At 46.4% G+C, this 144,179-nt stretch overlaps 1 protein-coding gene across 3 annotated transcripts; it reads right to left on the bottom strand.

Moving 5' to 3' along the window:
• Nucleotides 1-5,133: 5,133 nt before the first annotated feature.
• Nucleotides 5,134-114,831, bottom strand: Nmnat3 (nicotinamide nucleotide adenylyltransferase 3). Of its 3 annotated transcripts, XM_026385063.2 has the most exons (6): nucleotides 114,578-114,831; nucleotides 64,166-64,319; nucleotides 49,355-49,408; nucleotides 16,421-16,604; nucleotides 11,811-11,890; nucleotides 5,134-6,267 (listed from the first exon to the last, which is right to left on the bottom strand). In XM_026385063.2, exons 2-6 carry the CDS (start codon nucleotides 64,272-64,274, stop codon nucleotides 5,885-5,887), a joined length of 810 nt encoding a protein of 269 aa, XP_026240848.2. In that variant the 5' UTR covers nucleotides 64,275-64,319; nucleotides 114,578-114,831; the 3' UTR covers nucleotides 5,134-5,884. The 3 variants fall into 3 exon arrangements, with proteins under 3 accessions (XP_026240848.2, XP_026240849.2, XP_026240850.1); XM_026385064.2 differs by lacking the exon at nucleotides 49,355-49,408; XM_026385065.2 differs by lacking the exons at nucleotides 16,421-16,604; nucleotides 49,355-49,408; nucleotides 114,578-114,831 and having other exon boundaries at nucleotides 64,166-64,241.
• Nucleotides 114,832-144,179: the final 29,348 nt, after the last annotated feature.

Genomic DNA, 144,179 nt, shown 5'->3' on the forward strand with positions numbered 1-144,179 from the left:
GCTTGTCCACTTAGTGTGTTTCTGAGTGTCAACCGTGTTGTGGGGTCCCTAGTCCTTTTTAAAATGACTGGACAGTATCTGTTGCAGTTTGGATCCTGCATTTCCCCCAAAGGCACGTGTGCTGAGGAGTTTGTCCCCAGCCTGTGGCCCTGGGGACAGGTGATGGAGCCTCAGGTAGGAGGGGCCTAGTGGAAGGAAGGTGTCACAGAGGTGTGAGGGGTGGAGGGGGGCCCAAGCCCTTCCCCCACCTGGCTCTGTCTTTGCTGTCTGGCTGCTGTGAAGTGAGCAGCTTCCTCCACCTGCACTCCCCACCATGAAGTTCTGCCTTGCCACAGCCCCAAATCGAGGGGGCCAGGGGTGAGACTGTGAACCGAAGTCAGGCTCTGACCTCCTAAGCTGGTTATCTCAGGTGTCTACTAAGTCAGTGGAGAGCTACCAGCGTTCCATCGAACGGATACAGCACACACGCCTCCACTCACCTAACGCACATCGGAGTTCTTGCTGTATTGGGCTGTGATGCTGCTACAGATTTGCACACAGTCTGAGTGGACAGATGTTTTCATCTCTTTGGGGGTAGATTCTGAGGAGTGAAATTGCTCAACCAGGTTTAACCTTCCTAATAGGTACGAAGTCGTGGCCCATTCTGGTTCTGGTTTATATTCAAACCCTCGTGGTTGGTATACTGAGCCACTCTTCCTGTGCTTGTTTGCCATTCATATATCGCCTTTGGTGACTTGCTGGGAGGACTCACAGACCCCAGAGGCAGTTATACGCATGCATGGTCATGGTTACCATGGAGAAAGGATGCACACCCAGCAGGTGGAGGCTCCAGGAGGAGTCCAGGGCAGGCTTCCACAGTCCTCACTCCTGGGGTGGAGTCCCACAGAGCAGGTCTGGCTCTGGCTGTGAAATGCGGCCATCGTGCACAGCCCTGCTCAGGGAAGCCTGCTCGAGACGCAGAGTCTCCTGTCCCTTCATGGGCTGGTGGTGTATATAGGCACCACCCTCAGCCACACGACCAGCCTTGGTTACTGGAATTCCAAACTCCTAGAAGGCATTCACCACGAACAGCATTGTCTGTCCAGTGGTCTAGACAGGTGGTCCAGCAGGCTTCAGTGCCCCGGGAAGATGAAGCCGCCTTGCCCGGTAGAGACTAGGCAGCTTCCCAAAAGCCAAGCTCTCAGATGCCAGATGAGCACCAGTCCGACCAGGAGACCCTTCCCAAAAAGCAACGTCAGGGTGCTGGGCTCACCTGCATGTGTCTAGCCAATGCTTCTGAGAACTTTTTAATTTGTTCTTTTTAGATATACATGGCAGTAGAGTGCATTTGTCATATCATACATACATGGAGAATGACTTCCCATTCTTGTGGGTGTACTCGTGATGTGGAGTTAAACTGGTCATGTATTCACATGAACACAGGAAAGTTATGTCCAATTTATTCCACTGTCTTTCCCATTCCTTAGCCCCTCCCTGTCTTTTGTCCTCCTTTGTCTAATCCAATAAACTTCTATTCTTCCCTTCCCACCCCCTTATAAAGTGTTAGCATCCACATATCAGAGAGATCATTCAGGCTTTTTTTTTTGGGGGGGGGGAAATGGCTTATTTTGCTTGGCATAATAGTCTCCAGTTCCATCCGTTTACCATCAAATGCCGTAATTTCAATCTTCTATATGGCTGAGTCATATTCCATTTATATACCACATTTTCTTTACCCATTCATTTGTTGAAGGGCCCCTAGATTTGTTCCAAGCTTAGTTATTATGAATTGAGCTGCTATAAATATTGATGTGGCCACGTCACTATAGTACACTGATTTTAAGTACTTTGGGATATGCCAAGGAGTGGGATAATTGTGTCAAATGGTGATTGCATTCCAAGTTTTCTGAGGAATCTCTATAATTGTTTTCCACAGTGGTTGCACAAATTTGCAGTCCCACCAGCAGTGTATGAATGTACCTTTCCCCACATCCTTGACAATACTTACTTGTATTCTTGATAACTGCCATTCTGACTGGAGTGAGATGGAATCTCAGTGCAGTTTTTATGTGCATTTATCTAATTGCTAGTGATGTTGAACATTTTTTCATATATTTGTTGACTGATCGTGTTTCTTCTCTGTGAAGTTTCGGTTCAGTTCCTTTGCCCATTTATTGATTGGGTTTTAAGTTTTTTGAGTTCTTTATGTATCCTGGAGATTAATGCTTCATCTGAGGTGTAAGTGACATGATTTTCTCCCATTCTATAGGCTCTCTCTTCATGTTCTTGTTTACTTCGCTGTGAAGAAGCTTTTTAGTTTGATACCATCCCATTTATTGATTCTTGATTTTACTTCTTGCACTTTAGGAGTCTTGTTGAGGAAGTAAGTTCCTAAGCTGATGTGATGGGGATTTGGACCTACTTTTTCTATTAGTAGGTGCAGACCTCTTTTTAAATTGGATCGTTCATCTTATTTTTGTTGTTCTTAGAGCTCTTTACATATTCAGGAGCCTTACATATTAAACATGCATTTTGCAAATGTTCCCTCCTAGTCTGTCTTTTCGTTGTCTGAATGGTGCCTTCCAGAAGGAGTTTGAGTAGTGAGGTGATGTGACCAGATTTGCACACAAATCTTATGTGGAGAATGGATTGCAGGGCCAGAAGTGGGTTGGGGACTTCCATTAGGAGGTCACTGCAGCAGCAGTAAGAGATGATGGCGGTTGGGCTGGGGGGCCCTGTAGTAAGGGGCTGTGGAAGGCAGTATTCACGGGCTGTTCAAGCACACCACGGACTTCCAACAGGCGCAAGGAAAGCCTCGCTCCTCAAACCTGTCCATGGAACGCATCATTAGTGTCGTTTTTAATAGTGAAACTCCCATTCATTTGTGGGACTTTATGATAATGGAAAAACAGGAGACCAGATGAAATTGAGGGTCCCTTCAAGTCTATAGTGCCATGGACAATCCTTTTACTTTAACAGTACTAAACTGTTCTGAGGCTCATGTCTAGGTGAATTATTGTAGATTATGTATTAGTCACTTGTGTATGTAGCTGTAATACCCAGTTTGGGTCTAAGAAAATAACTTCATGACTGAATTGAATTGCAGGGTGCCCTCTGCAAAAAAAAAGAAGAGCAGAAACATAGCTCCTATAGGAAGCAGGAAGATCAGGATAAGAAAATTCATATTCATGTATTAACCCAATTACCAAACGTACCTTGCAAATCCGGAGCACAATCAGTTTAAAATGGGATTTCACATCATCCTGTCCCAAGTGACACAGACAGGATTATAAATGAAAAAATTCTTTCTCCAGGCAAGGATACAGCGCTCCTCTCATTTGGGCAGCAAATGCTATCACAGGAGAACCTTTATTTAAGACTGGAAATTCTATTTACCCAAGAGCCAAAACCTCTGTTTTTCTGTTCTTGCAAAATAAACAAAACAGTCTGGCAAACGAAATGCAAACAGAACCCAAGGGAATGGGAAGGAATGTGAAATCAGGTGTGCAGGTCAGAGTCAACGCAGTGCGCCAGGGCCACAGCCACGATACATATTTTCCCTTCTATTAAAAAAAAATAGAGGATACATGAATCAATAAGACAAAGCAAGGTAAGAGAAATTAAGATGCATATATACATGTGTGCCTGTATACATAGATATTTTAATAAAGGTTTGTTGTGTTTTTTACTTTAGAAAGAGACAATGGAAAGGCTCAAAATTCATGCCTTACCTGGTGGAAGCCATATTATACAGATGTGGACCAGGGAGATCAGGACTTCTCTAGAAAGCCTGCTGCGTCTGGTACCTTGAGACTAGGGAGATGGTAGCAGGCAAGGTACCTGCTCTCAGGTGCACAATGGAATAACTGATGCTTTCTTGAGGAAGTGATGATGAATCCTGCTCATCGTGGTACTTATGTTGCCTTCTCCTGCCTTGGGGCCTTTGTATATGCTGTTCTTCCTGAAAGCCAGTCACCTCCATCACACCCAAGTCTTGGGAACACATCCTCCATGTCTCAAGTCCATTGTCACTTCCCTGCTGTCTACACTGTCATCGGGCAAATCCATTTCGTGAAGCCTGAACTGTGTATACTTTCAAAGGCCCTTTTCCAGAATAGTAGGTCTATAGTGGGACCCAAGAGTGTTTCTAACCAACACCTAGGGGGGTACAAACACTGGCCTAGACTGCACTTTGAGTAGCAAATTTCTAGGCACTTAGGATATTAGGATATATCAACAAACAAAACAAAGACCCCCCTCTGCCCGTGGGGAGTTGTCTATCTTGCTAGAAATGTGCGTAAAGATGCCTGGACAAGCTAATAAAGAAACAAAGTCAGAAGTACTCAGAGTCTTAGAAAATGAGAGGTAGGAGAGAATTTAGAGGATATCCAATCAAACTCCCATTTTAAAGGTAGAGAAAACGAGGCTTCCAGTGGAGAAGGGAGTTAGGCAGGTCACACTATTATGCTGTGGTAGCTTTTGGACAAGACTGTCTGATTCCTCTTCCCCTGAGTTCTGAGGTCCTCAGGGACCTTCTCAAGAGCAGAGTCCAGTAGGGGAGGGAAGTCTGGGGGGTCTTAAATGAGTGTCCTACCCTCATTTAGTTTAAATTTTAGTTTAAATTTTACTGATATTGATTTTCTAATATTGATTTCAGGATACAACACGGATATTGGGGTATCTTAGAGGAAGCATTAGCTTTTCCTGCCTGCCCTTTGTTTATCTGCACCATTAAATCTGAAACAAAGCTGAGCCAGAGGAGAGCTATGCAGAAGCAAATTCTGAGTGCAGTCAGTGGTCAGCAGGTGTGGAGTAAAACCCAAAACCAATCAGGCCCCCCAAAGCCCTTGCCAGACCTGGAGTGCAATGTCAGATCTGAACACACCAGGGGCCCCTGCTCCCTTTTGAGGCCACCTGAACAGAGGCACTGATCCAGTGCTTTGGATGAGAAAACTGTTTGCATGACCTTGAAAAGCGATTATTTCCTGTGCTCCCTGGACCCAGGACACAAACTTTCAAATTCATGTCATTCCAGTAGGAACAGTAGCAAATTTCTTGGAGTGACTAAAAAGAAGAGCAACAGCCGGCACACCAGGCATTAATAATATAACAAAGGGAGAAAAAAAAGAGAGAAACTTTTCATTAGCACTTTTTGATGTCAGTTTATTATTTATCCCTTTGCCAATATTCCAACAGGTAAGCAGTCATAAAACATTCAAAAACATCTAAAACAGGCATCTGTTTTACCTCCGTTCCTTTTTAGAAGCAGGGAAACCAGAAGCTCTGGCATTTGGAGAATAGCAGTGTTAAAAATACTCGCTGTATCAAAAATAATACTTGAGGATCGCGCCTTAGAAAGAGTTTAGTTGAAATTTGAGGAAAGGCCCGCAGGCAGGTAGACGATGGTTTGTAAGGCAAGAGGTCGTGGAAATCAGCAAATTTCCAAATTTCTGACTCCTCCGTTTAGTATTATTCTGTTTGAAACCAGGATGTTGACAAGGCCCACTGTTCAGTAATTAGCATCCTGTCAAATCCCGCCAATCAAGACCAGCATGCTGCACCTGGTCCTAGTTAAAAAATGCACGTGGACAATTCTGCTCGGACCCTGGGGCGCACAGAATGGTATTCAGTGTGTGGAGAGCTAATTACCATGCAGTGGCTGAGAGGGTCTGCCTGATCCTTAGGACCTGCCCCATCATTTTAACTTCCTTGATAAGCGTCTGTCCTTGCTGTGGGGGCAGGCTATCTTGTCCTGGAGCAGGAGAGTCAAGACTTAAGGGTAACATCACTGTAGAAATAAAACAAATGAAAAATGCTGACCCAAAGCAAAACCCAAAAGCAAACCAAAAACTGTACCACCCCCTCCCCAGAGGTGCTGGGTGGAGGAGGGGTGGCTGAGTCCCTCCTAGCTCGTCTTTCCTTGGCCCCTCTGGGTGCCTGTGACTTGCCAGGAACTGTCCTTGGTGTAGAGACCCTGGTCCCTGATGTAGGCGATGACAGGGTCAGGCAGCAGGTACTTGACGCTCTGCCCTTGGCTCAAGGCCCTCCTGACGTAGGTGGCGCTGATCTCGTTCTGCACGGGCTCCCTGGCCAGGTGAATGTTGTGCTGGTACCTCCGCAGGATGGGCGAGTCCAGGATGTACCCCTTGGGGTCGTGGCCCACCCGGCTCACGCACACCAAGCCAAACTTCTCCACTATTTCCTGGATGTGTGCGTCTTCCCAGAGGTTGGGGGTCTGGAAGGTCCTCAAGATGTCTGCCCCGCAGAGGAGTTTCAGCTGGGGCGCAGCTGTGAAAACAAGGGCGGGTCTCAGAGAGGCACCCAAGGCTGCCGCCTGGAAAGGAGACATTCTGCCGGGGACTGGCGGCCAGTGCTTTTCTTGGAAGGTATTGAGAACTCAATGTTTCTGTGTTCCGCTCAAGAAAAAGCAAGCAATGGCATCTGAAACTATTTCAGGGCCTGTGGTTATAAGTGATGATTTCATCAATACAGCTTTTGTTTAATTTTGGCAAAATGCCAAATAATACAAAAAGGATTCTCCCCCCCCCCCACCAGTGCTATAAAGGATTTGTCTGTGATTGCAGGATCAGAGGCGGTCATGCTGTCCCCAGAATCCCCCTTTATGAAGCAGGGTAAGGGTTTTAAAGCTCTTGGACAAGTCACTGCCATATCTGGGATCCATGCCTGCCTCCTGGTGTATTTATTAGGCACTAGGACCTGGTACTTCTACGGAAAACATCATCATGAAGGTGAGGTATAAAGGCCCTTTGAATAACCAAAGAATCTTTAAGACCTTAGTTGGGACCTTGTCATTTTCAGTATGTCAAGTCTCAGAACTCAGGGTGGGTAAGTTTTGGGGATTTGTTCTATCATGCTGATTATGATGAGAAAATCACGCTTAACATTAATTAGGTGGTCAGTACGACATTGTTACTCAACACTGTGTTATGATACCATGTGATCCTCAGAACAATTTTATGAGGCAGGCATTTTGTGCCCATTTTGCAGAAGAAGAGCCTGAGGCTCTGAGAGGCAAGTGAGGTCTTCAGCTAGTCCCAGAAGTCAGGAGTCAGGCAGCCTGCCTCCAGGTGGGGCATCTGTAACTGCTAGGCTCTGCCGCCGCCTGCTGGTGGGAATCTGTACGTGCATCATAACTGGAGCACAGGGGACCAGCAGGGTTTTCCCATCCCCATTCATATTGTTGAAAAGGAAAACCAAGGTCCATGCTAAAGCTTGTTGCAAGATCTCTGGTCCTTCCAGAAACCGATCTCAGCTTCAGTATATGGAGAAGTCTGGGCTCCTGGAGGGCTGGTATCTTTATCACCATGTTGCCTCAGGAAGGAAGGACTACACTAGGGGTACAGGGTGGGTTGGGCTCCTCTGTAGTGGAGCATTTGAAGGAATTTGGACATGGACCAGAGAGGAGGGTTTACAAAAAACTGGGCTGGCCATGGGTGGGATGTGAGGGACGAATGGTGTCATGCAGAGGTCTGAGTCTGGCCTCAGTTGGGCACAGGCTGGTATGGTACCAAGACCTTCTCTGAGCCTCGGTTTCCCCATCCCTGAGACAACAGGCATAGGACTTGTTCAAAGAGCCAGATGTAGTTATGGAAACACACTTTCCATCTCCCCCCCTCCCCAGCGGCATGCCATTGGTACAGTGAATGACATTCAAACCTTCCATCCTTCACGCGAGTGTGAATTCTTGGTGGCTTCACACCAACACTCTAGTGCAGACACCTACGACCCCGATTCCAGCCCTGCCATTCAGAGGCTCATGTGATCTCTTAAAATGAGGCTGTGAGTAGTACTTACTTAGAGGATTATTTGAGAATTGAATAGGTCTATAAGTACAATGCACTTAGAAGAGGGGTTGGCACGGAGTAAGTGCTATTATGTGCTAACTGCCCGTAATTAATTAATTAACTTATCCATGGACCTATTTATCTACCTGTCTACTCACCAAAATATCCATTCAGCACTTATGAATTATCTCCTAAATGCCAGGCCTTTTTAAACTAATAAAGTTGCATTTAAAATTCATTTAGTAACTCACACTTTTCACTACTCTGGGTTGGTCTCATTGCTCACATTGTACATATGGACTTACACTGTTCTACAGCTAATTTCTTATTATTCAACCACTGATCAGTGTTTGAGTTTTCAAGAATTGTGTGTTCTGTGGCCTTCCTGTGGGTGGGTGCTAAATGATGTCCATTAAATTCCAGGGTCTCCTGGGGCTTGGGGCACATGCCTTCTGTTTCCACAGGTCAGAGAACAGAGAAGACACCCCCTTCTTCTCCCAGTGGTTTATGTGGGGGAAGTTTCCTCCTATTCGCTCCGTATAGGTCCTGTTTGGTGTATTAACCATGACAGGAAGGGTACTATTCACTCTGACCCTTGTCTAGAGGGGACAAGTGCCCACACGACCCCAGATCCCCATTAAGGCAGGTCTGTGAGGCCAAAGGTACCCGTTATTCCGGGTGACATCATGCAGTGGATCAGTTCCTATGGTGACATAGGCCTCAGACCCCAATTCTGAGCTGTCTTGCCTTCAGGTCTCGCAATGGCATCCATGTATCCCTTTCACATCCCCTTACATCAGTGCTATAACATTTTCAGACTGGGTGACTATGTCCAAGTCCAAAGTACACAATTCCAATGAGCAGTGTAAAGGCTTTCAATGTGGTTTGTCCTAACGGTGACCCAGTGACATGAACTGGGCATCTGTGGGCATTTTGGGGGAAGTGTGTTCTGCCTTTGAGTAGCTATAGGCTTGGCAAAGCAGAGGAAACCAAGATTTATAGGGGCACCCTGGGTTTGGATGTTAGATTCGCTGGCACTCTGGAAAGCCACCTAGCCAGTCTCTCCAGCTGTGAAATGGAAACATGAGCACCATGACCATGGCTGTTATGGAAATGAGAGATGGAGGAATGCAGCGTGAACGTCCCACCTGGCACAGCCACTAATGATGATGTCCGTCACAGAACCCCACAGACACTGAGAAGCATGGGACCACTGGGTCCTAAACAGAGATGGCGCCAGGTCTAGGCATCTGAGGGGTGATACCCATGTTAACCATTCAGTGAAAAGTGTGTGCAGATGGAGCACCTGCTGATTAATGGAAAGGGACCCTCTGAGCATCACTGAGCTGGGCTCTGCCCCGGGAGCCAAGGGCAGGGACCACCTTCACAAAAGATAGAGAGCCAAACTCTAAAGGACGGGGGCCATCATCCACTCCCAAGGGTCTCACCCAAGGAGCTCCTGGACACAGCAACCCACAAGACTCTGGGTGAGTCCAAGGAGGACAGCAAATCACAGAAGTGATGGGCAAAGCCAGGCTGAACTCATCACAGAATTTGCAATCCCAGGGTGTAACAACACACAGCACACAGCAGAAGACAGCGCACAAGATGGTCCCTTAGAAATGTGTCACTCGTAACATACATACCATGTCAGGGAAAGCCAAACAGAGGCTGAGAAAACTGCACCTTCTGGTTTTCAATCACTAACTTTTTCTTCTGATTACAAACATGAAATATGTGTTCCTCAGGGAGCATATGGAAAATTTGTAAGTATGTAAAACAGAAAATAACAACAGCAACAATAAAAATCATTCTGCTTTCAACACAAACCACCAACATATTTGTGTATTTCCTTAAGTTTTTCTGTTGAGTTAGACGTGTAAGCAAATGTGAAAGCATAATCATTTTTTTATAGACTTGAGGTAATATCTATGGTATCGTATCCTGATTTTCCCTGCTTTCTTCATAACGGTTTCTCCATATCATTGAAACCTTTTATGCAGATTCTTCGTCCTATGTATACAGTATAATTTACTTACACATTCCTTTATATTTCAACAAGGAGGTTGCTTTAATTTTCTGCCATTGTAAAAACTGCTGTGCAAACATCTTTCTGTATACATCTTTGTCCCAATTTCTAATAGTCCCCTTAGCTGGATTCCTCAAAGGAGAAATTGTCAAGCAAAGGGCATAAAGAGTTTTTTTTTTTTTTTAAGGAACTAATATATTTTGGTAAATTGAAAAGTCCACTTTTCACTCCATGAAAAGTTTCTTTTTGCACAGAATAGAACAAGACAAGCAGAATATAGGGTCTTAAAATAGAGAAAGAGTTCAAATAGTACAGGGCCAGGTAGAGCCAGGTGGATCTGGGGAGAACGTGGGGTGCGCTTTGGCAGAGGGAGAGTGTTCACATGAATGACAGCAGCTAGGGTGGTTTCACAGGGAAGGTGGCCTCAGGACTGAGCCTGCCGGACAGGGAGGGTTTCCACCCGGGAGCCAAGAAGGGAAGGGGAAGAGGAACAGTCAGGGAAAGAGAGGAGACAGACTCTGGAAGTCTCTGCAGAGCAGGTTCGAGAGGGCTGGGTCTCCACGCCACCCTGGCTGCTCCCCGTGTCTCCCTGCAGGCTGTGGTGTTCCCCGGGCACAGAGTGCCCCACACGGATGCCGATTCCTGCCTTTTGCCCTAGCCTGCCCTTCTGTCCTGAAATACCTCTGACCTCCAGAGCCTACGTGGCCTGTGGGTGGGACTCAGTCGTCACCTTCCTGACTCAAGCCTGGACTTGCTCCTTTACACCTGTCTCCAGCTCAGGGCAGGGGCTGGCACTGGCTGTCCCTGTTCTCAGTCTGAGCCCAGAGTCTGGCCCAGGGAAGTGCCGGGGAGCATATGTAGGAGGCACCAGAACTCCTTCTTAGATTCTTACTCTGGTGCAAAGTCCTCCAAACTGGCTGTAAAATAAACCCCAAGTGCTTATTAAACATCCAGATCCCTGGGCCCCATTCCCACTCAGAAGGCCTGGGAATCAGTGTTTTTGAGCAGCCCTCAGGTGATTCTGCTGGGTGGGATCCACTGACCAGCATTCCTCTGTCAGGGCCTGGTGGCATTTCCAAGTCCTTTTAGAAGTGTGCTCCCTTCCTGCTCGGGAGCATTGGGTCTGAGAAACACAAAAAGGCATTGGAAAAGAGTTCCAGGGTTAAAAAGTAGGGATGGCTCAGGGCATTTTCCCTTTCTTGATGAGTCACAATGCACATGGACGTAGTTAAGGTTCTGGAAAGTTCTGCGTGGCTAAAACATTTTAGGTGCACCTCTCCTTGGCAGTGTGGAAGTGTGTCCTACCAACTCAAGTTGTGGACCCCATAATAGAAGACTGAGCAGATGGACAGGTGGAATCTCAGCCCAGTGGGGCCAGTGTTCCCTTGCACATCACATCCTGTCCCCACCCCTGACCCCCACCACCATGTGGGGACCCTGCTTGCTTTCATAAGAAGGTCATGCCTGTGTCCATGGATACCAGGGCTGTGTGTCCCCTGAAGTCACAGGCACAAGCCTCCATCAACCACCAGGAGGTGACAAGAGGTGAAACATGGGGTCAGGGTTAGGGGATCATCCAAATTGACTATAAATTCCCTTAAAAATAGGTTTGAGTAACTGTGAGAAAGTGTTACTCTCTCTGTCCACATTTTAAATGACACAGTTTGAATTCAAAAAGGCTAAATAAGGCTTTTAAAAGAATCCCAGCAACACTCACCAGTGTATCCCTGTAATCCATGTCACAAGCACAGGTCACGGGGTAGGTAAACTCCTTTGGGCAGTAAATACCAAGTTAGCACAATAATTTATGGAGGAGAGGGATGGCAGGTAGTTGAACCTGAGCTTTTGACCTTGACAGATTCACCCAACCAGGTGGGCAGCACATTCCTTGTCTGAGCTCAGAGGACTGGCCTCAAGTCCTCCGCAGCTGTGACACTATCAATGCTCACAGGGATCGCTGGCATCCCCCCTCCTGTGGAGAGAGAGTGGGCACCCACCTGTGGGTGCTGAGGGCTCCTGGCCGGGGTCCGAGCCTTCCATCGGGGGTGGAGATCTGAGCAGCTGGCTGTGATGGTGCCTGCAACATAAACACAGGGGCTCAGGTATGTGGCCCTCCCATCCCCAGAGCCACCCAGGGGTCTCAGAATTTAAGTCCTGACCTGTTCCTATCCATCTTTATCTGTTCATCCTATAATATTTGTTGAGGGCACCCTGTGTGCCTGGCACTGTGCCAGGTGCTGGGACAGGAAGCAGATGCCATCTGGGTTGTCCCAGAGAGTCCCCTCCAAGAACCTCACTACTTTCTGTGCCATGTGGGTTCTTTCAACATTTCCTTCAATATTTCCCACTTTAAAAATACAGAGGTCAGCACTGAGTGGAAGTGAAGGACCCAGCCATTAGGGACAGAGCTGAGCACCTGGCTTCATTTGGAAAGCCGAGTGGTAATGCCTGTGTGGTGGGCTTTTGTGAAAGTGAGGAGCTTACTCACACCAAGCCCCGGCACATCCTCCAATCTCTAGAGAGACCCTGCTCTTAGTATAAACCAGTGCTTTAAAATGCAGCAGGGTGATGACTGAGAGCCAGGGCTTGGAGTCAGATGGCCTGAGGGGAGTCCCAGCTCCCCCGAGGCTGTGTGACCCTGGGGGAAGGATTCCGGGTCTTTGTGAATGGTTCTGCAAAGAGGAGGTGATGACAGTGCCCAACTGGAGATGAAGAGTTAATGGATGCACTGAGCATTTTGGAGAGGATTAGACTTGCACCCACTGGGCATGCTCAGCGTTTTAAACCATCTGTCTTCCTTAAGCCAGGAGGTACCTGCACCTTCTTCTCTTATGGAACACAGGAAATCACCGTACATGCTTTCCTGCACGGACCCAATCTTCCCTCTTCTTATTTTTATGCCTTTGCTAGAGCCGCCTGTGGGAGGGGGCGGAGCCTGGTGGAAATGCACATGCTCTGCAGCCAGAGCGTGTGGGTTCAAGTTCAAGTACAAGCCAAGTGCTCAGAGAACCTGGATGAGTTACTGACACTTTCTGAGCCTCACTGACCTCATCTGTTAATTGATCATGAAAGTTCACTTGGCCTCATCTGCAGCACATATTATAAGACCACAGAGAAAGTGCTCTACCCTGCAAAAGGCTGGGGAAGCGGCCCCTGCTGATTGGGACCAGGAGGAGGCGTGGCGGAACAGGAAAGCTTAGCCCCTGCAGGACCTGCTCAATAGAGTTCACCTGTTGTTAGGGTAACACTCCTCAGTCTGTCGTCCCACCAGACTGTGAATAAGGACCTCATTTCATTCACCTTCATATTCTTATTTCCTTAGAAAGTGCCCACTTGCAGACTCCTGAACTCAGGAGCCAGGGAAGGAGTGGGTACATGGAGACATCTCACCCTGGCCCAAGGCCCTTCGACTGCTTCAGAGACTCGGCTGCGTCTCCCCAGGGCCTGGCTAGGCTGCTTCCATGGCTGTTTGGCCGCGTGGCTTGGAAAGCTTCCTCTCTGAAGGTATGCCCCGGCTTGGTCTGCGCCCACTCTTCAGACTGAAGTAGGTTTGAGTGCCCCCTCCGCTTTCTGACTGTAGGACTTTGAGAATGTTGCTGAGCCTTCCAGAGCCTCCATCCCCCCATCTGTAAAATGGGGCTGAACCCAACCTCTCAGAGTTGCAGAGCTCTTAGAGCCATGTGCATGAGGGAGCCTGGCATCAGGCGGGGCCTTAAGGTAGTGACTGGCATCTCGTTTTACTTGTCTCTAAGCTCCAAGTTCAAGTTTTCTCTACTTTGAATCTTGGCTCTCTGGATCTTGTTGTTCAAATGATGACCTTCAGTACCAAGGGTGCTTTCCTTGTGGACTTCCTCTCTGTCTCTTGGGCCAGGGGGCCACTGCTGCTGCTGCTTGTCCTTGTGTGGCCAGCACTGGGCCTGTGACTTGATGCTGGCAGCATGCTCCCTGTGTCCCCAGCAGCCCCCTGATCTCCAAGGAAGCCCCTTCAGAGGGTGAGAATGGCAAGAGCAAAGACAGCTACCCCATGCTCCCAGCCGGCAGGTCACTGTCCTTGGAGATGGCCACGGCATGGCTTCAGAGTGGGGCCGACTGGAGTGCCACCTCCTGCTGATTTGTGTGACTGTGACTAGCCTCTCAGTATTCTCATCTGTGGAACGAGGACGACTTAAGATCATGCTTGGAATGGACAAAGAGGACAGTGGGTGATGGGCCACAGGAGCTGGCACCGTGAGACCCTCCTGCCCACAGCTCCCAGAGAAGGAAAGCTGCCAATGCCCTGGGGACACGAAAGTGGCCAAGATTCTAAATAAATAAATAAATAAATAAATAAATAAATAAATAAACAATCTGGGAAAAAGAAAAATAATCTTCAATAAGCTCCATGGGGAATTGATACCACTGAGAGATTCATCCTGTTGTCATTTGCTACTGTGTCACTGTGGTATAGATCCACCGTGGACTCTACCAGAAGGAGACTCAATGGAGCAATGATGGGACCAGTTCCTGCCGTGCTGCCCACACCACCTGACTTGACCATTTTAACCAGATTTTCAACCTTTAAAAGATCTCCAATCATCTCTCCGTGAAAACTGTTATCTACATCATGATTCTCAACCACGCCAGCGCATAAATCATCCGGGACTCTGACCCACACTTAGAGTCCACCCTGGCAAACCCAAATCTCTGGGATGATGGTGAGCATTTAAAAAAAAAGTTTTCCAAGTGATCCCTGCAGCCAGGGTTTTTGACCACTGCCTTGAGTGGACCTCAGTTTAAATCAGAAGTGAGTTACATGCTCAGTGACCGAGTCTGGGGGACTCAACACTAGCCACACAATAGCATCACCAGGGAACTCTTCAAAAATTTCAGTACCCCGCCCCCAACCAGTGATATCACAGCCACCTATATTTTTCCATGCTCCCCAGGTGGTTCCAATGTATAGCCAGCGGTGGAATACAGAATATGGTAAAAAAAAAAAAAAAGAAAGAAATAAAAAAATATAAGGAGTATGTGCAGTAAAATTGTGGCTCACACTTGCATTTTGCAGCAGAAGCATGAGTGACATTAAATTACTCTTGGTCACTGCCTGTGTATCCATGAATGACAGACGGGCTCTGAGGAGAAGTCATGTCAGCCTCATGTTGAGGATGCAGAGAGGAGAGCTGGCATTATCCAGCACCTCCCATAAACCAGATTTTTGCTGCATCATCTCAGAATCCTGTGCGGTAGATGATGTCACCCATTTTATTAGGTGAGGAATGGAGGCTCAGGGAGGAGGCCATGCCACTTACACCGAGTCATTCCACTGGTCAGTTTGGCTTCAAAGCCTGTGCCCTCCGCAACCTGCCTCTCGCAACCTGCCTCTCCCGTGGCAGGGAAGGCAGATCCCTGCAGGCTAAGTGATTTGTTGCGTCATCTATTGTCTTGCTTCTGTTCCCCTCTGTTAGCCTAGACAAATGAGACCGTCACTCATTCTAAAAGGATGATTGAGGTGCAAATTTATTCCTTGTGCAGTTTTCAATATATGAGCCTTTGCTTATCCCAAGGGGTGGTTTAAAAAAAAGGGTGAACACATCTTGACAAGTATTTCCTATTTGCTCTCCTTTCGGTTCAGCAGCAGCTTCTGAAGTGGCGCTGTAACTGGTGACTTGCTCCTAGCTGTTCTTCCCCAGCAGAAGGTGAAGTCATTGGAACCAGGACATGCAGTCTCCATGTTTACCTTTACTCAAAACTCAAACAGTTTCCTTCCAAGTGCCTCCGAAAATAAGTAAACAACCGAGGCTGAACACATTATGGACAGGGCTGCCAATGACTTGTTCCGTGTTCCTCCCATTCCGTGAAAATCCTGGTGCTTCCAAATAGAAGACCCCGCCTGCAGCCTGCAGTCCCTGCCACGGAGCTGAAGGAGGTGACCGATGGTGATGCAGTCCCTCTCACCCTCTGCTGAGAGCCAGGGCAGATGAAACTCCCTGCTTCTCCCCCAAATACCCTGGTCCTGGGCTTGGAAGAGCTGTGTTACTTATGTTGAACAGTAACAGCAATTTCAAAAGACAGACAGGAAAAAAAATCTTGAGGAACTATTTCTAGATTCACAGTCTTTCCTTTTTTCTATTCTACATAAAAGTCTAGATTTAGAGTACCTGGGATTTGTGCAAGCAAAAAAGATTATTGTATAGATTCAATTTCCAAGCCAGTCAATGACAAAAATAATCATAATGAAGGTATCAGGCTGTTCAAGGTTATGAGAGTTATTTATATTAAAAAAAAATCCTCATTAGGTTTTATTGTCCTCAGTTCACAAGTAAGAAATAGGTCTCAGAGAGGTTAAGTCACTTGATCAGAGTCACATAGCAACTGAGTGATGGCCCAGGGCCTGATGCTACAGCTCTCTGACAGAAGATTAGGGGGGTCTCTCCACAAGTACAAGTGCCTCCTGATGGACAGTGGCTTGGGGACCTCTCTGAAAAGGTGACTGTCGGTCTCTCTCACTGGAGACACTTCTCAGACCTTGGCTGAAGAGGTCTGAATGAAGCCCCACTCTGCTCCCCTTCCCTTCCTTCCTCCACGGACCCTGCAGGTCATGACACAAGAGCATGACCACCTTTACCTCAGCACCTTCACCGTCTCCATCCACTGTGGCTGCTCGCTTTCCCAGGGGTCCACCCGGATCCAGTCGGATGTCTGCAGGGCCAGCCGGGCCATGGCCACTCGGTGATGAGAAGCCACCAAGTCCTTCTTCCCGTAGTCGTCATTGACAGGTGAGATGATGCCCTGGGTCACCTGGTACATTCCTAGGCAGGAGAGAACAATGACGCTGCATGTCCAGACAGATGCTTGCCACCCTGCGGTGTGAGTCCAGGCAGGTGCTAAGACCTCTGACTGTCCTGAGCGGGCATGACCCTGGCATGCTCTCCTTCATGGGCCAATGGCAAGGGCAAGGGCAAGAGATCACTCTGTGATCTCGCGCCTCCCTAACAGTCTTCTACACCCCCCTGCAGTACTTTTATCGGAGAGGAAGGCTGCAAGGGCAGAGCCTACAGAGCAACGGGCCCACAGAGACAGAATATGCTGGAAGACTGGTGCAGGGGCCACACCTGTAATCCCAGAGACTTGTGGGGCTGAGACTGGAGGATCGAAAGTTTAAGGCCAGCCTCGGCAACTTACTGAGGACCTGTCTCAAAATAAAATTCAAAAGTGTTAAAAAGTTGGGGAAGGGGGCTGGGGATGTAGTTCAGAGGTCAAGTGCCCCTGGGTTCAATCCCCAGTGCAAGAAATAAAAATGTTTGAGGAACATCATGATGTCCCCTGTGGGGGACAATGGGTAAGCGTAGTTTCTTAGTCCAAATCGGCACTGAGGCTGCAAGGTGTAAGATGGGGTGCAGCATGGAGCAGGGTTGGGGGATAGTTGGGTGGGCTGACTTTGGAGGATCTTGCTGTGAGTGGAAGGAGAGGCCTGTCTTGGAATAGCCATGGGCTGTGCTCATCTGCCACAGAAACTCCCCATAGATCCCGTGAACCTGCATGGGATCTGTGTGATGGGAGATAACTTTAATGTATTAAGCCCATGACACTTGGCCTTTCTTCTGAAGCTGAGTCTACTTGATCTGGACAGTGTTACTTTTAGAGACATTCTCTATCGAAAGCTCAAGAGTCTCTGACATGCAAGAAGACTGGATTTTATCATTTTATCCCCCTGATGGACAACTGTTGAAATGATGGTGCAATTTTTCTCCTTTGGGTCAGTTAATATAGTGGATTGCACTGATTAATTTTCTAGTCTTAAAACTAGCATTTGCATTTCTAGATAAACTGACACCAATGGCTTCACTTTGCTAGTTACTTTTGGGAAGGAAGACGGCTCTATAATTCTTTCTCTTACGGTCTGTTATGGTTTGGATGTGAGGTGTCCCCCCCTCCACCCCCCGCAACGCTCCTGGGTTAATGCAGAAGTGTTTGGAGGTAAAACGGATGGACTCTGAGAGCTATAACCTAATCAACCCATCCGAGTTTGGGCTAACTGTCTGTAAACGTAGGCAGGTGGGATGTGGCCGGAGGAAGGTGGGTCAGTGGGGTGTGCCCTGGAAGGGCGGTCCTCCCCTGGGACCCCTTCCCCTTTCTCTCTCTTGGCTTCCTGGCTGCCCTGTCCTGAGCAGCTTCCCTCTGGTAGGCCTCCTGCCATGGTGTGCTGCCTCATCTTGGTCTTAGAGCAATGGACTCAGACAATCATGTATTGAACCTCTGAAATAAAAACCAAAATAAACTTTACCTCCTCTAAATTCTTGTCAAGTATTTTGGTCACAGTGACACAAAGCTCACTAACAGAGAAACTGGTATTTCGGGTGGGGAAGTTGTTGGGAAGGAAGATGGGTCTATAATTCTTTTACAATCCCTGACCATGTAGTTCAGAGGCATTTGGAACTGATTTTGGGGAAGAGTTTGGGAAAGTTTGGGGATGCAGAATAGATAAATCTTACATTGCTGTGAGCAGAGCTTAATGGGAAATTCTGGTGGGAGCCCAGAAGACCAGAATTCCTATAGGAATGTGGACTATGCTCATGAGGGTTCAGAGGAAAATGAGGAATCTAGAGGGAACTGGACTAGAGGCTCTTCATGTGACACTCTGGCAAAGAACTTTTCTACATTTCCTATGTCCTGAGACTTTGCCTGATTCTGAATTTTAAAGCAGTGGGATAATTAATCTGGTGGAGGAAATTCCAAGGCAGCATAGCATTCAGTCAGTGGCATGAATTTTGCTTTTAGCCAAATTTACTGTGAGAATCAGGAGCGGAAAGCAGAGCTGAATAAAAACTTGCAGTTTGACCAAAATAGTGCATTTAAAATTGAGGGGGGGGGGAGAAAGGTGTGACTGTTGAAGAGATGTTAGCCATGAAAGAGATGCTAAGTACTTCACACAGAGGAAAAGAAAGCTTGAAGGCATCTCAGGAATTTGCAAGACCACACCCATCACAGGCTTAAGGATGTAGAAGGAAAAATTCCTTTGAGATCCTGGTGATGCCCTGCTTGCACAAGGGGTCCTAGGAAAATTTTGACACTGTGCTCAGCCACCCAGGTACTGAGAGGGTGCTGCAGATGGCTAAGATGACAGGGGTCAACATGAGCTGGTGGCAGACCTTGGCATCATCCACGTGCTGCTGGTTCTGAGGGAATGAAGGAAGCTGAAGTTAAGCCACCATGGAGGGTTCCACCAGAATTTTGAGGAAAGATCTGGGAGTGCCAGGCAAGGTGGAGCAGGGTCAGCATTTGTGCAGATTGCCCTGAGAGGGTGATAAGTGGCCCTGTGAAGGTGGGGACGAAGCTGGAAGGCAGACCCTAGAAATTAAAAGATGCCAGTAACATGGACTATCTGCTGAGAAAATCTGCTGGCTGCGGAGAGAACCAGATTAAGGGAGAGACCATGAGCACAGCAACTGGCAAGGCCAGAGCCTTCCCTAAGCTTCCAAAGCCCTTTGGAGAGAACATCTTCCCCCAGGTACCCAAGAGGCTATAGGTGGTGTTAAGGGACCTGTTTGCCTGCAGTCTTGTTTGGTCCTACCCCTTCTTTCTAAGCCCTTATTCTTCCCTTTTGGAATGATAATATTTACTCTGTGCCACTGTGTATTGGATATATGTAATTGCTCTTGATCTTTACAGAGGCTCACTGCCAAGAGTCTGCCTTGAGTCTCAGAAGACATTTTGAACTTGGATTTGGGGAGATTTTGCTAAGACTACGGGGTCTCCTGAAAAATCAACTGAATGCATTTTTCATTATGTGGTGGACATGAGCTTTTGGGGGCCAGGGGTGGAATGTTATGGTTTGAATATGAGGGGTCCTCCAAAATATCCTGTGTTAATAAAACAGGAATGTTCAGAGATGACATGGTTGGATTGTGAGAGCTGTAAACGAATCCATCCATCCTTGTCTGAAGGGCTAACCTTGCGGTAACTATAGGCTGGTGGGGCCAGGGTTGGAGGTGGTTGGTCAGTGTGGGGGCTTGCACTGTCAAGGTGCACATTCCCTGTAGTCCCTTCCCTTTCTCTCTTTGTGATTCCCAGTCCCCATGTCCTGAAGCAGCTTCTCTCTGCACACTTTTCCTCCACAATATGCCACCTCACCTTGGACCCAGGGCAATAAACTCGGCTGACCATAAACTAAACTCTGACTCTGTGAACCACCTTAAAACTTTTTCTCCTCTGAGTTGTTCTTGTCAGGTTATTTTGGTGACACCGAGTGACCCAAGGCTGGCTAACCCAATGTCCTGATGAGCTTTTGGTATCAAGGTGAAGCCAGACTCATACAAAGGGTTGAGGAATTTCCTCTTTATACCCCGACAGGGCTCTTGTGGAGGACTGAAGTAACATTTTTTTTTTTCTTTGCTGTTTGGTGGAGCTCACCAGTGAGGTCTGATGAGGCTTGAATTTAATTTGTGGGAACATCATTGACAATTGATTCGATTTCTTTAATGGTTAGAAGATGATTCAGATTTTCGTTTCTTCATTATAATTTTTGGCAACTTGGATTTTTCTAGGATTTCTGTCCACTACATCTAACATTTGAAATTTATTGGCGTAAGTTTCTTCATGCTGTTTTCTTATCTGTTCAATGTCTGGGCCATCTGTATGGATGGCTTTTTTTCATTCCGAAGGCTGCTTGCATCCCTTTCTTTTTCTTTGCACAGTATTACTGGAGGTTTGTTATTTTATTAGTCTTTTGAAAGAACCAACTGTTGGCATATTGATTTTTCCCTCCTGAATGCTTCTTTTCTGTGTTCCACCAAATTCTGTTCTTATTTTTATTAATTCTATCCTTCCACTCTCGTGTTGTTACTTTGCTGTTCTTTTTCTAACTTCTTGTGATATGTGCTCAGCTAATTAATGTGCAGTTTGTTCTATTTCCTAAAATACACAGTTCAGGCTTTAAGAATTTCCCTCTGAGCACATTTCTACTTGCATCTCAGAAGCTTTGATAGAGAGTGTTTTCATGACTGTTTGGTTCAAAATACTTTCTAGTTTTTACTATGATGTCTGATTTGATCTATGAGTTATTTGGAGATATCATTTTTTCATTACCAAACATATTGTGACATGTGGGTTATAGTTTTGGTATTGATTTCCAATTTAGTTTCACTCATAATCGGAGAACATACTCTAAATTGATTCAATCATTTGCAATGTGTTGACTCTTGCTTTATGTCCCAGTATTTGGTCAGTTTTGGCAAATGCTTCATGGGTGCTTGGAAAGATTTGTATTCTGTGATTATCTGGTGTAATGATTTGACCTTTCAATTAAGATTACTCATTGTTTTGTTTATATCTATATTCTTACTGATTTTTTTGTTCCACCTGACCTGCTGTATTAATCCCATTAGAAAATCTTTCACTTTAGATTTTTTTCTATTTTTCCCTTTAGTTCTTTCAACTGTTGTTTGATATATATTATATCTATAATTCATATGTCTTATATCTGTATCTTTATGTGAATTGAGCTTCTTTATCTCTGGTAAAATTATGGTTTTCTAAAATTCACTTATTTTTGTGATAATATAGCTTAACAGCTTTCTTTTGGTGAGTATATTTATGGTGTATTTTTTCCACCTTTCAATTTCAATGTCTATACTTCTGTTTAAGCAAGAATTTGTAAATAGCCCATGAAAACATTTTAATGTCAACTTTGACAATTTTTGACTTTTAACTGAAACACAGGTTTATTTATGTTTAATGTGAATGCTAATATTTGAGTTCAAAGGTACCATCTTATTTTATGTTTTCGTCACCATATTCTAGTTACTTTTCCTATGTTTGATTTTATTATTTCAATTTTTTTCTCTTTGAGATTGTTTAGAAATTACATAATCTTACCACCAAAGTAAATCAAAACCTTTGTGTTATTAAGGAAAAAAAGCGAAGATAGACTTTTCCTTAACAGCAAAAGACTAACTCCATTTACCACCCTCTTGTTACATGTATAATTTTTGCTGTGTCTTTATTCTTTTAGATCTTGCTACTTGCTATTCTCTTTTATGCAACCAATGCTTATTTAAGTTTTTTCATGTATTTACTATTTTCTCAACATTTTACTTCTTCCTGTATGTTAGACATTCCACCTGGGAATCTGGCAGAATTAATCTGTCTGGCAGAAATATACACTGTAGAATTTTCTTGAGCTAGTGTGGCTTTAGTCTTGACAGATATTTTCACTGGGTATAAAATAGTGAGTTTTGGGGCTGGGGATGTGGCTCAAGCGGTAGTGCGCTTGCCTGGCATGTGCAGGGTGCTGGGTTCGATCCTTAGCACCACATAAAAAATAAAATAAAGATGTTGTGACCACTGAAAACTAAAACATAAATATTAGAAAATCTTCTCTCTCTCTCTTTCTCTCTCTGACTTTCAAAAAAAATAGTGGGTTGCAATAATTTTTTTCTTCAGTGTTCTCAAGTTACTGTTCCATCATCTTTTATTGTTGATATTGAGAAGTCCTCTATAAGTCTACCATTTATGTGCAGGTAGTCTGTATTTTTTTCATCTTTAAAAATTGTCTACATATGAATTTTTTTTTATTTACCCTTATTTGGGATCCCTGGGTTTCTTAAATCTGTGGGTTACAGTTTTTTGTTAGATCTGAAAATTTTTTAGTTATTATCTATTTTAGCTTTTTTTGCCACCATGACCAAAAGCCCTCACAAGAACAATTTTAGAGGAGGAAGAGTTTATTTGATGCTCATGGTTTCAGAGGTCTCGGTCCACAGACAGCTGGCTCCATTACTCTGGGACCAAGGTAAGCACAGCATCGTGGTAGAAGAGTGTGGTGGAAGAAAGGAACTTAGGATAGGACAAGCAGGAATCAGAGAAACTAAGGTCTCCTCACCACGGGCAAAATATACACCCCAAAGTCATGCCCCCCTGAACTACCTCCTCCAGCCACACCCGACCTGCCTACAGTTACCACTCAGTTAATCCCTACCAGTGGACTACTGCACTGATTAAGTTAATGATTTCACAACCCAATCATTTCACTTTTGAATGTTGAGGTATTATCTAATATAATACCCACACTTTGGGGGGCACATCATGTCTAAACCATGGATCATCTCTTTCTCCCCTTTTCTTCCAGCCCTTTCACTGTATACATGGAGGCTTCATGTCTCTTGCCCTCTCTTCTGGAATCATAAAATTTCTTTCTCTCTGCTTCATTCTAAATAGTTTTCATTTCGTCTGTCTTCCAATTCATTCATTCTATGTTTTACTCTACTAATGTGATTCAAAGTCATTCATTGAACTTTTGAGTTTTCCAACCTATGAACATGTTATACCTCTCTCCATTTGTCTAGGTCTTCTTTGATTTCTTTCATTAGCATCTTTAATGTTTAGGACAGAAATTCTATGTATGCTTTGTTCAATTTATACCTAAGCGTTTTATTTTTTTAGATCAATTTTAAGTGGCATTGTTTTTAATTTTGGTTTTCACATGTTTTCTATTGGTATGTAAACATACATATATAAATATCAATATATGTGTATATATATGTATATATACACAGATACATATATTGATATTTGTGTATTGATCTTTATTTTGCAAGTGTAATCACTTTCCTACAATTTTCAGGGTTTTTTTGATAGATTCTTGAGATTTTCTACATAGACAATTCTGTCATAAGCAAATAAGAATTTTTTTCTTTTCCAATGTGCATACATTTTCATTTGGTTCCACTTATTAAGAAAAACTCCTTAGCCATATTTTCTTTGAACCATGGATTTTTTATAAGTATGTTAATTTCCATGTGTTTTAATATTTTCCTGTTGTCTTTCTTTTGTCAATTCCAGTAAGATTCCATGGTGGTCAGAAACCATATTTTATATGACTTCAATTCTTTTAAGCTTGTTGAGATCAGTTCATATTTATAATATGGCCTGTCTTGGTGAATGTGACATTGAGTGGTGAGTTCCATGAACGTCACTTTCAAGCCTGTGGTTAACTGTGTGGTCAGCCCCTCTGCATCCTGGCTGGTTTTCTATTTGTCCTCATTGCTGCGAGTGGGATGTCGAAGTCCCCACCTATGATTGTGAATTGACTGTATGGCCTTTGAGCTCTGTTTTGCTTCATGTATTTTGAGACCCTGTTTTTTGGTGTTTCTGTTTTAGAATGATTATGTCTTCTTAGGGGGCCTTCATTGAACTTTTAATTTTGTTTATTTTAGTCATTTCTAGAAGTTTGGTTCTTCAACAAATGTGGCAAAATACCTTTCAGCTTTTTTCTTTAAATATAGGCATAACTGCTTCAATATTTATATTGAGTAATATTAGTTTCAGAGTCTGTACAGTTATTTTTTCTTTTATTTCTGTTAGTTCTTATTCATATTGTTTTACTTTCTGTGCTTAGTTTTCTTTGAATGCTTGCTGGTCAATGCCTGCCACATCCTGGTGGTCACAGGTCTTCCTCTGGAAAGGCTTCATACTTGCTTTTGCAGGAACCTGGAATTTCTAGAAGCTCACAGATCTCGACTTGAACTTCTTGGGGTAATTCAGGCTGAAGGTTGCAAATCTGAGCAAGGGCTCATGTGTGGCCCTTCTTTAGAAGGATGTTTTCTCTTCTCTTTTTTCTTCTGATTATCTAAGCAATGGTACTAAGGAACTAAGGCTTCTCTCAAGTCCTCTAGGATTGGGGAAGGGGGTGAGTTAAGATCCTGTTCACCTTGGCCCAGAGTGTGTGGTTCCTTCAGGTTGAGCTTAATGTTGGGGAAGTCACCTACATGCTCCCTGCCTTTGGGTTCTGCCCCTCCTGACTTGCACAACCCTTGATTCAAAGCTTAGGTGTGTATTTCAGGGCATTAGTGGCTCTGGTGCTTTAATAGCCCACTCACCTCTCTGATTACGAGTGATCTCCATCTTTTCAGCTTTAACAATGAAGAATGAAAGACATTCTACCCACCACTTCTTGTTTCAGAAGGAAAGTTGAAATCCAAAGAGTGTAGCTTTCCCCCCCAGAGCTTGATAATCTCTGATACATTTTGCATTCCTGGCCATCCTGGCTGCCCGGGGCCCTCCTTCCTGCAAGTTGAAGTATCCACCACATCAAGGGGTGGCAGACCCCAGCGGAGAACAGGGAGGCAATGTTCACCTTTTGATTTCCAGAACTGGCTCCTAAAACTCATCTTAGAGGTAACACTGGCAAACGTTAGAGCTTTTATTTGTAGGAGTCAGGCTTGTTGAGAAAGAAAAGGTTCAAGTTCCTTTAAAAAAATCAGGAACCAGAGTCCAGGGACTTAGAGCACAAAGTTTCACCAAAATCCTGAGAGTATTAAGAAGAGGAGAATATGCTAACGGAAATGAAAGGCTCTTTCTGGGCTGAGGGTGGGGTGAGGTGAACTTGGCAGCAGGGTGGAGAAGAGTCTGGGAGGGTTTAGAGGGCTCACAATGGAGTCAGTACTGCTCCCTAGCTGCTGTCAGAGGTGGTGTTGGGCGGACATAGTTAAGAGGCCCAGTGAAGTATGCACACTGGGGAGCAGGTGGGCACATAGTTTGCTTCCTTCCTGGAGTTCTGAGAGGAGACCACCTTACGTTGCTCTGGGACAATCCAGAGCAGCACCCGCAGCATAGAAATGGAGCTGTGGCAGGACGGGCAGAGGATGCTGCAGAAAACAATCATCCTCCACCTTAGCAGGGCAACCAAGGATCCTGGAAAATTCCCAAGGCTCCTTCGGGGAGTAGTGAAGGGGGTTAAGAATTAACAGTAGACATGACTCCTAGGGAGAGGGTAGAGGGTACAGGGGGGGGTGCAGCCCAAAGCCAGGGACCACAGCATTGGCAGTACCAGGCAGAGCCCAGGTGCCAGCCTAGACAACAGGAGGATGGTGCTGTGACCAGGAGAAGCTGAGGAGGCTTCAACAGCTGAGGCAGAGAGGACAAAGGTTAATGCCTGAGATTGAGGGCAGAGCCCTCAGCTGGGGGCAGTAGGGCCAGATGGCCCTTTTGGATGCCAGGAGGCTAACCCTTTCCAGGATGCTAAACTGCCCTGGAGGGGTAGGCAGGGACGATGAACTTGATTAATGACTGACCTGAAAGAGGCTCAGCCCAAAATAGAAGCCTTTTTTTTTTTTTTTTTTTTTTGGTGGAAACAGTGTCTTAAGAGAATGTCGAGTGTTAAGAAAGCAGCTACATTCCTGCCTACCTGGGTCATCCAAGGGACATACAGGCTACTTCTTTCTCTTTTCCCCTTTAAAAGGAACAGGGGCTGGGAGGACGAACTCCTGTTGGGCTGTGACTTTCTGGGGCCCTTTATATACATTTGACCTTCACATTGATCTCTGTTTTCCAGGAGGAAACAGGGTGGGGGGCTGGGCCCAGCCAGGCCGCTCTGCTGGGCATCCTGGATACCCAGGTGTCACCTGTGATGGTTCAGCTCATTCTGACGGCACAGGTCATGCACCGAGAAATCAATGCTTTTTTACAGCACCCAGGAGAGGAGAGTCAATAAAAATAACAATTTGAGCTAAAACTCCTTCTTATCCTCCAAATGGTCATGAGCGCAGGCCTTTTCCCTTCAGATGCTCTTGGTCAGAATCGAAGTGTTGCCTTTCCTGTGACCCACCCTCGATCCTTCTTTACCTGCAGGTACTTGTCCAGGGACCCTCTGCTGCCCGAGCCCACCTCCTCCCAGCACTTGTATGATAGTGATCTGTCCCTCGTCTTTCCTAAAGACTGAGAGCTCCTTAAGGCCTCCGCCTTTTTCTTCCTGTCTGGGTAACATGCACCCGATTAGTAAGGAGCCAAGCCACCCTTACCACGAGGTTACCCAAGCAACCCCATGTTAAATGGCCAGATATCTGCTTTCTCAGCCAAAGCAAACTGTTAATACCTGAGAATAGGCACAGCTGAGGGGAGGGAGAAGTACCATCTTTAAGACAAGAGGGTCACATTTGTCCCCCTACAATACCAGATCCGAGCTGTCTGGGGAATAGCTCATTTAGGAGAAGACATGGACACGGGTACACCTGGGGGTCTCGGGCCTAAGGCATGATCACGTGGCCCCATGAGGACCACCAGCCTTCACAGACACACCCAGAGCTTCTGGTCTGCTATGGTGGCCTGATGGGCAGGATGGGGAGACGGCTGATGCGGCTGGGATGTGGATTCAGTGCTTCTCCTGAAGGTTTGTGCACTGGAAGCCTGGTTCCCAAGGTGCCGTGTTAGGAGGTGGGGCTGTGAGAGGTATTTAGGTCATCATCGGGGGCACCACTCCTGGAAGGCCCCAGTGCTGGCCTCAAGGACTGAGTTAGTTCCAGCTGGCCCCTCCCAGCTCTGGCTTCCTGTCTTGCTATCTGATCTCTTGCCAGCATGAGACCCTGGTCAGAGGCTGAACAAAGGGGGCTGTCTGGTCTTGGGCTCCCAGCCTCCCAAACTGTGAGATAACTACTGTCTTTTCTTTCTAACTACCTTGCTTCAGGCATTTTGGTATCACAACTTAAAATGGACTCAGACAACAGCCTGGGAAGAGACAGATTTCAGAAAGGTGCCCACCACAAAAGACAGAACTGAGCAACTACCAGGAGGAAAGGAACGCGCGGGGGACACAGGAAAATGCAGGGAGCAGAAGGGACGTTTAATAATATTCCAGTAATATTGTAGGAAATACTGCAGAGATGATGTCCTGCCTATGAAACAGGAATAGGGTGTTTTATAAAGGAACAATCAGAAAACAGGAAGAAGCTCTTAGAGATGAAAAGACATGCACTCCATAATATCACCAAGTGCCTGCAGCATGTCAGGTGCAGGGCTGGACCCCAGGGTAACAGGTGTAAGGGGATCACGTGCCAAAGAGAGCATGGCTCCATCCAGGAGGTAGACACATTTAATAGAAATTCCTGAAAGAGACCAGAGGAAATCATCAAAGAAAAAAAGAAAAATATTTTCCCAGAGTAGGACACACATTTTCAGAATTGACAGTCCCCTGAATGCTCAGCACTTTGAATAAAATAAGGTCCACACAGTGGTAAGCCATTATAAAACTTCAGACCACCAAGTTTAAAGAGAAGATTCTACAAGTTTCTAGAAAGAAAACCAGAGGTCAAACACACAGAATTGGAAAGCAGGGAAGCACTGAAATTCTCAACAGCAAGTCTAGGATCTAGAAGTCAGTGGAGTCAAATGTTAATTTCCATCCTTGTATTCTATATTTGGCCAAACTACCAATTGGTTAGAATAGGCATGGCAGACATTTCTTCTACTAAGAAGACAGTAAGTAGTTTAGGATTGGTGAGCCACATACAGTCTTTCTTGCATATTCTTTTTTTTAATATTTATTTATTTTTGTTGTTGTAGTTGAACACAATACCTTTATTTTATTAATTTATATATGGTGCTGAGGATCGAACCCAGGGCCTCGTACATGCTACTCGAGTGTTTTACGGCTGAGCCACAAACCTAACCCCCTTGCATATTCTTAAACAACAACAACAACAACAACAACAACAACAAATTTTAAATGTAAACAACCCTGTTAGCTCACAAAATGAATGACAATTGGCCATGGGCTATATTTGGCCTATAGGCTGTAGTTTACTGCTCTTGAGACCATGGGATAGAATTGTTTTTATATATTGAAAATCTTAGAAAGTTTACCTCTCATATAACTTTTGTCAGAAAGATGCTGGAGAATGCACTCCAGTAAAATGAGACGGTAAATCAAAAAAGTGGAAGGAAGGTCTGAAATCCAAGAAATAAGAGTTGTAAATCAGAAGACAGGTCAAGGGGACCCTAGGGAATCAATGAAAGGAGATCCCAGGTGACAGTGTTATAGTGGGCGTAGAAAGCTGGCTGATGAGAGATTGGAGGGATAGGGGCAGAAACAACATGGGATGGACATTTCATCTGAGTCACCTGTACAAAGAAGGGCTTTCGAGACCTTCTAGAAAATGTGCGTCTCAATTAAGTGACAGGTGTAAGGACACAAGGGAACAAGTAAGAAAGCAATTATTAGTTATAAAGTTACATAAGAGACAGGGAAACGCAGCAGTCTGTGCGATTTAGTTAACTCCATTTACGCTGACAAAAATGTAATCGATAAACATTAGCAGAACCCAACATTGTGAGATGATCAATTTGAGATGTGAAGTGTGAGCCTGACGGCAGAGATGTGACAGAGCTGGAGTCTCATTTTTCATAATTAGAAGCCAATGGATAATATCTAACTCTGAAAAGTCAGGAAGCAACAGTATGAGCTTGTTTTTTAGAAATAGGGAGCTGAAGACCAGAGAAATAGCCAAAAGAGTCAAAAGTGATTGCTCTGTGAACCAGGAATCAGGGGTGGGGGACACAGAACCAACAGTCCTGCACTCTAAGTCCTATACTAACTTAAATGTTATCAATGAATAAAATGAGTTCAGAAATCAATGTAAATGGTAAGGATCCAAATTTAATAAAACACATCTAGCAGGTTAATACTATTTATATTTTGGTTAATTTTCTTTGTCTTATGTATATTATTCTCCACATAATGTAAATCTACCTATATATCTTCCTTTTAAAATTTGTTCTTTTTAATTACATATGACAGTAAAGTGTATTTTGGCATATCATACATATGTGGAGTATAACTTCCTATTCTTGTGGTTGTACATGTTGTGGAGTTACACTGGTTGTGTATTCATATATGAACATAGGAGAGTTATGTCCGATTCATTATACTGTCTTTCCTATTCCCATTCCCCCCCACATCCTCCCACCACACCCCTCATCCAATCTAGTGAACTTCCACTCCTCTCACCACTCCTCCCACCACTCCCACCTGTTGTGAGTCAGCATCTGCATATCAGAGACAACATTGGGCCTTTGGTTTTTCGAGATTGGCTTATTTCACTTAGCATGATAGCCTCTAGTTCCATCTATTTGCCAGAAAATGCCATAATTTCATTATTCTTTATGACTGAGTAATATTCCGTTGTGTATATTAGCCACATTCTCTTTATCCATTCATCTGTTGAAGGGCGCCTAGGTTGGTTCCATAGCTTAGCCTATTGTGAATTGAACTGCTATAAACATTGATGTGGCCACATCACTGTAGTATGCTGATTTTAAATCCTTTGGGTATAAACCGAGGAGTGGGATAACTGGGTCAAATGGTGGTTCCATTCCAAGTTTTCTGAGAGATCTCCATACTGCCTTCTTGAGTGTTGCACCAATTTGCAGTCCTACTAGTAATGTATGGGTCTAACTTTTCCCCCACATCCTTGCTAACACTTATTGTTACTTGTATGCTTGATAATTGCCATTTTGACTGGAGTGAGATGAAATCTCAGTGTAGTTTTACTTTGCATTTCTCTAGTTGTTGAACATTTTTCATATATTTGTTGACCATTCATATTTCTTCTTCTGTAAAGTGTCTGTTCAGTTCCTTTGACCATTTATTGATTGGATTATTTATTTTTTTGTTGTTAAGAGTTTTGAGTTCTTTATATATCTGGGAGATTAATGCTATATCTGAGGTACAGGTGGCAATGATTTTCTCCCATTCTGTAAAGAACGTAAAGAAGCTTTTCAGTTTGATATATCCCTTTTACTGATCCTTGATTCTACTTTTTGCCTTAGGAGTCTTGTTGAGGAAGTTTGTTCCTAAGCCAATATGATGGAGATTTGGACCTACTTTTTCTTCTAGTAGGTGCAAGTTTTCTGGTCTAATGCTCAGGTCCTTGACCCACTTAAGGTTGAGTTTTGTGCAGGGTGAGAGACAGGGGTCTAATTTAATTTTATTACACATGGATTTTCAGTTTTCCCAGCACCATGTTGAAGAGACTATTTTTTCTCCAATGTATATTTTTGTTGCCTTTGTCTAGTAAAAGATAACTGTATTTATGTGAGTTTGTCTATTCTGTACCACTGGTCTTTATGTCTTTTTGGTGCCAATACCAAGCCATTTGTTACTATAGCTCTATTGTGATGCCTCCTGCTTCACTTTTCTTGCTGAGGATTGCTTTGGCTATTCTGGATCTCCTATTTTTCCAAATGAATTTTATGACTGCTTTCTTTATTTCTATGAAGAACATCCTTGGAACCTTAATAGGAATTGCATTAAATCTGTATAGCAGTTTTATTAATAATATATTTATATTAGTTCTGCCTATCCAAGAACATGGGAGATCTTTCCATCCTCTAAAGTCTTTTAAAATTTCTTTCTTTGGTGTTCTGTAGTTTTTATTATAGAGGTCTTTCACCTCTTTTGTTAGATTGATTCCCAAATATTTTATTTTCTTGGAGGCTATTGTGAATGGGATAGTTTTCCTAACTTCTATTTCAGTTGATTCATCACTGATGTATAAGAATGCAATTGATTTATGGGTATTGATTTTATATCCTGCTACTTTGCTGAATTCATTTATGAGTTCTAGAAGTTTTTTGGTAGAATTTTTTTTGGATCATCTAAATACAGAATCATGTCAGCAAATATGGATAGTTTGAATTCTTCTTTTCCTATTTGTATCTCTTTAATTTCTTTCATATGTCTAATTGTTCTGGCTAGTGTTTCCAGGACTATGTTGAAAGAAGTGGTGAAAGAGGGCATCCTTGTCTTGTTCCCGTTTTTAGAGGGAATAATTTCAATTTTTCTCCTTTTAGAATGATGCTGGCCTTGGGTTTAGCATAGATAGCTTTTACAATGTTGATGTATGTTCCTACTATCCCTAGTTTTTCGTTTTGAACATGAATGGATCTGTATTTTGTCAAATGCTCTTTCTGTATCTATTGAGATAATCATGATTCTTGTCTTTAAGTCTATTGATGTTTTGAATTATGTTTATTGATTTCTGTATGTTGAACTAACCCTGCATCTCTGGGAGGAACCCCACTTGATTGTGGTGCACTATCTTTTTAATGTTATAAATCATCTTTAAGAGATTATATCATCAGCATTTTTCTTGGCCACTGGCCCTTTTGAAAATATCATTTTAAATGATTACATAATAATGGAATGAAAATATATATATTACTAGGATCAATATATACTGACCATCCTTAGATCTTGGTTGAAAGTTTTGGATTGTTTTCAAAGACAAATTAATAGAAATGTTCAAATGGCTTGAAGATCTGGGAGAAGACTTGGCTACATTTTGTTAAAATGCTTTTCAGAAATTCTGAACAAGGGTAGAGACACAGCTATCCGAAGGTGTGAGAGACCCGACCTCACTGCACACTGACCAGTCCTGGGATCTACTCATTTCAAAAATCTTTGCTAATCTCTGAGAATATATTTTTGTGTGTGTTTTAAAATTCGCTTTTAAATTTGCTTAGGTGATTTTTTTAGTACTCATACTCACATTTCTTCTTTGGTAAAGTGTCTCCTCGCTTGCATTCCTTATCTATCTACCAACACGTAGGAACTCTCCTTGACAAGAAGGTTCACAGCCTGACTGTTGGTCCCTCTGGCAACTGAGTCACAGGCCTTCTCCGGCTCCAGTCTGGCATTGATTCTCTGTGTCTCCTCTTAACATTTGCGTCTCCTTATCTTGTTTCTGAGTTTCATAGAATTTCTTGGAATAGCGTTCTCATTCTGTTTCATTGCTAGAAGTCGCCTCCCTATCTGTCTCCTCCGACCACTCATCTGGCATGTCACGGTCCCCAGGCTGCTCCTCCTGCACCTCTGCCTGTGCCATCCACTTTCCCTCAGTCTCACGGAGAACCAGAAACACAAACATTCTCTTTTCCTCCTTAAGTGGAAAGCCACCTGCTCTGAATCTGCAGAACGGCACCTCCTTTGGAACGGATGTCCCTTTTCATATGACCTGTGACTCTGGTTGGCCTCTTCTGCAAAGTTCTGTCTGCCCACCACTGGCAGCTGGGTAGGTCCCTGTTTCATAATGGTAACCTTTGGGTCGATTATCTTTAGTATTTTGCTGAGTGAAATACATGAGGCAGGAAATCAATTGCCTTTTACTTCCAACTACTTAAATGTCTGTCTCACTTTCTTTTATTATATACATTTTCTCCCCATCTCCCCTGATTCTGTTTTTCTCTAATCATATGTTCATTTAATGTGGACTTCATGCTCCATGGTTCAAACTGGAGTTAGCATCACACAGATGATGCTGTGTGATGACACAGCAGGAAGTTTCTGAACACCTACTTAGTCTTCCAGAACTATTTTCTCCAGTTAAATAAATAAGGGAAGATGTCCACCCATTGGTGTTTTCACTGGAAACCTGATCAATAAGTGGCTATTCCCACTTGGTCACACTTGGTCGAGTGTCTCAGGAGAAGGCGGAGCTGCTGCCCCCTGGCACCCTTCAGGTATCTGGCCAAGGTGAGACTCAGGGACATGTTCCTGGCCATTACTCTTGAGAATGGAATTTTTTTTCTCACTATATTTCATCATACATATTTGTTTCGGTACATAATACTACCACTCTTACATAGAAAACTGAGTACTTTGCTTGGTTTATCCTGCATCTAAGCTCCCTTACTCAACTTATTAATTCTAATAGTTTTCCCTTGGAGGGAGAGAGGAACATCACCTGCAAACAATGGAAACCAAGTCTCCTTTCTATAATTTGATGGATACCATTGGAAATCAGGGCAGTGAGCAGGCATTCTTTTCTATTTCTTTGCGACTGTGAGAATGCCTCTGGAGTGTTATGCCATTGTGCATCAGTCTAGGGAAGGATCCTTGCAGTTCTAATTTACTAGGAGTGCAAAAAAAAATCCCTGAATAGGTATTGGATTTTATTGAATGACTTTTAAGTACGTATTGAGATGATGATTTAGGTTTCATAAAAATATATTGTCTTAGTAATGTGATATATTAATAGATATCTTTGTGGCAAATTGTCCTTGAATACCTGGGATAAATGCTACCTGGTCTTGTAGAATTATTCTTTTATTAGCAATTTGATAACCTACTACTTTATATGGGTATTTTGCATCCAAGATTATACTGTTAAACACTAGCTGTAATGCCACAATATCCTTATCCAATTTTCTTTGTGCTAGAAAATGGCTACGGTAGGTTGAATTATGGGTCCCAATTCCTCATTCTGCCATTATAGCATTACACAAAGCAGAGCGTACTTCCCCAGCCCTTGACTTTGGGCGTGGTGAGAAGACCTGCCGGACCAGTGGGATATGAGCAGATGGGATATGAAGAGATGCAAAGCTTGCTTGGTGGGGCTTACAATCCTGAGCCTGTGTCGTCCCCATGAGAAGAACACACAAGTGGTCACTGCCCTTCCTATTTCCCTGGACCCAGAGTGGATGGGTAAGCCCCCTGTCCCAGCCACCCACAGATCTGTGATCAAGAAATAAACTGTTTCTTCTAGCATATCCCTGATATGTTGAGGTTTGGTGCAGTTGAAGCTGACTGATAAAATGCTTTATCTGGAAATAACAAAAGTGCGTGTGGATGCTATTGTTAAGACCCACACAATTACAATCAGGTAATGCGAACAGCTCATGGCACGTAGCTGGTGACTCAGTCATTGTACTCCCTCCATTCCCTGACCTGGCAGGCTCAGCAGAAGAGAGGACTATGGTAGACTTGTTCTGCAAACATGGCCCCAGCATTATCTCACAGCCAAGGACTCTTGGAAAACCTGGCCACTCTTCCATGGGACTACTATACTCAGTGTCAGAAGTGGTAGGTGTGGATTCTGAGGCACTTCCAACTTAGGGTCTTGGGGTACTGTGTCTCAGAAGTCAAGTGCATGCTGGGAAATCCCAAAGTAGCCTATGCAGAGAGACCCCAGAGTACAGATTAGAGTCTCCATACCCAGTGTGGCTTGCCAGAATTAAGTAAAGAAGTCTACAGATGATCACTGCCTCCAGCCACCTGGTCACTCCCAGCCTTAGAGTTGTCTCAGCTGAGTCTTCAGACATCATGGAGCAGAGGTAATCTGCCCCTATTGTGCTCTGTCCAGATTCCTGATCTGCTGAATCTATGAGCCTATCAAAATGTCAAGTTATACCACCATATGCTGTTTGTTATGCAGTCACAATAATTGAAACAGTAACAAAGATTCCAATGTGTTGTGTGATTTTCCGATGGTTATGCTGTTACAGGGCAAGGATCCATCATAGAGCTGAGGCAGCAGCAGCCCACCTTTCAGTTCTTGCAATTACCCCAGAAAGATTTCAGACATGGTGCTCAGAGTAGTGGGCATGAATTATAGGGACAGGAAAAGGGGACACTCTCAAGGGACAGAATTGGTCTTTTAGAGAGGAGAAGGATGGCTCACTCCTCCTGTCCTCCAGTTTTATTGTGTTTCCAGAGCTTCACCCAGGGGTACCTCTTGACTTTTAACTAAAAACAGGATGGCATTGGACTTTCAAGTCCCCACTGTGTGTGGTAAAGGTCCAGGGCAACTCTAGGTCCTGTTGGTCCGTGCTGACTGGTTTAACTGGAACTTGTTCTTACAGACCTTACAGGTAGGAAGAATTATCCTTATCTCTCTGAGTTCTGGAAGCTGGTTTGTGAAACGGTCACAAAATTCTGCCCCTTCAGGGTAACTTGTGTCTTCTTATCATCATTTCAGGCCTGCGTTTCTCCCTCAGAGAGCAGGTTGTCTGTTTGCTGGAGAATGTAACAGATTCTGTTGACTTAAGCCAGGCAGGGTTGCAGGTAAATTCCTTTTTTGTTTTAAAAAGAAAGCATGTGGGGGTCAGCAGAGTGAGCCTGGTTTATAGGATCATCTCTTTAACCTCATTTTCCTACCACTCATGTCTACCTGTGACTTACCAAAACTACCAGAAAATGGTGGGATGAGGATTGGAATGCAAGGCTGTCTGTGCTTTTGCTACTATCCTGATGGACCCAGACCAGGCCACTCTGAGGCATGATAGAGGAACTTCCCCCTCTGGAACTGGCCTGAGAAATGAGACCACCTCCCCCAGCAAGACTGGCTTCAATAAATCGTTATTGCTGTTTAAAAATGCTAGCAGCCTCACAAACCATGAAGCCAAGACTTAATGGCATTCCAAACTGTAAAAACTTCATTATTTCCATGGAGAATGCCTTGGCGCGTTTATCAGTATTTTATTAAGAATTACCACGCATATTTAAAACAAAACTACACGTGTCAAAACCATTGAGAAAGGCATTAGGTAATGCTCAGACATGGCTTCCCGGAAGCGCAGACAAGCCCTCATTCTCCCCGTCCCTGTGCAGACGTAGATCTGGGGCTTCTGCTAGGAGAAGCTCAGTGTCCCTGTGGGTACAATCACAGTCGGCCCCTACCCACTTAGTGTATACCCTTTTGTCCAATTTCTTCCTCTTTTTTTTTTTTTTTTTGGTTGTGCTGGTTGAAAAGCACCCTGGGAAACAAGGCCTTGAAAGGCAAACTCTAAGACAGCTCAGGAGCAACTGTTGCAAGAGCTGCTGGGAATCAAGTAAACAAGGAAAGGCAAGCCGGGGTAATGGAGCAGGTGAAGAAAAAAAAAAATTAAAAAAACAAAAGCCCAGGATCTCAAATCTCAACCAAACAGATACAGCATGCTTTTAAAAAGAGATTATTGTGATTTAAATCGACTTCCAAGCTAAGCCTGGAAAAACATGGGGGTCTGGCCAGAAGCAATTGAGCTTTGATGCCTTTTCTTTATTTTTACATCACATTCCAAGTGTATTTAACAGTTTTGCCTTTTTTTTTTTCCTCTTTAACCACAGAGCTCCTGGCCTGCACAGTCCAAGTGAACTCGAGACAACCCATTTACGGTTCAGCTCTCTGCCCTGTTGGCCAGCAGTGCCCATCAATTTCGAAGGCCACTGCGTGTCTCCATCACAGAAGCCTGTGGTAGAGAGAAAAGCAGATCCAGGTGTCCTGCTGTCTTGAAGTAGAGGCCCCAGGCCCTCTGGAAGCACAGCTGGCTGCTGGAAGCCAGACGGCCTGTCTTCCCTGCCCAGTGCCCACGGTGCACTGCCCGCCATTTCCCTTCCTTCTGTCTGTGCAGTGAAAGATTCTTTCAATCAGCAAACTCTTCCTGCACTTTACGAAGCCCCCCCCCCCGCCTCCAGAATTTACAGTGCCCAAGCTTGTCAGTGTGAGGTTTTTTTTCTTCCTTTCATTTCCAAATGTCCCTCTTTCTATGTGCGCAACTTCATAAAAACTTAGCCAAGTAAACAACAAAGCATCAATATTGCAAAGAGTTTAAATTTCCCTCTGGGACTGGACAGAAAGGACTTTTGTTCTCTCTCTCTCCTGCTCTGTTCTCCATAATCATCTCTGGTCCCAGGCATTTGGCACTTGGGCTGCCAGTGCCTGTGTCTGGGTAGTGACAAAGCCCCTGGTCAGGTGGCTGCCTGCTTGGGGTCCTTCTGCTTTTCAGACATTAGAACCATTTTTTTTTTCTTTTTTATGCCTCCAACTCCCAGCATTTAACTCCTGGCTGTGCACTGAACAAATGTATCCTTTCAGAGTGGGTGAGTTTTAAAAGGAACTCACCAGAACTCTATTTTTTCTTTATAAATTTATTCATTTATTCTAATTAGGTACATATGATAACAGAATGCTTTTTGGTTCGTTGTAGCCAATTGCAGCATGACTTTTCATTCCTCTGTACAAGATGTAGTGACATATCATATGTGCAGTACCAAGGTAATAATGTCCATCACATTCCACCATCTTTCCTGCCCCCATGACTCCTTCCCACCCCTCCCTTCCCTTTGCCCAATCAAAGTTTCTCCATTTTCCCCATGCCCCCCACCCATTATGGATCAGCATCCACTTATCAGAGAGCACATTTGGCCTTTAGATTTTTGGGATTGGCTTACTTCGCTTAGCATGATATTCTCCAACTCCATCCCTTTACCTGCAAATGCCATAATTTTATTCTCTTTTAATGCTGAGTAATATTCCATTATGCAAATACACCTCAGTTTCTTTATCCATTCACTTATTGAGGGGCATCTAGGTTGGTTCCACAGTTTAGCTATTGTGAATTGAGCTACTATAAACATTGATGTGGCTGCACCACTATAGTATGCTGATTTTAAGTCCTTTGGGTATAGACCAAGGTGTGGGATAGCTGGGTCAAATGGTGGTTCCATTCCAAGTTTTCTAAGGAATCTCCATACTGCTTTCCAGAGTGGTTGCACCAATTTGCAGTCCCACTAGCAGTGTATGAATGTGCCTTTCCCCCCACATCCTCATCAACACTTGTGGTTGTTTGTATTCTTGATAGCTGCCATTCTGACTGGCTTGAGATGAAATCTTAAGAGTAGTTTTGATTTGCATTTCTCTAATTACTAGAGACTTTGAACATTTTTTCACATATTTGTTGATTGACTGTATCTCTCTTCTGAGAAGTGTCTGTTTAGCTCCTTAGCCCATTTATTGATTGGGCTGTTTGTTCTTTTGGTGTTTTGATAAAGAACCCACCAGAACTCTAGATGCCGGTGTTGCTGGGATCCTCAGAAACATATGACCTTTTATTTGGGGACCTTAGACCTGGCGGGAACTTTCCACAGGATGAAAGGCAGGAGGGATGGAGTGGTGGGCATAACTGTAAACAGGCACTTCTGACTGGGGACAAGCCATGGGAGGTCTCATGGGGGAGCAGCTCAGGATGACGCCTTGGGCAACCTGTGTGGGGGGGATCTGTGAAAAGTGGCCCTGTTCCCTGGGCAATCTGTCACTTCAATTTCTCAAGAAGGAGGCTTGGGAGACTGGTAGGAACTTGAGAAATTTCAGTTCCTTTGCCTGTACAAGGAGAATAAGTAATGGTACATATTTCAGAGGGCTGGTATGAGAATCAATGACTTAGGGTAGGGGACAGAGAGAAGTTCAGGTGTGGCCACGGTTGGAAAGCACACTGGAAATACCCCTGAGTCTGGGTCTACCTCCTCCACATGTACTCTAAACACAGTTTCTCTTCCTTCTTTGTAAGGCAAGAGGAGATGTTCACTGATTCCATAGACAGCATTCCAAGCCAGGTAGCCCTTCAGCACTGTAGGTTCAGAAATAAACATGGAGGGAGTCCTGCTCTCCTGGGGATGGGGGTCTCTGGGCCTAGGGAGAGGAATTGCCACCCATGTTGGGCAGGGGCACAAAAGGGAAGCTTTGGGAGTCCAGAAAAGCTCTGAGCAGGTTTTTGGGAGGATGGTACATCTGAACAGCCACCCTCACTGCAGAGGGCAAATGGTAACATAACACAGGTGAGGCCTTGTTCACCAAATCAATTCTTCCCACTGTAGTGTATTGAAAGGAGATTAAAAAAAGAATCTGCAGAACACCGAAGCTCAATGACTCCTTGATTCTGCACTAATATCCTTGCCCATTCTTGATACATTTTCAATTTACTTTTGTGGCAATTTACACTGAAGGAAACTGTCCAGGATCAGTACCAAAGGACTCAATGAAATAGGTCATGGAGTTAAATGCTGTGGCAAAACACAGGGCTTAATTTTATAGATAAAATTTAAACTGCTTAGCTCCTTTTTTTTTTTTTTTCATTTTTCGTGTGAAGACTGATATTACACAGTGGCAGAGGGATGCTTCTAGAAACCAGGAAGTCATCTTCCTGATTCCATAAGTAACTGTGGGGATGGGGGTGGGCATGCACTCTGGCCTTGCAGCTAATAGATATGGCCTTAGGGCGGAGACCTGAGTGGTCCACCTTCCACCTCCCCTCACCTGGCTGCTCCTGGACAGGAATCTTGCCTCTGCTGGTAGACAGAGCAGAGGACAACACTCCAACACGGGTTCTGTTGGAACTTCTCGAAGCCAGGTCAGCACTGAAGTCATTGCTAATAACACACATTCCTGGCAGCACCAAGCTGCTCCCTAACATCGAGGCGTGGGAACTTGATCCCAGGTGATCTCTACACATTAGTGGAGAACCGCAGACTGGTGGGAGCTGAAAAGACCACTTCCTTCCAGTCATCCGAGGTTAGTTCATTAACCCAGCTCCAGGCTCCAAAGTAAACAAGGACCACTTTTCTATAATAACCAAATTACCAATTTTATGAGTATGGAATAAAAGGATATGGGTTTCTTAGGTTGTAAATGTTTTATAGAGTTAATGCAATTTCATTTTTGAGGCTTGTTTCTAATAATACCCCTAATTTACATGTCTAATGTATTCCTTGGTCAATTCTGCTTATGGAAATTTAAGATGATCTTTTCCATGTGTAATGTAAGACATAATTTAAGCTAACCTAAAGCCGGCCGTTCTTACCAAGCACGTAAAAATTAGTCCCAACAGGGAATGCTTTTTTCAAAGTGTTATTTATTTATTTCTTCATTTCACCTGCTGTTTAGTGTTCCTCTAACTGTTCTGCATTATGGTCAACGGGGGCCCTTTACCTCCTCCAGAGAGAGAGGACCAAAGATGCTTGGGAAACACTGGAGTGGACACAGTGAGACCGATTTTTGCTGCAAACTATAGAGGCTCTGAGAGTCCAGAGCACATGGATGTATACAGCAGCTTTCCAAGAAGAGGAAAGAAATCCCAGGGTTTCACTAGCTCATTTGGCTTTCATGGATCATTCTTTGGAATAAGTGTTCAGAAGAAAGCCATGCTTTGGGAAATATTTGGTGAACTCCATCTGCAGATTACATCATGGAATGAGAGTGCAGAAATCTCCACCCCTGTCATCCAGGTTTATATATAAATAGCAACCAGCATCTACCTGGTCATCTCCAACACTGCTACCATCAACTCCTGGTCATCATGCCTGGCCACCAGCCAGATCCTCATAACCACCATCCTGCCATAATGAACAAGACCACTGTCGACACCATCACTGTGACCTTTGCCTCATTACCACCACCAATGTTCCCATTGCCATTCCAATAACACCAACACCATCACCACCACACTGACCGACCAAGCCCGCTGCATCGTTACCACCATCACCGACAGTAACTACCACCACTGCAGCCACCAGGACTGCTGTCAAAGCAGCCATCGCCACTGCTCCTACTGGTGCCGTCATCCTTCCCATGGCCAGATGAGGAGAGGAGGGGACATAGAAAATACAGTGTCATTATTCTAGGTTGTATGCAAAGTCTGGATGGTAAATACAATTGCAATTATTTCCCCGAGTTACTATGGCATCTCAATAACCATTGAGTGGAACTAGGTGTGGTACTAGCAGAATCCTGAGGTCTGGAGTCTAGAGTCTAACAAGACCTTCAGTTCAAAGCAGGGATCTCCATCTCACGGGTTCAACCTGCCACACAGAGTTGCATACCAGCTAATCTCATAGGAGGACTCAGCCCCACTCTGCCTTCAGATATGTGGATGGTGTCCTTGTCCTAGCCACGGGGCAATCATAAACTTTAAAAGCAGCACAAAGTGAAGCTTGTGTCCCCTTTGAGCAGGTACCTTAGGGAGAGTCACAACAGACCAGCTCTGAACTTTCTCAACTATGTGCTCTTGTTGAGTGTGTGAGTCAGCTTTTTGTTACTGTGACAAAGTACCTGAGAAAATCAACTTAAAGGAGGGTGTGGGGTGTGGCTGGAGGAGATAGGAATTGGGGGGGGGTGGCTTTGGGGTATATTTTGTATTGCAGAATGAATACATCTCTCTGCTTCCTGATCATCATGTGAGCTGCTGCCCTCTGCCACACTCTTCTGCCATGATATTCTGCCTCACGTTGAGTCCCAAGGAATGGAGCCAGCCTTCTATGGACTGAGACCTCTGAAACTGTGAGCCCTCAAATAAACTTTTCCTCCTCTACAGTTGTGCTGGTCAGGTCCTTTAGTCATAGCAGTGAGAAAGCTGATTAAAACCCCCAGTGATCTGCATCCATCCACTAGGTCTCACTTGCAGTCTCTACTTGTAGTCCCACTCATCCATTCAGTTATGAGCCCATCAATGGTGGATTCACTGAGGAGATAAGAGCCTCATAATCTAATCACTCCCCAAACCCCTGCCTCTCTACAATGCTACAATAGACACACGAGCCTTTGGGGGTGCATTAGTCAACTTTTAATCACTGTGACCAAAACAGTCCATAAAACACTAAAAGGAAGAAGAGTCTACTTTGGCTCTGAGTTTCACAGGTCTCATCCATGGTTGGCCGATATCACTGCTATGGGCTAGAGGTGGGGCAGAACATCCTGGCAGAGGGCAGGTCTGAGGAAGCCAATCACCTCGCGGCAGCCAGGAAGCAGAGAGAGAGGAGGAGCCTGGGTGGGGTGGGGTGGGGTGGGGCCCCGGGGATAGAAAAACCCCAGGATTGAACCCAGGAACCACTTAGCCATATCCCCAGTCCCCCTTTTTTAAAAATATTTTATCTTGAGAGAGAGTGTTGCTAAGATGCTTAAGGCCTTGCTAAATGGCTGGGGCTGGCTTTGAACTTGGAATCCTCCTTCCTCAGCCTCCTGAACTGCTGGGATACAGGTGTGTGCCACCAGGTTACATATACCATCTTCTTACTTCTTACAACTCTTGTGTGGAAGAACTGTACGGTCACCCCCACTTTTCTGATGAACAAATAGAGACATTAAATAAATAGCCCAGGGATCTAAAGCTGATTAGTTGTACAACTAGGATCTAAACCCAGGTAATCTGTTTCTAGGACTGTGATTTTATTCCAAATGCCATTGTGAGCTCACCGTCTGTGTCCTGTCTATGCAGTGAGTAAATGTCAGCGGCACACACACCATCCTGCATGGGCTGATTTTGGAGGTGTTCAGGCTATAGTTGATTATGTGTGACTTGTTTCATGGGCTGATTTTTGAGTGTAGCACCAGAGGTCATGCCAGTCCACTGAATTCTATGGGGAAAAAAAGATGAAAGGCCAGGAGCGCAGAGTGGTACCTGGTGTCCTGGTGGAGTGACAGCAGTCTGTGAGCCAAGTTCTCCGTCATCCATGTCAGTAGCATGCAGTGGGTGGGCTGCGGTGTCAGGGGTGCTTCTTGTTATTCTATAGCATATCACATGCATCGAAGTCCTAGGACTTGAGTAAAATTCCTTGGGCTCTAATAGCTGGAAAGTTTTCCAAGCACCTGCACAGACAGCAAGAGTCAGTCACTCCAGACAGACCAGCGGTGACTCTGATGAGAGGGTAGAGGTGCCACCCTGTGATCCTCAATCCCTCATCCTCCTCTTGATATTCATTCCTGAGTCATCTTGATACTAGACGTGATCGCTTTGCAAATCCGAGTATTGTTAACTTTTTTTTTGGTAGTGCTGGGAATTGAACCCAGGGCCTTATGCATGTGAGGCAAGCACTTTACCAACTGAGCTATATCCCCAGCCTCTTGTTAACTCTTAAAAATAGAAAAAATAGATGAAAACATGTGTATATTCTTCACAAATACAGAAACTGGAAGAGAGAGAGAGAGAGAGAGAGAGAGAGAAACTCCCTTAAATGGCGCTAAGTCACTGCCCCAGCCTAAGGGTCCACAGTGGGTCCATGGTCAGGGATGCTCAGACTTGCTGTCAGGGAGGTTGCTGGGCTGACCTTGAAGACGCCCTTCAGCTCTAAGTTCCCTCATCTTCTCACTCTTCTTTATCAGTGCCCGGGATGTGGAGGCTCTGTGCTGTGTGGATAGGGTTGACATCCTTACAGTCTCAGAAGGCAGCTGCCAGGATTCCCCTAAAGTCTCTCCATTGGCCCCGCGTCTGCGGTCACTTCCAGACAGGAGACACTGGACAGTAGCTCTGTGTCTCTGGCTTTGAGGTTGTTGCTTGTTTATGAATCTGGTGCTCATTTTAACTAGACCAAGTACCTCTTAGATTAAGATTTTTCATCTCTGAAATGGGGAAATAATACCAGCCTCATGGGTGTATTCTGGAGAGTAAATAACGTGATAAAAATACTTTGTGAAATCTAAGAAACTATTCACATGTCGCATTGTTACCATCATTTTGTTTTCACATGATTAAAATTTTTGACTGTAACATATTAACTGAACTATGTAGATGATGATTTCAACATAATTGGCTTCCTCTGTACTTCCCCCTATTTATTTAAACTTTTGATTTTATAATAGTTTTAGACTTAGAAAAGTTTGAGGTAACACCAAGAACTCCCATATTATTTTTGCTCAGCCTTTGTCAATGTTAGCATTGTACACAATCATCTATACCAGGAAATCAGCATTAACACCATCTGCTGATCTAGGGGCTTCCTCCATATTGTCCCCACTGCCCCATGGTGCCATTTTTCTGGTATCCTCCATCTCTGCCAGTCGGGGAAGCACCTAGGTCTTTCAGGATCTGGACACTGGGGAAGTCCTGGGTGGTGATTTGGAGACCACCCCTCAGCCTGGTTCCTTGAGGGTGTCTCATGACTGATGAAGCTTGCTCATCTTAGGTGAGATACTTCACAAGGACCGCTGGTCCCTTCCCAGTGCGCCATGGCAGAGGGCACAGGATGCTGATCTGTCTTGATTCTGGGAACGTTAACTTGGATGCTTGGGCGAGAGGGTGTCTGCCAGACTTCTCCACAGTGGTTACTGTGCGCCCCTGTGTGTCTGTAATTAATAAGTACCTCATCGGAAAACACCACGAGGAGATGTAAATAGCCCACTTCCCTTCCTACTTCTGCATCTAATTTTAGCATCCACCAATGACTCTGGTTTGCAAGGATCCTTACTGTGATATTTGTGAAACGGTGGTTTTCTATTTCCAACATTTCTTCTATAGTTTTAATTAGAATTCGAATACAAGGAAGAACTGCCTTTTCTCCTGCCTTTACTTATTCATTTATTTTTATCAATATGGACTGAGGTGTATTTTATTCTGTTCCACAGAGTTAATCCAATATTCTTATTTATTTGTTAAATGATCCCAGATTTGTCCAGTGGAAGCGCCTTTAAGTTGCCTTCTCTCTGTCCCCTGTTATCTATTCAGCATCCCCTTGCTTTCTGGAACCATGGGATGTTCAGGGTTATCCTGTAATGTCCCTGTCCAGCCGCTGGGTCAACCATTTCTTCCAGGGAGTCTGGTTTCTGCTATTGAAGACTGGCATTTAGAAGCCAAGGGGGTTGGTTGTACCCATTGCCTCTGATGTCGTGGTTTCTAGACCTTCTTAGAAGAGAGAGCTTGGAAATTATATACTGAAGTGGCACCCCCTTTCTCCACGGAAAAGCCTGCTTCACCATGGCTGATTTTAGGACTGTCAGCAAAAGAGTCTCTGCAAAAGAGTCCAATGTAGATAAACGTCCTATTTTCATGTCACCCTGTTTACTTGGCCACTGGCCGAGAAGATACCAGTACTCCGGGTGCTGGACACCCCCTTACTAGTTTTTCACAAACGTATCCAGTATAGTACTTTGAAGAAATGTGCAAACAAGGCCTCTGGCCTTGAGCTGGGGCTTCACAGAGATGTCTACATTTTTAAGATAAGTTACAAATGGGCTCCATGGTAACAGCTGGCAGGGGGAGGAAAGAAAGGGGAGAAGCTCTCCCCTTCTCAGGTGTTGTCCTTGAAGAGTTAACTTGCCCAGAACAGTGAAAGAAAAAGCTTCTTTATGTGAACTTCTGCAGACTGTGAACTTCTGAGCCCCTCCCCTTACATGCTGGGTATAAAACTCTGAAACTCCCTGAACTCGGGGTTCAGGGGATTGATTGATTATAGCAAAGGCTGTACACTCTGAACCTGGCTGCAGCCAAATAAAACGGTTTCCTGCTGTCTTCGGTGCATTGCCTCGTCTGTCCCTACAACAATACCTATGTGTATAATTTTATATCCACGACACCTGCATCCATGCCTACCTACTTATCCATCCTAGCAATATGTCCACACACCTGTTTTTTTCTAGAATTATCCATCTGCACATACATTAAAAACTATGTGTTGGTGCTAAAACCTCCAACTCCAATTCAACACCAAAGATTTCATTCTAGTTTTCTGTCCTTTGAAATGTGTAATCACTTTCTTCGACAGTAAGAAACTGGGCTCTATCATCCACAATAATTATTTGCTTGATCCTAGTATATACCTAAGGTAGTTCCAAAAATTTCACCCACACCCCTGTGGAAAACCAATGCTAGCTGGAGAACTGCACTGACGACGTGTCCATTTCTCAGGTTCTGAGCCCTGCAGGACCTATCTTCATGTGCTCTTGTTCCTGGGGTCAGCTCCTCCCTTTCTACTGCCTTCAGTGTGCTGATGCATTCTTTCACAATACAGCCAGCTTCTCTTACAACTGCTTGAGTTATATTTGGGTTCCTATTGAATCCCAGCAGGCTTTAATTATACGTGTAGTTTTTCCTGGCTTGGGGGTTCTCTGTTCTAAGAGTCAGTACTGTAGAAAGAGGCACACCCGGGAAGGGTCCCTCGGCTCACCCCATCTTCTGCTCCTTTCCCATCCCCCATTCTTTACACTTCCCATATACCACTGCGAGCTGCCAATCTCACTAGTTCATAGAATCTATCCTTAAATGATTTTGTCCTTTTAAATTTATTTTCCCTATAATTATCAGTAACTCATAAATTTCCCCAAGGTCTGACTCTGTCTTGACAACCTCATCTTTAGGAATATTTATACAGACACATCTATTCAATTCGTTTTAATTAACCCCCTTTGTGCTGCTGGGAATTCGACTTCACAGAATGTCTGATCCGACTGGATCTTTTTGAATGCTCTTTGCGAGAGGTTTCTTTATGGTCTGCTTAGCGGAGGAGCCAAGCGCTGGTCCCTGACTCTGATCGTCGCTTCCCATTTGCAAGACAGAGATGGTTACCAGCCCTGGCATCTCAACCCTGGAGCTGTCTCCTTGGGGACCTGAGAGTTTGGCCCTGACTGGCTGGTGCAGCGGCAGCAGCAGCTGAAGGCGACAGAGAGCATAGTCTGTCCAGGAGATGAGCAGCCTGTGGCAGATGACAGCCCTGGCTTTGAGCTCTCTGGGACCCGGGATTTGCCAAACACTTGCAGAACATGTCACCTGTCCAGACCTCAGGTGTCCTTATTCCTGTAAAACGGGAACATTAACACTTATCTCACAGGGCTGTTTGGAGGACACAGCATGGAAGAGACCCCGTGGAGGGGGGTGTCCCTCCTCACTTCATCCTTACTCTAATACAGTCATGTGCCAATTTGTTAATGTTTTGGGTAACTGTGGCTTGATGGGCAGTTGTGAAAAGTAATACAGAACATCCCATGATCGCTTTACCTAGTTACTCTCACTGGGAACTTCTTGCAACATTGTACTTCTGTACATTGAGATTGATAAAATCCACTGATTCACTGATCTTATTAGATGTCATATAGTTTGTTTGTTTTGGTACCAAGGATTGAACTCAGGGGCACTCAACCACAGAGCCACATCCCCAGCCCTATTTTGTATTTTATTTAGAGACAGGGTCTCACTGAGTTGCTTAGTGCCTCACTGTTGCTGAGGCTGGCTTTGAACTTGAGATCCTCCTGCCTCAGCCTCCCAAGCTGCTGGGATTACAGGGGTGCACCACCACACCTGGCTAGATGTCACAGTTTTATATGCAGTAACCTGAGTGTGTGTAATAGTTTTATGAAATTTATCACATCTGTGGTCTTCATGCACCCACTGGTCAAGACATGTACACTCCACCCCACAGGAAATTGAGCTGCTCTTTTTTGTCTATTTCTCTTCCCTCCCATCTCCCAAGGCCCATCCCTAACCCCAGCGACCACAAGTCTGTTCTTGAATTATATAATTTTATTGTTTCAAGAATGTATGCTAAGTGGAATCATATCACATATCACCTTTTAGGATGAGCATTTTTGATTCATCATCGTTCCCTAGAGATTCATCCACGTTGCTGCATGAATAGCTCATTTCCTTTTATTGCAGAGGAATAGTCTAGAGTATGGATATATTCATCCCTTGAAGGACATTTGGGTGGTTTCTGGGTTTTTGCTATTATGAAAGAAACTGTAACAAACATTAAAAACAAACTGTAAAAAAAACATACTGGTTTTTGTGTGAATCTAAGTTTTCATTTCTCTAGGATGAGTAACTGGGATGCGATTGCTGGATCATGGTGGTTTCAGGTCTAGTCTTATAAGAAGCTACCCAACTTCTTCCCAGAGTAGTTGAGCCTTTTTACATTCTTTCTGTCACTTACCAGTGATCCAGTTTCTGAGCATCTTTTCCAGCATTTGGTATTGTTGCAATGTTTTTATTTTAGCTACTTTGGTAGGTGTGTAGTAATGTGTTACTGTGGCTTTTAAGCTTTTAATAGTGTTAAATATCTTTCATGTGCTTATTTATTATCTATATATCCTCTTCCATGAAATGTCATGTCTTATGCCCATTTCCTTGTTGGACTGATTGTGTTTTTATTATTGAGTTTTGGGAAAGTTCTTTATGTATTCTAGATTCTAATCTCTTCTTGGATGTGTGGTCAGCAACAATCCTTTTTTAAAATTTTATTAAATTTTTATTTGTTTTAATTAGTTAAACATGACAATAGGATGCATTTATGCACTTTGATATATCATACATAGACGGGACATAATTTCTCATTTTTCTGAGTGTACATGTTGCAGAATCACATTGGTCATGTAGTCCCATATATGCATACAGTAATAATGTCTGTTTCATTTCTATCCCCACATCCCCTCCCCTCTCCCCCCATCACTTCCCTCTACCTAGTCTAATGTAACATTATTCTTCCCTAGTGCCCCTCCCCGCCTTACTGTGAATTAGCATCTGCATATTAGAGAAAGCATCCGACCTTTGGTTTTGTGGGATTGGCTTATTTCGCTTACATGATATTATCCAATTCCAACCATTTACTGGCAAATGCCATAATTTCATTCTTCTTTAAAGCTGAGTTGTATTCCATTGAGTATATATACCACATTTTCTTTATCCATTCGTCTATTGAGGGACACCTAGGTTGGTTCCATAGTCTAGCTATTGTGAATTGAGCTGCTCTAAACATTGATGTGGCTGTGTCCCTGTAGTATGCTGATTTTAAGTCGTTTGGGTATAAACCAAGAAGTGGGATAGCTGGGTCAAATGGTGGTTCCATTCCCAATTTTCTGAGGAATCTCCATACTGCTTTCCATATTGGTTGCCCCAATTTGCAGTCCCACCAGCAATGTATGAGTGTACTTTTTTCACACATCCTCACCAACTGTTTTTAAGGAATAATGTCAGTGAAGCCCAAAGGGAGGGGCCTTTTGAGGTATCTGAGGACCTCTCTGTGAAGCACACACACCTGTCCAGTGCTGTTCCAACCCCACCCTGGTGCAGCCGGGTCTGGAGCTAGAACACCATAGCAACTGCCGCCCCACAGACCCTTTCAAAGTCAGCCTCAGTTAAGCCACATCTCAAGGTAGAAATGCAAAGACAGAGAAAATACCGGTTTGTTATAAGGTCCAAAAAGCACCTCTGTTTGAAAGAATTTGGAATGTAACACTGTAACCTCAAATCCTTGAAGCTTCCCATGATAGGCAAAAACTTATCTTGGTTCAAAACAATTGCTGGAGTAATTCAGCATTCTTAAGCCTATCTTCTCCAGAAAAATCTTTTAAATTAGAAATGGGAAAATGAATAGTTTTTTTTTTTCAGGTCAAGCTGGAGCACTGTCCATGAATATATATTAAAATCACTCTATTTGATTAATAAGCGTCTGTGTGAGCCCAAGATTAAAGCAACATGCTGAGCTTATATAATATTTACTCACGCTCTCCTGGTATCTCCTGAAGCCCAGCAGACCCAGAACTGGGGCTGTCGCTGCCTAAAATGGAATTATTATAGCTTAATTTCCCCCCTTATCTCAGATTGTACTGCACCACCTTATCATGATGCATTTAATTCTCTCCATATGCACTGTGTAATAGAGAATTAAAATTAAAATCACAAGGGGAGCGGAAGTGCTGTGAATCATGCCGGACACCCATCAGACATTTTTATTTAACACAGAAAATTGCTGGTGTGAATGTTATTACAATAAATATGCTTTAATTTAAAATGCAAGTCACTGAGAGGAAAAAAAAACTGGGAGCCATAAAATATGTTTCCCCTCCTCAAGGTTGTCCAAAGGGGAGGGAAAAAAAAGGGCAAGTCTCTGGACTGGGTTGTTATCTTTACGATGCAATTTAATCTGGATGCCACAAGCATGTGGGGCAGGATTGTTAGGAAATAACATCATAAAGTATCAAGGAAGGGATAAAAGAAAACAGGAGAAACTGTTTTGTGGTTTTTCTCCCTTCTATGCATAGATATGAGAATATTCTGTTATTAACCCGCCTGGTCATGGCTTTAAATCAGCCCTGGGTTTGGGCTTACTCAGGACACAAGAGAAGAGACCTAGCACACACTGGATCTGTCACATGGGCTGGACACTTTATGTACATCATCTCTTTTAAGCCTTAAAATAAACAACCCTGTAAGGTTAGAAGAGGTTATTCCTGTGCTGGAGGGGCAGAGTCAACCGCTCAAGGTCATGCAGCTGGTAAGTTGGTTTGGCATCAAGGTCGACTGCAATGCCCATGGGTTCTTTCTGTCACCCTGTGGTCATAGGGAGGGGAGCAGTGTCCCCTCTGAAGTTCACCACCATTCTGCATTATTTTCTTTTGATATGCAAGGGAGAACAGAAATAGGACCCAGGAGCAACCAAGTCAGAGCTGAGCGCGGCTGGGCAGCCAGCCAGGTCTGGGTGAGGTCTGGGTGAGGCAGGCTGTGTGTCATAGCCATGGCCTCCTAGGTCAGGACAGAGATCTGACTGACTGCAGATGTGTGCCCAGGTCTGCTCCATAAGACTGAGAATTGGGGCTTTTCCTTCTGGAGGGATCTGTTGCACCAATCATTGAAAAGTTTGGAGAATAAATTCTGGAGACCTTAGTTTGGAACTCTGAATTTGACCCAGAGCAAAATCCAGGAAAAGAATCTGAAACTGACTGTCTCTAAGCACTTAGGAAAAGTGATGACTGCTCAGAGCAAGAATGGGTCACTTCCTTCCTTGGTAGTTTCCAGATGAGCAGGGCAGTAACAGCCGTGGTTGCAAAGCCTCATCCAGGTATTTGCCAAGGTCTCCCAAGATGACCTTGGCAAAGGGGTGGGAATGCATACAAGGTCACGTTGCAGGCAGGTGGAGTTGTCCACTGCTGCATGACTGTCCCCCCAAAGGTGACTCTCCCCTCTGGTGGAGAGTGCTGGAACACTCAGGATCAGCAGGTGCAAGCACTGGGTCAGGGTCAAGGCTATCTAGATCCAGGTTGCTGTGAGATCCCAGCAGCTGCTTTTCCAGAGGCTGAGGATCCCGTGCCAAGGCTCCTCCCATGGTCTAGGCTCTACCTAGTGGGCACCTGATGGCTCACTTGGTTAAAGACTTTCAGTGTGTCCCCTTCACCTGAAGTCCCCTCTCCTTGTCTGGCATTGCAGACTCCAAGGTCAAGTTCTGGCCCCTTTTCTACTTCCTGTTGGTCCCCCTGAACTCTTAGCTGACCCAGCTCTGTGGTGGGACTTGCACCTTCAGGAGGACCATGAAGCCTGCTGTGCAGCAGGGAGCAGTGGCCTTGGACCAGACCTGAGTTCAGGTCCCAGAGCCCCCAGGTTAGCTGCTAAGTGACAATTCCCTATGCCTCCACGGCCCTGCGTGTCAGGGTGGGAACGGTACTCCTGACAGCTGAGCTGCGCTTGCACACAGCCTCCTTCACTCACTCCAGCCCACGTCACGTTCTCCTGTGCATGGCCGTTGTCCCTGGGCCTCAGGTGTTCCTGCCCCGTCCAACGTGCCACCTGGTTCCATTTGAATCCGACCCTCTTGAGGAATAGAGGTGCCTCCTCTTTGTAAGAGGCATCTGTACTCAGGCCTGCACACAGGGCAGGGTCCTCATCTCTGCTCCTTGGTTTTCAGAAGGCTCTGCCCTCCTCCTCCCTGCATCTTCTCCTTCTTTACGAGGGCATCATCTACCAACCTTACAAATATGGCCACACTCTGGCTTTGAAATCTGGCACGTGATGTTCCTCTTCACCCCTCACCTGGCCACTGCCTGGGGTGATTTCCAAGCCTATATGGACCACCCACTGAAGGCCTCAGTTCCTGCCTTCTGGCCTCTCACAGTTCCTCCGCTGAATCTTGAAGTTCCTTCCTGCATTGGACCTTGCAAGTCCTAGGACTGCCCCAGAGTCTCGAATCTGTCCCCAGGCCCTGAACACACTCTGGCTCCTCCCAGTCACATATTCTGCCACTTTGGATAAAACCATGTATCCACCCCCCTGAGGGCTCCCACCCATGCATGACCCTCCCAGCCCATCTGCTCCCTCCTGCGCTTTATTTCTGGTCCACCTGAGATCCCGAGGTGAGTCCTTTCAAGGATCCTCAAAGCGGTCCCTAAAGCCAGGTCCCTCCTCACCTCCACCACTCTCAGGTAGCACACTGCCCCCCCCCCCCCGAGGTTGGACGCAGATTTACGGTTTCTCTGAGGCTTCCCTGGAGAAGCCAAGAGCTGCTGGGAAAAGCCACCCCGGGGCTCGCAGCTCTGACCTCAGATGGACCAGCCACATCAACTGGTAGTGCCTGTACATAGGGCCACCCACAATATAACCAATATCTTCCCCCCTCAAGTCCCTGAGCTTCCCAGCAGCCCTCACAGTCAGCTGAGAATGGTGACGCTCACCTTGGAGGACCAGAGAAGCCTCTCCCTGCTGCCAAATACCCCTTCCTAACACCCACCACTGTCCTGCCCACCTCCCCTCCAGGAGCAAGGGGCAGGAGCCCAGGCTGGTCCACCCACCCGAGCTGGGGGTCCCTTCCTCTCACCACGGAGGCTGCAGACCTAGCAAGTGCAACCTGAATCTGCTGGGGAAGGTGCATGTTCTGTGGTCCACACACTGTAATTTTTTTGAAAATCTTTTAACGAGCCCATATTTAATATTTTAGGATTTTTTCTTTTGACCTTTTTATTTTGATAAAACTTCAGGAGAAGTTGCAAGAATAGTAAAAATAATTTTCATATGATTATTTCACTGGGATTCCCTGAATGGAAATATTTCACCATGAAGGCTTTATCCTTCTCCCTCTCTCTGCTCCCCTAATTCCACACACTTTTCTGACCCAGCTGAGTACATTGCAGGTGCGATTCCTAAATACTTAAAATGTTTCTTTGACATAACTTTAATAAAATAATCAAAATCAGGAGATTAACACCGACACAACACTATTATCTGACCTAACAGATCTAATTTATATTTTTGTCAATTCTCCCAATATTCCCCATTATAGCAATCAATCATCAATCAATCAACCAATCAATGCATGGGCTGCACTTAGCTGTCACACCGCGTAGCTCTTCTTTCCTGTGGAATAGCTATTTTGTGTATCGTGGCAGTGACATTTGTATAGGCCAATCATTCTGTAGAATGTCCCTGTCTTTAGAGTCAGAGTATGCCCCTCTGGGGATGGCACAGATGGGACAGTGAGCCCTTCCCAGTGGGTCACATCAGGGCGTGTGTGTTGTCCCTCTGTCCTGGACTGTTAGCTTTGACCATTTGGTTAGGATGGTGTGGGCCACGTTTCTCCAGTGTGAGGTCAGTAAATCATGACTCCCCTTGGAATCAGTACGTCTAATTCTAGGAGTTATTTCGCAGCCATGTACATATCTTGTCATCCCATGTCACCTAGCTTTAGGACCCACTAGTGATTCTGGTGTAAGTCAGATGGTTTCCAAGTGGTGATTTTCCAGCCCTCGTCCCTTTAGCACTGGAGTTCTACCTGAGGAGTGCTCTCCTTTTCTCCCCATTTGTTTGTTCACTTGATTGTTAAAATCGGCTAGACTCTTACTGAATCTTAGTTCAGTGAGTCCTGCGTATTTACTTCATTATTTATTTTCATGCTCAAACTGTCCTGGCTGTGGCTGGGTGAGACCTGCAGCTGGCCTCTGTGTCCTCTGACAGGTGACCATGCTTCAAGGGCTTCCCCAGTTTCTAGGACCACGAGATACTCCAAGTCTGTCTTCTAGCTCTCTCCCCATATCCAGCATCAACTAGTTTTCTAAGGAGCCCTTTTATGTGATAGTATTTTGAAATCCAAATTAGGATGCCAATTTATATAACTGCTACTGGGGTATAATTATCTCTCAGGAGACCAGGCTAAGATATAAATGTATGTATGTCTGTATACACACCCAGCCCATTATCTATCTATCTATCCATCTATCTATCTATCCATCTATCTAGTCTGTCACTACCATCCACCCATCCACCCAGCCAGCTGCCTTTTCTATCCCACCTCTCCATGACTTCACACTGATACTACAGTTCCAGTCCCACACAGCAGGGCATGTCTCTGTCCACATTTGTATTTCCCTTCTCCAACAACGAGAAACCCGATTTCCAAGATCCACAAGATATTTATTCACTGCTCAATTCTAGGATACACAGAAAATGATTTCAGAATTGCTAACCTCTCTGTCTGGGAAAAGAAACCTACTTCTTACATTGAAATTATGTAATAAGTTTAATAATGTTTACCATAGAATATTTTGCTTTCCACGTTTGGCCATTGCAAGCGATGCGGCCATCAACAACTTTCCAAACATGGAAATCCGTGTTTCCGGTTTCTCTTGGGAGGTCAGGGGTGCCTTTTCCTGGCCTTGAAGGGGGCATGCCTGCTCCCCCTGTTCTCTTTGCTGTTGATGATGAACCATCTCTCTTTGTTCTTGCACACTGGACCTCACTTTATCCAGGTCCTGGTCACTCCCTGAAGGACTGTCTCCCAGTTCCTAAGTGGACAGTAAGCCTGGTGTCACTACCATTGCTACAAGGAGCCCCCTCCCAGACTCCACCAGCAACCCAGGCTGCTGAACCCCAGAGTCCTGCTTTTCCATCTGCCCCTAATTTGAATTCTATCCTCTAGCAACTGATGCTGGGGTTCTCTGACTTTTCTGTCTTCTATGACAGAAACTGCTCTCTGAGGTTCTCCTCTGGCTTCTCTGCAAGTTCTTCCTCCTTCGCAGGTAGCTTGCAAACATCTCTCTCGGTCCTGTCTTCCAAATCTGGCTCTTCTCCTGGACTCGGGGGGTGGGGGGGGGCAACTCTCTCCCTCAGATTCACTCCATCACCAGATCAATCTTACCTTCTAATTACCTTCCCCCGGCAACGTCTCTCTTCATTCCTGTAATCCCTGCCATGTTAAAAATATTGTTCAACTGCCTCCTAACTGGCTTCCCTTCATCTCCTGCCCAGTGTTGTGCTTGCCTGTGCAACAGAGAGAGCAAGATGTGAATGATCTCTGTATGGATAAAAACAGAGTCCTTACAAGTGCCTACAGGGCTCTCACAATGTGCTTCTTTTCCTCTTCCGCTGCATCTATTGCAGCATTCCTCTTTGCTCCATATTTTCTAATCATCACGACCCATGCATTCCTTGGTGGCCCTGCTCTCCTCTGCCACAGGGCCTTTGCACATGCAATTTTCTGTGCCAAGACTGTTCCCTCCCTGCATCCCCTGACCCTGGCCAACTGCATCCCCTGACCCTGGCCAACTGCATCCCCTGACCCTGGCCAACTGCATCCCCTGACCCCGGCCAACCTCATGTTTAACTTAAGAAGTGCCCTGAGCTAGAGCTCAGTCCTTAATGTTCTCAGAAATGCCTTTCCTAGACTCAGCCTACATCAAATACTGATTTACTCTGTTCACATGGATAGCATAGGAATGTCCCCTTCATGATGCATGTCACCTTAATAATTTTTACCCCTGTGGGATTTGATTAGTGCCTGTTTTCCAGGAACACTGGGCTACTTTCTGCTCCCATGTGTCCTTGCATCCAGCATAGCACCCAGCACATCTCCATGCTTAAGAAGAGATCTGATGAATGAACCGAGGCAGGGTAGCCTGATGGTTATGGCATAGACAATGGGGGACACTGGTCCTATCACTTCCTGGCTGTGTGATCCCAGCCAAGTTACTTGATCTCTCTGAGCCTTGGCCTCCACTTCCTCATCTGTAAAACTGAGTAACAGTATCTGCCTCATATGCTTGTTGTAAAGTTTAAAACCAGTTCATGAAACACACTTAGAATATCCACTGGTGAATGGAAAGGGTGGTGTAAATGTATGTTGAATACGTGAAATGAATAGGTGCTAACCAATTGTTGAAGGAGTATTAATTAAACTGACAAAATTTGATTTTAGAAAAGGAATACAAGTGGACTGTTGTTGAAATATAGGCCAATGGCCAGGTTATATTGATCGGGTATAACAAACCATCTAAAAAACATAAAACAGGGTTTAAATTAAATTCTGCTTCCATTAGAAAGTTCGTGAATGCATGTTGGAAAACAACCACTTACATCTGGGAATACATCCAACGCCCTGAGAGAGGTGTGGGCTGGAATTCTCAGTGTATTCCGTGAACACTCTGGGTATGTCTGAAGCTCTGGGCGGGTCGTACATTGGGCTGAATCGTTTCTGACAAGGATCAGTCAAACAAGAATAAAAAACCCCAAATGAACTTTTAAAAGCCACTGATGCCCATGACCCGGATTCCTCTGAGTCTCTAAGAATCTCCTGTGAGGACCCAGGGAGCCGCCGTCCAGGGCAAGGACGCATCTAAGATGAGAGGGCCATACTTCAAAGTTCAGAAAACACAGGGGCCACTCCTTTGTACCAGCTTGTGTCTTTTTCTGGAACATTCTTCCAAGTGAAGGAGCATAACAAACAGCTGGTGCCACATTTTCCTCCTCGAGCTCGTTACGACTTTGGTCATGGACAATCATCAATGAGAGTCAACAGACGCGAGTGTCTTTTTGTCCGAGGTGTGCCTTCCCGCGACGAGGGGGTGCGCGGTCACAGGGCTGGAGACAGCAGAATGTTCTGAGGTGGGAGGGGGAGGGCTTCTAGCCCTTTTCAAGGGTTGGTTTCAAGAGAGAAGGAGACAGGAAGGAAGGGCGTCTGCAGCTCCAAGGGCTGCTGGCAGCAAAGGGTTCAGAGCACAAAGGGACTGAGATGTCAGTCGAGGAGGAAGAGGTCATTGAGTTCTCCTTACAGGCACAAAGCAGATGGCCTGAGCTTGGTTTAATTTGATGCATATGCATGTGACGTAGAATTAAAACTGGGAGTTGTTGCAGTGAGTACTCCAACAGAAGGGAAGATTGTTTTCTTCATGAAAACAGGTTTTCCTTCTGTCTTCCTGATGAGCTGGGTCCATGTGGGGTAAAGGCTCTGGGCCAGAATTGGCCCTGCAGAGGCCACTGGTCAGTCAGGGCTCCTCTGCTGGCTATGGGAGGCCGTGGCTGCCACGGGGGCCCTGAGCAGCCGGGGTCAACCCTGACCGTGCAGAGAAGGGGAGTTCATAGCCACCCCTTACATGCCCAGAAAGTCCCTTGTCCCCAGCCCCATCTCTACCTGCTGGACACCCTCCTGCCCATCTCCAGATTCTCCCCATTCTGCTTCCTCTCCCCAGAGTGACCTCGAAACTTTCCCTTAACTAAGTCTTCTACCTTCTTCAAGCACTGTGTCACCTCCTCCAAAGAGCCTTCCCCAGCTGCCACGTGGGAGATAGACGTCCTTCCTTTGTGCCCAGTGCCACAGTCATTGCTACCACCGTCTCTGTGCCCTGTGCTGTGCGCTCCGGGGTGAGGGCTGTGGTTGATCCACTCTATTTCCAGCCTCGGTGCCTGGCCTGGGGAGGATGCAGTAGGTAGGTACCTGTGGGTCGTGGGCAAGGTAGCACCCAATGGGCAGCATTCAAAGGGACTCCATTCTGGACTTGAGAAATGACCAAGTGTTTCTGATAGAAAGGGGCACTCAAAATACAGGCAAGGGGTCGGCGGGGGTCGTACCTGACCAAGGTATGTCCATTAATAGCCTAAGGGATAGACATCAGGTATCAAGGATCCATATGATGAATTCTCTATGCATTCTGTGGTCCCATGACCTTTCGTGATCAGGAGGACTCTCCGAAACCTCCCTGGGTCACAATGAGGCTGTTCATGTCGCTAAAAGGGAGAACCAGCAGGCTCAACCTGGGGGATCTAAAGTCTCCAGGACAGAGCAGATGGAGCCATCTGTGGAGCAAGGGGTACCAGCCCTGCCCCTGAGGAACCTCACAAGGACAGCACCATGGAGCATGGAGCCAGGGGACCCTGGGATAAGCCAAGCCAGGCAGGAAAAGCCACCGAGTGGCCAGGAGTCGAGATGTTCATAAACGGTGAACACAGATATGTGGAGTCTTATACACCATCAGACAGGGGTTTACAACAGGCTCCTACATTCTATAGACCCAGTAGAAGCCACGTATGTCCCCAGTTGAAGGTAACTTCAACAGCATCCTGTGCACCACTGTAAGATACAGGGATGCTGCACCATGGGGCATACTGTGCTCCCGAGAAATAAAGTCACATTTTATTTTAACACAACAGCAATACCATTATTGACCTCAAAAAGTAAACAATGATTCTTTTTTAAAACAATAGTTCTTGAATACCATATAAGATCCAAATGAGCTTAAATTTACCTATATTTCCTAGGATATTATTTTAAAGTTGATTTGTTTGGATGGGATTCAAATAAGGTCCATGTGAAATGTTATGGGTTGGGTATGAGCTGTCCTCACAGAGCTCCTGCATTAATGCACAAATGTTCCGAGGGGAGGTGACTGGATTGTCACAGCTAGGACCTAATCAGTCCCTGACTGGGTGGTAACTGAGGCAGAGGGATGGACCTGGAGCCCTGAATAAACCAAGAGCCCCAAATAAACTTTCCCTCCTTTAAGTTGTTCTTGTCAGGTATTTTGGTCACAGTGATAAAAAGCTCACTAATACATGCAATGTTTCATTTATGTGTCTCTTAGGTCTCTGTTTACAGTTTCCAGTTCCTCCTTTTTTTCTTGCTGTTTGTTAAAAGAATGGAATCATTTGTTCTAAAGAGTTACATTTTATATATAACTAGAGCAACCTTGTAGAGTCATTGCATCTCTTTTTTTTGAAGTTTGCTATTTTCATTGATGCATAATTGATATATACAACAAACTGCACAAATGGTAAATTTTGATGTATGTGTACACCCCGAAACCAACACGGAGATCCAGATAGCCAACTTATCCAACACCCCCGAGGTTCCCACTCACCCTCCCTATGCTGGCTTCCCTTCACCCCAACTCCAAATCTGTTTGCTATCCCTGTACATTAGTTTGCGTTTTCTTGAATTTCATATTCAAGAAACCTATCATGTATACTGTCTTTGGTCTGACTTCTCTCACGTGGCATGATTATCTTGAGATTCAGCTCTAAGATGGGTTCATTCCTTTTCATGACTGAGTACTCTTCTGTTGTACAGATAAACCACAGTCTGCTTCTCTATTCACACGCTAGTGTTTCTAGTTGGGAGCTATCATAATTAAAGCTGTAATAACATTCACACACAAGGTTTTGCATGAACATGTTCTCTCATTTCTCTTGGTTAAATATCTTGGGGTGGAATGGCTGAATCACTAAGTAGATGTACATTTAACTTGTAAGATGCTGCAAAAGCTGTTTTCCACAGCCCAGCGCCAATTACAGTGCCAAGGGTAGTGTGAGGGTGGCAGCTCTCACATCCTTACCATGCCCAGGCTTTAGGGAGCAGGGGCATGGCATCGTGGTCTTAATCTTTCATTCCCTCATGCTGTTGAAAACCTGTCCTGTGCTGACTGCCCTCCATATCTATTCTTTGGTAAAGAGTCTATAAGAACATTCGCTATTTTGTTTGTTTTGTTATATTTCATTTTTAAATTGAGAGGTCCTTTTATATTCTGGATACCAGTCCCTTATCAAATCTCAGCTTTTCATCCTGTTAACAGTCTTAAATTTGATGAAGTCCAATTTACCATTTTTTTTCCTTTATGGATCACAAAGACTTTCTCCTAGAAATTTTATAATTTTAGGTTTTACATTAAGGTTTATGATCCATTTAGAGTTATGTGTAGTGTAAACTCTGAATTGATTTTTTTTTTCACATGTGGAAATTCAGTTGTTCTATACCATTGAAAAGATGGTCCTTTTTCTACTGTGTTGCCCTTACATCTGAGTGAAAAATCAGCTGTCTACATAAGTGGGAGTCCCACTGGTACTTTATATTCTGGTCCCTTTATCTATTTTAACTATCTTTATGCCCATGTGGCTTTAAAATTAGTCTTGAAATCAAATAATATGAATTCTTCAACACTGTCCTTTTCAAAGTCATTTAAAATATCCTGGGTTCTTTCCATTTCTATGTCAATATTAGAATCAGTTTATCTACTTCTACTAAAAAGCCTATTCACATTGGCCGAATTATATTATTATATTGTGTGTGTATACAAACATGTAACAACAAATCCCATCATTTATGTACAACTATAATGCACTGATAAAAAACGTGGAAAAAATGTCTATTGAGATTTAGTTGAATCTATAGGTAATTCTGGAGAGAAATGAAATCTTATCATTGTCGAGTTTTCCAATCCACGGACAAAGTATCTCTCTCCATTTGAATTGGAACATCTTTAATTTGTTTCACACTGTCATGTCATTTTTATTGTACAATCTTGCATACCTCTGTCAGGCTCATCTAAATATTTCTTTTTTATATTATTGCAAGTGGCATTATTTTTATTTCAAACTATAATCCTTTGTTATTAGCATACAGAAGAACCAATGATTTTTATATATTAAGTGTGTGTCCTTCTCATACTTACTAAGTTCTAGTGGCCTTTTGGTAGATTTCTTAAGATTTTCTCTATAGATAATTATGTCAACTGTAAGTAGTTTCATTTTTCCATTCCAGTATGGATGTCTTTTATTTCTTTTTCTTCCCTTATTGTTTTGGCTAGGTCCACCAATCCGTGTTGAACAGAATAGTAAGAATGCACATTTTTATCTTGTTCCTGATATTAGGACATCAAGTATTAGTCTTTTGCTTGTAGTAGTAAGATGTTAGTTGTAGATTTTGGGGGTAGTGAAGGAAGGTTGTTTTCTATTGCTATTTTGCTGTGAGTTTTTTTTTTTTTTAAGTTATGGATTGATGTTGCCACTTGACAACTGTCCTTCCGGTATATTATATAGATATATAATCTGGTAGATAATCATATGGCTTTTCTTTTTTAGCTTGTAAATATATTGAATTACATTGACTAACTTTTGAGCATTAAACTAACCTTGCACCTTTGAGATAATCCTAGTTGGTGATGATATATTATCCTTTATATGCATTGCATTGTTGGATTAGTTTAAAGTATTTTATTTAGGATTTTTTAATTTAAGTTCATAAGTTTACAGTTATAAAATGAACTTCTTATTTCTGGTAATATTTTTTTCCTGAAATTTACTTTCCCTGGTATTACTATAGCCACTCCGGCTTTCTTTTAATCAGAGTTAGCACAGGGGAGGTTCCTATTCTTTTCCTTTTAACCTATCTCTGCTTTTATATTTAAAGTGCTTTCCTTCTCCCCATCCCCTCCTTCCTTCTTTTTTGTGGAACTGGGGATTGAACCCATAAAGTGTGATTCTTATACACACTCCCTCCTTACCTGCAGTCTCAGTTTCCACAGTTTCAGCTGCTCAAGGTCAACTGTGGGTCTGACAATATTAAATGGAAAATTCCAGAAATAAATAATTCATAATTCTTAAATAACATTTATTATAGTAGAGTTGTGGTTTTCCCACTTTGTTATTCATCTCTTACTATGCCTAATTTATAAATTAAACTCCATCACAGCCATGTGTATATGGAGGAAAGCAGAGTACATAGAGCTGGCTGCTATCTGCAGTTCCAGGTGTCCACCGGCCGTCTGGGAGCATATCCCCGTGGGTAAGGGTGGACTGCTGTTTATAGCTGAGCCTTGCTTATTTCATCCAATCTGACAATCTGCCACTTAATAAAAGTCATTAGACTATTTATATTTAACGTAACTATTGATACAGTCAGATTTAAGTCTCTTATTTGCTTTCTATTTGCTCCATCTGTGTCTTTTGACCCTTCTTCTTTTAAGTGAACTGATTCAAATATTTCCTTTGCATGTTTATTAACTCTGCTTGCTTTGATGTTTTAGGGTTTAACATGTACATCTTGAACTTATCAGCCTACCTTTAAGTGATATTATTTCACTTTATGTATATAGTACATTTCCATTTTATGCCCCCCAGCCTGTTCACTCTGATTGATATATATTCTACATCTATATATGTTATAAACCCCCCAGCATATTATAATTTTTGCTTAAACTGTCAATTATGCTTTAAGGAAATTTAAATAAGAAAAAAATCTTACATGATATCATATGATAACCCCTGTGTTGTGTCCTGCATTCCCATTATAGGTCAATATTTCCATTTGGTATTATTTTCCTTCTGGCTGAAGATTTTTTTTTTCTTTTGTAGTGCAAGTATTCTGGTGGTGAGTTCTTCCATCTTTTGTAAATGTAAAAATATCTTTTTCTGTTTTTGAAAGACATTTTTGCTAGATATAGAATGGATATAGAATTTTAGATGGTTAGTTTTTCTTTCAGTTCTGTAATGATGTAATTTCCCTAAATTCTTTTTTGGTAAATTCAGTAGCAAGAAATCTGCTGTCATCCTTATGTTTGTCCTCTTGTGAATACTTTTAAGATTCTGTCCTATTCCTGGTTTTGAGGAATTTGATGATCACATGCTTTGCTGTTCTCTTCTTTATGTTTCCTGTCCTTGGGGTTTGATGAGCTACTTGGATCTGTGGCAAGTTTTTGTCAAATCTGGAAAAATTTTCCATCATTATTTCTTCAAATATCTTTTCCCACTCTCTCTTTTTTCCTTTTGGGTTTCCTGACAAGTGTATAAAGCTGCTTGAAGTTACCTCATGTATCACTGATATACTTTCTTTCTGTATTAAAATTCTTTTTCTCTCTGTATTTCCCTTTGGGTAGCTCCTTTTGTTATACCTTCAGGTTTACGTATCTGTTCTTCTACAGTATCTAATCTGTCATTGCTCCTATCTAGTGTATTTTTCTTCTCACAAATTATATTCTTCACCTATAGAAGTTTGATTTGGGTCCTTTTTATGCAGTCCGTGTCTCAACTTGTGAACATATGGCACATAAGTGTTTTGATCTCTTTGCTGATTCTAACATCTGAGACCTCCCTTGTCAATGCTGGTTTGGTTTCCATTGATTGATTTTTCTCCTCATTATGTGTGGATACAAATTTAAACTTTTGTCACAGAATACCAAAGTGTCTTCAAAAATGTCTCCTTATTTATTCTATCACTAGCAGTGCCTGAGTGTGGCTGTTTTCCCCCGGTCCTGCTAGCACCAAATCCTGTCAGTCTTTGATATGATCCAGTCCCATAGGCTAAAACTATTGACAGACACAACCAATGTCCACAGGCACCAACTATCAGCCCAGTGACGGACAGTGGCAATTCTATGGTGGCCAGGCAGCCAGGGTAGCTGCCTTCATGGTGCCTTGTGGTATTGACCATAGTTTTATTTGCGTTTTCATTGATTACTAGTGACTTAGCGCATCTGTTCTCAAGCTTATTGGTATAAACATTCTTCTTCGGGACACTGCCTACTACTGTCCACTGACCAGTTTCCACTGTATTGTTGGATTTTTAAAAACTCCCTTATTTGAGCTATTTATTTACTAAGAGTAGAGATCCACTTTCACTTTTTCAATAATAAAAAATGTTTTTTGGTAAATAAAGCTATTTTCTTTACAATAAATACTTGTACATGATTTCTTTGAAGAAATGAGTTACATGTTACTAAAAAAAGTACTTTTTCATATATTAAAGGTAAATAGGAATTGATTCTGGTATAAAAACAATGCCCTTAAAGGCAAAAGTTTTTGAACAAAGCAATCATACAAAACATTTATATACATAAATCCATAATATGTAAATATTTTCATATCTATCTGATATCAATGTAAAAATGACCTCATCTTTAGAAATAATCAAGCAGACTCTAAATGCCATTTTACTCCCTTAATAATGAAATGGAAAGTCAAGGAGAGGAAACGTTCCCAGATTATATATTTCCAGCTGATTAAATATTTCTTTCAATGTCATGCCATCTGTATTGAAAATACCCTACAGACAAGATTGTTAATTTGCAATAGTCTAAGATCTATTCTTCAAAAGGAGAAAATGTCACAGTCTTCATTAGGGAAGCTTCTGCCTTCCCACTGAAGAGTGGTAGGAGCTTTCAGAGGCGCACGCTGCCTATTCACCGAGCTGTGGAGGTGCTTGTTGGGAGCGCTGGGAAGAAGCCCCCGATAGAGGCACGGGTCCCATAAAAGGCCTGGTGTCTTTTTATCATCAAGGACAATGTGAGGCAGGCGGGCAGGAGATCGACCCCATCCAGGGACAAGACGTGCAACACGTGTCACAGGCTAAGGGATGCCAGCCCTCTGCGTGTGATGGAGGGCATGCACGCCACAGTTATGTGGTGAGTGAATCCGCTGAGCACTTCCACTGAGGGGGTGACGACAGCAACCCGCAAAGCCCCCCAAGGCTTAGCCCACCCACCTGTTCTGTGGGACTCAGGGCCCCCTCACCGACCTGTTTGGTGCAGATGGTCTCTGGCCACCTCGAATAAACGCAGGTGCATGTAGGTGATGGGGTTGAAGGAGCCGCAGGCCAGGAGCACCACGGGGATTCGGCTCTTCATCTTGTCGGGCGTGTCCGAACCCACCGCAGTGGCCACCCTGCTTTCCTGGAGACAAAAACTCACATCAGGGAGTTGGCACCAAGACAAAAGTCCAGGCCAGTGTTTCTAACCCGGCCTGCGCAGCCATCAGATCAGTAGCATTTAGGGACAGCTCACATGGGCCAGGAATTTAGGCCAAGTGTTATGTCAAGGTGCATATCTTCTGCCAAGTCCTTTCTATAACTCTGAGTGGTGACTTACAAGACCTTAGAAGCTGCTGGGCCAGAACTGGAACCCAGGCAGCCTGACTTGAGAGCCCACACTCTGCCCTTCACCCCATATGCCCTTCCTGGGCGCTGTGGGTCACCTTGAGGACAAGAGGAAGTCTACAAGGCTCCCAAATGTCAACGCTGATAGTCCAAAAGGAACTCAGCAGGCCCCGTGGTAGACAGACACTTTAGAGAAACTTTATTTTGAAATAATTTCAAACATAATGAAATTTGTCCAAGTTCCCCAGTGTTAACATTTTACCACACTTGCTTGATCATTCATTCTTACGTACACACACACACTCACACTTACACACACACACACACACCCCTAATCTGTAAATATCTATAGTAACTTTTTCCTGAAATTTTTGAGGGTCATTTGTAAAAATAATACCCCTTTACCTTCAAGTTCTTCAGCATATGTTTTCTAAGGAGGAAGACATTTTCTTACATAACTGCAGAACAATGATTGAAATCAGGAAATGCTCAGGGCAGCAGGACTACTGTCTAATCGACAGACCTTCTGATTTCACCTACTGTCTTTCATCTGGACGTGAGCACTACAGAGCCAGCTTTCCCTCTGGTCCCCTACTCTTAGCACCAGGGTGAGGTTAGAGGAAGGAAGGAAGCCGCCTGGCCCAGGGCCCTGCCTCTCGGGCACCCTGTGAGCTGCAGGGGGAGTGAAGAGCTCCCTGGGAAGTAGGCCTTGGCCTGACTCCAGCTCCGCTACTCAGTGTCTGGGAGACCTGGGCAGAGCACAGCCCTCTCTGAAACTCAGTTTCTTCATCTGTAAGATGGAGTCACGGTTTGGATGTGAGGTGTCGCCCAAAAACTCACGTGTGAGGTCATGCCAGAAGGTCAGGGGAGGAAATGATTGGGTTGTAAGAGTCTTAACCCTGTCAGTGAATTAATCCCCTGATACAGATTAACTGGATGGTCACTGAAGTGGTGGGGTGTGGCTGAGGGAGGTGGAACTGGGATGTGGCTTTGGGTCTATATTTGTATCTGGAAGGTGGAGTCTCTCTCTGCTTCCTGATCACTGTGATGTGAGCCGCTTCCCTCTGCCACCTCTCTTACCACGGCGGTGTTCAGTTTCACCTGAAGCCCTGAGGAATGGAGCCGGCCGTCTATGGACTGAGACCACTGAAACTGTGAGCCCTCAAATAAACTCTTCCTCCTCTACAGTTGTGCTGGTCAGGTCCGTTAGTCACAGCTGTGAAAAAGCTGACACAGCTGGGGATAATGTCACTCTGCCCCTGACAAGGGAGGGGGAAGGCAAGGGAGAAGCCAGTGCACCTGTGGTGGGCAGCTCAGGGTGGTTCCTGATGTTCCCCACCTCCTGGTGTTCACTTGTAGCCCCTCCCCTCCATCCTGGGTGGGTCTGGTGACTTCCTTCTAATGAACAGAGAGTGGCAATGCATAGGGACATCCTGCCTGAGGGAGGGTCACAAAGTCCTGGCTTCCCGAGAGCTTACCTCTCTAGCTCACTCTGAGGGGCCCGGCTGCCAGGTGCCAGATGCCCCATGAAGAGGTCCACGGGGCTAGAAACCCAGGGAGACCTCTGGTGGCCAGAGCCAGGAGGAATCAGAATGACCAGCGGCTCTGTGTGGAGGTGGATCTTTGATGGTCAAGTTTTCAGGTGAGACTGCTGCCCTGTGGACACCTGGTTCCAGGTCGGTAAGACCCTGAGCCAGAAGACTGGAGACCCACAGGGACTTGAGCGAAGCAGCAGCCAAAAATAAATAAATAAGCGAGTGGCAGGAAGACCAGCAGAGTAGCCGGGGAGGGGGGAGAACAGGGGAGGGAGGCGGTGAGGGGGAGGGGGGGCGCCGTGGACTGAAATGGAGTAAATCAAATTCTGTGCATGCATGAATATGTCAAAATGAACCCAGCGATTATGTATAATTATACTAGTCCAATAAAAAAGCTGAGATAATAAATCAAAATAAACAAATAAGTGTGCTGTTCCAAGCTGCCTATTTTGGGGTGATCGGTCATGCAGTCACAGAGGACGTGGCGGCCAGCAGATGGGAAGCATCCTCGCCTCTTTTATCCCTCCAGTCACAGGGACTTCGGCTATAAGCGTGCAGTTCTGGGGGAACCTGGAGAATTCTCGGTGGCTGGGAACTGGGATCCTCTTGACCTAAGGAATTGTTTTTTATTTTGAATTTACTAGTGAATTATGGTCAACAGTGGAGCTCATTTTGACATATTCATAAGTGACCCAAACATAATTGATTCCATTTTAATCTCTAGCACTTCCTCTCTCCATGCCCTGGTCCCCTTCCTCTACTCCACTGGTCATCCTTCTATTTATCTATTATTTTTTGGTGCAATTATGGTTAATATAAAATTGAAATGCACTGTGATACATTCACACATGCACCCAGCAGAACTTGGTCAGCTTCACTCCCCGTTCTTTCCCTGCCCGTGCCCCTGGGTCCCCTGCTTCTACTCTATTCCATCTCTCTTCTGTTTTTGCAAGATCCTCTTTTATAATTAAAGGGAGAGGTTTTAATCTGGGTGCGTGGTGGACTTTCCCAGGCTCGTATCCACTGCTGCTTGCTTGCTGTTAACAGACCAGCAACAAAGGACTACCTGTCATGGTTTCTTTGTGAGCTCCTCATGGCCACCTGCTTTAAGCTGCCTTGAATGCTCTTTTATTTTTCTTCCAACCAGAACACCTCCAGCACACCCCCATCTCTTGACTCAATGCAGAGGATCACATTATTTAGGTCTTCAATCACTAGTACTGACTGCCTGCTAGGTGCTAGTATCAGAGATGCATTTGGCTTGAAGAACCCAAAGCCTAACCTCAGTGGCTTGAGCAAAGAGAGGTCCATTTGTTTCTCATGTAATAATAAGTCTAGAAGTAGACAGCTGATGGTATTGGATCATGGGCTCAATAATGACCTGCAGTTAGTTCTCTTGCTTCTTCCTCCTGGTCACAAGATCACCCCTGCTGCTACAGCCACCGTGACTTCAATCAAGGCAAGCCACAGATCGAGGTGTTTCAGCCAGCTTTTCTGCTGATGTGACCAAAATACTTGACAAGAACAACTTTAGAGGAGCAAAAGTTTATTTGGGGGCTCAGAGTTTCAGAGGTCCATAGATGGCTGACTCCATAGCTTGGGGCCTAAAGTGAAGCAGAACATCATGGCGGAAAAGCAGCTCAGGACATGGTACCAGGAAGCAGAGAGAGTGTTCCTCTCACCATGGACAAAACAGAAACCCAAAGGACATGTCCCCAATGACCCAACTCCTCTAGCCACACCCTCCCTGCTTACAGCTACCACCTAGTTCATCTCTATCAGGAGATTAATGCACTGATTAAGACTCTTGTGACCTAATCATTTCACCTCTAAACTTTCTTGCATTGGCTCACACATGAGCTTTTGGGGGGACACCTGATATCAAGACCATAACAAGGGAGTTGTACTAGACCGCTGTCCCTCTTAATCTGAACATAAGTGTTTTGGAGAACCACCTGTAGATTTTTCTTATTGGCTAGAACTAGATCACATGGCCTCTCTAGCCACAAGCGGGGGCTGGACAGGCATGTGTTTAGCCTCACAGCCTCTCCAGCAGGAAGCAGCAAGAAAGGGAAGCTGGGAATTGGGCTAGCTGGTCTACAGTGGCCACCACAGAGCTCAGGATGTGACTGTGCTCAGAGGCTGCTGAGACGGCTTGAGTCAGCTTGTCTCTGACTTCCCTTTAGTGAATCACATGCCACAATCTAGAAGGCACCTGCCCACGTGCTTCCTATCTACCTGAGAGCAAGTCCCGTGGGGGCAGGAGGCTCTTTGTCTCTGGATCTCGGCTCTGAGCACAGAGCATGGCCAGAGTAGGGCTCAGTGGAGTCAGAAACAGCACTAGCTGCCTGCACAGGGGACCCAGGTCCTGGAACCTTCAATCACTAGGTAATGACCCTGAATACTTCCCCGTGTACAGAAAGGTTGTCGTGGATGTATTTGGAGCTACAGTGTGAAGATGAACAGCTCTGAGCCGGGGTAATGCTGCCTCCCCACGCTCCCTCTGAGGTTGAGGAACACCCGCTCCTGCGTGCAAAGACAGGGGTCTACAAGCTGCCACTGGCTTCTTCCTGTGAGGTGGAGTGGTTTAATGATATATTATTTGCAAGGTGCACTGAGTTATTCACAAGGACAGCCTCGTGGAGACGGGTACTTAAGGAGATGGCTGTTTCTCCCAACTACTTTGAAGCCTCTCAAACTTCTATTTCATTTTGACAAAATATAAAATTTGGAGCCATTAAAACATGGAACTGCAGCATCTCAGGTAGCCTGGGGTTTTCATTCATTTTCCAAAGTTTCCAGAAATTGCAACTTAGAACATTTATTTAAATGGCAGCATCAATGGCAATGGGTGTGTTATTGAGAAGAACGGATGAGCCTCTCTCTTTGCTTGTTTTCCCTGCCGGGCCACACTGGGCCACACTGCTTTTAACAGTGACTGTGCCCCGTCCAAGCCACGTCTTGGGCTGGAGGACGAGGCTCAGGGACAAGGCCAGGGCACCTGAAGCATGTGCATCCTCCAACTTAGCACCCTCCCTGCAAGCCCCAGAGAAAGGCCCCGATGGGGTGGGATGGACTCCCTCAGGGTCCACCGGGGATAAACCAGGCTCTGATGTGAGAGCAGATCCACCAGGCACAGGTGACAAAAGAGCCTCACCTGCCTTGCCGTCTCCTACTGTCTCGGGAGAAGAGTAAGTGGGGCAGACGTTTTGCTCTTGGGAAAGGCTGCTCATCAACAGTATTTAATGGAGGCCCACAGAGTGGGTAATAAATGTTTCTGAGGACTTAACAAGTGGAGGAAGTGGCATGCAGCCTTCTCAGACTTTGTCATTAAACTGGAGCCAAGGCAGATTCCACCTCTGGCCTCCCACCTTTCAGGCGGCTCCACAGCATTTCATCCGGCTCCTCAAAGACAACCTGCTGCTTCGGCAAATGACACCACTTCAAAGGGTGTCATTTGCTTCTGAAAATGTGGCTGTGACCTCCTGAAATGCCCTCCCCACCCCTGGAAAACCCACATCCAAGGTTTTCTCCTTGGAATATTTACCCCATGCCCTCCAAGGTTTTCTCCTTGGAATATTTACCCCATGCCCTCTCCCCGACGATGATGTAGTCAGAACACATTTGGCCATTTTCTTTTCTCATCAACCACAGAACCTTTATTCATTTTTTTCTCTGTGGCTCTTCCCCAAGGACAAGGCAGATCCTAGAGGGTGGTTCCTTATGCCCTTGGTCCCCTCAAGCCCTAGCAGTAGCACACCTGGGTGCTCAGGAGGTGTGTGGGAATCGAGTCTCCCCGCCAGATGTCTGTCCTCTCTTTAGTTCTGCTCCAGTCATGGCCTGTGTCTTCCAGAGACAGAGATGGCCTTTCTGACTCCTGAGGGACACTTAAGACCCCTCCAGTGACAGGACTGCACCCGCTCAGATGGAGTTAAGGAGACCCTGCTCTGCTGTGCCTCTCAAGGACGCTCTCTGCAGGGACCGGTGCCCCCTGCACACTGGGCCCGGCTCACTGCCCGTCCTGGGGAACTGAAGGCTGCCACTTTACCAGCAGAGCCCAGACGGTGCCCTCCCAGAACCCCCTTCCCACACTCGGCCCAGCCCCTCTGAAGAGGTGTCACTCAGAGTTTCCAGACACCATCCAGGGTCTGCACCACGGCCAGGCCTCTGGACAGGCCCATGGGACAACCACTCATTAAGTGTTCTGGGCATGGGGTACAACGGGAGGGGGAGCAGATGTGGCCCCTGTCCTCAAGGAGCTTCCAGTCATCTGCAGGAGTGACAACTCATCACACACCAATCATGGTGGGCGGTGGGCGGGGGTTCAGAGCTTAACACCTCACTGCAAGAGGCAGAATACTGACCCCAGAGGTCCACATCTTTGTCCTTGGAACCTGTGAATGTTATGCTACCTGGTATGAAGGATTTTGCAGGTGTGACTAAAGGAAGGGTCTCGGATAGGGACGGTACCTGAATTCTCTGGTTTTATCACCAGGGTCTTTATAGGCGGGCGGCAGGAGAGTGAGACGGATGGAGGAACATGTGTGGATGGAGCTGGGTCACAGGAAGGAAGGCACTGGGAAGGGCCACCCGGAAAGCAGTGCAGTGGCCTCTAGGTGTGGCACAGCAAGGAAATGGCATGTCCCCAGGGCCTCCAGAAGGGGTGCAGGCCCACCCACCTTCGCAGCACATTTCTGGCCTCCATGTGCTGTTCTCAGCCACCAAGCGCATGAGGACCTGCGGCTGCAGTGTAGGAGATCCCCAAGATGCCCCCTAGGGTGGGGTTTCAGGTGACCTCGGAGTGGGGCAGGGAGGGGATAGAGCCAAGCTGGTGATGAGAGCAGTGCTGCATGAGGCTGGCCGGGGAAGGTGGGCAACCAAGGCCACGTGGCATCCTCAGGACGGCTGCAGCTGTCCAGGTCCCCTCGGCCCTGAGAAGATCAGGTGGGACCCAGCTTCCCCAGGGTGGCCTCTCTGCTGCTCCCATCTCCCCTGGCTTGCCAGGTAACGTGGCTGGCCAGGGCTCCACACGCACTGAATTCCAGCTCACCTGCACTCCCTGGCCCTTTTGTCACATGCCGTCACAGACACAGAGAAGGAGGCAGGCCGGGAGAGTGAGCTGCAGACCGTAATGTGCTAATGCTCCTGGCTCGGGAGGCAGTCAATTTACCTTTCCCTGCGGTGAGCGCCTGGCGCCTGACCCAGGAAGGTGGCTGCAAACGCCCCTGTTTATTATGGACATAAAGCAGATGGCTTGGGGCAGAATGGAAGTGGATTCTGCCAGCATCTTTCATTACCCAGACCTTTTAGACCAGACTCCTCACCTTAAAGAAAACAAGAGACACGATGTGTATTTGTGGGGTTGATGGCCACATTTTTCGGGACCCAGGGTGATCGTTTCCACCACCCGGGTGAGCATACCAGCTCCTCTGGGGCCATCAACCTTCAGGAGAACCCCCGCACTGTTTCTTTTCAACTGGGTTAGATTGGCCCCTGGTTGCTATGGGCACACCCGCGCTGCTGCTGAGAACAAAAGCCAAGCGAGCTATCTTTGTCAGTGTGCAGGTCCTCGCCCGCCAGCCCTAGGAGGAAACAAACATGCCAATTATGCACTTGTCCTAATTACGAGGCTCCCAGGGAAGCAGGCGGCTGGCTCTTCAGTTCTGAGGACTTTCAAAAGACTTGAAGGAGCACAAGGAAGGGAAGGAGGTCCCGGGCCATCCCGCACTCGTGAGTCTGGGAAGAATTTTGGTCGTGGCAATAAGTGGAGCTGAGCAACTGCCACTAGGCTTGCAGAGTGAGGAGCTTGGAACTCTCTAGAAAGTTGACACGCATCGAGCATTGAAACTTCTTCTAACAAGCCTGGGAAGGATGGGGGTTTGGGTTGCAAGAGCCTAATCAACTCCCCCCCGGGGCCCTGTGAGCCACATGGAAGATGGAGATAATGACCTTGACCCCTTTCACACAGGACTTGGTCCACAGGGGCTTTTCCAGAAATTTCCCCTCCTTTCTCTTTCCTTTCATTGTGTTTAGAACAGAATTCACCATTCCTAACTTGCTTCTAGATGCCTGTGGTCTTGTTTGAAAAAGACCCCAATCGTTATTTTTCTAGCCACCTATCATCAAAACCTGGCAGCCCCTGGGCACATACTCCTGCTGATGGGCAGATCGCTCACACCACATTGCCCTGGAAGATGGCACCTGTCCTACTCGGTGGCAGCCCAGTCCAGCTCCAGCCACATCAACCATCAGCTCCAAACGTCAATTGTCCTGGCACAAATCAATATCGAGAAACCGAGGGACGGGGCAGGCTAAAGCCAGTCTGATAGAAATCACGTCTTCTGTGATAAGGAATCAATAGGCCCCCAATCACAGCTGACCGGCCACTGGGAACAAGGCAGGCAGAGGAAAGGGTGGGAGGTGAGGGCGCCTGGGGACAGTAGTAGGAAGGAAGGTGGCAGATAATTAAGAACACAACCCGCCTGCTGCCATGCCGGTGCCTCGGAGGTAGAGGGACAAATAAAACCGGCTCCTGCTCACAGGAAGGTTATGATCTCACAGGAAGGACAACCCCTGGACCCCTAGACATGGCAGCCGGCTGGTACCTCCCAATATCCATTCTTCTTCCACTTTAGTCACAGCATCCGTCTTACCTGGGCCTATTGCTACATCTCCCTGCCACCTTGGCAGAGGGGTGAGACCATGAGACTAGGGTCTGGCCAGTGATGTTTAAGCAGAAATCTTAGGTGTTCCTTCCCAGAACTCTCTTTGCAATAAAAACCATGCCTTTCTCCTCATCTCTTCTCTACTCCTGCTGCCTGGAATGTGATGGCTAGACTCTGACAGCTATATTGTTTGCCAAGAACAAGAACAAACTCAAGTGTGATAGAGAATAAAGTAAGAAATGCAGGAGCCTAAAAACCCTGAAGCTGCCTTACCGGCACCGGACCTCAACTCCAGGTAGCTTTCACCTGGGGGAGAAATAATCCTCTAAGCCATTATTGTTTTCTATTTTCTCCAATACATGTAGCTCAACCTAATTCTAATAGTTACGTTTACTGAATGTTTGCTGAAACAGTTTCTAAAGAAACAAAAAAGTCTGTAAACTTTTGGAAGCTTCTATTGCCTCAGTTAGATCTACTTCATACGCAGCAACTTAAATGCAGATTGTTTGAACGGGGAAAATACACTTAAGGGGAAAAAAAATCTACCATAACTTAATTTTTATATGAATTTTTCATGGGAAAAAAATCCTTACTCAGGAACCTGGAAAGCTGGAATGTGTAGCAGTGAATCTGCTTTTCTGTAGATCACAAAACTCAAACGCTGTCCCATCTACATTCCCCCAAACACATCCATTATGGTGTGCCGAAGCACCCTGCTTCCAGTGGGCATTTGCCATATGGCTTGGCCGTTAAATGGTTTTCTGATACTTGACAAAAATGAAGCACAATCATTTTGCAAGGAACTTGTGTTCCTAGATGGGTCTTTTCCAAATAACAGCTGTGCTTCAAAATTGAGTTACTCAATTTGCAATTTGTGGACACAATACTCAGACATTTACAAGTGAGCAAAACCTCAAGTCACTTGGGCCATTTCCAAGCTTCAGAGTTTATGAAGTTTTTAGCAACATTATGAATATGCAGCTGTCGACAAACTCAAGCCAGCATCTCTGAACAACCAGACCCTGTGGGGACGTCCTACTTATCAGCAGGCCATGTGGTGTTGATGGCAAACCCATAGGAAAAAGAGAGAGAGAGAGAGAGAGAGAGAGTCTCAACCCAAAGCCCACACATGAAATCCCTATGGCTTTCTCTCCACTCCCCACCTCACCTAAGTAGATGACACACACATCTACAGCTCTGGTCTCCATCTTTCTTATGGGCACCTACAGTTCCAGAGACATCTACTTGACAACATTTGATAACAATATAGTTGGAATGGAATCAAAACCAACAAATATTTTCTAATTGAGTGGCCTTGATTGACTGTATCAGTCAGGAGTTGCTGGGTGAGCTGCAATAACAAACAACCCCCAAATCTACAATAAAAGTTTATTTCATGTTAGTATTATACACTGTCTCATGGTGACTAGAAGCTCTGCATTATGTCATCTCTGTCTTTCAACCTAGCACTCAAGATAATAGATCATTCACTACCTGGAAACAGCCACCATAGCAAGAAGAAGAGGGTTCTGGGAGGCCCTTCACCAGCAGTTTTACACTTGGTTCCAAATTGGACATGGCGTTTCCATAGACTCCATCCCACTACAGCAAGCTAGAATGTACATTTCTACTCTGCTGAAGGTACAGAACCAGCAACATTTGGTGAATACCATGTGCTTACCATAGTCAGTGCATCCACCATCCTGCATCCCAGCAACCCTTGAGGGAAATGGAGATAATCATACTCACCTCCAAGGATTGCCGTGAGGGTTACTGGGATCAACTCAAGAAGGTGCTCTAGAAATACCAGTTCCCTCCTCCCCCCCCCCCGCACCCGCCCCATGTTCAAGACATAACTTGTTATTTTCCAAATCTACTCTGGCTGTTGATATCCCCTTGTCTGAAAAACACTCCACCATTTTTCTAGTTGTTCAAGGTCAACACCTGCCAGTTGCCCATGACGTCTCCTCATCCTTCATCAACCCCTGCCCCTAGTATAGTGAGCCTTCAAGAACGGCCAACATTCCCTAGACCCACAGGGCTGTAGGCGTTCAGTATCTTATTGGATTAATTACATTTTTTTTTAAATTTCATATAAGACAAACAAATTCTGGTTATTTTGGTCCTTCTCCCAGCAAAGGCAAAACAGTGAAGGAGCACAGACAGTTCTGAGAAGGCCATCTCTCAGAGTAAAGGAAGGGTAAAGTAGAGAGATCTCAGAGTGGACAAGGCAGGACAGTGTCCCAATCCAGCCTGGACAGGGTCACTGGAGCCCATGCCAGTGTACAATGCTGAGAGAGAGAGAGAGAATTTTTTAATATTTATATTTTTCAGTTTTCGGTGGACACAACATCTTTATTTTATTTTATGTGGTGCTGAGGATCGAACCCAGCGCCCTGCGCATGCCAGGCCAGCGTGTTACCCCTTGAGCCACATCCCCAGCCCCCAATCTGTTCTTAACATGCTAAGCATATTAACCAGTCCTGACGCCAGGCTCCATCACTCAGACTAATGTGGCGCATCGACTGCTTCCCAGGCACCAAGCACAGTCCTGGCCCTTCTCCAGCCCCGTGATAAAGTCTGGGCTAACTTGTTCCCCACTAGGATTTATTTGCCAGGTGACAGCCTTCATCTGGCCTCCTCTGCTCCTCCTCATTTCCCTCCACTGCCCACCTGGGTGCCACCTCCTCACCGAGTGGCGGTCACCTGGTGTTCTCTGCGTGGCTTTTAATTGTGCCTGCTTCCTGGGCCTCTGCTTGGGCCATTTCTGGAAGCCCCTCTTGCGGAACTTGCCCTGGTGGTCCTCCCGGAAGTCAGGGCTTCCCCCTCTGACCTCTGAGAGGGGACCCGCTGTCTATAGGGATTGCTGAGACCCCACCCTTGCCTTGCCTTAACGCTAACCCCCCAAGGGCAGGATGGCAGAGGGTCTAAGGCAGAAGGGAGGGAACAGTTGGCTCCTTTCTTCTTTGGGGGACAAGGTTAAGGTGAAAATTAGATCAAAATGGGAGCCGGGGATCCTCGGCCACAGCATGGCAGGGTCTAGGCCAGCACAGGCGGACGCCACCGAGGGAGAAAGAGCCCTAACCAAAGCAGCAGAGCCCAGGCGTACTGGCCTCGACACGGGTTTGTCCTGATCCCCCAATTTGCTTTACCTGGAGTGTTTCTGTCCCCCAGTTGGGGTGTCAGCTCCTCTCTGAATTTAAATTTTGTTCTCTCCCCACATATCGGTCTCTACTTTGGGTGGGCTCCCCCCAGGACATCTTGACCCCCAATTCCCACCTTAGAAGCATCCTGGGATTTTCAGGTCTCCCCTGGCCTCCGCCCACGCCTAACTCAGGGTCTGTGCCAGGGGCCCTGCTCCGGTCCAGCACTGGGTGAAAGGCCACATCTCATATGCGGAAAGCAGTCCTACGTCCACTATGACCTCAGGGTTTCCCTGGGTGGCAGCACAATACAGAAGCAACTATTGGTGACAGCAGGGGATGGCACTGTGGCACAAGACAGGCAGCCATCTGGGGTCCCCCGCCCACCCTTCCACAGCCTGTTAGTTCTCTCTCTTCAAAATCTCTGCGTTCCTCTCCCACCCTCCACAGTCCTTGGTCTGGGGCCCATTATTTCTCCACTGGGCCTGAATCTACTCTTGTCTCCTGTTTCTGCTCTCACCTCCCCTGATCCATCCCCTGCCCAGCTGCCCAAGGGGCCGCTCAATGTGTGCATCTGATTCTCTACTCAGTCCCCCTCCCAACCTTCTGCGTTCTGTACTGTGTGGGATCTCCTTAGCGTGACATCCGCAGTCACAATCTGCTTGTGACCTATTTTTCCAACCTCATGGTTCACCTTCCGACTCCTTCCTCATGTCTGTTCCATTAGATTGCTTTCCACCCGTCCTGAGTGCTGGGCTCACTCCCACACTGTGATGTCAGCTAATGCACGTCTTGAAGTGCCCACCTCCTCTGGTAGCCACACCTCCTTGGACCTTTCTCTCAAATCTCATTACAGGGCACCTTGTCCACTGTCTGTCTCTTCTACTGAACAGTGAGCTCCTTGAGGGCAAAGGATGCGTTTTATACTCTGCATTCCCTGCTAATAGCCCTGGGTCTTGCTCAGAGTAGCTGTAAGACCGTGTGGAACAATCAAATGGTATGGATGAGTTTGAGACCAGGACAACGTAGAGGGGCAGTTCTCGATGGATCACTCCGTGTCTAAGCAGCAAGGCATTGACTGTCTTTTCAAGAATATTTGTATAGTGAACAGCAGCCTCGGAAAGTAGATAATGTCATCTTCTGGTGCAAAGGCAGGCATAGCTACTCTCTGGTATAATGAGGTTAAGGTCTCTTTGGAGCAAATTATAGGGATGTTGTTGCCCTTTCTAAAATATTTGGGTTCCCTAAGCGTGGGGTTTATTTCCTGTAACAAAAGGCACTGCATGTGAAGGTATGATTTCACTTCTTCACTTGACCCTTTGTTCTACAGCCTAGGAATGCGGCACGAGAAAACCTCAAATCTAACTACGGCTATTACTATGAGTAATGCAGTCCCTGGTCTCTGACTCAGGATCCTCGTGTTTCCTTCCAGCATCCGTGAATGTGGCATGGAAACTTGCTACCTTGCAAGCAGGATAAAGTCTCAGACCCTTAAAGTTCTTGCCAGGCAGGAAAGTAAATTCTGAACCGCTTCTGGTGGCGCAGGAAATACCACGGGGTGGGGGGCGGGGGTAGATCATTGAGAAGGATGTTGGAAAGATATTAGAGGCCGCGAGACCCTGACTACACTTTTCCATGTATGTATATTCTTTTATTTTTGTCATAAAGACACTCAGGCACAAATGACCGTCCACACAACTGCAGCCGGATGTCCTTACATGGAAGCGTGGTCGTGGAACCCCCTTTCCTAGTGCATCTAGCATGTGGGGGCTGGAGGTGGAGGGCAGGGCAGGCTGCCTGGAGCTCTCTAGTGGAAAGGGCCAGTGAGCTTCAGTGCAGGTGGTGGGCTCCAGTCAACAGAGTGGAGTCAGACAGGAGGGCAGTGGCCCAGGGTCTGCCCAGGGGCCTGCCGGTACCTGGGTGGGTGGAAGCAGGCTGATGATCTTGAAGCATTGTGAACTCAGAAGATGAACCAGGCTGTTTTCTGGTTTTAAGGAAGAAAGATTCTGACAAAGGAGAAAGAAAAGTTTCCCAGGAAGGCCGTGTGACAGCTGTCCTTCCTATACTAGGATCAGTTTTGTCCCTATGTTCTCAAATCCCCTTAACACTGAATTTTCGGACCAGCCCTAAATCAGAATCTCAAAGTTCTAACTAAGTAGATGCCTTTGTTTTCTCTTGCTTGTTCATCCACTCACACAAGAAAACCAGCTGCTGTTGCTACCAAGTTCCCCAAGGCCACAGGAGGGGGACCCCCAGGGGATCTTCAAACACTGGAGAGAAGCAAACTTAGCCAGGCTCCCCTGGAAGGCAGGACAGACCAGAGAGGCTCAGAGAATCACAGCAGGGGGATGCAGACAAAGGCCAGATGCTCAAAGGCAGGCTGAGAATTTCCCTGGGCACGAAGGCCAAGTTCAGAGCCATTCTTTCCAGTCATGTGTAATATAATTTCCTCTACAAATTATAAGCCGGGCAGCCCATCTTCCCTTCTTCACTGGGCTAGGAGCAGACGGCCGTGGTGATGAGCAGATCTCTGCACATGTGGGCAGTGATCTGTGAAGTCAGAGCAGAGCTGATCCAGGTTTGGGGCTGTGAGTAATTCACATTTTAACAGAATCCCTCCAACATATAGCTAATGGTGTGCACGATCTCTATCGCGTTGGCTGGAAGTGAGGCCAGAATGGTGGGTAGTTCACAGGAATGACTGTCGCCTCTCTCTGGGTCTTGAACAGACAAACTTAATTTTGTTTCTTCCCTCAGTTATTGCTTGAAATTGGACTGGCGGGGCTGGCAGGGCATGCCATGTCCATGTCCCCACCAAAGCTAATGCAGAGGCTGCCATTTCTCATGAACAGGAGACATGTGCACATAAACAGTGACAGACGTGGGACATGGCTTCCGTCCTTGGACTGAGGCTGCCTGTGCCTGAGCTTGGGGGGGACCTCTGAGATGGAAAGAGTCGCAGGCTCTGTGGCTCCGAGCAAGTCCTCCAGGCCTCCACAGAGTGAGGATAACCCACAGCTGGGTGTCGCGGGGGTGAATTAAAGACACCGAGGACTCCACCCTTGCACCTCTCTGGAAGGAGCAGGACCCATATGGGCTAACCCTGTGTCAAGACCCCTGTCCCTGCAAGAGCAAGACCAATGAAACCACCACCGTCTGAGGGTGTCCAGCTGATTTCTGCCTTAGATGGGATGGGTTAAGAAGGCTGACGCGTGTCCCGGCAGCTACACTCAAACGCCCCAGCGGATCCCGCACCAGGCTCCCTCCCACAGAGCTCCTGACTTTGCTTATGGTGTGTGGATTTGGAGACCAGCCAAGAGAGGTCACTGTGTATCGTGGCGCTAAGTCTTGACGGACGGCTCTTCTGCGACACAGGGCGATCCCTGAGTGTGCAGGCCACAGCACAGGTTCTGTAGTTGGGGCAGAGAGGCTATGCAGAGGTTCAGGCAAGAGGTGGCTGGCCCTGGGGTAACAGGCCAGCCCTGGGGCTTCAAGGTCAAGGATGGAGCCAGAATCCATCCCCCAGTCAGGCCAAAGGGATGGAAGGGCACCCCTTGGCCACAGAATGAGGTAAGTCCAGAGGAGACGTGTGGTGACATCTCACCTGGGTATGCTGGTCTCACGAAATCCGCGCAATAATCGTCTTAGTACAAAATAAAATGCAGGCTAAGGTTAAGTGATCTAAGGTGACTGATCTCCAAGAGCAGATTCACAGAGGGATGTGTGATGGCCAAGGAGAGCTCACAGGTCCTTCCTGTGGCACAGGGACCCCCCTGGCTTCTGGCTAGCAGACCCCCATGCTGACCTCTCAGGGACAGGGGCACAGATCCAGCAGGAAGTGCAGCACCACGCCCCCCATGGTGGCCCATCCCTTTGTGGTAACTGGTCATGGGTGACCTCATTCTGCTCAGTGAGTGACAAGAGGAGGGACCTGGAGGCCACTGGGGTAGATTCCCCAGCTGATGAGGAGCAGTGAGAGAATGGCCCTTTTCTGTGCTTCTCTGACCCTTCCTGCCCAGGACACTGTGGTGTAGGGATCTGACACTTGGAGCTGCCGCAGCCTTCCTGTGCCATGAGGGAAGGCCCACAGAACCACGGTAGCCTTGTACTATCTGTCCCTAACTCTCTTTACTGCTGAGACTACTACAGGTCAGGTGCTCAGTGACTTGGGGCCCGAGGCATCCAGAGAGACACGTCTAGGGTGGCCCTGCCTCCTGCCTTCTATCAGAGGGCTCTGCTGTGGGTAGAAAGTGGTCCAGCATATGGACACGGGCACTCTCTGTCGGAAAACACACCTGATTAAAGAATAGGCAAAAGACTCGGTAGCCACTGCTCTAAAGAAGACCAACACGCCATGGAGCCTGTGAAAAGATGCTCAGGTCAGGACTAAGGGAGGCAGATCAGATCCACAGCGAGAGACCTCCATCCCCCAGGAGGATGACCCCAGGAGAGAGGAGAGAGCAGGTGTGGCAGAGATGTGGAGAACGGGAACCCTGGGCCTTGTTGGGAGGGACAAAAAAAACGATGTGCTGCTGTAGAAAATGGCACTGAGCTTCCTCGAAAGATTAAAAGTAACATTTCCACGTGATCCACCAATCCCAACTCTTAGGGCACACTCCACACAGTGGAATGCAGCCACAGAAACAGCTTTCTCTAGAGCCAAGTTCACAGCAGCGTTATAATAAGAAACCAAAATGTGGACGAAGGGTGGATGAATAAACAAAATGACTGGAACAATAAAAGGACATTGTGTGCATATAATGGAATATTATGCAGCCTGAACAAGGAGGGAATTCTGACATATGCTACAAACGGATGGACCTTGAGGCCATGAGGCTAAGTGAGATAAGGCAGTCACAAAGGGACATGTCACTGACTTCCGTTACATGGGGGACCTTGAAGAGTCAGATTCATAGAGACAGAAAGCTGAAGGCAGGCACTGGGCCCTGGGAGGAGGGAGGTGGCAGTTACTGTTTAATGCTTATGGATTTAAGTTTGCACAACAAAGTCAGTGTGCTACTGAACTGCGTGTTTAAAGATGGTTAAGACGGTGACCTCTGTGTTATGTGTACTTTATGATTAAACATTTAAACCCAGTGCTCTCCTGTGGGAAGCCTTCTGACCCCAGGCTCTTTTTCTCTTTTTCTCTGTGGTATCATGCACAGGCAATCACGCCTCAAAAGGATCCTGAGAGGGCAGAAATCCTTGGCTCAAGTCTTTGTTTTCTGTCCCATTAGGATTAGAGGCTGCTCCCGACGTCACTCCTACTCAGGGCATTTCCACTAAGTGAACCAAGAAATCCCCCTTTCATCACTCAGCCAATTTGAGCTGGTGTAACATTTCAACCCAGATCGACCCAACTGATGGTATGCTTGGTCTGAAATACAAGCACACTGAAAATAAGGGAGGGACCCTAGAGACTTCGAGAGAACAAAGCAAAGAAATTCACAGATAAAAAAAGGATGATAATAAGACTGGCATCTGACCTCTTATTTGCAAAATTAGGTGTAAAAGACAATGAGAAAATGACTGCATACTTCTGAAAGAAAATAAGCATTAAATTCTCTCTGGCTAGAGCACCAATTAGGTATAGGAACAGAAAAAATCCACTTTGCAGATCTGAAAGTTTGCCTCTCGGGCTCTCCTGGGTGTGTGGGGCTGGGGGCTGCACCCAGGATCCCATGCGTGCTAGGCAATGCTATACCGTGGAGCGTGGAGCCCCACCCCAGCCCCTCAGACACTCTTTCTGGAGAAGTTCTTTGAGGATGTGTTCCAGCAGAACAAAGAAGGAAAACCAAAAGGTACAATATAAGGCCTCCATCCAAACCAAGAGATGGGCAGCTAGCATGAAAGTCGGAGGGGCGGGAAGGCAACCACCCAGGCAGAACACAACAATGTGGGCTCTAAGAAAACAGAACACTGGGGACATGCGAACAGAACGCACCTCCCTTCTCAACAATAAGGACAATAACAACAATGGCGGCTAATCCAAGCAAAATAATAATAATAATAATAATAATAATAAAACCCCCCTGAGAGTGGCAGGGGCCAAAATGCATTTGAATTAAAATGAGACATAATTTTAAACCTGTGATGGAATGTAAGAAAGTTCATGTGACCCTGATACTGGGGTATTCCTTTATGTGACCCATGGCTATGTGGCCCAGGAGGGAGCATGCACAAGCCATAAGCCACACTTCCCATTCATGGTGCTTGATATTTGGAGCCAATCTTGCAAAAAGACATTCATTGTGAATAAGGAAGACAAAGGCACAGGCAATATAAGGACAGCTACTGAGCAGAAGTGGGTGGAAGGAGAATGTTGGGAAGACGGGAAAAAACACTAATATGTTCCTCTTAACTCCAGGAGGGTCTAGATACTGATTAAAGTTGATGAACAAGAAACAGAATTGATTGTGAATAACAAATATGGGGAAATAATGCCTTAAAAGAGGACTTCATTTCTCTAATTGCTAGAGATGTCAGACACATTTTCATGTTTGTTGATTGACTATATTTTTTCTTCTGTGAAGTGTCTGTTCAATTCCTTAGCCCATTTATTGATAGGGTTATTTGGGCTTTTTTTTTTGGCGGGGGGGGGGTATTAAGTTTCTTGAGTTTTTTATACATCCTAGAGATTAATGCTTTATTGGAGGTGTGTGGGGTAAAGAATTTCTCCCAATCTGTAGGCTCTCTCCTCACGTATTAATTGTTGCCTTTGCTGAGAAACTTTTTAATTTGAATCTATCCCATTTATTAATTTTTGATTTTACTTCTTTTGCTTTAGGAGTCTTGTTAAGGAAGTCAGATCCTAGGCCAACATGATGAAGGTTTGGATGGAGTTGGAGAATACCGTGCTAAGCAAAATAAGCCAATCCCACAAAACCAAAGGCCAAATGTTTTCTCCAATATGCGGATGCTAATTCACAATAAGGTGGGGGGGCACTAGGGAAGATTAGTGCCACTTTAGATTAGGTAGGGGGAAGTGAGGGGAGAGACAGGGAAGGGATATGGGGATAGAAAAGTTAGTAGAATGAAACAGACATCATTACTGTATGTCTATATGTGACTGCATGACCCATGTGATTCTGCAACATGTACACTCAGAAAAATGAGAAATTATATTCCATCTGTGTATGATACTTTCAAAGTGCATAAATACTTCTACTGTCATGTATATAACTAATTAAAACAAATTAAAAAAAGAGAGAGGACTTCAAATCTGTTTTTTCATAAAATGAAATGAGAAGGCAGGCAGTTCAGGGCTGTAGCAGCAGCTACGATCTTATCAGTAGCCTGGGATCCCTCTAGATTTTTTTTTTTTCCCTAGCATTCTTAGAACGTGCCTCCCATTTACCTTCAAGATTGCCTCACTGTCACAAGATAACCGTCGAGGCTAGAGCCATCATATCTGTGTTCCAGGAGGGAAGAGGAAGAGTGGAGGAGGGCAGAAGAAGCCAACTGCCGAGTCAGCTCTCTCTGTAGTCTTGGTGCAGCCCCACCCAACAACCTCTGCTCACACCTCACCACCAGCCAGAATGCTGTGGCAAGGAAAACCATCACAAGTAAAACTGAGAAGTGTAGTTCTTAGAGGATACATTGATTTTTTAAAAAAATAAATTGGGTTTGGCCAGATGTGGCGGCACATGCCTGTAATCCCAATTATGAAGGGAGGAAGGAGCTCAGTGGCATCCCTGGGTTCAGTTCTCAGCACCAAAAAAAAAAAAAAAAAAAAAAAAAAATTGGAAGGAGGAGGAAAGGAAGGGTGCAGAGAGTACAAGAAGTGAGTCAAATCTTCACTTTTCACAATGAGACTCAGTGGCATAAAATTCAGAGCTGTGCATTTAACCCTTCAAATAATTAAAACGTCCAAGTCCTGCCTTTGGGATGGAGGCAGGGGAAGGGGGGGGGTGCAGAGCTGTCATTTTTCATGAAAAGCCCTTCTGTGTTAATTGGTTTTAAAAAAAACATGTGTACATATTGCCTTGATTAAAAAGTCAGCAATAGTCTATTGTGTTGGGAAGCCAAGTGTCACTGCATTCCTGTACCCTTGGCAACCTGCTTCTGGGGAGACATTTGGGTGTGTATTTTCAGTTCTGGTCACTGGCTTAGAAAGTGACATAATTGGCCATATTTGGGCTTGCTTTATTCACTTCCTGCAGTTGATTTGTTTTGCTTTAAATTCGAGCCCTTCTCAATCCAGGTGCCTTAGGGGAAGGCAGACTGGGGACCACACATGGCCCTGCCCAGGTGCAGCAGGCGCAGCTGGGTGCTGCTCTGTCTGTGGTGAGGCCGGGGACACCTCCCTCCCTGGGCTCCCTGGGCCCTGGTGGCTGGTGACCCTCTGTTCAGGGAAGTGTGCTATCCCCTGCTTCTCTGCACTCTGGATCCCTGTCCTCATGTCTCTATAATATATTAACAGGCAGAGACCAAAGGGAGTTCTGCTGAAATCGGCAGGAGTTTGGGCCATTTTGGACTAAATCCTAGAAGCCCATGATAATGCTGAGCACTGCAGTTTAATTTATGAGCGTGCAGGTCTGCTGTAAAATTGGGGGATGGAAGTAGAAGACATTAGCATTTGCAAGAAAAGGGCAAGGCCAAGTCCAAGGCCCTTCTGGGGGAGGACTGGAGAGTAGGAGGGAGCAGCTGTCCTCTTCTCATTGAACCTGCGCACACTGACCCATCCTTGTATTCCAACATGGCTAACTGCCTGAGAGGCACACGCTTCCTGGGCCTTTTGCCCTTAATGTCGCCCACCACCCATCACTGTTTTTTAACAAGAGCCAAACTCCTGTGTGCCCATCTGGGCAGACTTCAGAAGGAATGTCATGGTTTGGGCGTTGTTTTGATCTACACAGGGGAAGGTGGGATGAACCACTTCTCAACCTCCTTCGAGGTAGGACATGCAGACTATCCTACTGCCACACATTTCTAAATTAAAAAGAGGAGATGGGCACATTTCACCTGAACTTGCTGTAGCTATGTGTGCAAGTTCATGCCATGCAGTTTCTGGGTTAAAGAGCTTGCCAACCGGAGACTTTCTGTCTGACCTTGGCTCTGCCAATTCACCAAATTGAAGCCAATTTGCAATGCACAGAGCAAAATAATTTGGATTTCCTTGTAAATGAAAATACATTCTTCCAAAGAGTTCAAGGGAAATATCACAGGTGCCCCCAAAGCAAGTTAAAATGCTGGGGAAAATAGGTTAAAAAATCCTATCATAGTAGATTTAATAATGTCCCCCAAAGATACCAGGTTCCAACCCCCAGAAAATGTAATTATTATTTTATTTGGAAAAAAGGTCTTACAGATGAGAACAAGGTAGAGGTCTTGAGATGAGGGTGCTGCCTGTAATCACATGCATCCTTAAAAGCGGGAGATACAGCAAGACAGGATACACACACAGAAAGCCACGTGCAGAGGGAGGACGGAGAAAATTGGATATGCTGGCCTTGAGGACTGTGGTGGATGTGGCCACAAGCCAAGGAGTGCCAGCAGCCACCAGAGGCTGGGCCAGGCCAGGAACAGATTTCCCCTAGAACTTGGTTTCCAGATACCGAGTTCAAACTGTGAAAAAAATGGATTTTTGTTGTTTTAAACTGCCAAGTGTGTGACAGTTTTTTAAAGCGGCCATAGGAAACTGATGTACCCATAGGGGTAAATGAGGAAGGGTTTCAGTTTATACAAAAGCTGTCCCTAACACTCCACGGTTCCTGGATGGTACTGGGTAGAATTCAATGTCCTGCCTCCAGTAGGCATGAAAGAGGGTGGTTGTCACACAGGTGGGAGCCGGACCACTGCCCACTCCCAGCCCTGGGCAAGGTGCCTGCCCAGGGCAGAGGCTGAGGGCCTGGAAAACAAAGCCAGTGTAATTCCTAAAGCCAACATCTGAACAGGTAAAGCATGAAAGGGGGCAGAGGAGGCGAGAGATTTGAGAAATTTTCTGTAAATTAACCATAGCGCTGCTATGTCTGTGTAGGGGTGTGTGTGTGTGTGTGTGTGTGTGTGCGCGTGCGCGTAGCACATCTTCAAATAAATGCAGTGTAATTATTAATAAACACAGCCAGATGTCTGCAAGCATATGTTAGCAGGTGATTCTCTGCAGGTTTATCTGGAATAATGAAAAATTAGGAACCTGAAAGTCTACTAAAATAATAATGGTTAAATTCCATGTAGTACTAGGCAACTGTTTAAAAGAGTGACATTATTTCTACATGTACTGATGCGGGAAGCTATTACTGAGTAAATATAGGGTGAAGAAATACAAATTGCATAGAGTATTATATTACTTAAGCCAAGCAATCTATATTACTGTTACACATGGTGTATATTTTCCTATATACTTATGAATTTGTTGGAGGTGTGCACATTTGACAGTAAGCTTTCAACTTCTAGGGGAAGGAGGAGGGTTGTGGGGATGGCAGCAGGAGTGGCCAGACTTGGGCTTTATTAGTACTATTTTATGCTGACCTGATTTTTCCCCTAAGCTCATATAGGAGTTCCTCCTTATCCACAGTTCTGCTTTTTTGTTTCAATTTCCCACAGTCAATCTTATCTGAAAATATTAAATGGAAAATTCCAGAAATAAACAATTCATAAGTTTTAAATCTCAAGCTATTCTGAGTAGTGTGATGGAATCTTGTGCTATTCCACTCTATCTCAACCAGGACATGACTCATCCCTTTGTCCAGCACAGTATCCGTGCTGTATATGCTACCTGCCCATTCATCACTGAGCAGCCATCTATCTCAGTTATCTGGTTGACTGCAGTAGTATTACAATGCTTGTGCTCAGGTAACCCTTATTTAACTTAATAATGACTCCAGAGTGCAAAAGTAACGATGCTGGCATTTTGGGTATGCAAAAGAGAATCTCTAAAGTGCCACCTTCAAATGAAAAGGGGAAAGTTCTCAACTCAATACGAAAATAAAATCCAATACTGAGGTCACCAAGATCTATAGTAAGAATGAATCTTCTCCATGAAGTCATGAAGAAGGGAAAATGAAATTTGTGCTAGTTTTGCTGTTGCCCCTCAAACTGCAGAAGCTAGGGCCACAGAGTGTGACCGAGTGCTTGGTTAGGTGGAAAAGGCATTCAGTGACAGGGTTTGGCACTCTCTGAGGTTTCAAGCATCCATCCACTGGGGAGTCTCAGAACGCATCACCATCAGATAAGGGGTAGGGGGGAACCTCTGGTGCTGTTTCTAGGCTTGAGAAAAAAAAGGCAGAAAGGCAATAAAATGTGTTCTGAGAGCCTTGCCCAGCAGTGTCAGGAGAACAGTGGCACTCCTCGGGGACTGTGCCCTGTGAAGGGCTGTGCGGCCAACAGTCTTGACCCTGCTGTGGCATCTTGAGGTCTCCTGCAGCCCCGCTAGTGCCCAGCGGCAGGAGGCAGAAAGCCTGGCATTTACACAGAGTTCCCTGGCACTGCTGCTACCATGTTCTCATTTAAAGGTATTAAAAAAGACACAGTCAGTGGCCAAAGTCTCCAGCAGGTCTATCTCTGGTCTCTTCCAAGGCAGGGGGACAAAGTCACAGTTCACTCCCAGCAGTGTCACACCGAAGCCAAGGAGCTTTGCACTGTTCCTCCTGAGAAGTCCCACAATTCTACATGGCACTGTTTCTAGAGGTGGTGTCACCCCCCCTCCCCATCCCAAGGGTGACAGTTTTCTCACTAGCGAGCACACCGTTCCTGCAGGGCTCAGCATTGTGAGTTGCTGGCCTGGAAAGGAGGCATTGCTTCTTTGAAAAGGACTCTCCTACCCCCTCCTAAGGGCACAGCGGAAGTCTCTGGTGCTCCCCCACAGGCACGGGAAGCCTGCCTGCCTGCCTGCCTGCCCAGGGGAAGGCCTGTGTGGATCACTACCCAAGCAGGCTGCCCGACAGCTCGCCCAGAGGGAGTGGATACAGCCAGGGAAATACACAGGCACCACAGCAGCAGCTCAGGGGCTCTGACAAGACGCTTGGGTGTGTCTCAAGACCCCTACGCAGAGATCCAATTTCTAGACAAGAAACTATCAGCCCAACTCCCTTTTGGATACATACAGGCAGGGGCAGGGGTCACTTCTATCTCAAACACATGCTATAGGAGCAAAGTGCTTTGAGAGAGTCAAGTCCTTCTAAAAACTGCTTCCATGATGCTTCTTGGACAAATTTCTGCTTTCTGCTGAAAGGAACCAATCCCCTTTCTTCCCCATAACACAAAGTGTTTACTCTTCAAGGTGTGTTCCTTCAAGATTTGCTTCGAATCTGAAAAAGTCATGACACTGTATGATGGCTTTCTGCTAATTTCAGGAAGGCCTCTCCTCTTCTGTATTCAGAAGAAATTGCCACAAGAACACACATTCTTGGGAGGAAGACTCTTTTTTTAAGTAGCAGGAATGCTCTTTCTAGAAGGCTTGTGCTTAATTGAAATATTTAACCCGTTTATTTGGTGCTTTCGCATAATATAACATCAGATCCAAAAATACCACTTTACAGTTAAGAAAACTGAGGACCAGAGAGATGACATTGTTTAACCGAGGTAACGAAGTAAGTTAACGAAGCTAGAATTGGAGCCCCGGGCTCCAACCCCTTGCCAGGGCTGGGATTTCTACCACACTGTGACGTTTAGGCTTAATCTAAAGTTCACATGGCATGCACCATTGCATGTAGCCCTGTACCAGGGCCAGTTGACACTAAGGGACAGCATAGCAGATGCATATGATCCTTTCTATGAAGAGAATAAATTCAGGGAATTCTAAGGCTAAAAAGGACCTGGAGGGATTCTGTACTCCATCTCCCCTCCTTGAGGCAGAAGCCAGACATCTCTCTGAGGGAGAAGGATCTATCTTATTTCTGAAACCTTTCAGGGACAATTTCACAGCTTCACTTACAAAAGGGACTATCTGATTTCCCTTCAACAGGAGGATCCAAGAAACAACCAGAGAAAACTGACATGTAGTTTTTCAAATAAAAATAAGTAAATATAAGCCTCCTCACTGTGATACCTCCAAAGTGATCATGTGAAGTAAGTTTCTGGTTTCATCCAAGATGAACCTTTCAAACTGTAAAAGAAAAACATTCTTGGAAACGGAAAAGAGCTTGGAGTCCGCCCGGAACCTCAGCTGTGGGTTTGCAGAAGGGGTAAGAACGTGAGCCACTCGAGCCTGGTCATATGAAAACCTGGACAGCAAGTCTGGCAGACAGACACCTGTCGAGCCAAAAGCACCTGGGCACAAAAACAAAGGGGCAGGAGACTGGGCAAGGGCACCTGCCCGATGGTTTTCACTCTAAGTTTTGTAGGAAGCCCCCATTTTTTTACAGAGTGGTTCTGCATTAGGCCTCAGTTCCAGAAAGTGCATTTCCAAGTAATCTGAAGGGAAAAAATAAGATAAAAACAAAATAGATTAAAAACCCCTCCAGTGATTCCACATATATTCATGCTCAATAATTCCAAAGCCAGAGGTTATCCTGAGAGGAGGAAGTTGGCCTAACATGCGTGATATTAAGGGAGCGGAAGCTAATAATGTGTGGCCGTTTATCTGCAGACGATGCGGCTGACCCACCGCCAGTGGCTTTGAACAGCTTTTCCATCAGAAGTGCTGAGATTCCAGGCTCCTGAGAACCCGGGATGTAGCTCCAAGGCAGCTGTGGGATTAAGGTGGCCCTCATTTGGGGTGCAGCCTAGGCTGCCTGTGATGGAGAGCAGAGTAAACCCCCAGGGTAGCCAAGCTCTGGGCAAGGACTTCAAATAGCTCTTTCTGCTGGTGCAAAGCAAGGCTTCTCTGGATGCCCCCGGCTCTCTCCCTCAGGTAGAGGGAGACTACACGCCTCTGTCCTCACCAAACAGAACACCTAGACCCTCTCCTTGCTGTGGGCAACCCTCACTTGCTATCCAGTTCAAGTCTGAAAGGGTCTCACCAAGAGCCCTGAAAGATCAGGCTGGGGTTGATTCTGGGAGCAAGGCTCCTGCCCTGGGGTCCACCCCATGCCAGCCAGTGCCCAAGCCCAGAATGGGGTCCCAGGAGACTTAGCATATCCTAGAGGAGCCATGCCAGTCAAAAGCCAAAATCCATGAGGTGTGAGCCTCGGGGCACCCATACCCTGTAGGGAATTGTGAACCTAAAAAGCTTTGGTGGACCATCTGAGAAAAGCTGGAGAGTGAGTCTCTGAGCTGGATCATGTCATTATTACCCATTTAAGGGGACCATTGCTATTTGTTTTATACCCATTATTTCAATTCGATGCTGTGACTCTACCCCTGTAGAAACAAAAACTTGGTCACAGAGAAGTGAACCCATGTGTTCAAGGTTGCACATCAAGGACTCACCGGACCCCGTGAGGAGGGTCCTTGGCTGCTGCTGCCTCCCAGGATCTGGGTGTGAACTGGAAGCCTGTAAGTGGCAACAGCACTTCTCAGTTATGTCTGGACCCCAGAGGCCCTAGTGGGGGACTTGACTGTTCCAACTCCCAGGTTCCCAACTGCACAACGTTTAGGTAGAATAGCAAAACTCTCCAATGCAAATTAAATCCACTTTAATTTTCAAAGCAAAAATGAAGAGAGCCTTGCAGTCTGTCTCCCTAGGAGACAGCACCGAGAGCCAATAAGCCACCATCCCTTCCCTCCCCGGAGAGCGACTAGGAGTCACCACAGAACCGAAAGCAGGTGGCTTTTTATGGTAACTCTAGAAGTTCAAAGTCAAATCCACTAAAGAAACATGGGAGCTTGATACACTTAACCAGAGACTTGCATTTACTTAAAAGAGGATTTAAAAAAGACTTAAAAGCACAAAATGAGTTTCATGAAAAGTCTCTTACTCCCACCTTATTGAAACAATGGGGTGCAAATGTTACAGGACAGAAATGGGGGGGGTCAAGGAATCACTGCTTTGTAAATGATCTTACTGGTATTATTTTGACATTTTCTGTTCCTTCTATGTTTTATAAAAATCTTGTTTGGATTAAATGACTCCTAAGGGGTCATACTGCAAATAAAATAGGACTAGGATGTGTGTTTTTTGTTTTTAAATTTCAAGTGTAAAAAAAAAACTCACGTGACTCAATGTATCACGAAATAATAAAAACGGTGGTTTGTTAAAGACCTCATAATTTTAAAAAAAACGGTTAAATTAAAAATAATACAAGTCAAAAGTTGTTAAATGCTTAAGTTAGGGGAAGCCATTATTTTCCAACAGATCCTGTGTCTTGTGGGTCTTTCGTGACCATTTTCCTGAGTCAGAGTCTTGACAGCGAGCAGACAACCTGTGTTCTGGGACCCTCCCATGTCCACAGCCTCCCTTTGGCGTAGCCTCTCCTCAGCTCACTTCTGAAGGCGAATCTCTGGCCTCTCTGCCTGGGCCCTAGCACACAGGGCACCCCTCAGTTGCTACCTCCTGAAACCCAAGCTGCCACCATGCACCGTCTCTGTGACATAGCCCCACACCCACGTTATCAACCTTGCTGAGGGAACCTTGTGGGGAACACCCCTGAAGTCGATTCTTCCTCCTGCGTCTGAGACCGACCCACCCCTTCTTAATGTTCCTGGTCTTCAGCCTGGCACACAGAAGGTGCTTGATAAATACTTGCTCAGTAAAGGGGACAAGTACCTTGGACCCCTTTTCCTTGGACATATGTGGCCTGGACCGCTGGCCTCCTTCCTTGCTGGAGCTCTCCTCTCCCCCTGGATGCCCCGCCCCCTCAGTGCCTCTGCACTGTCTCCTCCAGGTCCCTGGGAGTGACCAGTACCATCACCCAGCAAGTTGCTCGGGAGGTTGCTTTTCCTCCCAGCCCCTCCTGCTGCTCCATTTACCCATCACCAAGTCCTCTGCATTCCCCTCCTAGACCTCTCTCCACCTCCCTCTGTCCACTCCCTCTAACATTGGGCCAGGCCCTGCCCTGCACCTCACACTGGGGCTGCTGTGTGGCCGCTCCACTTTCTCTGTGCAGCTCTTCAGCTGGCTCAAGGTGAGCCTCTGCTGGCCTCTAAGCCTCAGGGGTTGGCCCCTCCACACCCCCCACTCTGCAGTGACTGTCCCCAAGGGCAGCACAGGCTCACCCTCACCAGGGCTGGAATGTGGACTGCAGGGTCACAGAGAAGCAAACGGTGAAGTGGAGAGTCGTGAAGGCCCTGTACGTGAACTTTGGTTCCAACTTAATATCTCAGGGAGGGGGAGCAGGACGTGGAGCTCTCACGAAGCCCATCCCTGAGGGAGGGCCCCCCACTTCAGCTTCGTCTAGAGAGGAAGTCCCTGAAGAAACCCGAGAAGCAGCGCAAGGGCAGAATCACCTCGCTTTCTGTCCCCTGCCCCCCCTCTCCACAAATCTGTGACAGTCTAGTTCTCCACCCATGCCTGGCAGGAGGACCAGGGAGGGGACAGCTCCCACCTCAAATCCTTCCAGAACATTCCATTCAGTTCTCAAAAACTGCTCTTTCACCCTCACAGTTCACCCATTTCTGCAATATTTAATCAAGTTATGCTACTCTGTTAACAAACAGAGCTGGCATTGACGCACAAGAAGCCCAACGATGGCTGCCACGTGTGGTCCACGTGGGACAGGGGCAGGCAGGTGGGGCAGGGCACTCAGCTCCTTGCCTCCAGCCTCTGTGCCTAGCAAGGGCTGGGCTTAGGCCAAGCTCGTGGAATGGACTCGTGCCTCCCGCAGCCCAGCCCTGGCCCCACCTGAAGTCCCGGAGCCGAGCTGCCCCATGCCCTCCACCTGCTACCTGTGCTCCTGACACACACCGTCAGCCACACGTCTCAGCCCAGACCAACTGACAGCACCTTGGCGCAACTGCTGGTCCCTCCTTGTCACTCCACAGATCCACACGCTAGAGACCATCTCCGTGGCCTGGGCAGGGGCATGTGGTTCTGGTGCTGCCCTGACTCCTCTCATATCCCTGGGTCTCCAGGAGCTGATAGGTCACACAGCAGAGTCTTGGGTTGGGACAGCTCTGAGACCAGGATTTCTCTGGAATAGTGCCACTCGCTGCCGAGGTGGGTGACAACCTTCACACAGGAGTCACTCTTGAGTCCCTCTTGCTTCCCCAGGACTAGGAGCATGACAGGGACCCCAATGAAGAGCTAAGCATTTGGCAACTAACCTGCAGGTGAAAACCAAGTCAATTCCAACCAGGGACTGACTGAAACCTGCCCTGATCCATGACCCAGGAACTGGCTCTGCCAATATAACAAAGGTGGTGAAGGAGAGCCCACCATCGCTCTGGGTGCCCCCTCACAGGCAGAGCCTGAGCTCCATGGGCCGCCCGGGGGATCCGGCTCCATGCAGGGCCACAGAGCAGGGGTGTAGGTGGGATAGGCCTGCTTCCTGGGCTCACAAGCTCCCTCTCCTGCCCTTCAGTGCTTCTAATAATACCACAAGAATAAGATACAATGCAGCAAAAACACTGTTGTCCTGATGATACTATAGTTGCAAAGAAAATATAAGACAGGCAAAACCACTAGGTTTCTTAGGCCAACCCTGCTTTTGACTTGAAGACTGCAGGCCTACCTCGCCATCCGCCCTTATAGTTTAGATATAGACAATCCTATATCTCAGCAGGCAGTGTAGAGCCTTATAGGATTTATTTTATCAATGACGATGTCATAACTGTGCTTTTTCAAAGCCAAACTTTAAAGTCCCTTCAAGTCCTTGGCTTCCATTAATAATCCCTTCACTCCACAGACATTAAATAGCATCTCCCGGGAGCTAGGCAGTGGGTCAGGAACCAGAGAGACCAGAAGGTAAGCCACATACATTCCTGCCATGCTGGTGGGGACAGGAGGGCACCCTGATGGTCACAGCCCAGGGTGGTCAGCTGGTATGAACAGAAACAGGAGGAGAATGGGTGCACTGAGGAGGTTGAAGGAGGGGCTCTCAGGAGGAAGTAACAAGGGTTCTGAGTTTTGAAAAGTGAATAGGAATCAAACAGGAGATAGGCTGGAAAAAGAACACCATTTGCTGGGAATGTGAGAAGCCGTCGGGGCATACTAGAGTTGCAGGAAGGGTGAGGGACGTGGGCCAGGTTGGCTAGAGCCCTGTGCTCTAGGTGGACAAGGTCGAACTGGACCCTGATGGAGGGGGCTGGTGAGCCCCTGCATGGCTGACGCAGGGGAACAATCAATCCACAAGTGATTACCTGAGGGTCCCTGAACAGCTGAGCTGCTCTTGGGATGGCTGCCTTTATTCACTGCTCCTGAGGCAACTGCAACTTAAAAGCCTCATTAGCAGGCAGCTCTCCCACCAACAGCTCAGCCGCCTTCCCTTCCGTAATGCCCTCTCTTTGAGGCCACAGCTACTTTCAATTGCAATCTAATTTCAAGAAGTGATAAACATATGCTCATGTTTCCATTTACAAGTTTTTGATTATCAGCCCGGCATTGTAGCTGCAAATTACCCATTTTCTATTATAATTATTTTTACTTCTCTAAATGAAGGTGGAGAAGAAGCACTTTTAAATTACTAAAGTGCCTGAGCCACAGAAGGAGGGAAGAAGCCAGCATCACTGCATCTTTAGCCTCCGGCAATAAAATAGCAAGAGTTTGCAAACGGCGATGCGAGTTTGGGCTGTGCTCACCATGATCCATTTACCTAAAACCTGGCCCAGGTGACAGCAAGACAGGGAAGAACTCAGATGTGGACACAATTGCTGCTTCTAAGGGCTCTCTAAAAGAAGTTCCTTGAAAACTGCTTTAGGTGACAGGCAGGTACCCAGCACTTCTAGGCACCAGCTCTTGCCTTTTCTATTTCTAGGGGGAACTCTGAAAGGTGTGATTGACATCCCTCAGATGCGCTGCAGTGCCAGGTCACACTGGGATTGGAGTTCAGCCACGCTCACTGCCATTGAGGCCTCTCCGGAGGAAGACAGGGCAGGACCAGGGATGGTGGGCGCTGCCTGGGGATCGTGGAGGGGAAGACAGACCTCCTTAATAGATGGGAGACAATGAATTCAGGTCACTGATTGAAGGGAAACGGATTCTACCAAGCAGAGTGGCAGACATATTGGCAGCTTAATGTCCCATTTAATTGGCATATAACGTGAAGTGACAGAGTAGCATGCAAATGAGGACGTGACTGTGGCTTTGAAGGTGCTACTGGCAGCTTTTGTTTTGAAAGTGCCGTTTGGACAAACTGAACAGTGTTATTTCTGGGATGATTGGTTAGTCAAGAAATTGGGCCATTGTGCTGACCTCCAGGTCCCTGACATCTTCCATGTATGACTGTGAGTGGTCCTGGGGACGTGGAAGACATAGTCCCTGCTCTTAAGGAACTCATTTTAGTGGGGGGGGGGAGAGTAAGATATGGAAAAAGCAAGTTGCTACTTAAATGTTCAAAACACCATCTGTGGAAAAACAAAAAAATTGTAAAACTGTAGTTGCAGGAATTCCAAATATTATCTTTTTCACATTCTGAATCCTCATGAGTGACAATGATACACCAAAATCATAATAAATTGATAATAAAAGTAACAATTACAATAGATAAATGTAAGTGTACTGGGTACTTTTTAGGCCTACTAACTCCTATTTTGGCAGTATCTGTGCCTATACCTACGCAGTCTTGGTGTTATCTTTAATTTGTGCACACGCTGTGCAGAGTTAGGACCATCTTATTTCTGAGAAGACTGAAGGTGGAGGCCAGGTCCAAGGGCGCAGAGCTAGGAAACACAGGGCAGGTAGGGGCTCCTGTGGGTCATGAGGAATGTGCCGTCTCACTTTCCACCTGAAGAGTCAGAGACAACAGGAGCCCAGGGGATCCAGACTGTTCCCAACTGAGCCCCAAGCTCTTTGGTATTCAAGATGGACTCCTTCGGGTTTTGGAGGAGACAACAGACATCATCAGCATATTAACCACCCTTTAGACAGCAGCCATAGGCTCTGTCCTTGATAGTACATGGTTCTTCTCGAGATCCTCACAGTAAGGAAGGGGACAGCAAGTTAGCTCTGACAGCACAGAGATCCCAGGGCATTCCACCTCCAATGGCAGGTCAAGGGGCCTCCCAGGAGCCAGCAGAGGTGTGACCCAGGTGGGGGAGTGTGCAGTGGCCATGTTGGGTGTCATAAGGTGTCCCACAGGATTATGTGCTGTAAGGGGTGTTGCTGGAGTCTGCCAGCGAGGGGTGTGAAGGGTGGTGTGGGTGTTGCATGAGGAGGCAGGTGTGCTGCGAGGGCAGACGATGCAGAGGCCACACTGCACCATGTGTAAATCATGCCATGCAGTGTATACTAGGGTGTGCTCTATAAGTGTCATGAGGTGAGTGGACAGGTTGTGGGGCTGTGCTGAAGGCAGGGAAGACCCTGAGGTCCAGAGTGGTGCCTCTGGTCAATGGTATGGGGTCCCCTGGAGAACCCCCAACCAGACCTGAGAAGGCTCTTCTTGCTCACTGAATCTGCCCAACCCTGGGGACAGTAAGCTCACATCCCAGTGATCCCAGCCTCAGCATCCCCTGGGTTTAGGATGGCCAGTGAGGCATCAGGGTGGCACGTTTTGGGGTCTTGTGGTTGGAAGGACTTGGGAGGTGCCCCTCTCTGTGGCAAAGCCCTGGGGGCGCTGGCAGCTCACATCTAACACAGTCTCCCCAGGGCCCACTGCCCAAGTGAGCTGCCAGGAGCCAGCACAGGGGAGGGAAGGGAATGCCCTCGGCACCCCACCCCCCCCCACGGGCCTAGCGCTGGGGCACCCAGACTCCCCGTCTTCTCTCCGGGCACAGCGCCCCTTAATAAGCACCCTGCCCTCCACTCTTGGCTCATCCCTCCCATCCCACGTTGGTGAGGAGCCATCACAGCAAGACCCACTGGGCAGCTCCTTCTAGAGCTCAGGCAGCAGGAGAAGTTCTCATTTTGAACATCGGTATCAACACCCCCACCTGTATTATTGAAGATCTCCAGCATACAGCAAAAGGGAAAGAACTTTAACGTGAACACCTGGATGTCCATCCCCTAAATCTACAATTAATACTTTACGAGGTTTATTTGATCGGACATCTACCCTTCTATTCAATCACCAATCTAGATTTTCTTGACGCCTTTCAAAGACCAAGACAGCAGAGCACTCAGCCCCGCCCACCTCAGCAGGTGCATGCTGACCAGAGGTCAGCTTCGCTTTCTGTAAGGATTTGCTTAGCTTTCTTCCTGTCCCCCCACCCCACCTCTGAACCCACAATGCACTGTGCCACTCTCAAGCCCACCATTCAATGAAATTTCTTTTTGTAACTTTTTATTTTATTTATTTATTTTTATGTGGTGCTGAGGATCGAACCCAGGGCCTTGCATGTGTGAGGCGAGTGCTCTACCGCTGAGCCATAACCCCAGCCCCATTCGATGAATTTTGACAAATGCAGGTGTCCATGTCACTCCAACCCCAGCAACATCTGGAACATCGCCTTCACTGCTGAGCCCATCCCCCTTCCTGAAGCAACCACTATTTTAAGTCTTTCCATTGCAGGCTGGTCCTGCCTGTTTTAGGTATAAATGGAATCACACATCACCATCGCCTGCATCAGGCTTCAGTCAGCATGGTCCATATTGTTTCAGCATTCATCCATATTGTTGTGTGAATCAACAGTGGTTTCTTTTCTGGGGGGTTTTCCATTATTTGGCGACACCACAGTTTATTCTCCTACTGACCAGTGACTTTATTTTGAAAGTACAGGTTGTCCTAATCAGGGCTATTGTGTAACACAAATTGCTCTTGCTTGCATTTAGACCAGTTTTTCTTATTAGCAGATTAGGTGTGCTCGGAGCTAGCACTACTCTCCTTAGTCCAGGAGAGTGTATAAAAAACCAAAATAAGTGTATTTCATCACCTTTGCAATAGAAAAAGGATCAAGAAACACAATTTCAAGTGAGGCCTGGTGGCACACACCAGCTACTCAGGAGGCCAAAGCAGGAGGACTGCAAATTCAAAGCCAGTCTGAGCAGCTTAGCATGACCCTAACTCAAAATAAAAATTTTAGAAAGAGCTGGGAATGCAGCTCAGTGGTATGGTGCTTGCCTAGAATGTGCGAGGCCCTGGGTTCCATCCCCAGGATTTCAACAAAATCAAGACAATAAAAGCACAGTCCCAGAGTGGAGACTCCCCGAGTGTGATGGTTCCAGGTGAGAACTTAAAAAGTGTCAACAGGTAATACATTTGTGTTTATACTTATGTCCCATTCCTGGCCTGTTAAAATAGTTTTCCTACATGAATATGTGATTTGCTTTTCCAATAAATCTATTTACATGATAAACCCTTGATTTAAAGAAAAATATTAAACAAATAAACAGAGGGGTACAGCCAAGGGAGAATCATGAGGCGGCCTTGGGCAGATTCCTGGAGGTGGGAACATTACCTGGAGCAGTGGTGTCAGTCCTGGCTGGGCATTAGCATGACCTGGGGAGCTCTGGCTCTCCTCTGCTGGGTCCCACACCCAGAGCCTTTCATGGATTTGGTCAAGGCACGTCCAGACATTAGTAGCTTTGAAAAGCTCCCTAGGTGATTCTAATGTGCAGTCTGGGGTGAAAAACCTGTTTTAGAAAGTAGCAGTTTTCAAAGACAAGCAGTATCAGCAACCCCAAGGCACTTGGTAGAAATGGAAATTCCTAGGTCCCGCTCCAGACCTCCTGGATGGGAAATCAGGATGGGGGGCCAGCAATAAGGCATAATAAGCCTTGGGGTGGTTCTGATGCTCTGCACATGGACTCGGTGTTCTAGGGGGTTAGTGGAACAAGCCCCCACCCCTACTTCTCCCTAGCTCCCAGGAAGTCTCGACCATCACCCAAGGTCACTGCCACCCAGGGAAACCCCTCTCCTCCCTGGGGCACAGAGGGTCGGTGGGAGTGTCAGCTGGTGAGAAGCTGCTGGCCAATTACCAAAGGGATGACATCCTGGGGCCCACTGTGTCTTAACCTCAATTAATCCGCATGCCAGTTAATCAGCCCTCAGAAAATCGAGTGTTGACTATAATCTTATTTTCGCCATGATTTTTGATTATCAGTGACCTCCTTCCACTCCATTACCCTTGTTAATTGAGAATTGACTATGCAGTTAAAATGAATGTTTCCTGCACTAACAGAGCTGTACCAGCTTCATCTTAAAGTCCCTTTCAGCTCAAAAAGTCTGATGCATCTGCAGATATATTGATCTGATTCAATTCATTTCCCCGAGAATTTATGAAATTACCACTAAGAGGTCATTGGTCATTACTTCCAAAGGCTCACAGGAAAGGAATGGTTTTGTTTGGAGGATAACACTGTATTTAGAGAGTATCTTAATCCTGTATTTGGCAAAACCTGGCTTCTTGATGAGCAGTGATGTCTCTATTAAAAGATGCTCAGCACAGGCCGTGGGATTTGGCGACATCCTTGGCAATACTGTTGTTACCCTAGAGTTAGAGGAGACAGGGGAGAACAATAGTCCCAGGCTCTTCTTCACCTGCTGGCTATTTTGATAAGGGAGAGTACAAAGGAAGAGGGGGCTAACAGGAGATCGGGAACCTGATTATCTGCTCCGATGCTATGTTTGAAAAATGAACTTTCATGTAAAACCGTAGCGATTACAGAATTGGCCAAAAATAAAATATATAAATAAATAAGCCATGCTGGGGGATCTGCAGTGACAAATGTAATACCCATTAAGTAGTACACACCACGAGGAGATGTGTATCAAAATAACACGGTCCTTTTCCTGAATCGCAATAAAGCAAAGGAATTTTGCCCTTGGGGAGGGAAACTCACCCCCCATTTGTGGAAGGACAGTCACATGCGAAGAAAGCTTTCCATGACCAGGCAACAGGGGACATGGGCCAGCTGCTCCTTATTTACTGGATTCAGGGCTGGCCCTAGGTGGCTGGCAGATCCCCTGTGCACCCGGAATCAGGTCTGCATCAGGTCTGGCCTTCTGATGTCCCTCCAGACCTACCCACTGTTCCCAGCCTCCATCCTCCTGGACCTCTCCACTCTGCTCAAGTGACTTCTTAGGGGTTTTCTCCTGGAACCTAAGGCTGCGTCACAGGCATTCTGAGGCTCAGTGAATGCCTTAAAAAATAACAACTTCTTACTACGAAAACTTATAATCATAGGGAAACAGACAACAGAAGGAACGTCCACCCAGAGGTCCCCAAAGGGTCATTCATATGTTGCCATGTTCACTTCACCTCTTTTTCCCGAAGTAAATACTTCAAAACTAAAGGACGGTTCCTAAAACAAGGACGCTCTCTTACTTAGCCGCCATGTCATGATCACACCTGAAAAAATAAACAATTAACAAAAATTTCCCAGTATCCCTAACACCAGTCCAAATGTCAGCTTGAAAAGTAAAATGCAGAAGTGGTTACGGTGACTGAGAGCAAATGACAGGTGTGAATGTCCCTTCAAAGTCCCTGAGAAGCAAGGGTGCCCCACCTGTTTCACCAAGGCTCCATCATCCCAGAGGCACAGGAGGACTGGAGGGTGTTCCTTGGTGGGGCCCTCCACCTAGGGACTTGGGGGGACCCACTACCACAGGCCACAGCACCCCCGAGTCCCCTGAGCCAGCAGTGAAGGAGGCCATCTCTCTCTTCCTCTCCTGGTGACCATCTTTGTCCAGGAGCTAGATCTGGAGCCAGATAAACCTATTTGTGGTCCTGCTCTGCCCTTGATGAGCTCTACGACCTTGAGCAACACATCTGACCTTGTGAAGCCTGTCTGCTCCTTTCAACACAGTGGGAAAAGACCTGCCATCAAGGGCAGTCCTGAAGATGGTCACAGAGCCCGAGCAGGGACTGGCCCAGGGTAAGCTCACTACAGTCCTACTCACACTGGGGGTGAGGGGTGAGTCATCCTTAAGGCCCGAGGGAGAGGGTCAGGCAGAAGCCGGTCAAGAGTCCACATCCTACAGGTCCCTAAGGCTACAATGAAGCACCACAGGTCAGCCCTGAGCTAGCTCTGGCCTCCTGTCCTACAAGATGGTGCTGTGGAGTGGGGAGTGCTGGGGACGTGGAGGAGGAAGGCCTCATAGACTCTGGGAGTGGGGCATTCCCACAAGGGCCACCTGACACCCTGCTGGGCATCTGGCATCTCCTGCTGACCTCCTACTATCCGAACTTTATCAGAGGCACCAACTTTGGTTCTTCAAAGACACTGCCATCGACTACCCTTCCTCTACTCTATATTAATGACCCCACCTCCACTGTACACCCCTGACATTACTGTTATGGAGCATCTTGGCTTTGCTGGTATCAGACATCATCTCCCTGACTCTAAATGCCGGTCTCCTGAGGCAGGTATGACCACTGCCCCTTAGAGGCATGGGGTTTTCCTATGGCTGTTTTAACAGACCACCCCAAGCCTAGTGGTTTAAAACAACACACATCTCTTATTTTACTGTTCTGCCAAGTCACAAGTTCCAAAGGGACTGAAGGAGGACGTGGGCAGGGCTGCCCTCCTGTCTGCAGGTCTGGGGCAGAAGGCCTTTCTGGCCTTTTCCAGCTTCTCTGCCACTTGGCTTGTGGCCCCTGCCGTCCTCAGCCAGCCGAGGCCAGGGCCTTCATGCTGCTCCTCCTACTGGCCCTCCTGCCTCCCTCTTGCACTTAGAAGGACCCTTGTGATGAGAAGGGCCCGTCCAGGGGACCCAGCATCCTCTCCCTGTCCTCAGCTCAGCTCATGAGCAACCTCGACTTCATCTGCCACCATAAGTCTCCCACGCCAGGATCCCGGAATTAGGATGTGGACATTTTTGAAGGGCTACGATTCCACCTACCACGGCAGGTGAGGAAGCAGAAGCTCAGAAAGGCAATCGAGCTCATGGAGGCCACACAACCATTAGGTAGTACCAGCTCTGCTCCTGCTACCCTCTGTGTGGCCTCGGGCCAGTCACGTAACTCCTCTGGCCTCAGACTCCTCACCTATGAAATGCAAAGGTGGTCTAAGAGCTAAGATCTCCTCCAGCAGCCAGTTCCCAACTAGGCTTCTGGGCCTCCCCCTAACTCTATGGATCAGAAGGCCCTGGCCCTCCTAAGCCCTCAGCTGGTCTATCTCCCCCACAGGCCCAAATACCAATCAAAAAGGGACTCATGGGCACAGCTCAGACATCCTTCTCTCCCAGCTGGAATTTTCGGAGGCTTTTGTGCTGAGCACCATGGAGACATGGATTTTAGGGCCCTTTGAAGACATCCCCCAGACCCCTGCAAGCACACCACACCCATCTAAAGTCAAATGTCTTCCCCCAATCCCCAGCTTAGAGGGAAGGAAGGATCAAGGTTTCTTTGTACAACAAGAAAAAAAAAAAAAAAAAAAGCAAGAAAATCAGACAGCAACCAGGGACATGAAGGCTGGTTTGTTGAGAGTTTTCAAAAAAAAAGCCCCCTTCTCTTTCCTTGATGCACCTTTTATTTATTTATTTTTTTTTTTAAGAAAGCACTTTTGTTACACCAATTTTCGAACATATACAAAAGCAGAGAGATGGGCGCAGTGAGCCTGTTCCTAACTCCCAGGCCTACCCTCTGGTTCAGGTACGCATCACAGTGTGAAATTCAGATCTGGAGACCCGTGCCTGGCTACTGTGCTGGCCAGCCTCCCTTTGTTCTGCAAACTGCTCAGCCACTACTCCTCAGGATTCTGGCATAATCAAGATGCGCAGAGCACTTCAACTTCCTGGAAAAACTGATTGGTCCAGGGGTGGACACATTATCTCTATAGGACTAACAAGTCCCTGTTCAATCTGCACACTGGGCAAAAGAATGGAGCTGTGAACACCATAGAAGCCTGGAACTACCATCGCAGCTGCCTTAGAGAATAAAGCCATCACAGTGGTAAGAAGAACTGGAAGACAGTAAAGGCCAGATTCCTCGGAGCACCTGGATCCAGCTGGGCCTGATACCCAAACACTTTTCTATAACAATAGGCACATTCGTAGAGTTTTCTTAACCCAATTTGGGTGAAGTTTTTATTTCTTACTACAGAAAGAATCCTGAACATATGCCATCCAAGGATGCCTTCTTTAAAGTGACAAGAACAGTCTTGCTTGTGGAGCTTAGAGTTTGGTCACTTGACTTTAACTGAATCAACCTATATTCCTTAAGGAATACAGTTCCTAATAGAAATGACCAAAGATGCTTCCTCGGGAAGGGAACATTCCATGATGTTGGCTTTTTATCAGGACAGCAATTCACTAGTGATTTTAAGGCCCTCTGGTCAACCCCACCCACATCGTCCACCACAACAAAGCCTGCTGGTGGCAGTGTGGGGCAGGACAGGCTGCCAGGCAGCAGACCTGGGCTGGCCAGCGAGGCTGCAAACACGGGGCTCGGGGGTGGGCCTCCACCCAGTGCATGAAGGCCAGCGAGTCTCAGCAAGACCCTGAGGGAGGAACCACACAGGTCTGGAGCGGTAACTGCCATCAAGGGACACCGTGACGGATGACACTGGAGGAGGTAGAGTACAGGCCTCTCAGTCACCTGTAGCCAGGCACCTCCCTGCTCCTCCTCCTCCACTGTCTCCACCTCTGCTGTACAGGGTGGACACAGAGCTCTGTGCCGCACAGTGTGGAAATGCGCTGCAGTGGCCATGTCACTGGCCTCTGGGAGCCCATGTGGACAGAGGAGACTGGGAAGAGCCATGCTGGGATGAGACGCAGGGTGCTGGGAAGAGCGTGCCCGTGACTGGCGTGGCCTCCCCTGGTTACTCACTGACAGGAAAGAGGACACGCACGTGGTACTCGCTGCAGCACTGTCCATAGCGCCCACCCAGAAAACAGATTAGAAAGCCACGGTGACCACAGGATAGAACACGGCGTGTCAGAGAGGGACAGAGAGCCCTCTGCGAAGGCAGTCCTTGCAGACGGATGACACGTGAAAACTGGAAGGTGCAGAAGGGTGGGTGTAGAAGACGGTGTTTTATATAACAAGAGTGAAATATAAAGAGAGGCGCAAACCACGAAGGAAGGACAACAAGACTCCAGGGAGCCTCTGCGGGGCGGGGTGGGGGCAGGGATGGAAGTTCTGGGAGGGACACTTTTGTTGTATATTTTTACTTTTTCTTAACTTTTATATCTTATAAATATATTTGCTGGTAGAAAGACTAGACGTTAAGCATAAACCCCTGTGGACTTAAGGCAGCTCTCTGAGGCACGTTTGGGGGCTGTGGCAAGATGCCTTTCCAACACCGTCACAGCTCTGTCTCCTGTCACTCCCCTCCTGTCCACAAGCTCTTTTCACAGTGAGACGGTGACACGTCTCCTGTCCCCGTGAGGCTAGGCAGGCCACAGGAAAAGGTGGTGGAAGTGACACATGGCAGAGCACAGGCGGTGGCCCAGCTCCCGCAGGGTCCTCTTGGGATGTGTGTCCTCAGAGTCCCTCTGCCAGCCGTGAGGAGACCAGGCCACGTGACGAGACGCTCCAGCCACCCTTCCAGCTGAGGCCCCAGCTGCAGCCGCAGAGCGGGAAGCCTGGGAGGTGGCTCCAGTCCCAGCCACCCTCTAACTGCCCTTGGAGAGACACAGACAGTGCTGCCTGACTGCACCCTGCCACAACCAGAATCGTGACAGATGACGGCGAGGTGGTTGTCTGTTGTGAGGCTTCTCGGTTTTGAGGAGTAGGCCTTCGTCTGTGTGCTTGACTGACCCTGGGTTTCCTAAGACGGCAGCCTCCCGACAGGCTGGCGACGGTTCACCTGGGACTCAGAAATGACCTGACAGGGCAAGTGCTCACTGGCCCCGAGAAAGAAGGAACAGTCTAGAACACACGAAGCATGCTGACTGTGGATGCATATGGGAGCCACAAGAGGAGTCACACGCTGGCAGCAGGACACAGAGGCCGGGCTCCTGAGAGGAGGCGTGGTGCAGATGAGGATGCTGGAGGCGTCTACGTAGCAGCGATCGATAGTTCAAAGCCAGTATGTGGATGGAAACATCCAGGTGGGGTGCATAGAAAGAGGAGGCCAAGGGAAGCCTGTCCCCCTGCAAATGCCAGCTGAGGAAGGGCAGCAGGAGAGGGTTCAGAGAAGGGACCACAAGGGAGGAGAGGAAAACCTAAGACAGGGGTTCCCCAGGTGGGCCTGGTCAGAGGCAGCAAATGCCACACAGACATCGGGGACAGAGAAGTCCTGCAAGATCTGGTGCTGCGGAGGTCACTGGGGACCCACAGCAGAGCAGTCACCCTGACGTGTAGAAAAAAAGTCAAAATCTCAATGCATTCCCACGACTTCCACCAAACTTTTTAAGAGAGAAAATACTACATAATCTGGGGCTACCTGCTTCATCTTCTGGGCAATAAGAAGAAACTGGGGGGGGGGGAATGCAACAATAAAAAAAAAAAGAAGTACAAACACTGAACTAAATGACAATCACCTGCATGACACACAGGTGGCTGCAAAGCCACAATGTGACCAAAACAGCTGCCTCTTGAATTCTTTTTTTGGGGGGGTGCGGGGTATGAAAGTGGCTTTTGTCATCCATGCCCAGCAACGTCAGGGATAAACATGAAGGTTCAAGAGCAGGGAGAATCCACAGGCTTCAGCTAGTGAGCCAGCCCTGACCCCCGGGGGCCATGGGGAGCTCTCTCTGAGGACAGGCAATGGCCCTCTCTCTGAGGACAGGCCCCTATGGTGATGTCTGCTGTGCGCACAGGACACAGTGCATGGAATAGAAGCTCGGTCCTCTCAGTCTTCCTGGGATGCATCTCAGACCACGATTTAAAAGGGAAATCTTGTCTCTGAAACATTAGCATCCTCCTGGACAAATCCTAAAATGCCCATAACTCAAAGCACATGAACTCCAGCCACTGACCCTATTGTACTTGCTACGTGAACACTTTTAAATCATCTCTTGGAGTGAAGCCTTTGTTCGTGGTGATGAGTGTACCAAGAGACTTCATAATAATCAACATATGGCGAGTGTTCAGGGAAGCTGCATGATGGCCTGAATTCCTGCTGCTATTCCTCCTTCATGTTTAGAAAAAAAAAAAGCATACAATATGGATTGGGACCCACACAAGCACAGGGTGAATTCAGTGGAAACATCAGCATGACCGTAACTCGTGCCTCAACTGTGATATTTTGATGGAGATATTTTGATGAAAAGCTTACTAAATCTTTAATTGGAGATGGAGTGTTCAGTATCAAGGCAATGACTACAAAACATTTATCACAGCGCCTAAAGCCATAACTACAGAAATTCTCTGCCATTCTCTGGCATTAGTGTCTGTGTAGTAAATCCAGTCCTAATATTAAAACAGGGCATGGGAGATATAATCATGGGTTGATGCAAATGAGATCAAATGTTTTCTCCCGATGAAGTTTTCTTTTAAAATCATCTCAATTTACTAAAGAAATAACAGGAGCTTTTATTAAATTATTAAATACCAGAGCTATGACAGAAGGGAAAACATTGCCAAGGTACAGATAAATCTCATTAAACACCCAGGCTCTCTCTTCAAGTGTTGGGTCTCCCAGGGGACAGCTACAGAGCACTAGTTTCGGCTACTTAAGTCCAAGATTGGGGTCTATTCTGATTCACTGGGGAAAAAGGATGGTAATATTTTTCTTAAAGAGGTCCCATAATTTTGGGAGGGAAGGTTGGTATTATTTAAGGCAGTCTTCAACATGGAGTTACTGGGTCTGTTCTTTAGCATGGAGTTATGAATGGGGTTGTCTTCTGTTTCGGCCTCTGGCAGTGCTCATTGTTTAGAGCAGATGCTTCCAGGGCTGTACCCTCTGCCTCAGGCCTCACTGTCTTGGAACCCTGTCAGCTTGGCTTCCAACTACCAGCATCTGCTTCTACTTGCCCTGGTGCTCTACCTGGAGACCAGAATCTAACAGAAGAACCCACCAACTAATTCCCCCTAAGGAACAATGCTCAACCCGGTGACCGACAGGATCAGGGTTGGAAAACCCAGCTCCCGGCCCTCTGAAACGATAACTCTGGGAATTACCAGCAGGATGACACTCCAGTTCCCACACTGGAGTGTAATCTACTTGATGTAATCTACATAAAGTCTACTTGATGGCACGCTTCCTTGGCCAGCTCCTTACTTGTTGGTGCTTCCTGGAATCCACTCCAAATAAACCACTCAGACTCAAATCTTTGTCTCCAACAAAGACGTGTCCTGGCTCCCCCATGTTTGGCCAATGGAGCCACTTAGGACACTCTGTTGGCCAGACATTAGGCTTTGCCCAGCATTAGGCAGCAAAAGGTGTGTGCATATAGGGATGACTAGCAGAAACAACTGGAGTTGCTCCTGGTAACTGCTGATCTAGGATGTGTGTGTGTGGGGGGGGGTGGGGGTGAGGACACAGGTGCTGAAATTTCATCAATGAGGTCCCTAAAGTGCAAACCAAATCCCCACCTCTTCCCGTGCCACTTCTGCCTTTCAGAAGGAGACAAGAAGGGCCAGTACCCTTCATCAACCAATAAAACCCTGAGGGTTGAGTCTACCAGACCAGGAACACACCTGTAGGAGTTTGGCCAGGGGACCCAGAATATAGCCCTGGACCACAGACAGGGAGGCAGGGAGCCCAGTCTACTTTAAAAGTTGCTGACAGATTTAATTCAGGATGATGCTAATAAGTGGTGACCTCAAAACGGAAAACAGCAGAAAGATCATTATTTATTTAACTTGGTTCATTTTAAGATTTTTTTTTTAAAGAGAGAGAGAGAATTTTTTTTAATATTTATTTTTCAGTTTTCGGCGGACACAACATCTTTGTTTGTATATGGTGCTGAGGATCGAACGGGGTCACACGCATGCCAGGTGAGCACGCTACCACTTGAGCCACATCCCCAGCCCTCATTTTAAGATTTTTAAAAATAAATCATAGGAATAATAAAGCCAAAAACTTGACATAGTGGGAAAAAAAATGGTATCTATAATTCTACTGTTCGTCTACAAGTCTTGTCCCCTTGGAGGGCTCCCTGCAGACCATCTGCCTGGATGGATCCTTCCTGGCACTCTGTTCACTGTGCATGTGCTGCTAAGGTTTCCCGTGCTACCATCCTTTGTGTTTCTAAGGGGCTGCATAATATTCCATTGACCTGGTGTTTTATAACTTCACGATCCTGCCATTCTGTGCATTCAGACCACGTCTAAGTTTTCACCATTATCAGTAACGATGGAGACAGTATCTTTGTACTGTGCCTTTTCCACTTTTCAGATTATTTTCTTAAAGCAGAGTTGCAGAAGAAGCCAAGAGGTAGTGTGGCATTTCTGTGACACTGACAACAGGCAGCCCCTCTGCTTCTGTCATCTTGAATCCTTTGATTACTGACAAAATATCAAGCAGCTAACCGACACTAGCATCCTTTTTCTCACAAAGAAAGCAGTCAGAAAGATGGGGATCCGCATCCTAAAAGTTTCCCAGAAGGTGGCCAGACGTGGGGAGGGGTGGATCCAAAGCAGGGCAGGCCTTGATGCTAAGGATAGGGTTTGTTCAGTAAACACCTGTTTCTGATCTTTAAAATGAACATTCCAAAGTCAGTCATCATTTCCAGTTAAACTCCTCTGTACTCATTCATGTAACAGGCGTTTTGTCCTAATGATCACCTGCTCACAGAGAAATTTCCAGCCTTCTGAGGCTTCCCTTCCCCTGATGTGGCGAATTCCCTTACCCACGCCAACACTGGCTCCCTCCCACCTGCCACTCACCGAGCCGCCCCAATCCAGGTTAGCTCCATCACTTGTTTCCTCCTCATTCCCCTCTCCCCACCTGCCCCAGAGCTGCCTTGACTGTGGTTAGGGGCCATTAGTCTGAACTTGCTGGTCAGCTGGGCTCCCCTCTCCCTCAGACCCTGTGCCCAGACAGCAAGGACCAGAGTCTGGGCACCAAGCCCTGCAGTTCTGCTTCTAATATGCTAATTCTCTTCTGCAAGGCAGTTCCAGGCCCCTGCCTGGGCTCTCCCCTGCTTTCACACTCCATTTTTATAAGAGGAAGCAAGATGGGGGGGGGGGCGCTGATGGAGGCGGAAGGCAGGAAGAAGGCTGGTCTAATTTAACACCATCTGAGGAGCTCTAAAAAGTTCCAGGTTGACTGATGGACACATTTACTCCTCAAAACCCTTTTCATAAATATCCACCACTTAACACGAGCTTTCAAGAAGCATAAATACCATCACTGGATGTCGGCCTTTATGGAAGGGAGATTTCCAGAGCTCTCTCTTCTTTGCTCTGTGGCTAGAAGCCACATGATGACAATCCTATTAAAGCTGTGCCCTGGGAATACAGCCTTTACCCGCCGGTCTACACTGCAGCCATGAAGCTCACCCCATCAGGAGGGACACGGAGGCCTCCCCCATGTCAGAACAGCTCCGCTGGTCTCCTTCCTTTGCTCTGGGGAAGATGACAGCTAATCTCGAGTAATAAGGTCTACATCTAAGACCGATGGGGATGGAAGGTATACTTTGTCAACAGCTCTGGCCAAACAAATAAAATAACTAAAAATATTCAGGATATACTAGGGAGAGAGAATGCTTCCAAGGGGTGTTTGGCTCCTGCCTTATTTAAAACAAGTCTTTTGGTGTTATTGTCTCCTGTTCTCAGTGGAACTGGACGGGCCTGAGGGCAGGCATGGTGTCCCTCTGGATTCCCCTGGTTCCTCACCAGAGACTGTGCTAGGATGACAGAGCTCTGCAGGGGGTAGAGGGGGACCACCCAGCCATTGTGCCATAGCTGCATGCACATGGGTGGGTGGGCCCAACCTTCTGGACATCTGAGGTGGGCTATGCCCTTCTCTCCTCTCAGATGGGAGCCCGCAAGCCACTGGGTGAGCAAATCTATGCTGGGCCCTCAGGCTGTTGTGCTCAGAGGTATCAAAGAAAGAAGAAAGCAAATAGGCTTTCCAGTGAATTCTGTGGCTTGGGAGGGAGAAGGCTCTGGCATGAACCTTGCAAAATGGAGCTGGGAATGGGCAGGATGCCCATCTACTGCTGCCACCCAGGATGAGATGGGTGACAATGACAACTAGAGCGCCCAGCTGGATTCACCCGTGGAGGGAAGCTGACCACCACAGAATATGTGACCCACAGCAGTAGGATCCTTCTTCCATTTGGCAGATAGAGCACAGTTGTTTTAAAAATACACATTCTCATATATTTGTTGATTGATTGTATATCCTCTTCTGAGAAGTGTCTGTTCAGGTCCTTGGCCCATTTATTGATTAGATTATTTGTTTTTGTTTTTTTTAGTGCTTAGCTTTTTGAGCTCTTTATATACCCTAGAGATTAGTGCCCTATCTGATGTGTGAGGGGTAAAGATTTGCTCCCAAGTTGTAGGCTCTCTATTCTATTCTTTTTCTGAGAAGAAACTTTTTAGTTTGAATCCATCCCATTTATTGATTCTTGGTTTTAATTCTTGTGCCAAAGAAGTCTTATTAAGAATGTTAGGGCCTAAATCAATCAACAAATACGGGGAAAAAATGTTCATCATCGCTCACAATTAGAGAAATGCAAATCAAACTACTCTAATATTTCATCTCACTCCAGTCAGAATGGCAGCTATTATGAAGGCAAACAACAATAAGTGTTGGCGAGGATGTGGGGAAAAAGGTACACTCATATACTGCTGGTGGACTGCAGATGGTGCAGCCAATATGGAAAGCAGTAGAGAGATTTCTAGGAAAATTGGGAATGGAATCACCATTTGACCCAGCTATCCCTTAATCAAAGGACTTAAAAATAGCACACTACAGGGACACAGCCACATCAATGTTTATAGCAGCACAACTCACAATAGCTAAACTGTGGAACCAACCTAGATGCCCTTCAATAGATGAATGGATTAAAAATGTGGCATATATACACAATGGAATTTTACTCAGCAATAAAAGAGAATAACATCATGGCATTTGCAGGTAAATGGATGGCGTTAGAGAAGATAATGCTAAGTGAAATTAGCAAATCCCAAAAAACCAAATGCTGAATATTTTCTCTGATATAAGGAGGCTGAATCATAGTGGGGTAGGAAGAGGGAGGATGGGAGGAATAGAAGAACTCTAGATAGGACAGAGGACTCTAGAAAGGGAGGAGACAGGGGTTTAGAAATGATGGTGGAATGTGATGGACATTATTATCCGAAGTACAGGTATGAAGACATGAATTGGTGTGAATATACTTTGTAAACAACCAGAGATATGAAAAATTGTGCTCTATGTGTGTAATAAGAATTATAATGCATTCCACTGTCATATATAAATAAAAAATAATTACAAGGAAAAAATACACATTCTCAGTAGGATTACCCACAGCACAAAACACTGTTTACCAGAATTTTAGAAAATACACACAACAGTCTTTAAAGGCATGTGAATAAATGAATATGACCTTCCAGTGGACACCTACAGGCTTGCTGAACCCATGTCCACACTGACTGTCTCTGACCCACTTCCACACATAGTTATGGCACCAGAGGCCCCTCCTTCAAGGCAGCTGACCTGGGCAGCTGGAGAGGTGCCCACAGTTACCTGGGAAGGCAGAGGAGCCGACCTAGGAAGGCTTTCCTGCCAAAGGCTGCAGCTGTCCAGGGACTATGGGCAGAGGGGCAGCTCTGGCCAGAGGCAGTGCGAAACAGGAAGATGTCAGGCCTCCCCTGGGCAAGGGGTCAGGGAAGAGAAGGCACCCCTGTGAAGTGAGAGCAGACAGCTCAGGCTTGCAGAAGATGCTATCACCCTCATGCAAAGCACTCTCACTCACAAACCCATCAACTCCAGAGCTGATTTCCAGATTCATACTAGCAATTGTTGCCTCACTCTTCTGGGGCTGGGGGTGTAGTTCATTGGTGGAGCACTTGCATGAGGCCCTGGGTTCCATCCTCAGCATGCATGCATGCACGCACGGACACACACACAAAGAATCCTTTGCTATTTTAATTTCTAAACTGGCACATGGGTTATGTGCACGTGACAGAGACAATGACGAGGGAATTGTGAGTCCAGTGTGGTTTGTTCAACACCATCGTGTGGAACTGCAAGGCTAAAAGAGTAGGCAGGAACTGCTGTCCTGAGGCCTGCCCTGCAAAATGGGATCTGTCCATCGTTACCAGGGAACTATGATAAACAATCACAGACAGACACTGGTCAGAACAAGCCACTTTATTTAAGAGCTTCGACAGCTCAAAGTGGTTTAACATAGATGCCTGGAAGATTTATCTAGATGATAAAATACCTGAACTTGAAAGGCACATAAATTATAATTTTCCAGTTTTTTTTTTCCTTTTAAGATCTCACAGTCAAGTGCTTTAAGTAATGAATGAAACACACAAGAATACACTGAATTTCATACAAACTGTCTGGTTAGTGTTTGCAAAGTACCTTTGCTACCATATGATTCTGAGTCCAGAATTAGTGCCACACACCTATGTCTGTGGTTCCTCATTATACTGGTGATCATGAGGGAAATAATAAATATAATAAAAAATAACACCAGCTATTATAGGCTCGGGGCTTGCCATACTGCCTGTGTGCACTGAGGTCAGAGCTTCATGTAGTTAACTTGCATAATGCTGAGTTAGGTACAAAGAATCCCATTTTACAGATGCAAAAGCTTAGGTTTGGTGAGCTTCTGTGATGCATGGGAGGTGACAGCAGTGACATCATCTGACCACAAAGCTTCATGTTCATCATGAAGCTGCCACATGCATGAACATGCTTGGCCCTCAGCAAAACAACAACAACAACAACAAACAATAGTTATCTTTCTCGGGCTACAGGTTCCATTTTAAAAAAAACACATGATACTCTGCCAGGTACGGGGGTTAAAAAATTGGTTTCCACAGAGATCCAGACAACCCCAGACAATTCCCATACCCATTTGGTTGGTGGAGCTCAGCACAGAGCAAAGGAAGGTAGCCCCCTGAAGGTTCATAGGGCCATGTGTTAAAGGCAACATTGAAAAAGACCATTTAGACTCTCTTCCAATCCTAGTTCTTCCCCCAACCACCACCACCTTGTGCTATTTTTCTGGCCTGAGTCTTCATAGGCTGGACCACTGTGGTTTGACAAAAGCTTCTCCCAGGCCCTTTATCATGCAGAACATCCCTCTCACTTGGAGGCCTGTGCTTCTGGGGAAACCACCACTACACTAGATAATCCAACTACCCCTCTAATCACCCTGCCCAGTCCCCCAAGTCCCTGCCCTGCCCCCAACCCACCTGCTGCTTAGTTCCACCCAGGATGTTTACCCAGAACAAGGCATAACCATAGCTGCAGCAGAGTAGTATCCTGCACAAGTCAGGCAGGCTCAGTGTATTTTAGGTATCCAGACAATCTCCAGGATAACGCACTGAGGTAGGCGCTATAATTAACTCCTATTTTAGTTCATACAGGGGAAGGAGAGGGCAAGAGTTAATGTTTCTTCAGGGACAATGATACGCCAAGCATCTGTTTAGCTCCCACTGTCCTCACACTTCAGGAGACAAGGGACAGCCCAGGGTCAGGGACAGAGTTGCCAGGTCTGTGACCACCAAGACTTGAGCTTCCCTTCTCTCTTTAACAGGGAGCTGTGGTCTTTGAGAGAAAACAGAGGGCTGCACCAGGGCTACCATCTCTCCCTCTCCCTCCAACACCCTTTTGTTAACATCTGTCCTGTGGTTTGGATCACTCCCCATGAATGGTGCCAGGTTCCTCCCTGGACTGTGTCCCCCCCTCCCTGGGCCTCCCAGTCAGCTTCCATGGAGCAAATCCTACCTCTATACCAACAGACCCATAGGAGACCCTGGGATTAATCAAGCCCATAAAACACACCAAGTGACTAACAGGTGAATCCTGAAGCCCAAAGGGGTCTCCCAAATTCATGGGGGTCTCAAAGTCTGAGGGTCCTCAGCAAGGGACCAGCAGAGTTGCTTTTCCTAGGGAGTCTTCTGACCAGGTGCAGATGGTGACCCCAAGAGCTAAGTCACCAGTGAAAGTCATGAAGCAACCTACACCTGATGGTAAAGCGTGAGCCCCAAGTACCGGGACTCATGCAACTGGCAGCGCCCCAGGTGGGTCAGAGGGTGGGACCCCTTACTCTGGTTTTGATCAGGCTGGAACTGTCACTTTGTGGACAGTGCCTCTGTCTGATTTCTCAGAATCCTCAGAGCAAGGGAAGGTGGACACCAGTTATATGTTTGAAGAATGAATGGCTAAACCAGACCTCATCTTAGAGAGCAGGCTGCCTAAGAGATTCTACTGGAACCCCTCACTTGACAAGTCACACTCTCTCCCAACAAGACATGCCTGCTCCCTTGTTTTCCACCCTGGAACTCTGATTCCCATGAAAGTTTGGCTTCCAGCAGCTTCTGCAGTTGGGGCCCTGAAAAACATTCTCCAGCACCCTGGAGTTCTCCTTCCTAGCTCTTTTACACCTGTGTGTGTGTGTGGATTATCTATTCGTGTAGGTCGCTCCCCTGCACGGCCCTTCACGCGGCCTGCACCACATTTGCCAGCCCATCACTGTGACCCCAGTACTTGGCCCAGTGGCAGGTGAGCACTGAGCAGCACACGAGGAAGATGAGTGGATATTATAGTTGCGTGCACGCGTGCAGAAGGTGGTCTGCCTGCCGAGGTTGGAGTCAAACGGGTAACGGAGGGAGGGTGGAGGCGCAGGTGGACGCAGCAGCGAGAACCAGCAGTTTGGGAAGCAGGGACGGAACTGTGCTGGGCTACAGGAATCCGCAGCTCCGCCGCCACCTGGCGCCCAAGTCTCCGCCGCCAACGGGAGTCACGTGGGCCCAGGTGTCTCGCCGGGATCCAGGTCCTTGCGGGTGCCCACATTGGCATAGGCAGGCGGGCGGGCCAGGGCCCCTGGCTCTTCTTACCTGCGAGTCGCGAGGCTCCGCAGTGGCACCCGCAGCGACAGGGACTGGGGATCTGTCGGACTGAACTTGGGCCCGCGCTGGAGGACAGGTCTGTAGGGATCGCTCCTGGTGTCCCAACGCAGGGCCGCCTTGGGGCCCGTACTGTCCAGTGGCTGGGACCAACTGTCCGGGGCTAGCCCTCCCCGCCCCCACGCTGGGGGGCGGGGTCTACGCGCACTTGACCTTGCGCTCCCTGAGCTCCCCGCTGTGGGCGGAGTGTGTACGCAGCCGCTGGGCCGCAGGCTCCCTCCGCGAGGGTGGCTCCTAGGGGACACGGGCCACCCGCCCCGCCCCTTACCCAAGCCACGCCCACTATCCCCACCCGCCCCCGTGCTCCTGCCCAGAATCCCAACCTGAGTTTTGCTTTTTATTTTCCTATATTTTGTATTCCATTTCTTTCTCATTTTCACTTTACTTTCTTTTTTTTTTTAGGGCTGAATTACAAAGTATATCAAAGTATGCATGAGCACTTTTTACAAAATAAAATGATTGCCTGTAATGTGCTTCTAATGGAAGCAACAGGCCTCTCGCCCTTGCTTCTCACCCACAACCCTTTTTATCATTTCCTTCGTCGTTTAGTTCTTCTGGTGGTCACCCCTTGTCGCTAAAAAAATAAGCTTACATAGCGATTTCTTGATTTATCTATTGACTTTCTGCCATGTTAGATGAGAATTTACTCTCTTACTGCGCCCCTGCTTCCTTCTCCTGACAAATTTACACCTCTGTTGCCCAGCCCTGCCCTCTGAGGGCTGAAACCTCAAACCAGGAGTGCATGAAGGTTTTCTGGGGCCTGAGCTTACACAATTGTGGGGGATGGAGAAGGGCAGTTTTAGGAAAAAAAAAAAATACAGAGCTAGGACCAGCAAGGGAAATTTTATTTAGAATGAAAAAAAGAATTGATCTCAAAAGCCTGGGGCCTGGGAGATTCAGGTCCTAAGCCTCTCAGATCTTCTTAGGTAACATGGGTCTCTAATTTGCTTCCCTAATGCAGTCTGGCCTCTCTGCTCCCCACCCCCAAACCCTCCAAAACTCCTGGCACTCACAAGGGACTTGCTGCGAGGGTCTGGAAGGTCAAGACTCAACAGTTTCTGCCAATCGGATTTCCTAAAGGAATGAATTGGACTGTTCAAAAAAAAAAAAAAAAAAAACATCAAGGATGATGTCAAGGTTTGTATTCCTAACTACAATGCCAGGCCCTCACCTGAAGATGGGAAATGCTTCTGGAAGCTCACTGTAGGTCCTGACCCTCTTGTCACCAGATCCTCAGAGTGTTCTCATGAGGTTAGTTGGGCAGGAACAGTGATCCCCCAGCACAGGGAGCACCAATCTATCACCCAGTAAGTACCCAGAGTAAGATGCTTCCCACTCAGGCTGGAGATGCAGTGCCCATGCCTTGTGGGTCCCTCTCTCCCACCTGATGAACTGGGGCAAGTCGCTTTACCTTTCCAATCCTCAGTTTCATTCACTGTTATTGAATCTTCCCCCCAACTAGCTTTGGGGGAGAATTAAGTAGCTTAACATCTAAGTATACAAGCAGAATAATCTTTGATTCTTCCTTATTAAGTCAGTTTATATGTCCCAGCATGGCAGGAGCACCATGAGAGCTTGGGGATTTCTAAGCATCTCTATGTAGCCTGTGGCATGATGGATTGGTAGGAGCTCTCAGATTAAATCAGAGGCCAGGTCATTATGAGTCAGGACCCTAGGCCAGGGAGGGAAAGACTGGGCAATGAGTCCCCAGGAATCAAAGCTTTCTTTCCTGGGCTAGTGAAGACCAAGGCTTGCTCTAGAAGGGAGCCTGGCTTCCTGGGCAAGAGATAGTGACCACTTATTATAGGAGATAGGAACCTCATCTAACAGCCAAACTTTACCTAACCAGGGTGGGAGAGAGGCGGTGACTGAGAAATCTATTCTGGAGACACCTGGCTCCTAACTTTCAGAAGGGAAAATACCTACATGTGAGCAATGTTCTTTGCTTACGATCACAGGCAGCAACTGGATCCTAGGTCTGATGGGGTTGGAATTTTTGGTCCTCTCCCTTATTAGTAAGTTTAATTTCTCCTGAATCCTATTTGCCATTATACTTAAGGAAAGTGCCTAGGTGATGGCTCTGAGGAAGGAGAAGGACTTTATATAGAAGATGGGTGAGATCGAGTCCCCCAGAAGCAGATCTCAAGACAAGTAGTCACGTGCAAGTAGTTTATTTGAGAGGTGCAGAAATCCCAAGAGGAGAATTGAAGTGTAACGGAGGACATGAAAGGCAGTCCAAAGAAGAAGGCATGGAAAAACCACCATAGTAATAGGTAGGCGCCTAATCCCATGGGAATGTTCTAGAAAGCAGTATAAAGCACACACCTTAACTTAACCCATCCAAGAAAAGTCTTCAGGAAGCAGGTCTCTAAGGGGGGAAACTGGAACTTTCAGATCTGCTCATGATTTTGAATATTTATAATAGCTTATTTCTAGGCATAAAAAGGAGTTCAAGCTATAATATAACATTATCCTGAAGTCTCCTTGTGTCACTTAATGTCCCAGTGAGAGAACACTGGGCAGCAATCAGTGTGCAACTGGGAGTCACAGGTTTAAGCTGTGTTCTGAGAACATTCTGGAAAATAGGCTCTTCTTGGGTGTGCGGTAATGTACCATACTCTGGATATACCTCTGCCTTTAGATGCACCCATTCTAACCTTGCTTGACTTCTGAGCTCTCCCTCAGAAAGAGCAGGGTTTGCCTGGTTGGAAATAAAAAGTGAAAAAGGAAACTGGTGGGCTTTTAAAATGACCATAGGGCAAACTTCTCAATCACTGGGAGTACTTTGGAAGGTGGTGAACAGGCAATGCTCAAGCCGAGTCCTTCTCCTACAGCAGGCTTCCACTACCATTGGACCAAAGTGACTTTTTCCAACATGAGTTGGTTTGCAATACTTCCCCGCTCAAAAGCCTCCAGTGGCTTCAACCATAATAAGCTTAAACATCTCAAGTTGGCCCCATGGCTGGCTGGGCCCTCGTGTGTTTTGCCTTGACAAGTTCTCCAAGCATCACCTAGTCCTTACCTCTGTACTAGATTTTACTGTCCTCCCTTGGACTCTGTTTTAGCCAGTTTTTCATTGCTGTGTTCAAAATACCTGACAAGAACAACTTAGAACAGGAAAGGTTTATTTTGACCCATAGTTTTAGGGGTTGAGTTCATGGTTGGCCAAGTCCCTTGCTCTGGGCCCAAAATGAGGCAGAACTTCATGATGGATGGCCCTGGAGGAGAAGCTGCTCCATTCCTGGTGGGCAAAGAGAGATGGAGGGAGGGGCAGCAGGGAAAATGCACCCTGCCAGGCATGTTCCCTGTGACCTACCTCTACCACCCACTTCTGAAACCCCACCTGCCAAAAACCATTTAAGCTAGGATGGACCAATTAGGGTTCAGCTCTTATAATCCCATCATTTTACCTCTGGAAATTTCCTGCATTAATAGGTGCTCTGGGAGGACACCTCAACTCCAAGCCATAACAGATGCCCTGGGCATTCTTGTACCCCAGAATTGTGTAGCTGTTGTCACTCACTGACAGGACACATCCCCTCAGTCTCAAGGCAGCGTGCCCAGTTCATCAGCCTTCGGAAACTCCACCTGCCAAAAACCAAAGAAGCACTCCCATACACCACCCCTTTTAGAGTACTTCTTATTTGTTATTGGAGTATATTTGTATTTATTGTCTGTCTCCCTCACTTAAGTGTAAGGTCCAAAGGAGCTGAGTCTTTCTAATATATTTTATTTCTGGATGTATCTCCACATCCAGATGAGTGCCGGGCTCCTGGTGGGTATTCAAAAAATATTTGTCAAATGAATGAAAAAAAAAAAAAACAAGTGAAAGAACAGAATTGAGTGAATAAAAAAAAAAATCAGTGAATACATAGATTAAAAGCATTCTAGGATGCAAGCTTTCAAGTAAGCTAGGCTGGATTCCTCACTCCGGAAAGAATTGTTAGAACACAGAAAAAGGCCAAAGGGAGTTTGGCTGGGCTGCATTATCTAAACCGATTCATAATTACAGGTTGAGTATTTGACTGAGAAATTTTGCTATTTTATATTTGACCCCATGTCTGTGTTAAATATTTAAGTAAAGGTCAGCTTGAAAGGCTACATGCTTTTTTAAAAGTAGTAAAAAGTAAAAAGGTTCCCCTTGTCATTTTAATAATTCAGAATGGTGTTCTGTGGCTTCTGTTGGCGTTCCAGAGCCCAAGATGGTAACTGGCTACCTGAAAAGGGAAGGCCTTGATCAAATATTTAAGATCTCACTTATTTTCATTGTCTGCATATTTTGTATTCCTGCTTCTCTCTCACTTTTTTTAAAATTTTATTTTACCCATTTTGCAGTCACACAATTCATACACACTAAAGTTAATAGAAATGTTTCATGGATTATTAAATGCAGCTAAGCAATGAGCTTTTGCTAGAACATAAGGCCAAACTGGGGCCACTTTGCTGTTCTAAGAAAATATTTTTTTTTTTCCTTGAATGTGTGGACTGAGTTTACAGAGGTCTCGTCCCTTTATGCTGAAGTTTTGCTGCAAAAGAGGCATTCAGATGGAAAATAAATGCCCCCTAAAAACATCTTTTACAATGGAGTAATTAAGAAGTCTTAGATCCAAGAACAGTTGAAATCGTAGCAGTTTAAGTGGACCCTGGAAATGATGGCCAGAAGACTCTTTGCTAATGAAAACATTGCATTCTGGCACTCGGTGGATTCTGATTGGCATCTACCTAGGCTTAATTGTCTAAGGAATGCCCTAGCAGCTGCACCCCAGTGATTCCGTTGTCTTTCCTAATGGAGCTTTTACATCCCACTCTTGCCTCTAAAACCTGAATGCAGATCTTGATGTTCATTAGAGCCTATTTGGTACAAAAGGGCTTTCTGTAAGTGATCAGAATTTTAAAATTATTCAGAACGGTCACACTTAAAGAATAAGCCATCATTTTGTGATGAAAGATTGTTACCCAAAGAGGTTAGAGGATTTTCTCAGGGTCTCACACAGCAAGCCAGTGATGGGGATGGACTATTAGGGTTTTGTTCATCTGTTTGATACCATCAACAAACACAGTCTCTGCTCACCCCATAGAAGAGGCTTTATTAGTAGGATTGGACCCCAGAATGCACAGGAAGATTGGAGTTCAGGGTTTAGAAGGAGGCAGGAAGAAGGCAGCAGTGAAAAGCTGGAAAGCAAGAACCTGAGGAAGGAGCTCTTAGTAGAAATGGTCCAGTTGGGATGTCACTGCAGGGTACCAATCAGATCTTAGACATTCTTATGGTCATTAAGTCATGAGTGACAGTCCTGGGAGAGGCCCTCTGATTGATCACGTTAGTTAGTACATACTCTGTTGAGAGCCACAGCCCAAGGGGCCCCAGCAAACTTTCAGACTGCCAGCTGATGATTGGCTCACAGCGGCCCAGCAACATCTAGCTGATTGGCTCCTCTGTGGTGATGCTCATTGGGCTGTTACCCTGCCCTTTCAGACCACGGAGCTGCTCATTGGGGGACTTCTTTGGCTCCGCCCACACGACCCAGCCAATCGGCCTCAAGAGCAGGAGGATTGTGGGAGGTGGAGAGGCGTGTGGTAGCGTGAGAGGCTTGTGGGAAGCCAGTGGTGGCAGTTGGGCTCTGAGGGTTTTTCCTGAGGAGCTGTTTTGTTTGGCGTGTGTGGTTCTAAAAATAAAGTTAGTTTCTTTTGACAAGTGGCTCCTGATTGTGCCCAGCCAGACTGTGGCAATACTCCCCTGTCTGTCCTAAGGAAGGTGCTACCGACTCCTTTGAATTTCCTCACCTACTAAGACTCTCATAGTGGAAGAGAGGCCATCCCCAAAACGATGCTATTAAGAGGGAGACAGGGATGCAGAGAAGACAGAGGGTATTAAAATCCCCACAGGTGGATTCCTGGACAGTTCCAGGTAGCCTTGAGAAGCAAATAGGAGCCTACATGGGATAACTAGGAAGGTTTTGCTTTACAAACTCAGGAGATCCCTGTCCCTCTCCTTCTTTCTTTTGATCTAGACTGTGGATATAAGACCACGCAGCCATCTTGAGTCTATGAGGTAGCAAGCCTGATGTCCAAATCCATCTGCTAAGGATGAGTGGGTAAATAAAAGGAGCGTGATATGTTAAGTACATCATGGAGCTGCTGTACCAACTGCCTCTCCTCAGACTTCTTAGGAGAAGAAAATTAAAATTTGATCTGGCCACGTCGTCGTAGAGTATCAGAACACACAGTCTTGCACAATCCAATAATGCAAATTGGTTCTAGAGTGCTGTTCTTGCAATTCTCTATGCAGCACGGTTCCTGTTCTACTTACAAAGCCATGGTTTCTGTCTACAAGGACTCATCGTCAAACTGGGGCTTTATTATACAGGGCTCTCCCGAGGAGCAACCAGTAAGATAATACACTGAGATCATAAGAGGGGGAATCTCTTATGGGAATCGGATCCCATGATGGTGGAAGGAGGGAAGTTCCACGGTGGTTCTGTCTTCTGCTAACTGGAGAAACAGGAATGCAGGTGGTGTAATTTAGTCTGAGTCTGAAGGCCTGAGATCAGGGCAGGGGTGAGATGGGAGCAGAGGGTTTGCTCATGTGAGTTCTAGGGGCAGAGGCAGGAGAATGGCAAACCCTTTCATTGAGGTCAAAGATAGATGTCCCAGCTCAAGGAGGGAGGGAGAGTTTGCTTTCCCCTGCCATTTTGTTCTGTTCTAGCCCCTAACAGCTTGGATGATGCCTACACAGATTGGCAGATCTTCTTCACTCTGTCTACTGATTCAAATGCTAATCTCTTCTGGAAACATCCTCATCTCACCCAGAAAAAAAAAAATTGTTTTACCAGCTATCTGGTCATTCTTCAGCCCTGTCATCATGAAGGTTAGAATAATATTCCTGACCAACGACAGAGCAAGAAGCTGATTGATGGAGAATTCTTAGCAGCCAAGGACAAACTGCAATGGCCAAGACACAGTTCAAAGGCCAGCTCTTGCTCAGGTCCTCACCCCTTCCTGCTGTCTCTTGGCCCTCTCCTCTTCCCTGTTACTCCTTTTATCCTAGCAGTAATCCTTGCCAGATGCAGGGACTTCTCTAACAACCCACTGTGCACCTCCTCTTATCTGTACTTCTCAAACAAGCACCCCATCCCCACCTTCTCTCCTCCTGGGAATCCTGAACCCAGAGCCTCTAGCTTCTGTCTTCACCTCCACTCTGAAGCTTGCTCATGCCTGGGAGCAAATCTTCATTTTATGGGGCCTGCATTGGACTGCCTTGGATGCTGGTGGCCACCTCCTTCAGAGAAACTTCTCCCTAGGCTCCTCCTGGTCTTCTCCTGTTCTGGAGGAGAGAAGGTGGGGATGGGGTGCTCCTGACCTCTACTTTATTTAATCATTGGCTGCCCCAGAAGACAGCATGACCTTGACTGAAAACAGAGGCAGACCCTAAGAAGATAGCAGCTGCAGATAGTCAGGAAACCATGTTCCTCCAGCACCACGAGTAACTCCTTCCTGAAAGCAGATCTAAGCAGTGAATCTCTGCATGGACCGTGAGCCATGGGGGCACTCAGGTCTCCCCAGAGGATGAGCAGCTCTGTGCCAGAGTTTCTGGCAGAGCGAGACAGGTTAGAGCTCTCTGTGTATCAAGGTCTTTCCCCATATCCCAGATCCTAAAATTGTAGCTAAAGGGAAGACTTCCCTGCTGAACACTTGCATGCCGTGACAAGGGATGTGAGTGGTGGCCAGATCTCCTTCCTCCACCTGCTGGCTCTGCCCTGCCCCACTTGCCCACACCTCCTCTGCATGCCGCTCAGGCTGCGGAGCACCAGCAATGCCGTGCTGAGTCCTCACTGGCAGAGTGAGGGGAAGAAGGAAGGAGTTATGTATGGAAAGAGCGAAGGAAAGAATTCAGGAAAGAGCAAACTGAATGGAAACGTCATCAACAGAGTTATCAGCTGAGTCACCGAGGGATGAGATGTCCATCTCCATCCCCCCCAGGGATTCTTTGCAAAAGCACTTGACCACTTCATATGGTGGCAGAGGCAGTGTCTGCTTCCTCTCCCACCTGCTTCCCAGTGATGACAGCTACTCATTTCAGTCTGAGCCTGCAGCTGGAGGGTTAAGTCACCCTTTCCCCTGGAAGGCAGAGTTGTTAAAGGCACAGAGAGCACAGATTGTCTATAAAGGCCGTGTGGCTCTCTGGCTCTCAGACTGCAAGGTGGTGATTGACTGCACTACCCCCAGTCTCCCTTCCGTCCATCTTTATTGCTTCATGCTGTGCCCAGATGGCATGTGAGCTTCCTGCCTCCAGTTGTGAACGCAGCTGGTGGGAGCTCTGTGCCCCTGGAGGGGAGGAGAGCGGGCCAAGCGCCCCCCTCCACATGGTCCCATCATGTCTCAGAGCCACGCGCTAATTGGCCTGCAGATCCAGAGCCCGTGATGGGGACGGATTCTGACAGCCTGTCCCGTCAGGAGAGCATGCTGTGGAAGTACACCCCGGAGGAGGAGATAATTGTCCCAAGATCATTTTCAGAAAGGACAAGTGGAATCTCATACTAATGCTTTGGTGAAATGCAGACGGCTCTCTTGCTCTGCCCTCCAGAATGGGGGACTAGGAAAGGCCCAGTAATTGCTTCTACATTTGCAGCTTTACATACATCAAGTCAGTCGGTGTAGATCAAGTCTCACAGTGGTAACAAACAACCCCACACCCCAGCAGCTTAGGAAAAGAAAGGTCTAGTGCTTTTCCAGGTCACCTGTCCATCCTTCAACCCACGTTTACACACGGATCTTCTTGGGGACGGTTTTAATCAGGGTTTCTGCTGCTGTGACCAAAAGACCAGACGAGAACAATTTTAAAGGAGGAAAAGATTATTTGGGACTCAGAGGTCTCAGTTTCAGAGGTCTCAGTCCACAGATGACAGACTCCATTGTTCTGGGCAGAACATCATGGGGGAAGGGACAAAATACACACCCTGAAGGCACTGTCCCCAAGGACCCACCTCCTCCAGCTGCACCCCACCTGCCTACGGTTACCACTCAGTCAAGCCCTATCAGGGGATTAATGCACCGTTTAGATGAAGGCTCTCATAGCCCCATCATGTCACCTCTCAACCTTCTCGCATTGTCTCACACAGGAGCCTTTGGGGAATACCTGATACTAAACCCTACAGGGACCTTGCCTGTGGCAGAGAGAAGGGAGGGACAGGGAGAAGTGTGAGCTGGCTCCTTGTGTCATGTCCTCCCAAGTTGTTATTAAGTGAAACAAGTCACATTCCACTTCTAGGTTCCACGGGCCGAGGATGTCTAGTGAGGTCACCTTTCCTGGAAAGTCCACCCCCAGGAAAGGCTAGCCTCCTGGGTTTCATTGTACTGAACCTCTCACATGTACAGTGGGGAGCCAGGCAAGGAAGTTCAGGCAACCTGGTAAGCTTTCAGGCACGTGCCCACTCTGCACCTGCAGGAGGAGCACAAGCTGGGCTGCTGCACAAGCAGCATGATTTAGTGGCTGAGGGCCTAAGGTCTAGTTTGATTTCTACATCTGCCTGTGTGACCTTGAGCAAATTGCCTAACCTCTCTGAACCTCTAAATAGGCATATAAATATCTCCCTATTAAGGCTGTTGTGGAGATTCAACCAGATATCAGGCAGGTGCATATTGCATGGGAGAATTTTATCATGATAAAGCAGTTCATGCTGGCTATGGACAATTTGAAAGATTTAAGGAAATAGAAAGAAAGAAATAATACCAAACTTTTCCTGGCCACCCAAAGACAGCATGTTGGCATATTTCCTTCCAAAGATGAAAGCAGGCTATTTTTAAAACAGTAGCTGTTTCTGCATCTGGGCAGAAGGACAAGGTGCCTTAATAGGCCTATTAGCTGTCCCACCCTTTGCTAGGCTGGATGGTAAGCATTGTAAAAAAAAAAAAAAAAAGTTTTCTCAATTCTTTGCATGCTAATCAAACAAGTTTTTTAAGTCTTCTGTCAAAAGCCATATGAGAAAGGGGGTTCCAGTGTTGGGGCTCCAGAAATTGGAAAAAAAGACAGGCTGTGAGCCCAGTTGGGAAGTCTAAGGGATCTTGAGACAGAGATACTCAGGTGCTCAGGTGCACAGCGGCTGAAGAGTAGGCGACACAGCAAGACTAGTGACATGCAAGGGACAGAGGGGACTGAGAATGCTCTTGCGCATGCGCACGCGGAGAACAGGACACCCAGAGTGCCAGGGGTACCTGCCTCCTCAGTAAGAGGCGCCAGGCAGTGCCTGGGACTTGGCAGGTCTTATCACTCCAAAGGCTGAAGCTGGATCTTCCGTTGGCAGCTTTTTCTGCCAATCCTGCAGCCCCCCGCCCTTTTAATTTCAAACCTTGAGGCTCAAGTATTTCCCAAATAGCCTGATGTGGCTGGTGCCCTGGGGGGTGCGGGCGAGGGAGGCTTGTCCTGAGGGATGAAGTGGCTTAGGGAGAGGAGCGGGCGAGATGGAAAGGTGCTGAGATCTCTCAAGGGGATTAATAACCCCGCTAAGAGGGTTTGCAGAAAAATGGTGAGAAGCAGCTTCTAGAAAAAAAAAATGAAATCCTTTTTCTCAGGGTGTCCTTGAAATCTCAAGGAGGAGGCTTTGTATTCCTTCCTTTTGGTGAGCTTTTTGGGCTTGAGTTCTTATGTTTGGATATTCAAGAATTCTGTAAAATGATATGTATTAACTCTAAAACATCATAATGAAAGATAATGATATTCTAGAGCTAATACATCCTAATTTGCAGAATATAAATAAATATATTTGTGTATATATATACATATACATTTAACGTAGTTGAAATCACACTGTCTGCCTATTGTATATCCTGCTTTTATTCTCCTACAACATTAAAAACACTCCATAAACATCATTTGGGTTTTTTTCCCCTCTTAATAGGCATGGCCGTCGCCCTCCCGGGACATCCTCCTGCCGCCCACCTGCTTTGTTTCCTGAATTTCTCGTGGCTGAGCCGGGGAGGGGCCTCCGACAAGGTCCTTGGGGGGCTCAATTATGGAAAACACGGACAGAGTCACGAGTGAGTGATCGTCGCCTCCCTCCTGCCTGTTACAGGGGACCATCAGGAAGATGCTTCCCGAGTGCAGGCCCAATTTTGTTATTTGCCGGGGTGGTTAATGAAAAGATGAAATTGGGGCCTGTGAGTGCAACATGTAGGCAGCACCATAATTAGCCCTTTGGAAGGTGAAGGATCCACTTTAAAATAAAAGAAAATAGCTTTACTCCCACAATGAAATGGCTGCAATTTTCCAGCTAATGCAGAACCTGCAGAATTTCTATAATTATGTCCCCTAGGTCTTTTATCCACTGTAATTTCTTCCTTTCTTTCTCTCTCTTTTCCCCCTCTTTCTCTCTTTTTTACTCCTAAGTAAATTTCCTTCAGTAAAAGAAGGCTAAATAATATTATTTGCAAACAGAAAGAAAAAGCTCTTATACACATGGTAAATGCATTTTGTTTTGAAACATAAAAAAATAAAAGGCAAAATAATTAAGTTCTTAACCTACTCAGCTGTTCTGTTTAAAGTTCAGCCATACGTGTATCTGTGATACTTGGCAGTTTGTCTCTTTTTTTTTTCTTGTGGTAAAAGGAAAAGATGGCTCACTGGGAGGTGATTGACAGGTGCTACGGCATATCACAGGCCGGATGTGGCAACAAGGTGGGTGGGGCCAGACAGTCTGGGCCATGCCCCAGACGGAATCTGATCTCTCTGTGCCCCATTCTCATCTGTCAAGTTCATAAAAATCCCCACTTTGCAGGCTGCTCCCAAGTGCAAGTACAGTGCTTGAAACATGGTCAGGGCTCAACAGTAGCTTTTACCCTGGGGCCATTGTTGGCCTGAGTTTCAAGAACTCTTTGGCTTCCAGGAACTTCTGCTTCTAGAAATCTAGAAGATGGTCAGAGGGAGAATCTTTTGATAGTCTCAAAGCAGCACTTTGAGGAGTTTTGCAGAACACAGTCTTCCAAGACCCATGCTATCATCCCTGTTTTATACCTGAGGAAGCAGAGATACAGAAACTTGCCCAGGTTGCGCATCTTTTAAGTCAAGCCAAGACTTAAATTCCACTGTGTCCAACTCTATTTCTCTGCTCATCACTCTGTGCCTTTGCTCAAATCCTGTTATGTCTTGACTATGTACTGTTTTTTTTTAATCTATGAAATGGGCATGTAGTTTGTCAAAGTGGTCAAATGCCTGCTGTTGGTTATCAGATCTGAACTTAAGCTCCAGAACTTTCTTTGTTAGTTGTGTGTCTTTAGGCAAGAAATTTAACATCTCTGAGATAAATTAAAAAAAAAAATTAAAACAACCCACCTGTCTCATAGATGCATGTACTTAAAAGAGGCAGCATTTGTAAAGGCAGTGAGAATGGAGCCTCACATCTTCTAAGTGTCCAGTAAGAGAAGAGCTTTTCTGATGTCACCCCCTATGCTTCTGTGATGAGGATTCATTGAGGTCACAGACACAAAGGGCTTTGTAAGTTGGGAAGCCTCAGATCCATATTGTCCCATATCGTAGATTCTGTATCACTGGTCTCCATGACCTCCTGGAGATACCGCTCACAGGGCCCCGTAAGCAGGGGTGACAGAATCACCCACACGATGCTGCTGCTCTCCACTCTGAACTGATCCAGAATCAAGAGGACAGTTATCAGGTGCAAGTGTTTGCAGGAGGCTTTAGCAGCCTGCGTGAAGGCTTAAGCCGCAGTCCCCCTTCCTGATTAGTTTTCCTACAGATTCTAGGCAAACAGAGTCCCTGTTCCCTCAGCACATAGCAGCCCTGGAGACCCATCAGGACGGCAGGAGGGGGAGCGGCTGATCTGTGATTAGAAATTCACTGCAGATCACCAGCCGGCAAATCGTGCCCTTCGGGAAGACTAAAAATTGACTGCAGTGTCAATTTACTGCCCCAGCTTGGGAAACTGTGCCCCTGATCTGGGGATAGAGAAGTCACTGTCTTTGTCAGATCTGAGGTGGGGGCGGGGCAGTGGTGGCAGGTCAGACCTTGTAGGATTGGAAGAAAGGCCTGTGGCAGTCCTTGGGAGATGGTACCCCCCTTCCCTTCCTCCCACCTCCCTTTCTTCCTACAAATAATTCTTGAGTCCCAGTTGAGTCAGGTCCCAGTCCAGGCTATGAGCTTGAGGATCAATCTGAGCTGGCTCTTGTCTCAAGAGGTAAAGAGAAGTAAAGGACATGACAGGTGAGTGGGTGAGGGTGTCCAGGAAAGTGTTCTAGAGGAAATGCCATCCACTAGAGGTTTTAGAAGTGCTGGCCAGACAGGGGTGGGACTTAGAAGAGCTCCACTGGGGCCCAGAGACATATGCAGGGCACTGACCATTCAGCAGGGGTGGAGTGTGGAGCGGAAACATGCTAGAAGCCAGGCTTGTCATGTCAGCCACTGATGTCACATGTCCGATGGCCTCAAATTCTGGTCCTGCCATTTGCAGCTGAATAACTGTCTGCAGGTGTCCACACAGAGAGTTTCTCAACCTGTTGATGGCAATACTCAAACCTACCTCTTAGAGGTGACTCTCTAAGCCAGTGTCTGGCTCATGCCAACACCCATTCTTCTCCCCAGGTGTGATGATTGGAGAGATGTGGCACAGGAGACCATGCCAGCAACTGGCCAGAAATATATTTCCTCTTCTAGAACTATCTATTGCCAAGCCCGTTAAAGTTCGTACTGTTGCTGGAATCAGAACCCAGCAGTCTCCCAAGTTCTTTATGCTGGGTGTGGAGGTGCAGGGGTGTGTGTGCAGTCCAGGTGTAGCCAGCCCAGCAACCAGTGTCATTTGGGGAGGCTCTGAGTGGAGGCCTTGGCCTTAGGGAGGATGCAGATATCTATAGTCTGATTGAATGCCGATGCACTTGGTTTTTATTTATATACTCTTGTCAGAGCCACACTCTTGGAAGGGGGAAACAGGGTGCACCCTAGCATCTGGCAGAACTGCACAGAGCTCAGTGGAGGTGAGTTGAATGAATGCATGAGCCATCTGCTCCTTCCCATTTTCTCTTTCTTTCAAGTAATGCCTTCCCTACCCCACACTGTAGGAACCCTCAAACCATGGGGCCTGGGGAGGTTATCCTAGAAATAGCTCAGCCTTTTGCCCTCTCAATGCCCTATTTCTACCCAGATAGTTGGTAGACTTGGCCAGATGTGCTAAGTGTGCTTCCTCTTTGAAGCAGGGGTGCATTTCACATGCCAGAGGTTATTCTTTCGTGCCACAGAGGCCTGAGACAGACAGGCAATGGGTCAGGGGCTTCTTGGTGCCCTCACAGGTCACATCATGGGACAGCTATGGCTCCTAATATTCTGAAAGCCATCTTTACTTTCTGCTTCCAGCCAATTCATCCTCCTCCTCCAGGAAGCCTGCCCAGGACTCTTCTGCCACCCTCCCTTTCTGCAATGTGGGTTTCCAGACACTTTACGTTGGTCCGTGTAATGTGGGAGGGAGTTGGCTCCTTGGCAGACAGCACGGGGATTCGAACTTCTCTGTTCTTGCCCAAAGGCCAAGTTCACGTGTTATTTTTACCCTCCCCATCAATCTCTTGTAAATTACTCCCAAGTGCGACTCTCAAAAGCTTTGAACAAATGGCTTGGCTTTTGCTGATGCTTTCATAAGGAGATGGAGCAGGGACAGCATGTATTTTATATTAAACTTTTCTAGATATTTAAAAAATCCTTTCGGCAGCTGCCCCCTCCCCTGAAGTCTTTCCTCTTTAACCTTCCCCTGCATGCTCTTCTCTCCCACTCCAGGGTCACCATGTCACACTATTCCAGGGACTGCATTCACTTCATAGTCCCAGCATCTGGTGTCCCCTGTCCACTGTGAGGCTACAGGAAGGTGGTGACCCTGCTGTACTTTCTTTAAAAACCCACACTAGCACACTGTCCCCAGTAGACCAAAGCTATACCAGGATGTGCTGGCTGCCCCAACCCTGGGCCTAATGTCTTCCCACCTCAAGATGGTCCCAGCCGGGACCATGTACTGCAGGCCAATACCAACCCTACCTCGCTGCACGGGAGCAGGACATCTGGAGGCCAAGCTCAGTGTCTGTGTTTCATAAACAAAAAGCAAACGGAGGCTCTGAGAGGTAAGTCACACTGCCAAGTTCACCCAGATGCCCAGAGGCACCGCCTGTAATCCCTGTCCACAGGCCCGTGCTCTCCACCCGCCCACGAGGCTTGTCTTTCTATCTGGATCATGGAGTTAGAAATCGTGTTCTGTGCTCTTATTTTACTATTCATTTGAGATTTTTCATAATGCCACACACTTAGTAGGGACTGAATAAAGAAATCCAGAAAGATCAAAACCTTTCAGACCATGAATGATATAACAGCATGCTCTATTTCTATTCCATGCAAGGCCGTAGCCTGGGGACTTAGGACACAGACTAGAGCATTGCATAATCTGTGTCCCCAGCCCAGCTCCCCAGCTGTTGTGACCAAGAGCACGGTGCGTAGCCTCTCTGTACCTCAGTTTCCAAATCTGTAATTTGGAGGTAGTTACCTTATATAGTAGTTGTGATTAAATAGTAGGCACAGACACTTAGAAGACAGTCTGTATTTTAGTAAGTGTTGTATGTCAGTTATAGCTAAAAATATTGGGCATTCATTCTTCAGCTGGACGACTCTGACAGAGGTCAACAAAGCGAAAACAGCATCTGGGTTCTGTTCATTCAGAGGCTCAAGACCTGGACAATGATTTTAAGGGCATTTTTAACAACTTTGCTGATTAGTGAGAAAAAAAAAAGAAAAAATTGATCCGCAGGCCAAATCCTTCCCATCTTGGCCCAGGTGTAGATTCAATTATAATGGCTCTGGCTGCCCCAGGAAGCACAGGCCATCCTCAGCCCTTGGGTGCATGCTAATTTGCATGCCTGCATTCAAGTAAAAAAAAAAAAAAAATGGAACTAGTCAAAGCAATGTTTGATGGAAGAGAAAGGTATTCTCTTTGTTCTCTCCTGCCCCCTAACTGAGAAGCAGATTGCCTTCAAGGAATAAATGAATTCAGTCATCCATTACTATAGGGCACTCACTAAATAAAAATCCAGATTCCATGACCCTAAGCAGAGCAAATCCCATTGGCAAACTTGAGCTGCACCAATAAGGAGGCCTGGACATCTAACTGTGCCAGGATTTTTGAAGTGAATGGATACAATATGATACATTAGCTATGGAATTAAATACCTAGCTTCTACAAATGACTAGAAGAAATATTTCTCCTATGATCTCGTTCCCTCCATTCCCCCATTGCAGTTAATTCATATCTGGGAAGAGGCCCAAACAACCAGCCTTTCTGGACTGGAGGATCCTTCCCCTCTGGCTGGGCTTCTCCACCCAGACCCATGCCACATTCTCTGTTTCTGGTATAAAAATAGCAAAAGTAATTATGATGGCTAAGAACAATTTGGGAATACGTTCTAAGCTTAAAAACATCTGTGATGTTCACCAGGCATAGTGGCACAAGGAGGCTTGGGAGGAGGCTGAGACGGGAGGGTCACGAGTTCAAAGGCAGCCTCAGCAATTTATCGAGGCCCTAAGCAACTCAGTGAGACCTTGTCTCCAAATAAAATATATCAAAAAAGGGCTGAGGACGTGATTCAGTTAAAGTGTCCCTGGATTCAATCCCTGGTACAAAAACAAAAAAGAAGGAAAGAAAAAAAAATCTGTGATGATCATGCCACACTAGCCCTGCTGAGCCTCTAAGTGTGGGCTGGTCCTCTCCAGGAAAGGACCCTGCAGGACCATGCACCCAGTTCATCACAAGATTATGCACCATTTGTGCATTTGCAGAGCTGCCCAAACCCAGAAATCCAAACCAAGAAATCGTGGTGGAAACTCTTCAGGGTGTGTGTGAGGATTTTCCTTTCACTAAAGAGAAGCCAAGATATATGCATTTGCTAATACTCCTTCCCAAGTCAACAGAGCTGGGCCCGATTTCCAACTGGGTAGCTCCATGGCCTTAATGGGCTATAAGGGCGTCATTTTTGTTAATTTTGTAACCGACAATTTCTCCTCTGGCTTAAGCGGCCTGCAGACTGTGATTTGTTAGTTCTCATTAGAAGGGAAAAGGTGTAGTCCCGCACTCCACAGCTTTCATAAATCACATTTTCAGGTGGTTTTAGCATGCTAGAACATTTCTGAGCACAGGGCCTGACATGAATAATCCCGAGGCCGTGGATCTGTGCCGGGCAGCCTGCACTGGAAGCACTTCTACGATCCCATCTGTGATTCACCGAACATTCGTGCTGAGGCACAGACAAAGGTGAATTAGTTCCAGACAAAAATGCATCAATGCTCTATTGAATAGTCAATTATTAAACACATAATGGAATCCGTGGTTAGCAAGGCATGCTGAAGAGGTGCCATGTTTGCACAATTTCTAACAGGAAAGGAAGGCTGGCCCTGTACGTTTTGAAAAATGAAACAATTCAGTGGTATTGAAGGTAAACTTGGAAACAAATCTTTCCTTTCCTGGGGGGTGGGAAATTTCTTTACTCACATGTTCTTCCCTTAAATAGACCTCGGGTGGTCCACTCCTGAAGCTCAAGGGCCAGCAATTGTGGAGAGAATGTAATGGGGTGGACTGTCCAGGGCGGTAGAATATCCAGTTGTTTTATGTTTGGGGTTTGTTTTGGCCTTTCTTCAACTTACGTGTGAATACGGGGGTGCACGTGTCCTGAATGTGCATGGTGTGGCTTGTCTTCCAGCCCTGTGTCCTTGGCCTCAAAGTCTTCAATGGATGCCGAGCCCTGACTTCAAGGCACTGTTCTGTTCAGTCTAGGTGTGTGTCTGCATCACCTCAGAGTGTCCTGGGGTGAAAGAAGCTCTTAGGTGGCTTGAATCCAAAGAGCCCCTCCCTGCCCCTCGCATCCCCAGCTTGGTGATTAGGATGATGCTAAGCCCTGGTGCTTCCTTAACCCTATCAGAAATCAGGCATGAGCTGTTCTGGGTTCTTCTCCTTAGGCGTGTGTCTTGGGGTGAACCATCTTCCTTTTGTGATAAAATGGGTGGGTTAAATGAAAAAAAAAAATAGGATGATTAAAAAAATCTTTGATTGCTCCGAAAAACATTGAAACCAGATAACAAATTTGTAAGGCCCCCTGTGATTTGTGGCATAGTCTTAATTCACCTGGGGTGAAATAAATAAAGTTGGGATTTTTTTTTTCTCTTATCATTACCTTTGCCTGAGCATGTTGATGCTTCTCCAGCCTCAGCAACTTCCTGGGTAGATGCCACCACTGTTCTGTCACCTTCACTCATTAGAAATTGAACCCAGTTTAAAGTTTCAATCTGAAACTCCATTCAGACCTCCTTGCCAACCTTCTTCCAGAGAAGAGCTCGACCCTGGCCCTAGGAACTTGTAGGAAGGAGAAAGCCATGGGCTGATCCCTTTCCCGCCTCCTTGGACTTGGGGGTATGGAGATTGCTTTTCAGACACCTGCACCCCTCTCCCTTTTGAGGGTCCAGGTCCTCCAGGGTTGAGGGCAAGGAGGGGGAAGAGAAGGAGCAGAAGTCCTCCCTCTTGAGAACTGGTCAGTTGTGGGGTGACAGGTGCTGCTGGCCTCCTGAGGTTTGGAGCAGGTCTGACTCTGGCTGGTGGTCAGTCTCATATTGTGTAGGGTCAGCTTTTCTTCACTGTGAGAAAAAAAAAAAAACCTGACAAGAACAACTTAGAGGAGGAAAAGGTTACTTTGATTCATGGTCTCAGAGATCTCTACCCATAGATAGCTGGTTCTATTGTTCTGGGCGGCCCAAGTTCGAGGCAGAACATCGTGATGGCAGGACATGGTGGAGGAGTGCAGCTCTACTCAGGTGGCCAGGAAGCAGAGAGAGGGAAAGGGAAAGGGATCACAGAAAAGATGAACCTTTCCAGGTCAGACCCTCAGTGATCCGCCTCCTCCAGCAACACCCTATCTGTCTGCCATTACCACCCAGTTAGTTCACCTAGAACAGACTGATTAGGTTACAGTTCTCAGACTGTAATCATCCACCTCTGGACATTGCTGTGCTAACACAAGGAGACAGCTCATACCCAAACCCTAACCCACACCAATGGTACAGGTGGACTTTGGGGGCAGTATTCAACTTCCCCGTAGCTGAGGACTTATCCATAAAGAGGCAGTCAGGCTTTCCTTCATTCTATTCCCCTAGTGCTCATTCCTAATCCCCTTTGAGGAGGAGAGAAGTTCTCTCTGGCGCCATCTGTCGGCTGCATGTGGTAGCGAAGGTGGTGGTTTCTCTACCATATCCTCACATTGCTTGTGTGAGCTGTTACAGCCAGCCTCCAAGCTTCAGAAAATCCTAAGAGAGATCCAGGCTCCAGCCTCTGTCTAGAATTTGCCCCAAACTTCAGGGAACACATTTCAAGCTTTCTCTAACAGGTATGCTAACCTATATCCCAAGTGGCACCAACAGTAGAGGCACTGATGTGAGCCAAGGGTACTGAGCCACTTACAGGCAGGTGAGGCCTGCCCTCCCCTCTTACAACCTCCCTCAGCCTCCAGAAGCCTCATGGCCTTGGCAAGGGACAGTGATGGTGCAGCTCTAAGGAGGTTCCCAGAGGAGGATCCACGTGAGAGGGAGATCTCACACCTCAGGGCCAGGGGGGCAGGATCTCCAGTCAGGGAGGACGTGACTGATGTTGCTTGCTGGTCCAAGAAATGGGGTGGGCAGAAAAGGATCTTTGTGAGGCTGAGTTTCAGAATGGGTCTGAGAGATGGCACTGAGGGGCCTGCCACATAGGGGACACCAGGAGACAGATAAGGCACCATGGCACACTATAGTGGAGAGATTGTCCACAGAATATGAGATATTCCACAATGTTTAGCCAAGCCCTGTCCAGGAGGGTCCTTCTGGTTTCAGCTGAATCTCCAGGCATGAACAGAAGGGCCTTTGCATCCAATTCATTCTTTCTCACGATACACGCTCTGGACTCTACGAGGGAGCTATTCTTAGCCCAAGCTTCGTAGCAAAGGCCAGACTGTATCTTTGTCACAAATCAGTCTCCAAATCCCAGTGACTTAGTACAACAAGAGTTCATTTCTCCTTAGACAAAGTCTGGTATGGATCAGCCTGAGCTGGCTTCCACCTGGTGGCTCAAGGACCCAGACTTCCTCCGTCTGGGTGATTCCATCGTCTTCCCACAAGTCCAACAAGAGCTGCAGGGCAGACAGGAGCACTGGAGCATATCTATTCCTGGGTCAACCTTGGATGTCATGAGCTTTAATTTCCTTAATGAACACTACATTTCTTCATAAAGACTTCCGGACGTTTGTCATGTCCAAGGGATATTCCATGTCCAAGGGACATTTCCATGTCCCCAGGAGATGACTGTAATGTACTTGCCCAATAATGTTACAGTGAGTTAGGACTGAACTTGTCTGAACTGCAAGAGGTGGTAATGACACTGTGCATTTATAGAGCCCTTTTATTTTCCAAGAGCTTTCCAATTTATCATCCCATTTCACTCTTCCAACATTTTTCTGGGTCTTGTAGTCTGCTGCTCCTCTATACTGTTCAGCTGAAGGAGCCAGGCCACACCTCTACCTGCACAGGTGTAGCCAGCTCATTCAATGGCACCATGAAATGAGGGCGATGGAAGATGGATGGGACTCTCAGGTCCCTTTGGGATCTCCCTCTCATTCTCTCCCACTGCCTGTCTAGGCCTTGTGTCTCTTTCCCACCCGGCTGGAACCCCTTCCTCCATGCTCACTCCCACTCAGGTCTTGCGGAGACCAAGAATCCAATTTTAATGATAGGGAACTAGCACAGGTGAATTGCATCAAATACCAGATGGCTGGACCTAAGCAAAGTATGTGGGTTCCAGTGTGGGTGGGGGGGAGCTGAATGTACCTGTTCTTGAAATTTCAAAAAGATAACTTCTTAGGGTTCTTGAAAATGTGTTAGAACTGTCAGAAGAAAGAGAATTGACAGTTTCAATTGTTAAATACAACAGCTCTGTTTGGTACGAAACAACGTTAAAATTGCAATTTTTTTTAAACAAAAGAAGAAAAATAGAAAATTTGAGTTAAACAGGGTGATTTGCACACATGCATTTTCCTTATTCTCTCCTGAGATTCCATTAAAATGGTAGAGATAAACATGGTATACATCTGCAGAGACAAAGAAGACAGTGGGTAAGAGAGAGCTGAACAATGGGGAGGAAGAAACACAGGCGGTGGAGATGGCAGAGAGGCTCCGTCTGCAGCAGGGCCACCAGTGAGCACCTGGGTGGTCCACAGCCAGAGGGGGTGGTTCAGGGACGGGAAGCCCAGGTATTCCCAGGCAAGGATTGAGACAGCAGGTAAGATGCAAGTCTGCATAGGGAGCAGGAAGGCTCCAGACCTCCTCTTCTCTAGGAGGTGACTCTGAAGTAATTCCTCCAGGATGCTGTGATCTCAGGACACCCAGCACAGGGAGCTCTGGGGGATGCTGGTGAAAGTAGGATCAAGTCAAAAGTCCACGGTTGACTGGGAAGAGCCCAGCCCCGCTCCCTCCCTCCACTCCCACAAGAATGCCGGTGGCCCAGCTTAACGTCATTATGTAGGGATTTTCCTGAATGATAACTAGAACACAGAAATAGGATAAAAAGAAAAATGAAAAGAAAAAGAAAGAAGGAAGGACAGATGGAAGGAGAAAGAGAAAAGGAAGAAGGAAGAAAAAATTATAGACTCGGTCTATAGGTCTAAAGCTAACTAACGGGAGCCGCAGAGATAGAGAACAGACAAGATTGGTGGGAAATTATTGAAGAGATAATATAAATACATTTTCCAGAGCTGAAGAACTTAAGCTGCAGGTAGATAGAGAGAGCCTGCCGGGTGCTCAGCCCAGGGGATGAAAAACGACCCACACAGGCCAAGGATCCAGAGACCGTGCAAAGATCCGAAAGTGGGTAGAGGATATATCATACAAAATGAATGGGAAGAATTGGCAGCAGACTTCTTCACAGCAACCCAGGAGGCTGGCGGATAGAGCAATTCTTCAAAAATCCTTAAAGGAAAAAAAATTTCCATTCTAGAATTCTCTGTATGGCCCAACCTTCAAGAAGAATAAAACGGTGACCTCTCAGGCACCCCTTATGTAGGTACAAAACAGAGACATGGGGTCCAGGAGACAGAGGGAACCGGGATTTGCAAGCTGGTGACACAAGTGACCTGAGAAGACAGATGTGCAGCTAGAAAATGACCTTCCAGACTGGGAGCAGAAGGTGGAGGGATCCAGGAGAGATGTTGCCAATAAAAAAAAAAAAGAGAGAGAGAGAGAGAAACTTAAAGATTTTTTCTTACACCTTTGACTCTAATAAGAACCGTTTTCCAACTGTGTCTGGGTTGAGCATGAATTAATGACTGATGCTGAGGAAAAGCCAGGGAACAGAAAAGGGAAGGCAATTTCAACTTCAGGAAAAATCAAAAACGTATTCAAGAAAATAAATGTAATTACAAGGTACTGTTCGTCTCAGCTTTGAACAATGTTTTCACGGTCCTAGAAACGTAAACACTACAATGATTCACCCAAAAATTGTGATGTGATGGAGACGAAAGGTCATGTGTGTGTGTGTGTGTGTGTGTGTGTGTGTGTGTGTGTGTACTGGGCCACAGGAGTGAGAGAAGGCTCGGTCACCATCTTTCATGGTGGAAATTGCTAGATACTGTTTAACACACTTACACTTGAAGCACTAGCTGCCTTTTAAGCATCTTATTTAGAAAGATGGACATAAAAGTCAGGAAAACATGGGCGGGGCTGGGGCTCAGGGGCAGAGCACTTGCCTAGCATGTGTGAGGCACTGGGTTCAATTCTCAGCCCCCTGTATCAATAAATAAAATAAAGGTCCATTGACAACTAAATATATATATATATATATATATATATATATATATATATATATATATATATATTAAAAATAAAGTCAGGAAAACATGCACCAGAGTTGGATTTTTTTCGCTCTGGGTTGGGGTGTGCGTGAGAGTGGTCAAACAGGCTGGGTTGGAGGTTTTGGTGCAGAGGCTTCGACAATTTTGGGAATCCCCTAAGAAGAAGAATTTCCAAGTTAGGAAACAAACTTTGGTGCAGTTCATTCCAAGGAGGGGCTCTGCAGCTTGAACATAGATTGCTTCCTGGTGCAGCCCCCATCAAGGTCGGGAGACACTGTTCATCACTGTAAACCTTAGGGTGTTATTTATTGCTTCATGCTATGGACTAACACACCATGTGTATCATTTCATGTGCATTTAAGAAGAAGAAAGAGCACACCGCTGACATGGGACTCGATGCCACTTCAACTGAACCGCTTCTAACCAGCCTTACGTAGCGCTGTTGGGCAAAGGGATCTGCTGTGGCTCCTTGTCCCCCTCTTTGCATTGCTCAGCACATGTGTTCCTTTCTCTCCATTTGACAAGAGTTGAAGTGAATTTCTCATAGTGCTTTGTGCTTGCCTGAGAGCCTTAGTGCTAATAAGTTAAAAAAAATATCTGTCTCCTTCTCTCTCCCTGCCCCATCCCCAAGGGTCAGTCCTTCAGGGCCCCTTGAACACAGAGACAATTCACTTTGGTCCTAGCAACCATCTCAGCTGATGGATGAGCAGTGGAAGACCTAATTTTCAGGAGAAAGCTCCTTTCTCTCTCCATCTCTCTCTCTTTCTTTCCTTCCTCTTCCTTTCTTGTAGCATTTGGGATTGAACACAAGTGCTTTACCACTGAGCTACATCCAAGCCCTTTTCTAATTTATTTTTTTTATTTTGAGACAGGGCCTCATTAAGTGGCTGAAGCTGGCCTCAAACTTGACATCCTCCTGCCTCAGATTCCTAGGTCACTGGGATTACAGGCGTGTGCCACCGTGTGTCAGGCTTTGGTTAGTACTTTAGATGCTCTATTTCAGGAGGCAGAGCTCAGACCAGAACTCAGGGTAGTGGCAAGAAAGGGGATTAAGATTGCTGCAAATTTTGGTAGGGCAGAGTCTCTCTTAAATGACTATAGGTGTCTCTTAAAGTCACATAAAATAGAGACCATCATTCTATCAAAGTGGTGCAGCTGCATTGGATCATTCAGAATGTTCCAACCATATTCAACAGACGTGTGGTGAAGGCCAGCTAGGCACCAGACAGCTCTGTGCTGGAGGGAGCCCACAAGAGGGCACTTGGCCCTGCCCTTAAAGAGTCCCTGGCCCAGGGTACAGGCTAGCTTGGTCCAGATCAGCTCTAAAGCTGCTCCCACCTTCCAAAGCTAACTGGACTTTTTCGTGTGCCAAGCTCTGCTTCCAGAGCTGGGGATGTGGGTGTAGAAGAGACACAGTCCCTGCCTTCTGGCAGAGCACTGTCTTGCCGAGGTCCATGGAAGACAGAAGTGCAAGTTGTCCTTGCTTCTGAGAACACTCTGCCCACCTGTGAACAGGAAGCATACCTGTTTCAGTCTAGAGCTGGCCGGAATGACATTCAGGGCAGGTGAAGAAGAAAGTGATTTTAACTAGGGAATTTCTTGTAGATTGGGGTTTTGTCCTTTTTCTTTACCTGGAATGTATTAAATTTATGAGCAAATGAATAAAAAGCAAGGGCACAGATATTCGGTTATTAAAAACATATCATTGTTGAGTAAACAAACACCATAGGTTTTTTTAAATTCCTAACATAAATGAAAGTTCATCTGTCTCATAGGAAAAGGGTTAAAATCCAAGTGGGCAAATAACACCATTTAATAACAGGCTATGAATCTGAGTAGACAACTCCCCCAAAGAAGATATAAAGATGGCCAATGGATGCATGGGAAGAGGCTTAACATAATTATCAAACAGGCAAACAAAGACCAAAACCACATGAGATCCCACTTGATACCCACTAGCATGGCTACACTAAAAAAAGACAGATAATAAATGCTGGCAAAGATGTGGAGAGATTGGAACTTTCATTCATTGCTGGTGGGAATTTAAAATGGCTCAGCTACCTTGGCAAATAGTCTAGCAGTTACTGAAAACATTAAATATTGAGTTATGTAAAACCTGGAAATTCTTCTAAGTATATGCCGAAGAGAAGCAAAAACATATAGCTACACAAGAACTTATATTTTAATGTTTACAGCTACATTATTCATGAAAGGTAAGAAGTGGAAGCAACCTAAATGTTTATCAATGGGCCAATGGATAAACAAAATGTGGTAGATCCATGCAATGGAATATTATTTGGCCATAAAGAGAATGAAAGATGGATGACCCTTAAGCATGAAGGAACCTTGAAAGAAGCCAGTCACAAAAGATGAACCATGTGGTTGCTATGTGTGTGAAATGTCCAGGAGGCAAATTTATAGAGATAGGCAGTAGATGAGTGGTTTCCTAGGGGAATGATTGGTGATGGGCACAGCGCTTCTTCCTGGGATGACACAAATGTCAGAAAATTGATTGTGGTTTTGGTTGTGCAGCTCTGATTATGCCCAAAACCACTGAATTTTATACTGTAAATGGGTGAATTGAGTGGCGTGTGCAGTTTTTTTTCAGCTCTCCTAAAAAAAAAAAAAAAAAAAAAAAAAAAAATCCGAGCAGGGAATCAGCTAGTCTTTCCCACACATATTGGGATTTCTTTCAGGGCAAATCTGGCATCTTCTGCTTCTTTGGTTTCCCATGAAAGTAAGCACAGGGCCAGGCCTCAAGAAGCCTGCTTGTTGATTGACTGGATAATTGAAAAATATCTCTTAAAATGGAAAGAGGGACTGGGTTGGGGTGTTTGCTCCTCTCCAGTCCTTCTCACCCTGATAGGTGGGTGAGGCAGCAGCAGAGGCAGGAATGGAGGGACCTCCATCTTTATTCCAGCTCAGCTGACTCCTGGCCCTCAGCTTGGGCTCTGGGACTCAACTGCCTATCCATAAAAGAGGGGGCAGGCGGTTAAATCTCAGAGACAGCTTGCTTCCCTGGAGAAAAGAGGGATTCTGCCTGGGATCTGGTACACCAGCTTTGCCCCAAGATCTCAAGGTTCTAACTTCCCTCCTCTCCTGGGGAGTCCTTCTTCTGGGGGTGCTGGGTGGGTGGGGCTCTGGGCCTCCTGTCTTCCCCCAGCAGAACTCTTGTGAGGGGGAGCACAGCCAGCTCCGGGCCTCCCCCTAGGAGTGCAGATGGCCACTTTACTGGAGTCCAGGATGTGACAGGGTGCCTGCTTTCCCTGTGACTTCTTAATCCCAACTTGACGTTTCACTTTCCCCCTGGGCCCAAGGAAGAAAAGGCAGAGCAGTGTGACTACAGTCGACAGAAGAAGATCAGCAGAAGGAGAGATAGGAGGAGGAGGAGGAGGAGGCAGAGGTACGGGAGAGAGCCCCAGGGACCGGGGCTGCAGCCCAGCAGGGCAGGCGTTCTGGCCGCTCTGATGAGGGCTTTGAGGAAGGACAGGGGCCGTGACAGCCATAGGGTTGTGGACATCAGTTAGGTGGCCTCGGAGCCCGTTTGGGTGGGTGGCATGACAGAAGTGACTTTGGAATCCTGACTGGCAGCAGGTCCCCATCTTTCTAGAATGGCACTCCTGCCACCACCTGCGGTAGCCTCTGTGGGCAGACTCACCGGCCTCCACGGGGGTCTTATCTCCAGTGGTAACTCTGTATGGCCATGTCCCCATGAAATCATTATTATCCCACTTTAAAGACGGCCCCGGAGATGGACACCTCCTAATGCTCTGCAGAGTCAGATGCATCTACCTAGGAGGGCCCAGCCCTTTCCACCCATGATGCTCCTCTTCATTGACAAGAGTCTGGGCTTTTCCTCTCTTCTCATCCCAGCCCACACCAGGCCACTACTTACAGATGAAGGCATTCAGCCAATATTGGCTGACTTTTGAAGTTCGATCTGGGCTTGATTCTGCAGAGAGAAGGCTCCAAAAAATAATCACCTGGAGTATGTCCCTGAAGGTCTCCTTCACTGCTCCCCACAGAGGGTTGGGCACGGTAGGATGAAAATTGCCTTTCATTTGGCTAATCTCACTTCACACTCCCTGGGGAAAGAGGCTTTTAGAGCTTTAACATCAAACCAATACCATATTTCCAGATGATTCTCTTGAGCCAGTCTCTCCACTGCCACAGGCCTCCATCCCTGGGAGAATGGCCATTTGGCTGGGGTAGGATGGATTTCATGCCTGCTGACTCTCCGTGGCTACACCCTCTGGTAGCCATCATGGAGTCTCTGTCAAGATGCTTGTTAAAGACTATTTTTAAAAAAGTCCCATTTAGCATCGAAGAGATGCCAAATATGCAGTCTATAAAGAAAGACGGCAAATGATCACTTCCTCTTCCAATTTTGTCCGAGACCCGAAGCTGGAAGACTTACTGCAGAGTCTATTCTTGGACATTCACGACAGAAGTTTCTGTTTCTATTATTTTTTAAAAATGTCAATCAAAATGTAATGCAATCAGCTTTCTCTGGGAGTCTCGGGATAGTGTGTGAGCCAATGAGGCCAGAACGTTGCCAACAGAATTGTCATTGTGGAGGAAAAGGCAGAATATTAGAGAATAAATGCATCCGAATAGATGAAACCGATACCTTCCCAAACACCATCTTCCAACAGTGTTTATGGGGTAGCTATGGTGTACTAATGTAGCCCCACAGGAAGTACGTTATGAGGGCCCTGGATAGTAACAGCAAACACTTCTGAAGCATGAACACTGGGCCAGATGCTGTTTTAAGTGCTCTGCATATTTATATCATTTAATCCTTATAGCCACTCTAGTAGGTCAGTACTATTATTATCTCCATTTTACAACAGAGTAACTGTGTCCCAGAGAGTTTCAGTGACTTGCCTGTAGTCACAGAGTAGAGCAGGAATTCAAAACTCAGGCATTCAGGCCCAAAGTGTGGCCTCTTAACCCCTCCCTTGACTGCCCTCTCAAATGCATGCTCAAGAAGGTCATGCCGGCAGGGTCGGGGGAAGCTGCCTGGAGGTGGTGGAAGAAGCTGGATTTGGCATTTGGAAGGGGGCCTCCTGCACCTCCCCTGGCCATTTCCCCATGTGTGACTGAAAGGCGCCATGTATTTCTCATACTATTTTGGAGAACATACCAGGTTTCCCAGTACTTTTGCCTTGTGCTATGGATTGAATGTGTCTCCAAATTTCCATATGTTGGAAATTTAATCCTCAATGCAACAGCATTGGGTGGTGAGGCCTAATAAGAAGAAATAGGTCTTCGGGGCTCTACTCTCATGGATGGATTAGTTATAACCCAGGAGGGGTCCTGTAATAGAAGTGAGTTCAGCCTCCTTTGGTTCTCCTGGTTTCAGCCTTTCTCATTTTTCTAATATGGAATGGTGCAGCATGAAGTCTTCACTAGAAACTAGTGCTCTCAGATTTCCCAACCTCCAGACTTGTGAGCTCCCCAAAAGCTTCTGTCATGTGTATCACCCAGTCTTGGGTATTTTGTTATAGCAGCAGGAAGCGCACTAAGACTTCTTGTCTCACATCCACACTAGCTCCATGTAAGCAGGATCTGTGTCTTCATTACCTTTGTGCTTCTGACTCCTCCGCCCACACCTCACACCCCATGGGCTGGCTCAGAATAAGAGCTCAGGAAACTTAGTCTGGATGGCACTGTTGACCTAAGATAAAAAGAAGTGATGAGGAAATCTCAGGTTGGGCAGCCATATGAACAAAACGATGGCAGTAGGAGGGACTGGGGATCTGCAGAGGTCCTGGAGGGCTCATGGTGAGGCTAGGTCAGAGAGTCAAGAAGGTAGAGGCCTTGAATGCAGAGGAGGAACACAATCCACCAAAGTCACTATATGGCAAAGAGAGTTTAGGTCTGACCAGTTCAGGAAATCTTAGTGAACTTTGGGATCATGGGGAGCCCTGGAAGATCACGGACCCCAACAAATGCAGACAAGAGCATTGGGAGGGTTTCTGATGTCTGCAAGGGGGAAGCTTAAAGGGATTGCAGATGGGGGGAGGTTCAGAGGAGGACTCAGAATCAGCTGATGGAGCTTCATCATACTGTGAGACAGATGGCAAGCCCAGTGAGTGGTGTTGGGGACACTCTCTCTCCCCCAGCCCTCTCTCCCTTTCCCTGGTGTTGCCACAGAAGGATTCCAGGGGCTCTGTTCAGCGTCACCAGTTGTCTGCGTCCTGTTGGACACCATCAGCTCTACACAGCGTTTCTCATCACAGTTATCTTTCCCGCCACAAGGGGTGAGCCTACAAGCCTCCATCTTTCCCCCAAGGCTGCAATTTCAGGCATTATTTTCCTCTCATGCAAGGAACTCGACTCTTTTATCCTACCCCATAATATAGGATTGGGAAAAAAAATAAGAATTGCTCCCTCTCAGCGAAATTGATGCAAATGCCAACTCTGATTTGAAAACAGCCCTGTCATTGGGAAGCCGAGTTTCTCCCTTATAAGCTATTCTTGAGTTCCCAAGAGAAGCAGAATAATCATTTATAAGAATAATAAAATCATTTTCTCAGTTTGACAGTACCTGCTTTCCAGCATAGATGGCTATGAAGCAGGTGCTGATTCTTAGGACTGTGTTTTTCTAAAGAAATAATCTCTTTTAAGCACAGCCAAAAAATAA

This window comes from Urocitellus parryii, chromosome 2 (assembly GCF_045843805.1).
Source record: "Urocitellus parryii isolate mUroPar1 chromosome 2, mUroPar1.hap1, whole genome shotgun sequence".
In the NCBI taxonomy this organism is placed as follows: domain Eukaryota; kingdom Metazoa; phylum Chordata; class Mammalia; order Rodentia; family Sciuridae; genus Urocitellus; species Urocitellus parryii.

Coding starts and splice junctions, on each gene's coding strand:
- Nmnat3 (XM_026385063.2), bottom strand. CDS start 64,274: ATGAAGAGCCGAATCCCCGTGGTGCTCCTGGCCTGCGGCTCCTTCAAC. Junction 49,409..64,165: donor AGACCATCTGCACCAAACAG/GTCGGTGAGGGG, acceptor ATTCCATTTTAG/GCAGCGACAGCCCCAGTTCT. Junction 11,891..16,420: donor GAGACGGTGAAGGTGCTGAG/GTAAAGGTGGTC, acceptor TTTATGTTGCAG/GCACCATCACAGCCAGCTGC.